Below are 144179 nucleotides of genomic sequence, written 5' to 3' on the forward strand. Positions count from 1 at the left end.
TCCCTTTTCACGTAAATGCCCATCCTTGACTCCGCACTCAAACCAGCATTCCTTCCTGTCCAGGACATGTACATCCTCATCACTGAAAGAGTGGCCACTGGCCTGCAGGCGTAAATAGACTGCAATATCTACAATATGTTATTTCTCTCCAGCAGATGGCGCTGCTGGGCTGTCATTTGGATACTTAAATATTCTGCCTGGGCACTTGCCCTCAACACAGGAATAAAAATAAAAGGAAAACAAGTATAAAACACTGACCTCTCATGCTTTACTTTATTTTAATATAGCGCAAAAATGACATCAGAATGTGAATGTTGTGGGGTTTTTTCTTTCAGCTTAAACAGGAAACATTTTCTGCCAACATGTCAGCAGGATTGTGTCTGTGACTAAAGACGACTGAACAAACATGCAAAAAGATTTAAAATTCCCATTTTGTAAAGACTTTGCTGAGATTTGTTCTCTACTCCATCAAAGCATATAGTCTTCTGTAATATGCGGTTCATCAGAACAGAGGTTACATTTAAAATGGAAATTTAACAACGATGATTTAAAACGGAGTTTCTTCAAATAAATTTATCTAATCTAATTATGATTGTGCAACCCAGGCCACAAATATTATACTACAACAGAAAAATAAACGCCCTCATAGTGAAAGCCATCATAGTTAAAATTCATGTTCAAATGTATAACGTGTGTAAAAACTCCTGTTCGAACTAGACTAAGATCATATTGAAGTGATTTGTGGGAATGCTCCTTTAGCGTAACCCTTCCCTCTTCCTCCATAAGAGCACGTTAGCTTCTGATAAATAAAACAGCAACATCAGAGAGCAGAGACATGAATGTAAAGCATCAGAGATATAATTGTGTTTACTCGGAAAATGCGAAGGATTTATTTCCCAAAGACAAACTGTGAAAACTAATCAGTAGAGTTTGGGCCAGATTTGATCCTAAATAGACTATTTGCTTTATCACAGCAGGATTCTGGATTTGAACTGATCAGACTGACCTGAACTGAAAGTGTGATTATTCAGACTTTAATGACATTGAGTGATGTTATTTTTTTTTGTTTTGAGCCAAACTGGATTTCTTTACAGGAACTTTAGATTAAAGGCTCAACACACCAAAAATGGGTTTTGATCACATTTGATTGCTCATACAACACAGAAACTAATCATAGTGATTAATAATGAGCACAAGTTTAATAAGCTCATAACACTAAATTGGCTTTATTTGCTTTTCACAGAACAGAATTCTCTTAACGTCTCTTAAAGAAGTAAATTCTGAAACTGAAGGTTTCTGATTCTTTAATCAAAAACTAAAGTTTAACCTCCTAGGACCTGGCGTCCACATATGTGGACATCACATTTTGGGTTATTTAGACCAAAATACTCAATTCTGCTCTACAAGGGCCTGATATCCACTTACGAGGACATTATACTGCTACTGTTCTATCAGAAATTTAAACGAATATCCTCATATGTGGCTCTTATTTTTCTTAAAAAAAAATAAGGTAAAAAAAAAAATCTGGTAATTCTTTGTTTTTACATTCATTGGGCCCCAATATGCCCAAATATCAAAGAGAAATTAAAAATGCATGCCGTGGAAGAGTTCGTGTCTTAGGAGGTTGGATTTGGAACAGATGGATTTGGAACAGATGGAAGGATACGTGTGATGTACTACACATCAACTGATTGTGTTTGTGTTTTATTACAGATGGCGGCTTTTCATTTCAAGGTTTCTGGCTCTGGTCTCTTCACTGTGCTTTGCTCCATCACTCTTGTGAACCTAGAACTAGTCCAGTATCGTATATATCTGTTTACAGTGGCATCAGTGCTACAAATGCTTCAAGAAAACAGTTTCAGCACAACAGGAAATTTAAAAAGCACCAGAAGCAAATGTTCTTTTATTTTAAGGAATCAATTAAATGTAAAAACAACTATAAAGCTAGAAATTTCTGTGATGAATGTGTTTAAACTCGCATTGAACTACAGATGAACTCGGCTCAGTCTTAATGTTCTGTTTTACCTGTTAAGTGAAGTTATTTCTAACATTTATGATTTACAGTTTAAAATGTGAGAAACTGGAAATAAAATGTTTAAAAAACCTTTGATGATATAAACTTTGTCTCCATCTTAAGAGTAAATATAATATAATAAAACACCAATATTATAAAGTTGGACCTTCATCAAACATCTCTGCAACTTTGTTCATACAAACTATTTCCAGCTCTGCTCTGTCAGTGTAAATATGAAATTTACTTTTGAACAACACAAGTTAGAGTTTATAAAGATGAAGATCAGGTGTGAGAATGTTCATTTTATCCATGATTACATTTGATTTCTGTCTGGTAATGTTTCACATTGAGGATCAGATCAAAGTGAGAATCAGTGACTCCATCAAAGCAAACTGCACAAGTCTTCTCTGATATGCAGTTTATAAGAGCTGAGCTTAAATGTGAATGCTGGTCTGAAAACAAAATCTGATTATGATTGTTTCAATAAAACAGCTTCAGCACAACAAGAATATTTAAAAACTAATAGAAGCAAATAATATTTTATTCTAAGGAGTCGGTTAAATATAAAAAGAACAATGAAAGTGAGTTTCTATGTTAAATAAATCTTAACTAACGACTGAATGTGTCTGAAAAGCTAATTTTCAGTCAAACACAACAACAACAGAATCACTGAATTTGATTTATTTCATGTCACACAGACATTTTGTGATTCTCAATAATCAAAGAGACCAAATAAAGAACAACATTGAGGTAAAAATCAAAGGTAGGACCTATTTTCATTCACTGAAACACTGAAGTTTCAAAGTCAAACTTAAAACCTGATTATAAAACATCAGAGGATCCAGAAGTCCTTTAAACTGTCAGAGACAGACAGAGAGAGCTGCTGATTAAAGTTAAAAATAACACAAGAAAGAACATTTTTATAATATCAAGTGTAGTTACACTGATGAGACAGTTTCTGAACTTATAAATCAATTCTTTGATTTTTTTTTTTAAAGTAGATGTTTTACTTTAAAATATTATTTAACTGAAAACAAGATGCTGATAATCAGGATAATTTAGATCTTGTAGATGTAAAGTTGACTCTTGCTGATGTGACACAAGTTTAATCATTAATCCTTCGTTGAAGACGTGTCACAGTTTACTGTTCACACTCAACAACCTTGAAAAGCAAAGAAATCATCATTCAGATTTTAAAATTATCAAAATTTTAACATCAACAACATGAGAAATATTGTGAAATATATTAATTGAAAAACAAGAATATGAAAAAGAAAACGTTTCTTACAGAAACTAGAGTGGTTCACAAGATTTTCACATGAAAAAGTTTCTTTCTTCATTGATTTGCTAATAGTTCCACTAGATCAACAAAATAAAATAAAACCTAATAATGAAGTTAGACAATTTGATTAATAATTTCCCTAAAATCAAGCTGCTGCTGGACTGAAAACAAAACAAACAAGCAACAACGACCCCCAAAAACAACAACAAAAAAAAAAACCCACAGTTAAAATAAAGAATCACTTTACAATCAAATCTCAGTCTGACAGATTTTGATATCAGAGGTTTTGGCGTCTCCTGCTTTCCAAATATGAAAATATGGGAAGAGTTTCTCAGTGAAAGTGTCTCTGTGAGTGCAGATGTGAGTCATGTCTTCAGGGTCATAGAAGGACACCTCCCCCCTGTCATAGTCCAGCTGGACTCTGATCCTCTGGAGACTCTTCTTCACTGTCACAGTCTGACCAGCACCATTAGTGTATTCTCCACTGTTATGCAATAAACACCAGATTCCATATTTAGGTGAAGCAGGACACTCTCCCTTTCTGTCAACTGATTCTTTAACTAAACCCACATTCCAGCGTGGATGGTCTCCCACCTCCACCTCCCAGCTGTGTTTCCCTGAGCTGAAGCCCTCAGAGCCAAAAACAGTGTCATACTTAGTGTTTCTCTCTGGATTATCAGGAAGCTGCTGTTTTGTGTCTCCATTCCTCACACTGGTCAGATCATCAGACAGATAGAGCCAGCCACTTGCAGTGTTTGGGTCCAGAATGACAGGACTGAAGTGGACCTTCTCCTTCATCTTCTCCCACACTCTGAAGGACAGGTTGCCCAGGTGTTTGGCCACATCTATCAGTGCTCCTGAGACCAGCTGTGGATCTGACACTGAGCTCTGGGCTCTGGCTCTGCTCTGAGTGTCTTTATAACTGCTGAGGAATGGCACGCTGTGTTTCTGCAGCTCTTCTTCAACAGCAGAGATGCTGTCTGACAGAGAGGAGATCTGCTCCTCAATCATCTTCATCTCTCTGCTGATAGTCCTCCCCTTCTGCTCCTCTTCCTCCCTCAGAGCTGCCAGTCTGGACTCCTCTTCCTCTTTCAGGAACTGCTGGAGCTTGTTGAACTCTGCTCTGATCTGCCTCTCTGTGGACAACAGCTGCTTCTTGGAGTGTTGAATCACTTCATTGTATGTTTTCTCCACTTGTTTGTATTTGTTCCTCTTGTCCTGCAGAGACTTTAAGTCAGATTTCAGCTGCTCCTTCAGGTCACTGACTGCTTCTTCTACAGGAACCACTTTGTGACTCTGGTGGAGAGAAAACTCACACACAGGACACACAGCTCTGTCTTCATCCTCACAGTACCAGTAAGGGACGTCTGGATGTTTATCACACACCACCTCCTCCTTCTCTTCCTCCTTCTCGTTTTCTGTCTCAGGTGAGCTCTCACTCTGCCCCTTAGCAAAGGAGTCAGCAAGTTCTTTGAGAGCAACGTTTATAGATGGTTCATCCTTTGAAGATTTTCTTTTACAAATGGGACAGTTTTTGTTTTTAGTTTGTTCCCAGAATTTCTGCAGGCAGCTTGAACAGAAGCTGTGGCTGCAGCTCAGAGACACAGGATCTCTGAAAGTCTCTGAACACACATGGCAGCTCAGGAAATTTTCCAAAAGTCTGACTTTCTCAGCCATTTGATCTTTAAGTATTTTTAACTCACCAAATTAGTGTCTCTTGAACTTTCTGATTAAAATCCTCCAAACGTGTGTTTTTCAGCAGAGATCTGACTCCCTGTAATGGCGTCTCAGCTCAGTTCAAAAGTGTCGGAATTTACTTTCATTTTCATGAATCACGATCACGTGTTAAACTGAAACACGCAGATAACACTTGTGTCCGTCAGAGGGCGCTGTGTGTGTCATTCAGATGGTTTTCAGTTTGTGCTCCTTAAAACGACACCAAAGTGAAAAATGTAGAAAATCTTGACTTCTCCTTTTAAAAAACGAAACCTAAATAGAACATAAAAATGACACAAAGGAGGTGAAGCTGTGGTGTTTCAGAAGTTCAAGTAGGAAAAGTCAGCATGTTCTCAGAGTTTTTATCTGCAGTTTTAACTAAAGTTTTCGTTTTAGCCAAAGACATTAATTTGGATTCATCACAGGGGATTGTCAACCTGCCAGACCTCTGCTCTCACACTCAAAACAAAGAAAAAATCTTGACCCTCATGAACATGAAGCAATAATTCTGAGTAAAATGCAGCTGAAATACATGAAATCAAAAGTTTATTCTTTTGAAATAATACATCATTAAAATATGCTTGTTATAAACTAAATGTATACCAGTGAAGTTAATTTCCTTTGATCAGATTCAATTAAAGATTACTGTATTACTGTAAACTGACTACATCCTGTAAGTAGTTCGAGTTCAGGGACACAGAATCTCTGAATGTCTCTGAATACATTACAGTTCAGGAAAGAAGGAAGTGTTTACATGCAGGTCCAGTAGGAGATGCAGAGGATGGTTTGGGTCCATTATCCACAGCAGCAGGCATCAGGATGGAGGGATCCAATCAGGTTGTATAAACCGAATTAATGAAATATTCCGTTTTTTTTTTTTTTTTAAACAATCCTAACCTCGTTACTTTCAGCAAATAAAATATTTTATGTAACGTGGAGCAACATGTGTATGGTATACCGATTATTGGCCATGATTGTAGCATAACTATCCACACAAAACACAGGCTTTATTCAGACCATGACATGTGAATTAAGACAATAACTATGGTGTTATACTTGGTTAGAGTTGTAGGGACTCCCAAAAACTTCCTTGAGGTGACCGTTTTTGTGATTTGACACTATATAAAAAATGAATTGAACTGAATTCTCTCTCTCAGTAACTCAGAGACCAGTTTCCCATGAAAAATCTGTTTTCTGCATTATTCGCTTGTTTATTTCGCACCAGTCTACAGAGAAGTAAAAGTGAAAAGTAGTCGTCCAAAAAATTAATCAAGCAAGAGTAAAGTAGTTGGTAAAAAAGACTAATCAAGTACTGAGTAACTGGTTGTAATGTCTGATTTATTTTTCACCTTAAAAAAATGCTATCATACAAACAAACAAAAATAAATAAATAAATGAATATACAAATGTTAGTATTTTCAAATAGAATATGTAAAAACATTAACAAAATAAGGCACAAGATCCAGAATTTCCAGATTTCAGTTTTTCACAACATAAAGCTTTTTAACCAATAACTACAATAAATAATATAAATATATGAACAGTACAAACCATTTCCAGTGACAAGATGTGCTGTATACATTATATTCACTTTTACTCCAAATGGCACAGCAGCCTCAGAAAAAAACATTAGAACGAGGCAACTTCAACATATGTACATACAAGGTAGCTCACTTTACCATAAGTTGTGTGGGTGTGCATCAATTTCTGCATATTTATCAAAAATGCACTATTTCTTCACTCTATTTCACACAGGAAGGTCATGGTTGAGCTTCAGGAGCAGTTTGCTCTCAAGGTTCTTGCTGTGAAGCTGTAACTGTTCAGCAGTGAACAGGAGTCTCACACAGTCTTTCACAAGCTCCAGATGCAGGAAGAGCTGTATTGATTTTGATTGACAGCTTCTTGATGTGAGGAAAGCAATAGATGAGGGGTTGGCAACCCTGGGCACTCTAACCACAGCTGGCACTGATGGCACGACACGCAATGACTTAATCTGAAAACGTGCATTAAAAATAAATATCTACGGCCAGGCCAGCGGTGCACATCGCAAATTAGCTCGAGTAGACATGTTAGTTGTGCCGCTTCTTAATGACAGTATCTTAGCTAACAACCCCAACTACCAGATTCAACTTGTAATTGGCTAAAAATCACTTCGCCTACCGGTGAGAGACGTTACTAGCTGGCAGTTTTTCACGCAATGTTGAAACGTCCACACTCCAACACTTCAAATGGTAAAAATGGTAAAATGACCTGTATTTTTATAGCGCTTTACTAGTCCCTAAGGACCCCAAAGCGCTTTACACATCCAGTCATCCACCCATTCACACACACATTCACACACTGGTGATGGCAGCTACATTGTAGCCACAGCCACCCTGGGGCGCACTGACAGAGGCGCTTCATGCTTCAGGTGCTGCCCACTCAGCGCAGCATCAACACCACGGAAATACACGGATACATCCAAAGACTCAAGACAGAAATCACTATGCATGTTCAGGACTTTCGGGTGTATGGACCAATGTTTTCTTTTCTGATCAAGTCAGAAAGCTTTAATGAGCAGCTGGATGTGTCTCTCTTTAACTGGCTGGACACAGAAGACATCGAAATGCAGCTGATTGAACTGAAAAGCTCGACTACCTGACAAGTCTTAAGAACATTGCATTATTGACAGTATTTGGTTCTACATATTTGCGTGAGGAGATTTTCTCTCACACAAAGAGTGTTCTCAGCGCCTCCCATAGCTGTGGGAACGCTAGACACTCAGGAACCTGTGTCTCTGAGTGGGAGACCAGAGATCACAGACCAGAGCAGTGTCTCCTTTACACGCGCTGTGACAGTTTCACGCTCTGGCGGGCAGCTCCCTGCTCTCGGATAGAAATCCTGCTCACGCGAGTAAATTGACTTTTAACAGCCCAAACGAGGACGGGGTCCTAATGTGAGTTACTCTGTGGCAGCGACAGAAATGCTGTTTTAAACTGTATTTGTTTACAATTTGAAAAATAAAGTTTGCTGAATTCATTGTTAACAGTTATTGTTTGCGTGCAGCGGTGGAAATACAGACAACTGTCACTGGATTATTTAATGTTGAAGAAATCCTTAAACCAGAGGATTCTAGTTCTGAAGCCTCTGCACTACAGTGACACCAGAGAGCAGAGACATTTTAACCAGTGGAGTTTTGGCCAGATTCTTTCCCTGCAGGAGAGCTTTGTGGGTGTTGGTCGAGGCCTGTACTGCCCTCTCTCCCCCTCTGAATGTGTGGTGGTTGCAGATGACACACAAGACTCAAACTTACAGACACTACAGCGACCACATCAGCAGCAGCAGTTTGATTTGATCCTAAAGAGACAATTTGCTTTATCGCAGCAGGATTGTGGATTTGAGCTGATCAGACTGACACTGACCTGAGGTGAAAGTGAGATTAGACATTTTATTTGTTTGTTTAAAATATTTACAGATGAACTTGGCTCAGTCTTAGTGTTCTGTTTATCTGTTAAGTGAAGTCATTTCTAACATTTAATGATTTACATTTAAAAATAGGATAAGTGTAAATGTTTACAGTGTAAACATTTTTACTAGAGAAGAAAATATGAACTTTGTCTCATCTTGTGCGTAAATATAATATACAAATAAAACACCACTATTATAAAGCTGCACCTTCATCTGAAATCTCTGCAGCTTTGTTCATGCAAACTATTTTCTGAGTTTGTAAACATACAGATTAGCTGTGAGAATGTAAAGTTTATCAATGATCACATTTGATTTCTGTCTGGGGTTAAATGTGAGTGTTGGTCTGAAAAAAAGATTTAAAATGTAGCTGCTTAAAATAAATTCTTGATTTTGTAAAATCTGCTGATTGTTTCAATAAAACAGCTTCAGCAAAACAAGAATATTTACAAACCAACAGAAGCAAATAATATTTTATTCTAAGGAGTCAGTTAAATGTAAACACAACAATCAAAGTGAGTTTCCAAGTTAAATGAATCTGAACTAATGACTGTGTCTGAAAAGCTGAATTACTGTCAAACACAACAACAACAGAATCACTGAATTTATTTATTTCACTTCACAGAAACATTTTGTGATCTCAATAATCAAAGAGAGCAGTTAAAGAATAACATTGAAGTACAAATCAAAGGTAGGTGATTCACTGAAACACTGAGACTGAGAGTGAAGTTTGAAAATCAAATTAAAACCTAATTATGAAACATGAGAAGATCCAGAAATCTTTCAAACTGTGAGAGATGTCAGCTTCTGATTAAGGTTAAAAACAACACAAGAAAGAACATTTTTAATGAACTCAATCAAGTGTAGATACACTGATGAGACAGCGTCACAACTTAGAAGTCATTTCTTTGAATTTGGAAAACTTTAAAGAAGACGTGTTACTTTCAAATGTTATTTAACTGAAAACAAGATGCTGATAATCAGGACATTTAAATCTTGTAGTTGTAAAGTTGACTCTTGCTGATGTTTAATCATGAATCCTTCTTTTAAGAAGTGTCACAGTTTGCTGTTCACACTCAACAACTTTGAAAAGCAAAGAAATCATCATTCAGATTTTAAAACTATCAAAAGTATTTACACGAACAACATGACAAATATTCTGAAAATATTAATTTAAAAGAAACAAGAAAAAAATGTAAAAGTTTCTTACAGAAACTCGAGTGGGTCAAAAGATTTTCACATGAAAAAGTTGCTTTGGTTTCATTGAATTGCTAATAGTTCCACTAGAACAACAAAATGAAACAAAACCTGATAATGAAGTTAGACAGTGTGATTAATAATTTCCCCAAAATTAACCCTGCTGCTGTACTGAAAAAACAGTTAAAATAAAGAATCACTTTACAATCAAATCTCAGTCTGACAGATTTTGATATCAGAGGTTTTGGCGTCTCCTGCATTTCCAACACTGAAAAATGGGAAGAGTTTCTCAGTGAAAGTGTCTCTGTGAGTGTAGATGTGAGTCATGTCTTCAGGGTCATGGAAGGACACCTCCCCCCTGTCATAGTCCAGCTGGACTCTGATCCTCTGGAGACTCTTCTTCACTGTCACAGTCTGACCAACACCTTTAGTGTATTTTCCACTGTCATATTTTAAACACCAGATTCCATATTTTGGTGAAGCAAAACGCTCTCCCTTCCTGTCAACTGACTCTTTAACTAAACCCACAATCCAGCCAGGATGGTCTCCCACCTCCACCTCCCAGCTGTGTTTCCTTGAGCTGAAGCCCTCAGAGCCAAAAACAGTGTAATAGTTAGTGTTTCTCTCTGGATTATCAGGAAACTGCTGCTTTGTGACTCTACATCTCACACTGGTCAGATCATCAGACAGATAGAGACAGCAGTTTGCAGTGTTTGGGTCCAGAATGATGGGACTGAAGTGGACCTTCTCCTTCATCTTCTCCCACACTCTGAAGGACAGGTTGCCCAGGTGTTTGGCCACATCTATCAGTGCTCCTGAGACCAGCTGTGGATCTGACACTGAGCTCTGGGCTCTGGCTCTGCTCTGAGTGTCTTTATAACTGCTGAGGAATGGCACGCTGTGTTTCTGCAGCTCTTCTTCAACAGCAGAGATGCTGTCTGACAGAGAGGAGATCTGCTCCTCAATCATCTTCATCTCTCTGCTGATAGTCCTCCCCTTCTGCTCCTCTTCCTCCCTCAGAGCTGCCAGTCTGGACTCCTCTTCCTCTTTCAGGAACTGCTGGAGCTTCTTGAACTCTGCTCTGATCTGCCTCTCTGTGGACAACAGCTGCTTCTTGGAGTGTTGAATCACTTCATTGTAAGTTTCCTCCACTTGTTTGTATTTTTTCCTCTTGTCCTGCAGAGACTTTAAGTCAGATTTCAGCTGCTCCTTCAGGTCACTGACTGCTTCTTCTACAGGAACCACTTTGTGAGTCTGGTGGTGAGGAAAGTCACACACGGTACACACAACTCTCTGCTCGTCCACACAGAACAGTTTAGGCTCTTCCTCATGTTTACTGCACACCACTGTTAATTTCTTCTCTCTCTTTTCTGTCTCAGATGATCCAGATTTCTGTCTCCCAGCAAATGAATCAGCAAGTTCTTTCAGTGAAAAGTTCACAAGTGGACAATCCTTTGAAGATTTTCTTTTACAAATGGGACAGTTTTTGTTTTTAGTTTGTTCCCAGAATTTCTGCAGGCAGCTTGAACAGAAGCTGTGGCTGCAGCTCAGAGACACAGGATCTCTGAAAGTCTCTGAACACACATGGCAGCTCAGGTAATTTTCAACAAGTCCGAGTTTGTCAGCCATTTGATCTTTAAGTAATTTTAACTCACCAAATTAGTGTCTCTTGAACTTTCTGATTAAAATCCTCCAAACGTGTGTCTTAGCAGAGATCTGACTCCCTGTAATGGCGTCTCAGCTCAGTTCAAAAGTGTCGGAATTTACTTTCATTTTCACGAATCACGTGTTAAACTGAAACACGCACATAAGCCTTGTGTCCATCAGAGGGCGCTGTCTGTGTCATGCAGATAGTTTTCAGTTTGTGCTCCTTAAAACGACACAAAAGTGAAAAATGTAGAAAATCCTGACTTTTCCTTTTTAAAAAAACGAAACCTAAATAAAACATAAAAATGACACAAAGACGGTGAAGCTGTGGTGTTTCAGAAGTTCAAGTAGGAAGATTCACAGTGGACACTGAGAAACCAGAAATGCTGATAATGAAACATAAACAAACTGATATAAACTTGTTGATATGACATAATATGACATTGAACTGTGACAACACAGAAGAATTTACAGGCACATGTCACAAATCAGATTCTGGTCAAAGTCATGTTTAAGGTACTACTGCCTTGAAGTTGTCAATCACATCCACTTTTTTATGAAACAGAACAAAGTAGATCTTTTATAAATGCATTAAATGAATCCATGACAAGACAACAAATACTTTATTTATTCCAGAAGTTGTGACATTACTGTGTTAAAGCAGCCAATTTCACGTACAGGGTTTCTCTAATGGTGTGAGGTCTGGCAGGTGTCTAGTCACAAAATACATTTAACAAGTATTTTGATCATTCACTTAAAGAAGCAGCAGCGCTCTTAAGACTTTTCTGTGACTGATGAAGTCAGACAGAGTTTGTGTGAGAAACCAGAGTTAGGCTGTTGTTGTTAGGCTGTACAATAAATGCACAAAGTCACATATAACAGTGTTAGGCCAATGATGATATTTTAATATTCTTCATATAAATGAATGTATGAAACAGTGCATTAGCTTATGATTCATGAAAACATATTCAAAACCACAATTTTTTTAATTCTGGAGAGATCACTAAATGGCAGCAATAAATACTTGATTAAATAGGCTGATGCTAGTACTGGTTACCTTGTGTAGTGGGGTGTAAGTAAACTGTGTTAATTTGAATTAGCATTAGGAGACTTAAACGGTAGTTTTTACACAAGCTTAAACTGATGATGATGCAGCCCATCAGCTTTCATTGGCATTACATGATTTACAAAATGACTGAATGACTCATGGCTGTGCCTTAATGTTAAAAAGACTGTATCAATGTTTTTTAGTAAACCTAAAACTACCGTGGCTGCAGTAAAAGTTTGCTTGGGTGCACAAAAACGAATTAATGTTGAGGATTTAAGTATTTGGGAGTACTGCTAGACTCAAAATTACCCTTTAAAAAAACACGTTTAAAAGTAGTGAGAACTGTAAATGTTAATATACGGAACTTTAGACATATCCGCACATCGGAAAAAGCAGTGATTACATTCCTGCACTCTATGTTACTGGCTCATATTGAATACTGTATTACAAGTTGGTCCTTTACCAGTCTTGTTGCTATTGGGCCAATCGAAGTATGCTACAAAAGAGCATTGAAAATATTAGACAAAAAACTTTTGTCATACAACCATTGTCAAATTTTAGATAAATACAAGTTTCTAAATTTTACTAATTACAAATTATTTAAAGTGTAACATAAACAGTGAAGCTGGAGGATGAACGTTAACTTTTTTCCACTTGATAAAAGTTAATGTGAGGGTTCCCGATGGTTTGGGACAAATGCAATCACATGGCAGGATGCTGTAAACGGACCGAACTTCAGTCAGGAGAACAACTGAGATAATCCATCCACAATATGAGGTTAGTCATTAATATACTGCAACAACATGGGAATAGAGCAGCTGCAAGAAATTTCAACATTAATTAATCAATGGTACTGTCATGGCCTGGGTCTAGGGACCCAGGGCTCAGGCATTTTCAGTGTATGTTTATGTTTATGTTTTCCGTGTGTTGTATTGGTTTGCTCTCCGTCTCTCCATGTGTCTCTGTGTGAGCTTCCGGAGGTGTGGGTTCGCTGAGGAGACTGCGAACCCGGACGTGGTCTACTCGAGAGACAGCCACACCTGCCGCTCGTCGTCCTCTGCCAGCTGCAGCAGATTACGCTCGTCAAGGAACGGCATTTAGGACTGCAGCTGAGCTGAGGCCGACGCTGGATCCTTGAGTCAGAACTCGTCAGTACTGCCGTGAGCTTTTACGTAACCTCCGAGGAAACAGATCCCCTGCTAACCCTCTGCCTTTTGTGTTACCAGGAATCGGGAGCGGAGTACGCCTCTAAAGTCACGGTGTGGGAATTGGAGTTTTTTGGAGTCGCCACCTTTCACTTCTCACGGACATCTGCACTGTGTGGGATTCAGGGAGAATCACCACGGGACCACAGTGCTGGGATTTTGTATATAGTTGTGTGTTTTTCACCTCCTGTAAATAAATCCACTGTCCTTCACTTAGAGTCTCGCGTTTGGGCCCTGCTTTCACTGTCACTCCACGGTCTGCCATCGCAGCCGGTGACAGGTACGGAAGTGGAGGAAGCAAGAAGAATGAGTTGAGTAAAGTTTGATGTGACTGTTTTGTTTCGCTTGGTGCACCTTATGTATGAAAACAGACCCGTTCATCGACAGTGCGCCTTATAATCTGAAAAATATGGTACATAAAATTTGTATGTAATGTATTTGTAATTAATTTTAACATGTTTATCATGATGAAGACAATCTGTGACAGGTGACCGTAATAATTATAGTCTGAGATTTAACAAAAAAATACGAGGGTTAGTTTGTGTCTTTTGGAAACGTATTACACAGGAAGTAGAAGCAGGATCAAGGATGAGTTAACAGCAAATGGCAGTGACAGCTCTCTGCAGACTGTAGTTTATATGACTCACTTTAAAGTTTGCCTGTTGTAATTATGAAATTAACTATCAAAATATAGCTGCCAAGCTAACAAAATCAAATGAGAAGCATCATGCACCACTTCATGTACTGACAAATTCTGCAAATAGAAATGCAGGATGTTGCTCATTTCTTAATCGGGTTTATGAGAACGTGTCAATGAACTCATGAAGAATCTTAATGTAACAGTGACTTGTGTCTAAATGAATAACATCACTTTATACGTTGAGCAAACCTGAACTTTTACATAAGGCAGGATTGAAAGTGGTTTTGGAGAGCTCATTCACAAACTATGATGTTATAGTGATGATTCCCACAATTTCAGCTGCAGCCTCCTCTTGTCTGAAGCTTCTGCCTCCTGCTCTCCACTCTCTTGTTAAAAGACAATAAAAAGACATACACGACAGAAATAGTGAGCCAGAAACCAACAGATTACTCACATGATAGCCTCAGACTCCTCAGTGTTTCAGTGTGTCTGACCACCTAAAAAGCAGGTGTCCAAAAGCAGTGTTGCCTCACAGCAAGAAGGCCCCAAGTTCATCTCCATCACCTGGGCCTTTCTGTGTGGACTTTTCATGTTTGTGTGGGTTCTCTGCAGCCTTTTTTCCACCTCCACTTGATATCTACAATATGTTATTTGTCTTCACCAGATGGTGCTGCTAGGCTGTCGTTCAGATACTCATATTATTTGTGTGAGTAGTTGCCCTCAAAACAAAAACAAAAAAGGAAAAGAAGTAAAACATTTTGACAACTCATGTTTTACTTTATCTTAATATAGCAAAAAAAAAAAATGAGACCAAGAATGTGAAGTGTATCTTACGTATTGAAGAACAATGCAATCAGTAGAGGTGGGCAGATCGATCCAAGTATTGATAGTATCGATACCAACTCTGGTATTGCTATGGGATCAAGCCTACCATGATAGGATTGATGCTTTGTTTCTATCCCCACATATTTGTATTAAATTCATGCATTTTTTGGAGATTAAAATTATACCTCAAACATGCAGTCTGAGGTATAATTGTTACATGCCACGACAAGTGGCACTGCTATTCCTCTGTTTCTCTTGTCTTTCAAGTGTAAGGCCTGTATCTATTGGCCCATTTAAAGTTAATTGGTATGTGTCTATTGGCTGATCTGTGCACAGTAGGTCAATCACTTGCCAGGGATCATTACAAAAGGGCAGCTGCCCAGCTGGTTGGACCTGCTTCTGACTCTCTCTGTGTTTCTGTGTGTGATCTTAAGGTGTAAATCTCAGCTTAAAGCTCACAAAACTATTTCAACACAGCAAACAGCTAAAACAGGAAATAACAGCAGGTGAATGGATTTAAACACAAAGTGTGGATCTTTCATCCGATGTCACGTACGTGGACATGCTGTCAGGAGCTGAAAGCCGACACCTCACAGATTCTGCAGCTGCAAGTTTCGTCACTCTCAGACCAAAATTCACTGAACCAGCAGCAAAAGAAGATCAAAACTACATTTCACACTTAAAAAATTGTTATGAATTTCCCTCTTACTTTAGCTGTTTTGCTCCCACCAGGATAAAAATCACACTTTTTGTAGACCAGTGTCTCCTTTACACGCGCTGTGACAGTTTCACGCTCTGGCGGGCAGCTCCCTGCTCTCGGATAGAAATCCTGCTCACGCGAGTAAATTGACTTTTAACAGCCCAAACGAGGACGGGGTCCTAATGTGAGTTACTCTGTGGCAGCGACAGAAATGCTGTTTTAAACTGTGTTTGTTTACAATTTGAAAAATAAAGTTTGCTGAATTCATTGTTAACAGTTATTGTTTGCGTGCAGCGGTGGAAATACAGACAACTGTCACTGGATTATTTAATGTTGAAGAAATCTTTAAACCAGAGGATTCTAGTTCTGAAGCCTCTGCACTACAGTGACACCAGAGAGCAGAGACATTTTAACCAGTGGAGTTTTGGCCAGATTCTTTCCCTGCAGGAGAGCTTTGTGGGTGTTGGTCGAGGCCTGTACTGCCCTCTCTCCCCCTCTGAATGTGTGGTGGTTGCAGATGACACACAAGAATCAAACTTACAGACACTACAGCGACCACATCAGCAGCATCAGTTTGATTTGATCCTAAAGAGACAATTTGCTTTATCGCAGCAGGATTCTGGATTTGAGCTGATCAGACTGACACTGACCTGAGGTGAAAGTGTGATTAGACATTTTATTTGTTTATTTAAAATATTTACAGATGAACTTGGCTCAGTCTTAGTGTTCTGTTTATCTGTTAAGTGAAGTCATTTCTAACATTTAATGATTTACATTTAAAAATGGGATAAGTGTAAATGTTTACAGTGTAAACATTTTTACTAGAGAAAATAATCTGAACTTTGTCTCCATCTTGTGCGTAAATATAATATACAAATAAAACATCACTATTATAAAGCTGCACCTTCATCTGAAATCTCTGCAGCTTTGTTCATACAAACTATTTTCTGAGTTTGTAAACATACAGATTAGCTGTGAGAATGTAAAGTTTATCAATGATCACATTTGATTTCTGTCTGGGGTTAAATGTGAATGTTGGTCTGAAAAAAAGATTTAAAATGTAGCTGCTTAAAATCAATTCTTGATTTGATAAAATCTGCTGATTGTTTCAATAAAACAGCTTCAGCACAACAAGAATATTTACAAACTAATAGAAGCAAATAATATTTTATTCTAAGGAGTCAGTTAAATGTAAACACAACAATCAAAGTGAGTTTGCATGTTAAATGAATCTGAACTAATGACTGTGTCTGAAAAGCTGATTTACTGTCAAACACAACAACAACAGAATCACTGAATTTATTTATTTCACTTCACAGAAACATTTTGTGATCTCAATAATCAAAGAGAGCAGTTAAAGAATAACATTGAAGTACAAATCAAAGGTAGGTGATTCATTGAAACACTGAGGCTGAGAGTGAAGTTTGAAAATCAAATTAAAACCTAATTATGAAACATGAGAAGATCCAGAAATCTTTCAAACTGTGAGAGATGTCAGCTTCTGATTAAGGTTAAAAACAACACAAGAAATAACATTTTTAATGAAATCAATCAAGTGTAGTTACACTGATGAGACAGCGTCAGAACTTAGAAGTCATTTCTTTGAATTTGGAAAACTTTAAAGAAGACGTGTTACTTTCAAATGTTATTTAACTGAAAACAAGACGCTGATAATCAGGACATTTAAATCTTGTAGTTGTAAAGTTGACTCTTGCTGATGTTTAATCATGAATCCTTCTTTTAAGAAGTGTCACAGTTTGCTGTTCACACTCAACAACTTTGAAAAGCAAAGAAATCATCATTCAGATTTTAAAACTATCAAAAATATTTACATGAACAACATGAGAAATATTCTGAAAATATTAATTTAAAAGAAACAAGAAAAAAATGTAAAAGTTTCTTACAGAAACTCGAGTGGGTCACAAGATTTTCACATGAAAAAGTTGCTTTGGTTTCATTGAATTGCTAATAGTTCCACTAGATCAACAAAATGAAATAAAACCTGATAATGAAGTTAGTGTGATGAATAATTTCCCTAAAATTAACCCTGTTGCTGTACTGAAAAAACAGTTAAAACAAAGAATCACTTTACAATCAAATCTCAGTCTGACAGATTTTGATATCAGAGGTTTTGGCGTCTCCTGCCTTCCAAACATGAAAATATGGGAAGAGTTTCTCAGTGAAAGTGTGTCTGTGAGTGCAGATGTGAGTCATGTCTTCAGGGTCATAGAAGGACACCTCCCCCCTGTCATAGTCCAGCTGGACTCTGATCCTCTGGAGACTCTTCTTCACTGTCACAGTCTGACCATCACTATTAGTGTATTTTCCACTGTCATGATTTAAACACCAGATTCCATATTCTGGTGAAGACAAAAGTTTTCCCTTTCTGTCAACTGACTCTTTAATTAAACCCACAATCCAGACAGGATGGTCTCCCACCTGCACCTCCCAGCTGTGTTTCCCTGAGCTGAAGCCCTCAGAGCCAAAAACATCGGCATACTTAGTGTTTCTCTCTGGATTATCAGGAAGCTGCTGCCACGTGTCTCCAAGTCTCACACTGGTCAGATCATCAGACAGATAGAGACAGCGGTTTGCAGTGTTTGGGTCCAGAATGACAGGACTGAAGTGGACCTTCTCCTTCATCTTCTCCCACACTCTGAAGGACAGGTTGCCCAGGTGTTTGGCCACATCTATCAGTGCTCCTGAGACCAGCTGTGGATCTGACACTGAGCTCTGGGCTCTGCTCTGAGTGTCTTTATAACTGCTGAGGAATGGCACGATGTGTTTCTGCAGCTCTTCTTCAACAGCAGAGATGCTGCCTGACAGAGAGGAGATCTGCTCCTCAATCATCTTCATCTCTCTGCTGATAGTCCTCCCCTTCTGCTCACCTTCCTCCCTCAGAGCTGCCAGTCTGGACTCCTCTTCCTCTTTCAGGAACTGCTGGAGCTTGTTGAACTCTGCTCTGATCTGCCTCTCTGTGGACAACAGCTGCTTCTTGGAGTGTTGAATCACTTCATTGTATGTTTTCTCCACTTGTTTGTATTTGTTCCTCTTGTCCTGCAGAGACTTTAAGTCAGATTTCAGCTGCTCCTTCAGGTCACTGACTGCTTCTTCTACAGGAACCACTTTGTGACTCTGGTGGTGAGGAAAGTCACACACAGTACACACAGCTCTCTGCTCGTCCACACAGAACAGTTTAGGCACTTCCTCATGTTTACTGCACACCACTGTTAATTTCTTCTCTCTCTTTTCTGTCTCAGATGATCCAGATTTCTGTCTCCCAGCAAATGAATCAGCAAGTTCTTTCAGTGTAAAGTTGGCAATAGGATCATCCTTTGAAGATTTTCTTTTACAAATGGGACAGTTTTTGTTTTTAGTTTGTTCCCAGAATTTCTGCAGGCAGCTTGAACAGAAGCTGTGGCTGCAGCTCAGAGACACAGGATCTCTGAAAGTCTCTGAACACACATGGCAGCTCAGGAAATTTTCAAGAAGAGCTCTCTCAGCCATTTGATCTTTAAGTATTATTAACTCACCAAATTAGTGTCTCTTGAACTTTCTGGTAAAAATCCTCCAAACGTGTGTTTTTCAGCAGAGATCTGACTCCCTGTAATGGCGTCTCAGCTCAGTTCAAAAGTGTCTGAATTTACTTTCATTTTCATGAATCACGTGTTAAACTGAAACACGCACAAAACACTTGTGTCCGTCAGAGGGCGCTGTCTGTGTCATTCAGATAGTTTTTAGTTTGTGCTCCTTAAAACGACACCAAAGTGAAAAATGTAGAAAATCTTGACTTCTCCTTTAAAAAAAAACAAAACCTAAATAGAACATAAAAATGACACAAAGGAGGTGAAGCTGTGGTGTTTCAGAAGTTCAAGTAGGAAAAGTCAGCATGTTCTCAGAGTTTTTATCTGCAGTTTGAACTAAAGTTGTCGTTGCAGCCAAAGACATAAATTTGGATTCATCACAGGGTTTAGTTTGTCAACCTGCCAGACCTCTGCTCTCACACTCAAAACAAAGAAAAATTCTTGACCCTCATGAACATGAGGGTATAATTCTGAGTAAAATGCAGCTGAAATACATGAAGTCAAAAGTTTATTTTTTCAAATAATACATCATTAAAATATGGTTGTTATGAACTAAATGTATACCAGTGAAGTTAATTTCCTTTGACCAGATTCAATCAAAGATGACTGTATTACTGTAAACTGACTACATCCTGTAAGTAGTTCGAGTTCAGGGACACAGGATCTCTGAATGTCTCTGAACACGTTACAGTTCAGGAAAGTTTCTACACTCATCAAATGTCACATCTTTACAGCTTGTACCTTACAGTCCTTCAAGAAAGCAAAGTTCTTTTAGAGAATTCACCTGTTGTAATGGTGTTCTAGTTAATTAATAACCACCAAACACGATATCTGCTTTTACTACCTGGTCTGTGGCCTCAAACCTGCATAAGAGTTTAGACCTTTAGACTCCAACTTTCAAGTTTGTCATGAACTGAAATGTGATGAGCTGATCAGTGTTAGAGATGTCACCGAAATTATAATGAAAAATAAAGAGAAAAATCACAGCGAACAGACCAGAAATGCTAATAATCAAAAAATAAAACTGATATAAACTGTTGATATGACATAATATGACATTGAACTGTGACAACACAGAAGAATTTACAGTCACATGTCACAAATCAGATTCTGGTCAAAGTCATGTTTAAGGTCCTACTGCCTCGAAGTTGTCAATCACGTCCACTTTCTTGAAAAATAATTAAAAAGACAAAAAACAACAACAACATTATAGAGCTCTTATAAATACATTAAATGAAGCCAATGAAAGAAAAAATACAAAGAGTGAAGTGTTCAATAAATCAATACATAATATGACACAATAAGGATCTTATGTCTAAACTGAGTACAGGGATTGTGGTGTGAGGTGTAGATTTTCTGTATCTTTGTGTCAGTGAAGCTGAAACAGTTGTTGAAGGAAGTGTTTATCTGCAGGTCCAGTAGGAGATGCAGAGGATGGTTTGGGTCCATTATCCACAGCAGCAGTCATCAGGATGGAGGGATCTAATCAGGTTGTATAAACCGAATTAATGAAATATTCAGTTTTTTTACAATCCTAAACTCATTACTTTCACCAAACGTGGAGCAACGTGTGTATGGTATACCGATTATTGGCCATGATTGTAGCATAACTATCCACACAAAACACAGGCTTTATTCAGACCATGACATGTGAATTAAGACAATAACTATGGTGTTATACTTGGTTAGAGTTGTAGGGACTCCCAAAACCTTCCTTGAGGTGACCGTTTTTGTGATTTGACACTATATAAAAAATGAATTGAACTTTTGTGTGGTTTTGACCTTTTTGTAGAGCAGTGTCTGCTTTACACGCGCTGTGACAGTTTCACGCTCTCGCAGGTAGCTCTCTGTGCTCGGAGAGAAATCCTGCTCACGCGAGTAAATCTATTTTTTATTTCTCTACAGGAACTTTGTGTTAAAGGGTCAACGCACCAAAAAGGGTTTTGATAAGATTTGATTGCTCGTGCAAGACAGAAACTAATCAGGATGATTAATAATGAGCACAAGTTAAATGAGCTTATAACACTAAATTAGCTTTATTAGTCCTGCACAGAACAGACTGATCTTGAATTCTCTTAAAGTCTCTTAAAGAAGTAAATTATGAAACTGAAGATTTCTGATTCTTAAATAAAAAACTAAATCTTAAAGAAACAACCTAGCTGTGGGGTTTAGAACAAATGTAAGGATAAGTGTGAGCTACTTAACATCAACTGATCGTGTTGATGTTTTTCTGTTTTTATTAAAGATGGCTGCTTTTCATTTGAAACGTTTCTGGCTCTGGTCTCTTCACTGTGCTTTGCTCCATCACTCCTCTGAACCATGAACTAGTCCAGTAGCTTATATATCTATTTTACAGCGACATCAGTGCTACAACTGGTTCAAGAAAACAGTGTCAGCACAACAGGAGTATTTAAAAACCATCAGAATCAAATGTTCTTTTCTTCTAAGGAATCAATTAAATGTAAAAACAACAATAAAAGTAGAAACTTCTGTGATGAATGTATTTGAACTAGGGCTGTCTAAATTAACTCATTAACGCAGATTAATCCATCATCATGATTAATCTGATTAACATTTTTAACGCAGTTAACCCATCTGAAGAGCAGAATGACTCAAAATCCCTGGAATGTCTCTGTCAACACATTTCGGGCAGTTTGTCCAAGTAGAATCAAATGAGCAGTTGATCTGGTGACGGGCAGCTGAACCAACCAACTCAATATGCAAGATGACAAACAGCACGTTGGCCCTCTCAATGGGAAATCTGAGTATAAAAACAACAAGACGGAACAGTCGAGCGACATAAAGTATTATGCGCTTTGTGCAGGAAAGAATTGTTTTCACCAAAGCACTTCCAGCTCAAAATATCACATTAACGCGAAGCATACGTTAGTCGGGGATGCTGCTAGCACTTTGTCGCCCAGCTTGCAACAAACCACTCACGAAGCATCGGGGACTCAGTGAACCTACCTTGGACAATTTGACTGACACAATTGCCGAGTGGATTGCAACAAATTGCAGACCTATTAATATCGCCGAGGACACGGGCTTTACAAAGGTTTTGCAAGTTGCTTTTTAAAAAGCTCCAACAAGAAGCACAATAGTGTCAAAAATTCATGGGCTCTATGAAACTGAAAAGGAAAAAAAGCACGAGGGCTTAGCTGTAGCCAAACATGTCGCCCTGACAGGTGACTACTGGACTTCTGTGAGTAACAGTAACTATCTTGGTGTTACTGCATATCTACCTACTGCTGCATAGGAATTAAAGTCATTTGCATTGAGAATAATGAAGACAGAGGAGCGTCACTTTGCAGTGCTGAACATTTTTTTTTTTTTGCCTGTCCCGTTTGGCTCTTTTGCCATCAGAATTATTGTCTAAAGGCAAAGAAAGATGCCCAACGGATTTACTTTACCAAATTGACCATCCCAGCCTTGCCATAATGGTCCATTTGATTCACCTTTTATTGTTTATTTTATTTTCACTTGCTGAATACGGGACAGACTTGACTGGAGGAAAGAAGGGGAGAAAGAAAGAGGGAAAGAGAAACAGCTGAGAAGAGGGACGGGGGAGAAGGGCAAAAAACAAAAACCAACAGAATGGGCAGGGCAGGAAAAAAAAAAAGAGAAAAAAATGCATCTATCAATCACCTGTTGAGAAAGAAAAAAGAAAACAAGCAGAAGAGAACAAGAGTAATAGAATAAACAACATCACAATGATATATGGGAATATGACAGTAAATACTAAATGTTAAACATTATTGTGCAGCACATAAGATCAACAGAACACAGTGTGCTTTGAGGTAGGAGCCAAAAAGGGTGTAGTTTGTGGGTGTGATCACCAGTGTGTACACCTGTGAGCATGGACGCGCTTGTTTTTTTAAAAGGTTCCTTCATGTAACGATCTGCTAGAGGGTGTGGGGGGCCACAGCCCCGTCCTCCAGGTCATGAAGCAGGTATGGAGGAGATCAAAACTCCAGACATCCAGAGGCCCCCAGAACACAAGAGACCAAGGAAGACCAACAGAGGGGCAGCCGCGCCACTGTCCCAGAAAGAGCTGAGGAGAGTCCCAGATGAGGGGTCACTCAGCAGCCGCGGAGCAGAAGCCAGGGGGAGTTGCAGTGACGCGCCCGTGAGCTCCGCCGGCAGCCAGCTGTGCCTGAGTGACCGAGCCCCAGGCCGAGAGGCCGGGGGCACCCCACCTCCGAAGTGGCCCGAGCGAGCCCCAGGCTCCAGGCCCCGATAAGCGGCCGCCAAGGAGTGAGCTGGCGTGTACCTGGACGCCCATCCCCAGACACAAAGAACCACCAACGCACCGACACCTGAGGGAGTCCGCCACTGGCAGGGGAAGTGGTGATGGGGGGGAGATAGGCCTCCAAACCTTGGAGGGCCCGAGATGTCCCCAGAGAGGTGGCGCCTGATACCCAACCTGACATATAGACACAGACATACAGGCACACACATATACAAACATCCATTCCCACCCTCATGCTCTCATATGCACTTACTCCACACTCAACCAACGTGGAGACAGACATAAAGAGACGCTGTACACACGATCACACTCCCCAAGCATACTCTACGAACCGGGTCTAGGTACCCTTGCCCCTGGAGGGGGGAACTGCACCCAGACCCAGGTGGTGTTACCCTTGTCCCTGCGGTGGGGAGAGGCAGACCGCCCCGACTCCGCAGCAGCAGGGAGGCCCCACACTCCAGACCGCAGTCGGACGGCCAACTCCTCCTCCTAGCCCCCCCGCTCCAGCAGGTCGCAGAGAACGGGGGTGGGAGAAGACTCCAAACCTCCCTCCACCCGCTCATTGTAATGTTGATGCATGTGTGTTCTAAGGTGCATTTAAAACCCAGGAGGGCATGGAGCTACCTGCCAGAGAGCAGCAGGTAAGCGCATAGTCCCTCCTGCTAGCCCTCAATGTCTACGTGTATTTAAAATTGAGAGGTGGGCAACGATGCCAGGGGTGAGGTGTACACCCTGATGGTAATTTGGACTCCGTGTATCGTGCCCACCCCCAAGATCCTATATGTATGTGTAATGAGGGTGTGAGTAATGTGAATGTCTAAGTTGTGGGATAAAATTGAGGCAGAGGCAGCCAGAAGGGGACAGGGGGGGGGGGGGGGGGTAGCCTCCTCTGCTGAACATTTGTTAACAGTGGCACATGACTGGGAAACTGAGGGAAAAATCACAACTGTAGACTGTTCTCAGTTGCAGGCAACATTGTAAATAAGAAGCGGTCAGCTCTCCTCTCGAACATTGTCAACAAGTTTGTCTTAGTAACAGGGCCACATTGATGTTGATAAATGTTTAGAGTTATTTGTTAACATGAATGTTCAAGATGTTCAATAAGCATGTTAAGTGCATATGTATTCCCTTTTTTCTTGAGTCTGTTTGCTCATGCAAAATGAAATGCGATTTATACCGACTAAAAATGTCAGGATGAATAGAACAGACTCGGGCGCAGACTGAGAAACACAGTTTAACTGAGCTTTATTAACCACACCGGGTGCTCTATATACACGCGGGGGGAAAAGGGTCCACAGGGTAGGGAAACACAAGGTCCTCACACCCGCTCCACGCTGAACAGCTCCACTCGCACTCAGGGGTCCAGGGTCACAGCTCCGGGAAATCTACACACAAACACGAAAGTTACTCGTAGGTACGCACAAGAAATGATTGCTTTCTACAGAGCCAGTCAATACTAACTAGAGTTACTCAATATTCCAGCGAGGAGTAGCTCAGCGCCCCTGCCTTATGAAGAGTCAGCAAACAGTTGTGAGGAATCATCGGTAATCAGCTGCAGGTGCGTCGGCCAAGGACAGGCACAAGGACCATGAAAAAAAATGAATGATATTTAATTGTGATTAATCAAAATTAATCCACAGCAATCCTGTGATTAATCTGATTACAAATTTTAATCGTTTGACATCACTAGTTTGAATTAAATAAAACTACATGCTGGGTTAAATGTCTGAAGGAGGATTTTCAGGAAAAACAAACAAACAAACAATAAAATCACTGCAGGTGCTGATGAGTAAAATATTAATCAACCATAGACAATATGTTTGCTAACAAGAAGAAAGTTTAAAAAACAACCAAATGTTTACGATAAAGCTTTGCCACTGTAACTTTTCCCCCCATAAGAAAATGTTGATTTTATAATGAAATCTCAGTCTGATTTGATATCACAGGTTTTTGCATGTCTGCAGGGTAAAAAAAGATTCAATTGGCAAAAAGAATAAATGAAGTTTTACTGACTTTTAGTTAATCACTCATCTTTCTCTGATAATTATAGTAACTCAACATTTCTTAATAACTCCTGACAAATTATTTATTTAGACCCACTGTTTGTGGAAATACAAGAAAAATATGTTTTATTTGTCTATTTAAAATATTTACAGATGAACTCGGCTCAGTCTTAATGCTCTGTTTTACCTGGTAAGTCATTCCTAACATTTAACGATTTACATTTAAAAATGTGAGAAAGTGGAAATAAAATGTTTAAACGTTTTTCCGTAAATGAAAATACAAACTTTGTGTCCATGTTGTGAGTAAAAATAATATACGAATAAAACACCAATATAAGTTGGAGTCACGTGTTGAGCTGAAAGACGAACATATTATTTGTATGAAAGTTTCATTAAGAAATGTATGTATTATATGAACTTTGTCTCCATCTTGTGTGTAAATATAATATACAAATAAAACATCACTATTATAAAGCTGCACCTTCATCTGAAACCTCTGCAGCTTTGTTCATACAAACTATTTTCTGAGTTTGGATGCAGTCATTTGGATGGAGGAATCCAGTCAGGTTGGTGACTCAGCAATGATGAATTGTGTCATCAAGCACCACTCCCTGTTAAAAAATATTAACATACAATTACTGTTTTTTAGATAAATGCACCTGTGCAGTAACTGCTAGGAAATTAAAGACAAACATATTTATAGGAAACAACTGTAATGCTTTGAAGAGCTTAACACACGAGAAGTTAAAGGAACTGAACATGTGTTGAAAGAAAAGGCAGAGGGTTTGGAGAACACGTGAAACAAGATTCAGCTGGACAGAAGTTTATTAAAGAGAAATGGGTTCTCCTCCAAGTTTTGTTCAGTAGATTTCACTTACAGATTCTCTCTAGTGATGTGAAGTCTAGCAGGTGTCTGCTCACAAAACTCGTTTAACAAATATTTTGATCATTCATTTAAAGAAACAGCAGTGCACTGAAGACAGTACTGCAGGGCCGTGCAGAGAGGTTTAAAGGGGCGGGTGCTCAAAGTTAAAAAGGGGCACATTGAACCAGGTTGAATAACAACAACACACATTCATCAAGAATCTAATATGGGAAGGGCAGGGCAGTGTTGATCTGAGACTGTAGACATTAAAAAGTCCATAGGAGAGATGGTAGCTGATTAAACAAGTGTCATGAGATAATAACAAAATGCAAAGACTGGTGACAGCACTTGGAACCATAAGGCAACAAAAAACTGTGAGAAATAATTTAGGCTCTGCCTGTGAATCACTCTTTGCTTCTCTTCTTCCTTCCATCCCATCATTTCATATATCACTCTCCACTTGCTGTCTATCTGAGAACAAGGCACAACTTGTTATTGCAATAAACTATAATCTAATTATCCACACCTAACAACTCTTGCACTTAATCTATAATAAAATGATGACAGAAAAATGTTATAGCCCTGCCTTTAGTAGCCTCACACAGCTCCTACTGTTTCCTCCTCATGTCCTTACCAGCCATGTCTGGACAATGTTATATCATGAGTAATATTTTTTTTTAAAAATCCATCTAAATAAAACACACACATGCACGCACACACAGTGACATGTTAGACCTTCTTCAGAATACTGTATATACTATGGGCATCATGGTGCTGATCCAGAATCCTTACATTATTATTTATTACTAGAGCTACAATAATAAAGCAAAGAGGAGGGGGAAGTAATAAATATGAAATAATGTCATTATGATGATTCCATTTGTTTCACTATCCACTCTGTGCAGGGGCAAAGCTTATTACATTTTTAAACTGTAGAGATACAATCATTTTACTGCTGTAAAATCCAAATTTTGTCTTATTTAAAATATAAATCTAATATAATCTGCTTCTTAATGTATGTTCTTTAAAATACAGCGTGTGTTTTTTAAAATATTATAATAATGCATAATTATGTGGACATGCATATTAGATCGTTTTTTAGTGAAATATAATCCCTCCAGAAAGGCAGGAAAAGCCCGGAAACTTACTTTAAAACTAAATATGTTCTAAATACTTTAAAACTAAATATGTTCCCTAAAACGGTGACAGAGCTACAGACCCATGACAGCCTTACACAGGTAGCCAGCAGCTATGACCAGCACTACATGTGCAGTTAATAAAAGGACAGGTAATGTTTGCAACAAGACAACTTACCAACGTGTACGTAATAAGCTAATACTCCTGGGTGCTACACACTACAGTGTGCGCTGTACACCTACTTACTGGTTTTATCGCATCAGTCTGTGTCTCTGAGTTAACTTGTGTTTCTCCTACAGCTCCGGACCGCTAAAAATGCGCGTGCTCTTTGTGAGCTCGTTCCCGGCTCGTAACCAGCGCGTTCTGCCGTCAAGGGCGATCATTGGTTAAATGTGATCATGTGACTGATGCAAGCCAGATCCTTTTATTTAGCAAAACTGTGATTAATAGTTAAATATTATTGTTGAGGGGCACAGACAGGACTCCGCACCCACACACACATTAAAAAAATAATAATTTTTTTAAAAAAGTTGCCTTATCAAAAGGGCACTTTGGGCACCCATCAGGAAAGGGGCGGGTGCTCAAGCCCCTCTAGCCCCCCCCCTGCACGTGCCTGCAGTACTGTTACCAATAGAGTCAGTGTAAACAGATAAGTGCCGAGATAATGCTACAATGCACTGACTAACATGTCTAAGAAACCACAGTATCAATGTTAGGTTGCACAGTAAATGCACAGAGTCACATATAACTGTGTTAGGCCATTGATAATAATTTCATATTCATCATATAAATGAATTTATGAAACACTGCACTAATTTAGGATTAATAAAAAACATTCAAAAACATGTTTTTTTTTAATTCTGGAGAGATCACTGCATTACAAGAATGTGTACTCGATTAGTCTTTTCACTAGGCTGATGCTAGTACACTCTTAGAAAGGATGTGTTAAAAATGAAACAAAGAAATATGTTATTGCAGTAGTAACAATCTTTTTTTGTGAATTTTAACATAGCATGTAAAAAAAATGTGTAAAAATCTTAACAGTTATTTTCAGAATCCAACCAACAACAGGACTGTTCTTCGTAGTTATATTTTTCAGCAGGAGATCTCACACTTTGCAGTGGAATTTAAAATCAGATTTCAGCTACTCCTTCAGGTCATGACTGCTTCTTCTACATGTGACCCGTGGTAGGTACCTATTTAAAATAGGACAGAGCCGTAGGCGCACAGTCAGTTTAAAAGAGTTTAATTTTTTAATACAAAATAAAAGAAACAGTGTAACAGCGGCACCTCAAACCAATTAAAAACGTTACCTTATTAGAGACGATAAAACTGTGCGATTGCCCGTGAGACGGGACAAGCGCTGCGGGGAACCGTTTAAAAACAAATCAACATAGCACACAGGTTAAACATGGACGGCAACTCACACATTACCCCAAATGGGTAAAACACTATAGAAAAAAAGTCAAATCTTCAGTGCCGTCTTCACTCGGGCCCACCGCTGTGCATGCAAAAGCGGGGAGACAAAAAAAGGATTTGTTTTCCCTGCAGCGCCTTCACCGTCTGCGACTATATATATATATATATATATAAATAAAGGGGTTAAAATACTAAAAGGATCAATATCTGTGGTGCCTACTGATACAGAAAAAGTAAAACCAAAAACCAAAACCATCGACAGCCGCAGCAGTCAGTCTGTCGGCTTACACCAGTTTAAAACAAATTAAAACACACTGATGTGTCGGGTCCTTTGCCCGCAACCAGAATTCCACCTGGCAAAGCAGCAGCTCGGTACTCTGTGAATAAAAGGCAGGAGATCACTAGCTGGACAATAAAACACAGGAATATTCCTCCACTGAATTGGTTTTGTTACCTGTCCACAAGTTCGTGTCACACCCTAATAAATGTGGGTCAGTGGCGATGAAGTCCACTATACCGTTCTCACGGGAGCAATGTTTCCCACCTACAAGGGTGCAAATAACTGTAAACCTCTGCCAACAGCCAGAGCTCAAGTGGTACATTTTTGTGTAACCTACCGTTCTAACAGAAGTTTAGGGGAAGGACGCGTATCAGACTTTCATAGTTAAGAAACACCAACTTGCCCAACTCGGACCAAGCACTCGCAGCTTCAGGTTTGCAAAGGAATACCCAATTGCCCACACCTGCGCTTATGAAAGGAGCGAAGACCAGCTCCGCCCACCAGGGGCAGTCCCAAATCTCCAGGTCTCACCTGTCACATTCTCCCCCCTGGTTTTTGCATTGGCGACCCGACAATGAAACCTTAAAGCCACGGTCTATAAAAAGCTGTAACTGAATGTACACTAGGTGGCCTGGCTTCAGCTGATTGGGGCAGATGGTGTGGATTGGAATGGTGGCCAGCTGTTGAGCGTGTCGTTCTTCTAACTGTACCACTTTCAGCTAATGGAGTGGGGACACTACACTGTGGAGTCAGGGTACCAGGATTAGTCCTTCTGGACTGCGGCCTCATTACTATAGCCAGGTCCTCTGGGAGTTGTTGGGGACAAGGTGCAGAATCAGTTTGTACACTTTGGGGGTCACCTCTTGGGGACTCCCTTCGTTGCCACACATAAAAGTCTCCCTCATTCTCAGACGGGGGTAACCGGTCAGGTGAACTTCTAGGGTTAGCAGTTTGCTGGAGCTCTGCCCTTATTTTCTCACAGATATCAGCAGGGATCGGCTTGATAAATTGTCTATTAACCTGTCTTTTCTGTTCTGGATCATTGAGTGGGGCCACTGTATACACAGGACCAGCATCAGCAGGGGCACGGACAATACAATACGGTGTAACGCCCCAAAAATCTTGGATTTTATTCCGTCCCCGAATGCTATGATCTCTCAAATACACTAACTGATGCAATGGCAAGGGGTCAGAAGCTGGGGCAGGTTGACGATCTGCACGCAGCGTCGCTGCTGCTTTGGTGCGGTTACTCACACCTTTATAAGCTACATCTAGACGTTTCTGATGCTCTTGGACCCAAGTGTGTACCGGGCCGTGGGTGGGTTCCTCCACTCTGCCTAACAGGAAGTCAACTGGGAGCTGGGGCTCTTGGCCAAACATAAGAAAATAGGGTGACTCACCCGTAGTTTGATGGATTGTGGTATTGTAAGAAAAGGTGAGCTGCTGTAAATACATGGGCCAATGACGCTTTTGCTCAGGGGGCAGGGTTCTCAACAGATCATGCAGAGTCCGATTAAAACGCTCACACTGGCCATTACCTTGTGGGTGGTAAGGAGTGGTGCGAGTCTTTTCCACACCATATAACTGGCATAGCTGCTGAACTAATGCTCCTTCAAAACTCCTCCCCTGATCGGAGTGGATCCTAGAGGGAACACCAAAGCGATAAAACCACTCATAAACCAAAACACTGGCCACAGTAGTTGCCTTTTGATCCTTAGTAGAAATGGCCTGAGTGAACTTTGAAAACACATCAGTAAGAATCAATACATTTTCACGGCCATCAACGGAGGGTTCAAGGCATGTGAAATCAATTGCCAGAATCTGATTGGGCCTCGCAGCCATGAGGTGACCCATGGTTGTTTTAGGTTTGGGATAAACTGCTTTAGCCTGCGCACAACGTTCACATTGCTGACAGTAATCCTGAACCTCCTTAGACATACCTGGCCAATAACACCTCCTGCGTATCAAGTCTGCAGTCCTGTCAGCTCCCTGATGACCATGGTCATTATGCAAGCCATGTAAAACCTCATTCTTGAGACTCTGAGGGACCACTAATTGGCACACTGGTTCCCCCCCATCTGGCTGAAAGATCTGCCGATAAAGGACGCCCTCCTTTTCTACCAGTTTCCTCCACTGGCGCAACATTTCCAGCACTGCTGCTGGCAAATCTCTTCTCTCCTGGCGAGTAGGGCCAGTTCCTCTGCACCAAAACTTCAAAAAACCACTAATCGTGGGGTCTTCCCTCTGCAAAGTAGCAAGGTCTGCAAGTGAATGAGAGGGTAAAACCGAAATCATAGATTGGATTACTTGCTGGGGTGGTAAAACTGTTTGCACTAAAGAGTCTGGAAGGGAAGTACCAGGAAGCAGTGTTTCTAAAGACACAGTTTGATCGGATGGCTGACACTGTCGAGACAAAGCATCTGCATTGCCATTTGTACGACCCGGACGATACTTAATTGAAAAATCAAAAGAAGAGAGCTGAGCCGCCCAGCGCTGTTCCAAAGCTCCAAGCTTTGCTGTAGTCAGATGGCTCAAGGGGTTGTTGTCTGTATAGACAACACACCTGTTACCCAGCAAATATTCTCTGAATTTTTCAGTCATAGCCCATTTCAAGGCTAGGAATTCAAGTTTCATGGAGCTGTAATTGGACATGTTACGTTCCGTGGGCTTTAGCCCTCGACTAGCATAAGCTATAGGACGCACCTTGCCATCAGCTTGCTGTTGTGAAAGCACTGCCCCCAGACCCCAGTGGCTGGCATCAACCTCCAAGATAAAAGGTTGTGAAAAATTAGCATAAGCCAATACGGGGGAATGCACCAACCGAGCTTTCAACTCTTGAAAGCTATTTTCACACTGCTCGGTCCAGACTTCCTGCAATGCACGCTTGGAGGGGCGTTTGTGCTTAGTCCCAGCCAGTTCGGCCACCAGCTGGTGGAGCGGAGCAGCTAGGGATGCAAAACCTGGAACAAAGCGGCGATAGTAACTAGCAAACCCTAAGAATGATCTCAATTCAGCAACAGAGCTAGGAGTTTGCCAATTAGACACCGCAGATATTTTGTCTGGGTCCGTGGCTACCCCGTCCTTGGAGATCACATGCCCAAGGTACTTTACCTCTGTCTGCAGAAAACAGCATTTTTCCAACTTGGCCTTCAAGTTTTGTACCCGCAAGGTCTCCAGTACTGCTCCTAGGCGCTGAATATGCTCATCTACTGTGGTAGAGAAGACAATCACATCATCCAAGTACAACAACAAAGACTGGTGATTCTGGGAACCAAACATTCGCTCCATCAATCTCTGAAAGGTGCTTGGTGCATTACAGAGGCCAAACGGCATGCGGTTGAACTCAAATAACCCAAAAGGAGTACAGAAAGCAGTTTTCTTTTTGTCTGGCTCAGCAACAGGGACCTGATTGTAGCCACTAGCCAAGTCCAAGGTAGAGAACCAACATGCACCTGACAACACATCCAAGGACTCCTCAATTCGGGGCAAGGGAAAAGCATCCTTCCTAGTCCTTGAGTTCAGCAGACGGTAATCCACACAAAGCCTAATACTGGAGTCCTTCTTTCGTACTACCACGATTGGGGATGCAAAAGGGCTACAACTTTCTCTGATCACCTGACTCTCCAACAGGTGTTGAATATGGGCCTTAACGCTCTCATACTCTGAAGGTGGAATCCGTCGATACCGCTGGCGGACCGGAGTCTCATCTAAAAGTGGGATCTCATGAGTCATTAAATTGGTACACCCTAGGTCACCATCATGTGAAGAAAAAACAGATTGGTAGTCACGCAAAAGGGCCCTTACCCTGTCCTGATCCTGTACAGTGAGGGCTGAGAGATCAATTGCATTAATTGCAGTTTTCAGAGGGTTGGATTCCACACTCTGGGTTGCCATGGTAACACATTTTTCCTCTCCCAAATCTTCCAAGAGCCTGGTCGAGCCATCCGATTGGCTGACAATTTCAACTTGGCACAAGGTGCCAAGCTGACTGCGAGGTGGCAAAATGGCCTCAGTTAATCCCACATTGGTAACTGGGATAAATGCAGTGCCACTGACCACCTGGACCAAAGCTGGAGAAGAAAGGAGACCATGAGGCAAACCGGCATCTAATGGTTCGAAAAGCGCTGTTCCAGTGTGTGCTGAAGGGACTTTCCGACATGTAGTTGGTACAAACTTCATTGTGCCTGCGGGGATGCAAATTTTTCTCCTACCCTTAACTCTCACTGGGCCACTAACTTGTGCTTCAGGCTGTAGCTGCGCTGTATGGCAACGCTGCAAAGCCTGCTGCCAAGGATCCTCCTGCACTAAAGGAAGGTCAAAAAGAGCAGAGCCATGTTCCAAAAACAGCTCCCTATAACACTCACGGATCACATTCATGCCGAGTACTCCACATATTTCTGAGTTGGGGCTGAGCTCCAAAGGATCTCTAACAACTAACACACCACGTTTCGGTATTTGCCTCCCTAACACTTTGCAATCAAGCTCCAGGTAGCCAACATAGGGAATATCTAGCCCATTAGCTGCCCGTAACCGCAGCCAATGGCATGCTTTCAGTTTCTCTGGACCCCAGTTCTTAAAATGTTTGGCAAAAAAACTCTCCGTGATGGTAGTGACCATGGATCCAGTGTCTAATAAACAGGAGACATCTACCCCTCCCATATTAATGGTAACCTTTGGACAGGAGCCTACCAACTTGGGTGGGGGACCAGACATTTGAGCATTACAACTGTTGGAGCCAGTTATGTCCCCATCTGATATGTGGCTCAGCATAACAGAGGGTGCTAGTTTTCCGCCTGCATGGAAAACGTACCCTGCCCAGATGAGCTCCTGCTAGGGGCTGTAGATTCAAAGGCTACTACCCTCTCATTATCACAGTCTTTAGCAAAATGGCCAGGCTTCTGACACCGTCTGCAAATAACCTGCCTTCCTCTCTGCGTGAACCTAGACTTACTTGATGTATGGGCAACTCTCAACTCATGTGTAAGCTGATCAATCTGGGCCTGCTGCCGTTTTAACATTTCCTTAACCTCTGCTAATTCTGACCCAATAGTATCCCTTGGCCCCTTTGTTTGTCCTGTATGCTGAATGCTGTAGACTGCTGGGACAGAATAAGTCCTGAACCGGCCGGGTTCTACTCCTACTCTGCCTTCCCGCTCCCACCTGAGGCCTTCATCTCTTAAAGTATGGAGGTCATAATCTGGATGTTCGCGAACAATCCTTTTAAGCTCGCGGCTCAAATTTCCATCCCGGACACCCTCTACAAACTGATCAGAAAGCAGTCTAGCAGCCTCAGGAATTCGCCTCTCTGGACAACTTTGGATCATTTTGTCCATGAGAGAAAACAATGCATGTGAGAATTCCCTCAGTGACTCTCCTTCTTGCTGCCTTCTTGCATAAAAAGCTTCCTTAACAGCAATAAAGGACATGGGGCAACCATACTGGCTAAGGAGAATACCAAAAATGCGGTCTGGATCTTCTCTTACTTGCTGGGACCTATATTTTATTTCCTCACGAGCATCACCAGTCAAATGATCATAGATATAATGGGCTCTATCAACAGGGGCAAGTCTACGAGTGCGCATCACAGATTTTATTTCCTCCACCCAACTTTGGACACTAATTTCCCCAGTTCCACTAAACAGGGGGCACGACCTCTCTCTAGGGATATAAACCAGCCTCTCTTGGAGAGAGCCCTCCATAGGGGTAGAGTCATGAGGTCTACAGGGGCTAGAAATGCCTGATTGGGACTCCATAATAAAAGATAAAAACCCTCAACAGTAAGTGCCTACTGTGTTTAAATGCAGATTACACTTTGTTACCACCAGGATTTACCAGCTGCTGCTTTGCCTAAAAAAAATAAATACAAATATAAAACAGTTTAAAACACACACCCATAAAAATAAAAATTTTACACAAACCAACTGACTAATCGCTGTGCACACCTAGAGGCTCGTCCTGTCCGACAACGCCAGTTTGTGACCCGTGGTAGGTACCTATTTAAAATAGGACAGAGCCGTAGGCGCACAGTCAGTTTAAAAGAGTTTAATTTTTTAATACAAAATAAAAGAAACAGTGTAACAGCGGCACCTCAAACCAATTAAAAACGTTACCTTATTAGAGACGATAAAACTGTGCGATTGCCCGTGAGACGGGACAAGCGCTGCGGGGAACCGTTTAAAAACAAATCAACATAGCACACAGGTTAAACATGGACGGCAACTCACACATGACCCCAAATGGGTAAAACACTATAGAAAAAAAGTCAAATCTTCAGTGCCGTCTTCACTCGGGCCCACCGCTGTGCATGCAAAAGCGGGGAGACAAAAAAAGGATTTGTTTTCCCTGCAGCGCCTTCACCGTCTGCGACAATATATATATATATATATATATATATATATATATATATATATATATATATATATATATATATATATATATATATATATATATATATATATATATATATATATATATATATATATAAATAAAGGGGTTAAAATACTAAAAGGATCAATATCTGTGGTGCCTACTGATACAGAAAAAGTAAAACCAAAAACCAAAACCATCGACAGCCGCAGCAGTCAGTCTGTCGGCTTACACCAGTTTAAAACAAATTAAAACACACTGATGTGTCGGGTCCTTTGCCCGCAACCAGAATTCCACCTGGCAAAGCAGCAGCTCGGTACTCTGTGAATAAAAGGCAGGAGATCACTAGCTGGACAATAAAACACAGGAATATTCCTCCACTGAATTGGTTTTGTTACCTGTCCACAAGTTCGTGTCACACCCTAATAAATGTGGGTCAGTGGCGATGAAGTCCACTATACCGTTCTCACGGGAGCAATGTTTCCCACCTACAAGGGTGCAAATAACTGTAAACCTCTGCCAACAGCCAGAGCTCAAGTGGTACATTTTTGTGTAACCTACCGTTCTAACAGAAGTTTAGGGGAAGGACGCGTATCAGACTTTCATAGTTAAGAAACACCAACTTGCCCAACTCGGACCAAGCACTCGCAGCTTCAGGTTTGCAAAGGAATACCCAATTGCCCACACCTGCGCTTATGAAAGGAGCGAAGACCAGCTCCGCCCACCAGGGGCAGTCCCAAATCTCCAGGTCTCACCTGTCACATACAGGAACCACTTTGTGACTCTGGTGGAGAGAAAACTCACACACAGGACACACAGAAAAGTTTAGGCACTTCCTGTTGAATTGTCTATTTTTCGTAGTTGTATTTTTCAGCAGGAGATCTCACACCTTGCAGTGGAATTTAAAGTCTGTTTGACAGTGTGGAAATGTTTTCATTCATGACTGTTAAAAGCAAGTCAACCAGCAGATGGTGTTGTCGTAATACAATCTTAGAAGATCTTGGCAGTTTTGTTTCCATACAGAAAGAAAATGAAAGAAGAAAATTATATGTTGAGCTCTCAGGATTTGCTTTTACTTAAATAAAGTATAAACATGACAGAAAGAAGGAGAAATCTGAGTTGTTTTAGTCTGCTGAGGAGGATTTCAACTGACAGATACTAAACCAGTTTTACAACATTTTTGTTTTTCAGCAACTGCCACAGGAAACACTTTCCCAGCATGACCTTAACAACAACATCAACATGCATAGAGAATAAAGAAATCTTTTTACACTTTTTGTCAAATCCAAATCAAGACTGAACCAAAAGAGAAAGTGTAAAATGCTAAAAAAAAAAAAAAAAAAAAAAAGAGCAGTCATGTTTTAATCAAGATGATATAAAAGTCAGAAACAGACACATTGTTGTTACAAAATGCCAGCTGTCATATCGAGACAGTCTAGTCTGCCCCAGGGCCAACACAAGGAGACAGACGACCGTTTTCACCCACATTCACACCCACGGGCAATTTGAAAATCATCAGTTAACTGTTGGAGTAGTTGGTGGAAACCCAGGCAAACAGAAAGTCAGTTGGTGGATTCAAACTCAGGACTTTCTTGCTTCTTGCCACCACACTACCATATTCAGACACAGTACAAGGTTTTAATGAATGTATCTGCAATATTTTCTGAAACTATAGTCTTGATTTTTTTGTTTTACTTGTGAACTAAGGTTACTGAAGCAAATCATATTACATATGAAAAAGTGAAAATAAATTGTGTTATAATACTGTTTTTCAAGTTCCTGGGTACCAGAGGCGGAGCCAGACATTTGAAACACCCGGGGCTTAGCCCTAAAGGGTAGTATGCATGTGGGATTTTTTTTTTTTTTGGCGGGGGGGGGGTTAGAAATGACTGAGAGATTAATAGGCTCTGTTTTGAGTTTTGTTCAAAAAAGAATGACTTCATATAGGGAAAAATATATATCACATGTGCAGGACACCTTAAACTAGTTTTTTAATTAAGCAGCAAGGCAGAACACAATCGGGGCTGTATCAAGACATGAGGACTAAACCCCAATTCAACCAGACCCAGAACTGATCCGGAATTAAAACAGGACTACAACAGTTCAAAATCAGGACTACCGAGGATTTAACCAAGACAGAACCAGAATCAGAACTAGATGATAGTAGCACTAAAAATCATCATAGACCTGCACTACACTTATTTTTTTAATTCTACCAAAGTCCACTATTTAGATTTAGAAAAGTTTATATAATTATTTAGCCTTGTTGTGCAAACAAGCCTGCATAACTTAATAAATGTAGAATTTGAAAAATAGCAAACCTAAAAAGAAACACTAGGTACGAGATACATGAGTACCTATGATACAGTGATACTTTTGGTAAACAATCATTTGACTAACATGTGTGTCTCACCTGCTCTTGTTCATCTCTGTTCTGTCCTCATTCTGCATCTCCCTCTCTGTTCCTCTCTCTCTCTTTGTGCTGACAATCATCAAATATACAGATATTTACAAACTCTTCAGATCAAAACACAAACACTTTTTTAATTGTAACATCAAATCAGACTAAATGTTTATTTTTTTAGATTGATAAATATAAAAAACATATTTGTTAACTTTAAGAGTAAAGAGAGAAACTGTCTGTATTTCTTAATTGCAAATGGCACCAAATTGTATTCAAAATTGAGCCACACTTATGGAGCTCCACAGTTCTTTTCCTGGTGTTTTGGTTGACATCTCTTGATTTTCCCATGTCAAAAAAACAGGCTCTGTGTTTTGCCTTATATGCATCCACAGCTGTGCCACCAATTTACTCACATGGACTCTACTAACCTATCAGAAGCTTCTTCAGCTCAGAATGGAATCATCTGGAGTTTTCTTATTAATTAACAAACTTAGTGTATATGTACTCCTAAAATTGATCAAAGTGATAAAAAATAGACAGCTCTGTCTCTCTTTATTCTGACATTTAACTAATTCAAAAGATATTTCAATATTTATCTAAAACAAAAGTTTAATCTAAATTGATGTTGTACAGTAAAAATGTTTCATGTTTTCTCCCTAAAGTGTATGTAAATATCTGGTTACAAATGTGAATATCCTGCTGTGTACTGAAATCCCTCTTGTTTTGCATAGAAATATACTGAACAACATACAAAGCATAATATATAAAATAACATTTACCTGAGTTTTTTCTTTGAAAGAAGCCTCGAATGTCCATTCTTATATTTCAGTACATAACTGAAACCGATTTAGTCGGGGAGGGTAAGAACTGAAAATATGAAATAAACACACGTAAGCTAAGACTCTCTAAAAAAATAGCATTTGTTCGGCTTTTCATTTTGCCATTTGTTGATTCACTTGAAGAGCAAGTAACGTAATATTGGTCAAGTGATCAGTTTGATATCAATCTTTCGTGATTCACCGTCATATTTACATTATTTGTACGGTACGAATGATTTGCTTTGGTACCTGGTCAAACTTAAGCTCTCCTTAGTATGGCTGGCTCCGTTTCTCCAACAGCGCACTCACTGCTGGCAGCAGCTGCCCCGCCCCCTCGCTCAGTCGCTTAGTGCCCGAGCTCGGATCATACCAATATCAGGGGGGATTCACGCACAGTCGTAAATTCCCACAGTGTGCACTATGTGCTTCGAATATTGTGTGTACTTTTTGTTTTATACAGTTGTCAGCCAGGCATCTAACTATGAAAAAATTACACTTCAAAAGACCCCGGGCTTCTGACAAAACAACCCGGGCTTAAGCCCAGTAAGCCACCCCCAGGCTCCGCCCCTGCTGGGTACCACCATCTCCCAGGAGGTGAAGTGGGAGACCAACATCTTAAAAAGACCCAGCAAAGGATGTACTTCCTGAGACAAGTGGGGAAGTACAGTCTTCCACACGAGCTGCTGATCCAGTTCTACACTGCAGTCACTGAGTCTGTCCTGTGCTCCTCCATCACAGTCTGGTATGGTGCAGCCACTAAACAGGACAGGAGCAGACTGCAGCGGACTGTACGGGCAGCTGAAAAGATCATCGGCGCCCCCTGCCCTCCACCCAGGACCTGCACCTCTCAAGAACCAGGAAACACGCAGGGAAAATCATCACAGACCCCTCACACCCTGGACACAGACTTTTTGACCTGCTGCCCTCTGACAGACGGTACAGAAGCCTGCAGACCAGGACCACCCGACACAGTAACATGTTCTTTCCCCTCACCATCTCCCTCCTAAGTCTCACATTGCTTCACACTGCTAGACTGCAATAGATGTGTGTGTGTATTGAGTCATTTACATATTGTTGTGATCCGGTAGAGACACCATCTACCGGAAACAAATTCCTTGTATGTGTTTGAGCATATACTTGTTCAATAAACGCAATTCTGATTCTGATTCTGTTGAGAAAATATCAACTTTGTCTCCATCTTGTGGTTTTTGCAGGAACAAAACTGCTCACAGTTGCGTCCACATGATCAGGTTTCATTGCAGTACATCAGGAGCAGTGTTGGTCAAGTTACTTGAAAAAAGTAATCAGTAACTAATTACTGATTACTTCCCCCAAAAAGTAATCCCGTTACTTTACTGATTACTTATTTTCAAAAGTAATTAATTACTTAGTTACTTAGTTACTTTTTAAAAACACGATTTACAACCTGAATAGGTGATAAAGCGATAGATCTTTCAGCCCAATTCTACTTTTTCTGCATAATCCATCATACAAAATGTAATCAAATGGAAAAGTCTCTTTTTAAAACTTTTATAGTTTTATTAATTTTAATCTTTTAACTTTATGCATCAAGCAAAAATTTAATTATATGCAACATTCTCTGACTGGAAGAAATTTGTTTAATATTTAAACCTATTTTCTGCACATTCCAGCACATAAAATATATTTTTTGTGTTTACACTCACTCTTTCAAATAGATGCAAGTAAAACACAGCAGAAAATAAATAAAATCAAAGACTAGCGGTCCTGTTGCTCTATTTTCACCTGTACAGCAGGAGTTGGGTAGGCGGAGGTTTACCCTGGTGCAGGTGTGCCGCAGCGGTCAGTGGAAGGATACGGCAGTTTCTCTGTGAATTTTCCATTACGTCATAGCGCACTCGGAGCTTGCTTGGAAGTTTAGGGGTTTTTTTCGCTGTAAAAAGAAGTTTTCTTCCCACGCACAATGCTAATGGACGCTAATGTTTTTGTCACTTTTTATGGAATCAAACTCAAAGTAAGGTCAGTACTTCCACGCTTTAAACGCTGCACGCTCATACTCTCTCCCGCACTTGATATATGATCCATTGTTGATCTGCACACAGCTGTTGTCACAACCGTAGCACTCGCTTACGTCACTGTCATGAGACATTCTCGAAAAAAAATCACGGTTTTAGTAACGCAGTAACGCAGCGTTCCTACGGGAAAGTAACGGTAATCTAATTACCGTTTTTGCAATAGTAATCCCTTACTTTACTAGTTACTTGAAAAAAGTAATCGGATTACAGTAACGCGTTACAAGTAACGCGCTACTGCCCATCTCTGATCAGGAGTCAGTGTTTGGTGAAATTATAAGTAGTGTGCATGAAGGTTGTGCTGTCCATTGGCAGGATGAGACAAACAGAAACCTCTAAGTTGCTCTAATAAGTTTTCATGTACTGTGTGCAGTAGGCAGGAATGGTGGAACAAAAGGTGAACTTCTCCTGTCAAATACTAAAGTTGTTCCATAAACTACTCGTGTTTTATGCTTGTCTCTGTGCAGTGTGGACCACAACAACACAAAATCACCTAAATTGATTTTTGTTTCACGTTACAGAGGCAACATGCTGAACAGTTCTGTGATCAATATTCTAACATGTCAGCTAAAAATAAAATAGCAATGAGAGTTATAATAACTTTTGATTCACTGAAACACTGAAACTCAGAGTGAAGTGTAAAAAATAAAATTAAAGCCTTATTATAAAACATCAGAAGATCAAACTATCAGAGATGGCTGCCTGCTGCTAGTGGGGCAGAATTTGTTTTTAGCTTCTTCCCTGAATCTTCACAGGCAGCTTAAACAGAAGCTATGATGGCATCTCAGAGACACAGGATCTCCGAAAGTCTCACAACAACATACATGGCAGCATGTCAGGAAAATTTGTTTTGCAGTCCTGTTTAGGCGTTAAATGTTTTTAAAGAAATATTATAAAATCTGACCTTCAGCTGACATCTCTGCAGCTTTGTTCATACAAATTATTTTCTGCTCTGTCGGTGTGTAAATATTTCTGTAGGATACGTCTGAATTTTATTTTTACTCTTAAACAACATATGTTAGAGTTTATAAACATACAGGTGTGAGAATGTGAACTTTATCAACATTTGCATTTGATTTCTGTGAGGATCAGACCAAAGTGAGAATCAGTGACTCCATCAAAGCAAACTGCACAAGTCTTCTCTGATATGCAGTTTAAGAGAGCTGAGGTTACATGTGAATGTTTGTATTTACAAATCAACAGAAGTAAATGATCATTTATTCTAAGGAGTCAGTAAATGTTTACACAACAATCAAAGTGAAGTTTCATGTTAAATAAATCTGAACCAATGACTGAATGTGTCTGAAAGCTGATTTACAGTCAAACACAACAACAACAGAATCAATGAATTTGATTGATTTCACTTCACAGAGACATTTTGTGATTTTCAATAATCAACTGAAATGAAGATGCTGCTGAAGTAAACATATTGTAATTTTATCTGTTTAAACATTTTTAACCTGCTGATGAGACAGTTTCAGAACTTAGAAGTCATTTCTTTGAATTTAGAAAACTGTAAAGTAGACGTGTTACTATAAAATGTTATTTAACTGAAAACAAGATGCTGATATTCAGGAAAATTAAGATCTTGTAGTTGTAAAGTTCACTCTCGCTGATGTGACACAAGTTTAATCATTAATCCTTCTTTAAAGAAGTGTCACAGTTTACTGTTCATACTCAACAACTTTGAAAAGCAAAGAAATCATCATCATTTAGATTTTAAAATTAATAAAATATTTACATAAACAACATGAGAAATATTGTGAAAATATTAATTTAAAAGAAACAAGAAAAAAATGTAAAAGTTTCTTACAGAAACTCGAGTGGGTCACAAGATTTTCACATGAAAAAGTTGCTTTGGTTTCATTGAATTGCTAATAGTTCCACTAGAACAACAAAATGAAATAAAACCTGATAATGAAGTTAGACAGTGTGATTAATAATTTCCCCAAAATTAACCCTGTTGCTGTACTGAAAAAACAGTTAAAATAAAGAATCACTTTACAATCAAATCTCAGTCTGACAGATTTTGATATCAGAGGTTTTGGTGTCTCCTGCCTCTCCAATATTAAAATATGGGAAGAGTTTCTCAGTGAAAGTGTCTCTGTGAGTGCAGATGTGAGTCATGTCTTCAGGGTCATAGAAGGACACCTCCCCCCTGTCATAGTCCAGCTGGACTCTGATCCTCTGGAGACTCTTCTTCACTGTCACAGTCTGACCAACACAATTAGTGTATTTTCCAATGCGATGTGTTAAACACCAGATTCCATATTTTGGTAAACCAGAATGCTGTCCCTTCCTGTCAACTGACTCTTTAACTAAACCCACATTCCAGACAGGATGGTCTCCCACCTCCACCTCCCAGCTGTGTTTCCCTGAGCTGAAGCCCTCAGAGCCAAAAACAGTGGTATACTTAGTGTTTCTCTCTGGATTATCAGGAAGCTGCTGATTTGTGTCTCCATTCCTCACACTGGTCAGATCATCAGACAGATAGAGATAGCGGTTTGCAGTGTTTGGGTCCAGAATGACAGGACTGAAGTGGACCTTCTCCTTCATCTTCTCCCACACTCTGAAGGACAGGTTGCCCAGGTGTTTGGCCACATCTATCAGTGCTCCTGAGACCAGCTGTGGATCTGACACTGAGCTCTGGGCTCTGGCTCTGCTCTGAGTGTCTTTATAACTGCTGAGGAATGGCACGCTGTGTTTCTGCAGCTCTTCTTCAACAGCAGAGATGCTGTCTGACAGAGAGGAGATCTGCTCCTCAATCATTTTCATCTCTCTGCTGATAGTCCTCCCCTTCTGCTCCTCTTCCTCCCTCAGAGCTGCCAGTCTGGACTCCTCTTCCTCTTTCAGGAACTGCTGGAGCTTGTTGAACTCTGCTCTGATCTGCCTCTCTGTGGACAACAGCTGCTTCTTGGAGTGTTGAATCACTTCATTGTATGTTTCCTCCACTTGTTTGTATTTGTTCCTCTTGTCCTGCAGAGACTTTAAGTCAGATTTCAGCTGCTCCTTCAGGTCACTGACTGCTTCTTCTACAGGAACCACTTTGTGACTCTGGTGGAGAGAAAACTCACACACAGGACACACAGCTCTCTGCTCATCCACACAGAACAGTTTAGGCTCTTCCTCATGTTTACTGCACACCACTGTTAATTTCTTCTCTCTCTTTTCTGTCTCAGATGATCCAGATTTCTGTCTCCCAGCAACTGAATCAGCAAGTTCTTTCAGTGAAAAGTTCACAATTAGAAATTCCTTTGAAGATTTTCTTTTACAAATGGGACAGTTTTTGTTTTTAGTTTGTTCCCAGAATTTCTGCAGGCAGCTTGAACAGAAGCTGTGGTTGCAGCTCAGAGACACAGGATCTCTGAAAGTCTCTGAGCACACATGGCAGCTCAGGAAATTTTCAAGAAGAGCTCTCTCAGCCATTTGATCTTTAAGTATTTTTAACTCACCAAATTAGTGTCTCTTGAACTTTCTGATTAAAATCCTCCAAACGTGTGTTTTAGCAGAGATCTGACTCCCTGTAATGGCGTCTCAGCTCAGTTCAAAAGTGTCGGAATTTACTTTCATTTTCATGAATCACGTGTTAAACTGAAACACGCACATAACACTTGTGTCCGTCAGAGGGCGCTGTGTCTGTGTCATTCAGATAGTTTTCAGTTTCTGCTCCTTAAAACGACACAAAAGTGAAAAATTTAGAAAATTTTGACTTCTCCTTTAAAAAAAAACGAAACCTAAATAGAACATAAAAATGACACAAAGAAGGTGAAGCTGTTGTGTTTCAGAAGTTCAAGTAGGAAAAGTCAGCTTGTTCTCAGAGTTTTTATCTGCAGTTTGAACTAAAGTTGTCGTTGCAGCTAAAGACATAAATTTGGATTCATCACAGGGTTTAGATTGTTAACCTGCCAGACCTCTGCTCTCACACTCAAAACAAAGAAAAATTCTTGACCCTCATGAACATGAAGCAATAATTCTGAGTAAAATGCAGCTGAAATACATGAAGTCAAAAGTTTATTTTTTCAAATAATACATCATTAAAATATGCTTGTTATAAACTAAATGTATACCAGTGAAGTTAATTTCCTTTGACCAGATTCAATCAAAGATGACTGTATTACTGTAAACTGACTACATCCTGTAAGTAGTTCGAGTTCAGGGACACAGGATCTCTGAATGTCTCTGAACACGTTACAGTTCAGGAAAGTTTCTACACTCATCAAATGTCACATCTTTACAGCTTGAACCTTACAGTCCTTCAAGAAAGCAAATTTCTTTTAGAGAGCTCAGCTGTTGTCATGGTGTTCTAGTTAATTAATAACCACCAAACACAATATCTGCTTTTACTACCTGGGCTGTGGCCTCAAACCTGCATAAGAGTTTAGACCTTTAGACTCCAACTTTCAAGTTTGTCATGAACTGAAATGTGATGAGCTGACCAGTGTTAGAGATGTCACCGAAATTATAATGAAAAATAAAGAGAAAAATCACAGTGAACAGACCAGAAATGCTAATAATCAAAAATAAACAAAACTGATATAAACTGTTGATATGACATAATATGACATTGAACTGTGACAACACAGAAGAATTTACTGTCACATGTCACAAATCAAATTCTGGTCAAAGTCATGTTTAAGGTCCTACTGCCTCGAAGTTGTCAATCACGTCCACTTTCTTGAAAAATAATTAAAAAGACAAAAAACAACAACAACATTATAGAGCTCTTATAAATGCATTAAATGAAGCCAATGAAAGAAAAAATACAAAGAGTGAAGTGTTCAATAAATCAATACATAATATGACACAATAAGGATCTTATGTCTAAACTGAGTACAGGGATTGTGGTGTGAGGTGTAGATTTTCTGTATCTTTGTGTCAGTGAAGCTGAAACAGTTGTTGAAGGAAGTGTTTATCTGCAGGTCCAGTAAATGGTAAATGGACTGGTTCTTATATAGCGCTTTTCTACTCTTCTGAGCACTCAAAGCGCTTTACACAACTTGTGCATTCACCCGCACAAGCACATTTTTTCTAGGTGCTTTCTAACTGACATTCACACACATTCATACTCCGATGAATGCATCGGAGAGCAATTTCGGGTTAGTATCTTGCCCAAGGATATTTGGCATGCAGACTAGGGGAAGCCAGGAATCGAACCACCAACCTTCCGATCAGTAGATGACCTGCTCTACCACCTGAGCTACAGCCACCCAGTAGGAGATGCAGAGGATGGTTTGGGTCCATTATCCACAGCAGCAGTCATCAGGATGGAGGGATCCAATCAGGTTGTATAAACCGAATTAATGAAATATTCAGTTTTTTTTTACAATCCTAACCTCATTACTTTCACCAAATAAATTATTTTACATAACGTGGAGCAACGTGTGTATGGTATACCGATTATTGGCCATGATTGTAGCATAACTATCCACACAAAACACGGGCTTTATTCAGACCATGACATGTGAATTAAGACAATAACTATGGTGTTATACTTGGTTAGAGTTGTAGGGACTCCCAAAAACTTCCTTGAGGTGACCGTTTTTGTGATTTGACACTATATAAAAAATGAATTGAACTGAATTCTCTCTTTCAGTAACTCAGAGACCAGTTTCCCATGAAAAATCTGTTTTCTGCATTATTTGCTTGTTTATTACGCACCAGTCTACAGAGAAGTAAAAGTGAAAAGTAGTCGTCCAAAAAATTACTCAAGTAAGTGTCACGGTGAGTTGTGTGGCTGTCAGTGGCTGGACCCACGTGCAGGACTCTGAGAGAAAACATTAACTTAAACGACAGCTTTATTTGCTGGAGAGTCACCCTTGGGCGATACATAAACAACAACTTAAACTAACTAGACAGGAGATGCTGAAGGTAGACAACAATGGATACCCACACAACAAACGTGGAGGACGCAACAACTGGCAGGGAAAAACACAGGGCTTAAATACATACTGAGGTGATTAGGGAATGTGAAACAGGAGGAGAGCACAGCTGGGACTCATCAGACATGACAAGACAAGGGGAGGCAAAACTCAACACATTGACATAGTACACAGACTTTTAAAGTAAAACAGGAAACTGAACAGACGTGGACTAAACTAGGGGATACAGTGACAGAATTCAAACCCAAGAGAATCAAAGCACATCATGAAATCAAAGATAACTAATACAAACAGAAAAACACTGAGTCCACAGACTCAGGACCGTGACAGTAAGAGTAAAGTAGTTGGTGAAAAGACTAATCAAGTACTGAGTAACTGGTTGTAATGTCTGATTTATTTTTCACCTTAAAAAAATGCTATCATACATACAAACAAAAATAAATAAATAAATATACAAATTTTAGTATTTTCAAATAGAATATGTAAAAACATTAACAAAATAAGGCACAAGAATTCGAATTTCCAGATTTCAGTTTTTCCCAACATAAAGCTTTTTAACCAATAACTACAATAAATAATATAAATATATGAACAGTGCAAACCATTTCCAGTGACAAGATGTGCTGTATACATTATATTCACTTTTACTCCAAATGGCACAGCAGCCTCAGAAAAAAACATTAGAACGAGGCAACTTCAGCATATGTACATAGAAGGTAGCTCACTTTACCATAAGTTGTATGGGTGTGCATCAATTTCTGCATATTTATCAAAAATGCACTATTTCTTCACTTTATTTCACACAGGAAGGTCATGGTTGAGCTTCAGGAGCAGTTTGCTCTCAAGGTTCTTGCTGTGAAGCTGTAACTGTTCAGCAGTGAACAGGAGTCTCACACAGTCTTTCACAAGCTCCAGATGCAGGAAGAGCTGTATTGATTTTGATTGACAGCTTCTTGATGTGAGGAAAGCAATAGATCAGGGGTTGGCAACCCTGGGCACTCTAACCACAGCTGGCCCTGATGGCACGACAAGCAATGAATTAATCTGAAAACGTGCATTAAAAATAAATATCTACGGCCAGGCCAGCGGTGCACATCGCAAATTAGCTCGAGTAGACATATTAGTTGTGCCGCTTCTTAATGACAGTATCTTAGCTAACAACCCCAACTACATGATTCAACTTGTAATTGGCTAAAAATCACTTTGCCTACCGGTAGAGCTGGGCGATAGATCGACAACGATATGTATCGCGATATAACTTTTACTCGATAGAGAAATTAAGCTATCGTGATAGACCTCGCCGCTCTTGTCCTCTTTAAAAAAAAAAAAGAAAAGAAAAGAAAAAAAAAAGGTCAGCCAATCCAAATTAAGTAGCGCAGAGCCGAACCAATCACAGCCGCAGCATCACGTCGCGTGACTTGTTAGTACAGCACAAGTGCCAAGCCGCACGTGTGTTTGTTTGGGAAGCAGCCAGCGGGTAATGGAGCCAGCGCATAATGGAGGAAATGAGTGTGCCGACTAGAAAAATCAACCGAGCGTGACCGAAGAGAAAACAGATGATGGTTCCAATGCCGGAGAGATTGTCAAACGGAAGAGCCATAGAAGTTCCGTAGTGTGAAGGTATTTCGGCTATTTCAAGTCTGACAAAAAACAGAGTAGCGTGCACTGTAAATTGTGCCGAAAGCAAGTCTGGAAATACAATAAACTGGTGCATGCGTCACACTGTGCGCCACGTTATTGTTTCGGTGAAATGAATTTCTACAATACTGTTACTGTTAATTCTACTCTCTGCAGTGTTTAAATGCTTACATATACACACACAGTTACTGTCCCTCCACACATACGACTCTGTTCTGCTTCTATGCCCCAGCTTTGTTTACTTTTTCCCACCGAGGCTTCTAGACTTCTGATTGGCCAACATTTCTGCACGGTTAGGAATCTAGCGCCACCTGCTGCTTTGGCATGTTCATAGCAGCGTTTTCCTTCATTTCTGCCTTTATGTGTGGACGGGATTATTTTTTAAAACGAAAACGGAAAATCTCCGTTTTCAAAAATACCCGTGTACGTGTGGACGTAGCCTCAGTCTCTGACTGGAAGCGCTAATTCGTCATTCGGCTTTTGTCAGACTAAAGTAACTGTTAAAACTGTTTGAAAAGCTCAGCTATACAACAAGGAGAGATTGAGAATTTCCTTTTAGTTCTCAGTTTATTTGATATTGACAAAAGTTAGTCAGTTTTGTCTGTTCTTCTGTAAAACAAACTAAGATTTATTTTTAGAATTAATATTTTGTTTCTAAGTGGAATTGACAATTTAGTAGTTGTTTCGTTTGTTCTATTTTGAAACTTAAACGCTTTAGCGGCTGCCTTTTGTGTAGTTTGCAATATTTGCCTTTATTTATCTGAAAAAATCTCATGTTCCTTAAGTACATCTACCCTGTTGAACTTATTATGGGAAATAAATATTTAAATAAAAACAAGCTGCTGATTATTTCACATTTTACTTGTGAGCAACGGCACATTTAAATCTTACAAATATAGTTATTTGGCTTATATCGTGATAGATATCGTTATCGCCTAAAATGAAAAAAACATATCGTGATATGAAAAAATCTCATATCGCCCAGCTCTACCTACCGGTGAGAGACGTTACTAGCTGGCAGTTGTTCAAGCAATGTTGAAACGTCCACACTCCAACACTTCAAATGGTAAAAATGGTAAAATGACCTGTATTTATATAGCGCTTTACTAGTCCCTAAGGACCCCAAAGCACTTTACACATCCAGTCATCCACCCATTCACACACATATTCACACACTGGTGACGGCAGCTACATTGTAGCCACAGCCACCCTGGGGCGCACTGACAGAGGCGCTTCATGCTTCAGGTGCTGCCCACTCAGCGCAGCATCAGCACCACGGAAATACACGGATACATCCGAACACTCAAGAAAGAAATCACTATGCATGTTCAGGACTTTCGGGTTTATGGACCAATGCTTTCTTTTCTGATCAAGTCAGAAAGCTTTAATGAGCAGCTGGATGTGTCTCTCTTTAACTGGCTGGACATAGAAGACATCGAAATGCAGCTGATTGAACTGAAAAGCTCGACTACCTGACAAGCCTTAAGAACATTGCATTATTGACAGTATTTGGCTCTACATATTGGCGTGAGGAGATTTTCTCTCACTTGAAGAGTGTCCTCAGCGCCTCCCATAGCTGTGGGAACGCTAGACACTCAGGAACCTGTGTCTCTGAGTGGGAGACCAGAGATCACAGACCAGAGCAGTGTCTCCTTTACACCCATCCAGTTTCACGCTCTGGCGGGCAGCTCCCTGCTCTCGGAGAGAAATCCTGCTCACGCGAGTAAATTGACTTTTAACAGCCCAAACGAGGACGGGGTCCTAATGTGAGTTACTCTGTGGCAGTGACAGAAATGCTGTTTTAAACTGTGTTTGTTTACAATTTGAAAAATAAAGTTTGCTGAATTCATTGTTAACAGTTATTGTTTGCGTGCAGCTGTGGAAATACAGACAACTGTCACTGGATTATTTAATGTTGAAGAAATCTTTAAACCAGAGGATTCTAGTTCTGAAGCCTCTGCACTACAGTGACACCAGAGAGCAGAGACATTTTAACCAGTGGAGTTTTGGCCAGATTCTTTCCCCACAGGAGAGCTTTGTGGGTGTTGGTCGAGGCCTGTACTGCCCTCTCTCCCCCTCTGAATGTGTGGTGGTTGCAGATGACACACAAGACTCAAACTTACAGACACTACAGCGACCACATCAGCAGCAGCAGTTTGATTTGATCCTAAAGAGACAATTTGCTTTATCGCAGCAGGATTCTGGATTTGAGCTGATCAGACTGACACTGACCTGAGGTGAAAGTGAGATTAGACATTTTATTTGTTTATTTAAAATATTTACAGATGAACTTGGCTCAGTCTTAGTGTTCTGTTTATCTGTTAAGTGAAGTCATTTCTAACATTTAATGATTTACATTTAAAAATAGGATAAGTGTAAATGTTTACAGTGTAAACATTTTTACTAGAGAGGAAAATATGAACTTTGTCTCCATCTTGTGCGTAAATATAATATACAAATAAAACATCACTATTATAAAGCTGCACCTTCATCTGAAATCTCTGCAGCTTTGTTCATTCAAACTATTTTCTGAGTTTGTAAACATACAGATTATCTGTGAGAATGTAAAGTTTATCAATGATCACATTTGATTTCTGTCTGGGGTTAAATGTGAATGTTGGTCTGAAAAAATTTTTTAAAATGTAGCTGCTTAAAATAAATTCTTGATTTTGTAAAATCTGCTGATTGTTTCAATAAAACAGCTTCAGCACAACAAGAATATTTACAAACTAATAGAAGCAAATAATATTTTATTCTAAGGAGTCAGTTAAATGTAAACACAACAATCAAAGTGAGTTTCCAAGTTAAATGAATCTGAACTAATGACTGTGTCTGAAAAGCTGAATTACTGTCAAACACAACAACAACAGAATCACTGAATTTATTTGTTTCACTTCACAGAAACATTTTGTGATCTCAATAATCAAAGAGAGCAGTTACAGAATAACATTGAAGTACAAATCAAAGGTAGGTGATTCACTGAAACACTGAGACTGAGAGTGAAGTTTGAAAATCAAATTAAAACCTAATTATGAAACATGAGAAGATCCAGAAATCTTTCAAACTGTGAGAGATGTCAGCTTCTGATTAAGGTTAAAAACAACACAAGAAATAACATTTTTAATGAAATCAATCAAGTGTAGATACACTGATGAGACAGCGTCACAACTTAGAAGTCATTTCTTTGAATTTGGAAAACTTTAAAGAAGACGTGTTTCTTTCAAATGTTATTTACTGAAAACAAGACGCTGATAATCAGGACATTTAAATCTTGTAGTTGTAAAGTTGACTCTTGCTGATGTTTAATCATGAATCCTTCTTTTAAGAAGTGTCACAGTTTGCTGTTCACACTCAACAACTTTGAAAAGCAAAGAAATCATCATTCAGATTTTAAAACTATCAAAAATATTTACATGAACAACATGAGAAATATTCTGAAAATATTAATTTAAAAGAAACAAGAAAAAATGTAAAAGTTTCTTACAGAAACTCGAGTGGGTCACAAGATTTTCACATGAAAAAGTTGCTTTGGTTTCATTGAATTGCTAATAGTTCCACTAGAACAACAAAATGAAATAAAACCTGATAATGAAGTTAGACAGTGTGATTAATAATTTCCCTAAAATTAACCCTGTTGCTGTACTGAAAAAACAGTTAAAATAAAGAATCACTTTACAATCAAATCTCAGTCTGACAGATTTTGATATCAGAGGTTTTGGCGTCTCCTGCATTTCCAATACTGAAATATGGGAAGAGTTTCTCAGTGAAAGTGTCTCTGTGAGTGTAGATGTGAGTCATGTCTTCAGGGTCATAGAAGGACACCTCCCCCCTGTCATAGTCCAGCTGGACTCTGATCCTCTGGAGACTCTTCTTCACTGTCACAGTCTGACCAACACCTTTAGTGTATTCTCCACTGTCATATTTTAAACACCAGATTCCATATTTTGGTGAAGCAAAACGCTCTCCCTTCCTGTCAACTGACTCTTTAACTAAACCCACAATCCAGCCAGGATGGTCTCCCACCTCCACCTCCCAGCTGTGTTTCCTTGAGCTGAAGCCCTCAGAGCCAAAAACAGTGTAATAGTTAGTGTTTCTCTCTGGATTATCAGGAAACTGCTGCTTTGTGACTCTACATCTCACACTGGTCAGATCATCAGACAGATAGAGACAGCAGTTTGCAGTGTTTGGGTCCAGAATGACAGGACTGAAGTGGACCTTCTCCTTCATCTTCTCCCACACTCTGAAGGACAGGTTGCCCAGGTGTTTGGCCACATCTATCAGTGCTCCTGAGACCAGCTGTGGATCTGACACTGAGCTCTGGGCTCTGCCTCTGCTCTGAGTGTCTTTATAACTGCTGAGGAATGGCACGCTGTGTTTCTGCAGCTCTTCTTCAACAGCACAGATGCTGTCTGACAGAGAGGAGATCTGCTCCTCAATCATCTTCATCTCTCTGCTGATAGTCCTCCCCTTCTGCTCCTCTTCCTCCCTCAGAGCTGCCAGTCTGGACTCCTCTTCCTCTTTCAGGAACTGCTGGAGCTTGTTGAACTCTGCTCTGATCTGCCTCTCTGTGGACAACAGCTGCTTCTTGGAGTGTTGAATCACCTCATTGTATGTTTTCTCCACTTGTTTGTATTTGTTCCTCTTGTCCTGCAGAGACTTTAAGTCAGATTTCAGCTGCTCCTTCAGGTCACTGACTGCTTCTTCTACAGGAACCACTTTGTGACTCTGGTGGTGAGGAAAGTCACACACGGTACACACAACTCTCTGCTCGTCCACACAGAACAGTTTAGGCTCTTCCTCATGTTTACTGCACACCACCATTAATTTCTTCTCTCCCTTTTCTGTCTCAGATGATCCAGATTTCTGTCTCCCAGCAACTGAATCAGCAAGTTCTTTCAGTGAAAAGTTCACAAGTGGACAATCCTTTGAAGATTTTCTTTTACAAATGGGACAGTTTTTGTTTTTAGTTTGTTCCCAGAATTTCTGCAGGCAGCTTGAACAGAAGCTGTGGCCGCAGCTCAGAGACACAGGATCTCTGAAAGTCTCTGAACACACATGGCAGCTCAGGTAATTTTCAACAAGTCCGAGTTTGTCAGCCATTTGATTTTTAAGTAATTTTAACTCACCAAATTAGTGTCTCTTGAACTTTCTGATTAAAATCCTCCAAACGTGTGTTTTAGCAGAGATCTGACTCCCTGTAATGGCGTCTCAGCTCAGTTTAAAAGTGTCGAAATTTACTTTCATTTTCATGAATCACGTGTTAAACTGAAACACGCACATAAGCCTTGTGTCCATCAGAGGGCGCTGTCTGTGTCATTCAGATAGTTTTCAGTTTGTGCTCCTTAAAACGACACAAAAGTGAAAAATGTAGAAAATCCTGACTTTTCCTTTTTAAAAAAACGAAACCTAAATAAAACATAAAAATGACACAAAGACGGTGAAGCTGTGGTGTTTCAGAAGTTCAAGTAGGAAGAATCACAGTGGACACTGAGAAACCAGAAATGCTGATAATGAAAAAATAAACAAACTGATATAAACTTGTTGATATGACATTGAACTGTGACAACACAGAAGAATTTACAGGCACATGTCACAAATCAGATTCTGGTCAAAGTCATGTTTAAGGTACTACTGCCTTGAAGTTGTCAATCACATCCACTTTTTTTGATGAAACAGAACACCATAGAGCTTTTATAAATGCATTAAATGAATCCATGACAAGACAACAAATACTTTATTTATTCCAGAAGTTGTGACATTACTGTGTTAAAGCAGCCAATTTCACGTACAGGGTCTCTCTAATGGTGTGAGGTCTGGCAGGTGTCTAGTCACAAATTATATTAAAAGGTATTTTGATCATTCACTTAAAGAAGCAACAGCACTCTTAAGACTTTTCTGTGACTGATGAAGTCAGACAGAGTTTGTGTGAGAAACCAGAGTTAGGCTGTTGTTGTTAGGCTGTACAATAAATGCACAAAGTCACATATAACAGTGTTAGGCCAATGATGATATTTTAATATTCTTCATAGAAATGAATGTATGAAACAGTGCATTAGCTTATGATTCATAAAAACATATTCAAAACCACAATTGTTTAATTCTGGAGAGATCACTAAATGGCAGCAATAAATACTTGATTAAATAGGCTGATGCTAGTACTGGGTACCTTGTGTAGTGGGGTGTAAGTAAACTGTGTTAATTTGAATTAGCATTAGGAGACTTAAACGGTAGTTTTTACACAAGCTTAAACTGATGATGATGCAGCCCATCAGCTTTCATTGGCATTACATGATTTACAAAATGACTGAATGACTCATGGCTGTGCCTTAATGTTAAAAAGACTGTATCAATGTTTTTTAGTAAACCTAAAACTACCGTGGCTGCAGTAAAAGTTTTCTTGGGTGCACAAAAACGAATTAATGTTGAGGATTTAAGTATTTGGGAATACTGCTAGACTCAAAATTACCCTTTAAAAAAACATGTTTAAAAAGTAGTGAGAACTGTAAATGTTAATATACGGAACTTTAGACATATCCGCACATCGGAAAAAGCAGTGATTACATTCCTGCACTCTATGATACTGGCTCATATTGAATACTGTATTACAAGTTGGTCCTTTACCAGTCTTGTTGCTATTGGGCCAATCGAAGTATGCTACAAAAGAGCATTGAAAATATTAGACAAAAAACTTTTGTCATACAACCATTGTCAAATTTTAGATAAATACAAGTTTCTAAATTTTACTAATTTCAAATTATTTAAAGTGTAACATAAACAGTGAAGCTGGAGGATGAACGTTAAATTTTTTCCACTTGATAAAAGTTAATGTGAGGGTTCCCGATGGTTTGGGACAAATGCAATCACATGGCAGGATGCTGTAAACGGACCGAACTTCAGTCAGGAGAACAACTGAGATAATCCATCCACAATATGAGGTTAGTCATTAATATACTGCAACAACATGGGAATAGAGCAGCTGCAAGAAATTTCAACATTAATTAACAGAGGTCCTTAGGGACATTTATTGTCTTTTGCATTTTTAGTTTTAAACCATCTTCACTGTGTTGAGTGGATTAAAGCCAAATTTGTCAAAGAATGTTTTTTTTTCTTATTTTTTTTAATTGTGGTGTCAATTCATTAAATCAGCCTAAAATGGCTAAGTTACAGAAATCCAAACACATGAGTCCCTTTGGACAAAAATGTCCACATTGAAACCCATTATAAACGCTATTTTTCACGCCAGAAAATTTACGGTCAAATCGAAAGTCAGGTCTCCAGCTTAGGTTTCGTTTTGGACTACAGGCCTTAGAGTTGTAATTTTTTTATTTGTCCACCGGGTGGCGCCCTTGCTTCACATTTGACCTCTGCTGGAAATCAGCGGGCTGCTTGGACAGACCTGCGGGAAATGACGCCTCTTTTCCGGCGTGCAGCAGCGGATTCGCCCGCTGATCGTGCGGACCATTTTTCGGTCCCTAGGACCATGAGAGGGTGCATTTTTTTTTTTAGTCAACAGGAAATGACGTATTTGTTGTCACGTGGTACCGGAAGTGTGCGCTGGAAAAAGGAGTCCGACGCAACATGCCCCGATCATCGTCGCGAGTTAACCCGGGAGAATGCACTCATTTCGGCCTCGACGAGCAGCATTTGCCGCCTGGAGACCATTTTCTGGTTCTGGAAAAAAAAATAAAAGGCGATCGAAATGACTCTTGGTGCCAATCTTTAGTCCATCTAAAGGCCTAATTATAATAACAATCAAATATTACTTCAAATGTTTTTTTGGGAAAATATTTAGTTTTTTAGTTTTTTTTTTAGTTTTTTTGTAATTTAAAGGGTTAAAACAACGAAAATATAATTAAAACTTTATATGAATATTTCAGGGAGAAGCAGTTTTAAAAGACTGACCAATTTAAAGTGAAAAAAAAAATTAATATTTAATATTTTTATTGCACTTTTTGGGGCGTGGTCGATAGTGTGCATTTTATGAAATGCGCTCCTGGAAAAAAAATAAAAGGCGATCGAAATGACTCTTGGTGCCAATCTTTAGTCCGTCTAAAGGCCTAATTATAATAACAATCAAATATTACTTCAAATGTTTTTTTTTTAAAATATTGAGTTTTTTTGTTTTTGGGGGCTAAAAAAACAGGGCGCTCATGAAGTAAAACTGGGATTTAAAGGGTTAAAACAACGAAAATATAATTAAAACTTTATATGAATATTTCAGGGAGAAGTAGTTTTAAAAGACTGACCAATTTAAAGTGGAAAAAAATATTAATATATAATATTTTTATTGCACTTTTTGGGGAATGGACATTTATGTCCATTAGGGACCAATGTGTGTGTATTTTTTAGGGATCTCTGAGGGTTAATCAATGGTACTGTCATGGCCTGGGTCTAGGGACCCAGGGCTCAGGCATTTTCAGTGTATGTTTATGTTTTCCGTGTGTTGTATTGGTTTTCTCTCCGTCTCTCCATGTGTCTCTGTGTGAGCTTCCGGAGGTGTGGGTTCGCTGAGGAGACTGCGAACCCGGACGTGGTCTACTCGAGAGACAGCCACACCTGCCGCTCGTCGTCCTCTGCCAGCTGCAGCAGATTACGCTCGTCAAGGAACGGCATTTAGGACTGCAGCTGAGCTGAGGCCGACGCTGGATCCTTGAGTCAGAACTCGTCAGTACTGCCGTGAGCTTTTACGTAACCTCCGAGGAAACAGATCCCCTGCTAACCCTCTGCCTTTTGTGTTACCAGGAATCGGGAGCGGAGTACGCCTCTAAAGTCACGGTGTGGGAATTGGAGTTTTTTGGAGTCGCCACCTTTCACTTCTCACGGACATCTGCACTGTGTGGGATTCAGGGAGAATCACCACGGGACCACAGTGCTGGGATTTTGTATATAGTTGTGTGTTTTTCACCTCCTGTAAATAAATCCACTGTCCTTCACTTAGAGTCTCGCGTTTGGGCCCTGCTTTCACTGTCACTCCACGGTCTGCCATCGCAGCCGGTGACAGGTACGGAAGTGGAGGAAGCAAGAAGAATGAGTTGAGTAAAGTTTGATGTGACTGTTTTGTTTCGCTTGGTGCACCTTATGTATGAAAACAGACCCGTTCATCGACAGTGCGCCTTATAATCTGAAAAATATGGTACATAAAATTTGTATGTAATGTATTTGTAATTAATTTTAACATGTTTATCATGATGAAGACAATCTGTGACAGGTGAACGTAATAATTATACTCTGAGATTTAACAAAAAAATATGAGGGTTAGTTTGTGTCTTTTGGAAACGTATTACACAGGAAGTAGAAGCAGGATCAAGGATGAGTTAACAGCAAATGGCAGTGACAGCTCTCTGCAGACTGTAGTTTATATGACTCACTTTAAAGTTTGCCTGTTGTAATTATGAAATTAACTATCAAAATATAGCTGCCAAGCTAACAAAATCAAATGAGAAGCATCATGCACCACTTCATGTACTGACAAATTCTGCAAATAGAAATGCATGATGTTGCTCATTTCTTAATCGGGTTTATGAGAACGTGTCAATGAACTCATGAAGAACCTTAATGTAACAGTGACCTGTGTCTAAATGAATAACATCACTTTATACGTTGAGCAAACCTGAACTTTTACATAAGGCAGGATTGAAAGTGGTTTTGGAGAGCTCATTCACAAACTATGATGTTATAGTGATGATTCCCACAATTTCAGCTGCAGCCTCCTCTTGTCTGAAGCTTCTGCCTCCTGCTCTCCACTCTCTTGTTAAAAGACAATAAGAAGACATACACGACAAAAATAGTGAGCCAGAAACCAACAGATTACCCACATGATAGCCTCAGACTCCCCAGTGTTTCAGTGTGTCTGACCACCTAAAAAGCAGGTGTCCAAAAGCAGTGTTGCCTCACAGCAAGAAGGCCCCAAGTTCATCTCCATCACCTGGGCCTTTCTGTGTGGACTTGTCATGTTTGTGTGGGTTCTCTCCGGCCTTTTTTCCACCTCTACTTGATATCTACAATATGTCATTTGTCTTCACCAGATGGTGCTGCTAGGCTGTCGTTCAGATACTCATATTATTTGTGTGAGTAGTTGCCCTCAAAACAAAAACAAAAAAGGAAAACAAGTAAAACATTTTGACAACTCATGTTTTACTTTATCTTAATATAGCAAAAAAAAAAATGAGACCAAGAATGTGAAGTGTATCTTACGTATTGAAGAACAATGCAATCAGTAGAGGTGGGCAGATCGATCCAAGTATTGATAGTATCGATACCAACTCTGGTATTGCTATGGGATCAAGTCTACCATGATAGGATTGATGCTTTGTTTCTATCCCCACATATTTGTATTAAATTCATGCATTTTTTGGAGATTAAAATTATACCTCAAACATGCAGTCTGAGGTATAATTGTTACATGCCACGACAAGTGTCACTGTTATTCCTCTGTTTCTCTTGTCTTTCAAGTGTAAGGCCTGTATCTATTGGCCCATTTAAAGTTAATTGGTATGTGTCTATTGGCTGATCTGTGCACAGTAGGTCAATCACTTGCCAGGGATCATTACAAAAGGGCAGCTGCCCAGCCGGTTGGACCTGCTTCTGACTCTCTCTGTGTTTCTGCGTGTGATCTTAAGGTGTAAATCTCAGCTTAAAGCTCACAAAACTATTTCAACACAGCAAACAGCTAAAACAGGAAATAACAGCAGGTGAATGGATTTAAACACAAAGTGTGGATCTTTCATCCGATGTCACGTACGTGGACATGCTGTCAGGAGCTGAAAGCCGACACCTCACAGATTCTGCAGCTGCAGGTTTCGTCACTCTAAGACCAAAATTCACTGAACCAGCAGCAAAAGAAGATCAAAACTACATGTCGCATTTAAAAAATTGTTATGAATTTCCCTCTTACTTTAGCTGTTCTGCTCCCACCAGGATAAAAATCACACTTTTTGTAGAGCAGTGTCTCCAGTGTCCCCTGTAGAGCAGCGTGAAACTATGACAGTTTCACGCTCTGACGGACACCTCCCTGCGTTCGGAGAGAAATCCTGCTCAAGCGAGTAAATTGACTTTTGACAGTTTGGAGGCGGAGCCCAAACGAGGACGGGATCCTAATGTGAGTTACTCTGTGGCAGCGACAGAAATGCTGTTTTAAACTGTGTTTGTTTACAATTTGAAAAATAAAGTTTGCTGAATTCATTGTTAACAGTTATTGTTTGCGTGCAGCGGTGGAAATACAGACAACTGTCACTGGATTATTTAATGTTGAAGAAATCTTTAAACCAGAGGATTCTAGTTCTGAAGCCTCTGCACTACAGTGACACCAGAGAGCAGAGACATTTTAACCAGTGGAGTTTTGGCCAGATTCTTTCCCTGCAGGAGAGCTTTGTGGGTGTTGGTCGAGGCCTGTACTGTCCTCTCTCCCCCTCTGAATGTGTGGTGGTTGCAGATGACACACAAGAATCAAACTTACAGACACTACAGCGACCACATCAGCAGCATCAGTTTGATTTGATCCTAAAGAGACAATTTGCTTTATCGCAGCAGGATTGTGGATTTGAGCTGATCAGACTGACACTGACCTGAGGTGAAAGTGAGATTAGACATTTTATTTGTTTATTTAAAATATTTACAGATGAACTTGGCTCAGTCTTAGTGTTCTGTTTATCTGTTAAGTGAAGTCATTTCTAACATTTAATGATTTACATTTAAAAATGGGATAAGTGTAAATGTTTACAGTGTAAACATTTTTACTAGAGAAAATAATCTGAACTTTGTCTCCATCTTGTGCATAAATATAATATACAAATAAAACACCACTATTATAAAGCTGCACCTTCATCTGAAATCTCTGCAGCTTTGTTCATTCAAACTATTTTCTGAGTTTGTAAACATACAGATTAGCTGTGAGAATGTAAAGTTTATCAATGATCACATTTGATTTCTGTCTGGGGTTAAATGTGAATGTTGGTCTGAAAAAAAGATTTAAAATGTAGTTGCTTAAAATAAATTCTTGATTTGATAAAATCTGCTGATTGTTTGAATAAAACAGCTTCAGCACAACAAGAATATTTACAAACTAATAGAAGCAAATAATATTTTATTCTAAGGAGTCAGTTAAATGTAAACACAACAATCAAAGTGAGTTTCCATGTTAAATGAATCTGAACTAATGACTGTGTCTGAAAAGCTGATTTACTGTCAAACACAACAACAGAATCACTGAATTTATTTATTTCACTTCACAGAAACATTTTGTGATCTCAATAATCAAAGAGAGCAGTTAAAGAATAACATTGAAGTACAAATCAAAGGTAGGTGATTCATTGAAACACTGAGGCTGAGAGTGAAGTTTGAAAATCAAATTAAAACCTAATTATGAAACATGAGAAGATCCAGAAATCTTTCAAACTGTGAGAGATGTCAGCTTCTGATTAAGGTTAAAAGCAACACAAGAAAGAACATTTTTAATGAAATCAATCAAGTGTAGTTACACTGATGAGACAGCGTCACAACTTAGAAGTCATTTCTTTGAATTTGGAAAACTTTAAAGAAGACGTGTTACTTTCAAATGTTATTTAACTGAAAACAAGATGCTGATAATCAGGACATTTAAATCTTGTAGTTGTAAAGTTGACTCTTGCTGATGTTTAATCATGAATCCTTCTTTTAAGAAGTGTCACAGTTTGCTGTTCACACTCAACAACTTTGAAAAGCAAAGAAATCATCATTCAGATTTTAAAACTATCAAAAATATTTACATGAACAACATGAGAAATATTCTGAAAATATTAATTTAAAAGAAACAAGAAAAAATGTAAAAGTTTCTTACAGAAACTCGAGTGGGTCACAAGATTTTCACATGAAAAAGTTGCTTTGTTTTCATTGAACTGCTAATAGTTCCACTAGATCAACAAAATGAAATAAAACCTGATAATGAAGTTAGACAGTGTGATTAATAATTTCCCTAAAATTAACCCTGTTGCTGTACTGAAAAAACAGTTAAAATAAAGAATCACTTTACAATCAAATCTCAGTCTGACAGATTTTGATATTTTGATAGATTTTGGCGTCTCCTGCCTTTCCAATACTGAAATATGGGAAGAGTTTCTCAGTGAAAGTGTCTCTGTAAGTGTAGATGTGAGTCATGTCTTCAGGGTCATGGAAGGACACCTCCCCCCTGTCATAGTCCAGCTGGACTCTGATCCTCTGGAGACTCTTCTTCTCTGCCACAGTCTGACCATCACCATTAGTGTATTCTCCACTTTTATGCAATAAACACCAGGTTCCATATTTTGGTGAAGCAAGAAGCTCTCCCTTCCTCTCAACTGACTCTTTACATAAACCTATATTCCAGTCAGGATGGTCTCCCACCTCCACCTCCCAGCTGTGTTTCCCTGAGCTGAAGCCCTCAGAGCCAAAAACATTGGCATACTTAGTGTTTCTCTCTGGATTATCAGGAAACTGCTGATTTGTGTCTCCACGTCTCACACTGGTCAGATCATCAGACAGATAGAGACAGCAGTTTGCAGTGTTTGGGTCCAGAATGACAGGACTGAAGTGGACCTTCTCCTTCATCTTCTCCCACACTCTGAAGGACAGGTTGCCCAGGTGTTTGGCCACATCTATCAGTGCTCCTGAGACCAGCTGTGGATCTGACACTGAGCTCTGGGCTCTGGCTCTGCTCTGAGTGTCTTTATAACTGCTGAGGAATGGCACGCTGTGTTTCTGCAGCTCTTCTTCAACAGCAGAGATGCTGTCTGACAGAGAGGAGATCTGCTCCTCAATCATCTTCATCTCTCTGCTGATAGTCCTCCCCTTCTGCTCCTCTTCCTCCCTCAGAGCTGCCAGTCTGGACTCCTCTTCCTCTTTCAGGAACTGCTGGAGCTTCTTGAACTCTGCTCTGATCTGCCTCTCTGTGGACAACAGCTGCTTCTTGGAGTGTTGAATCACTTTATTGTATGTTTTCTCCACTTGTTTGTATTTGTTCCTCTTGTCCTGCAGAGACTTTAAGTCAGATTTCAGCTGCTCCTTCAGGTCACTGACTGCTTCTTCTACAGGAACCACTTTGTGACTCTGGTGGAGAGAAAAGTCACACACAGGACACACAACTCTCTGCTCGTCCACACAGAACAGTTTAGGCACTTCCTCATGTTTACTGCACACCACTGTTAATTTCTTCTCTCTCTTTTCTGTCTCAGATGATCCAGATTTCTTTCTTCCAGAAAAGGAGTCAGCAAGTTCTTTCAGAGCAAAGTTCACAATTAGAAAATCCTTTGAAGATTTTCTTTTACAAATGGGACAGTTTTTGTTTTTAGTTTGTTCCCAGAATTTCTGCAGGCAGCTTGAACAGAAGCTGTGGCCGCAGCTCAGAGACACAGGATCTCTGAAAGTCTCTGAACACACATGGCAGCTCAGGTAATTTTCAAGAAAAGCTCTCTCAGCCATTTGATCTTCAAGTTTTTTTAACTCACCAAATTTGCGTCTCTTGAACTTTCTGATTAAAATCCCCCAAATGTGTGTTTTTCAGCAGAGATCTGACTCCCTGTAATGGCGTCTCAACTCAGTTCAAAAGTGTCGAAATTCACTTTCATTTTCATGGATTACAGTCATCTGTTAAACTGAAAGACGCATATATTATTTGTGTCCACCAGAGGATGCTCTTAGTGTCATTCAGTTTGTGCTTCATAGAAAAACATATGAATGTTTACCTTTTGAGCTTTTTATGCTAACAGAACATAAAAATGAACAGAAGCTGTGGTTGTAGCCAAGGTCATAAATCTGGATTGAACATTGAGATTGACAACCTGCCAGACCCCTGCTCTCATCTCCCGCCCTAAAAAAAGATAATAAGTTTTATTAAAATGCAACTGAAACATATCAAACCAAATGCTTATTTATACAAAAAATAGAATAAATCATTAAGGAAAATATCCATGTTATAAACCAAATGTATACAAGTCAAGAACATTTCGTGTGATCAGATTACATTAAAGTGACAATTGTAATACTGTAAACTGACTACATCCTGTAAGTAGTTCGAGCTCAAGGACTCAGGATCCCTGAATGTCTCTGAAGACATTACAGTTCAGAAAAGTTTCTACATTCAACAAATGTAACATCTTTACAGCTTGTACATTACAGTCTCTCACCTGTTGTAATGGTGTTCTAGTTAATTATTAATCACCAAACACAATATCTGCTTTTACTACCTGGGCTGTGGCCTCAAACCTGACTAAAACTTTAGACCTTTAGACTCCAACTTTCAAGTCTGTCATGAACTGAAATGTGATGAGCTGGCCAGTGTGAGAAATACCAATAAATAAAAATTAAAAATATGACAGTGGACAATGAGAAACTAGTAATACTGATGAAAAAACAAATTGATATAAACTTGTTGATATAACTTAATATGTCATGACATTAATGACCGTTGTGTGTTTCTGCTGTATTTGAATGTTCAGTGATGGATGATGAAGACAGTTAAACAACAAAGATATTATTACTAAATTATTACTTGTGTCAGTGTTTGTGTGTGACTGTGCCTTTGTAGTTATGTTTATGAAACGTTCATCTTCTGTAGGTTATCAAGTAGAGGGTCTACTGAATGAAAATGCAATACAAATACTTGAAACTGACAACAAAGAAGAATTTACTGTCACATGTCATGAGTCATATTCTGGTGAATAAAAAAATCACAAGTCCATAAATCCAACCTACAACAGGACCTAAAACTAGCAGCTCAGTAACTGGATGTTGTTCCTGTTCCTGTCTTGCAGGTTTTAGATGTGTCCTTGATCCAACACAGCTGATTTTGAAGTTACCTCCTCAGCATGTTTTGAAGTTATACCGAGGCCTGGTAATGAACTAATCATTTGATTCAGGTGTGTTGATCAATGGTGATATCTAAAACCTGCAGGACACCGGCCCTGGAGACCTGGACTTTGCCCCCTCTTGCTTTTAGTCGGTTAATAAGTGTCACAGTTTGCTGTTCACACTCAGAAACTTTGAAAAGCAAAGAAATCGTTCAGATTTAGACCTGATCAAATATTTACATGAGAAACATGAGAAATATTCAGAAACTATGTATTTAAAAGAAACAAGAATATAAAAAGCCGCCCATCACATACACAGTTAAGATAAAGAATCACGTTAAAGTTTAGCAGATTTTGATATTAGAGGTTTTGGCATCTCCTGCTTCTCCGATATAAAAATATTTTTAACTCACCAAATTCGTGTGTCTTCAACTTTCTGATTAAAATCCTCCAACGTGTGTTTTTCAGCAGAGATCTGACTCCCTGTAATGGCGTCTCAGCTCAGTTCAAAAGTATCGAAATTTACTTTCATTTTCATGAATCATAGTCACGTGTTAAACTGAAAGATGAACATATCATTTGTGTCCACCAGAGGATGCTGTTAGTGTCAGACAGTTTTGCAGTTTGTGCTTCATAGAAAAACATAAACGCCAAAATGTAAAAAATGTTTTGAGTTTTTTATGCTAAACAGAACATAAAAATGACACAAAGAAAATGAAGCTGTGGTCTTTCAAGTATCACAAGTCAGCTTGTCAGAATTTTTGTTTGCAGCTTGAACAGAAGTTGTGGTTGTAGCCAAGGTCATAAATCTGGATTGAACATTGAGATTGACAACATGCCAGACCCCTGCTCTCATCTCCCGCCCTAAAAAAAGATAATAAGTTTTATTAAAATGCAACTGAAACATATCAAACCAAATGCTTATTTATACAAAAATAGAATAAATCATTAAGGAAAATATCCATGTTATAAACCAAATGTATACAAGTCAAGTACATTTCATTTGATCAGATTTCATTAAAGTGACAATTGTAATACTGTAAACTGGCTACATCCTGTAAGTAGTTCGAGCTCAAGGACTCAGGATCCCTGAATGTCTCTGAAGACATTACAGTTCAAAAAAGTTTCGACATTCAACAAATGTAACATCTTTACAGCTTGTACATTACAGTCCCTCACCTGTTGTAATGGTGTTCTAGTTAATTATTAATCACCAAACACAATATCTGCTTTTACTACCTGGGCTGTGGCCTCAAACCTGACTAAAACTTTAGACCTTTAGACTCCAACTTTCAAGTCTGTCATGAACTGAAATGTGATGAGCTGGCCAGTGTGAGAAATACCAATAAATAAAAATTAAAAATATGACAGTGGACAATGAGAAACTAGTAATACTGATGAAAAAACAAATTGATATAAACTTGTTGATATAACTTAATATGTCATGACATTAATGACCGTTGTGTGTTTCTGCTGTATTTGAATGTTCAGTGATGGATGATGAAGACAGTTAAACAACAAAGATATTATTACTAAATTATTACTTGTGTCAGTGTTTGTGTGTGACTGTGCCTTTGTAGTTATGTTTATGAAACGTTCATCTTCTGTAGGTTATCAAGTAGAGGGTCTACTGAATGAAAATGCAATACAAATACTTGAAACTGACAACAAAGAAGAATTTACTGTCACATGTCATGAGTCATATTCTGGTGAAAAAAAAATCACAAGTCCATAAATCCAACCTACAGCAGGAGCTAAAACTAGCAGCTCAGTAACTGGATGTTGTTCCTGTTCCTGTCTTGCAGGTTTTAGATGTGTCCTTGATCCAACACAGCTGATTTTGAAGTTACCTCCTCAGCATGTTTTGAAGTTATACCGAGGCCTGGTAATGAACTAATCATTTGATTCAGGTGTGTTGATCAATGGTGATATCTAAAACCTGCAGGACACCGGCCCTCGAAGCCTGGACTTTGCCCCCTCTTGCTTTTAGTCGGTTAATAAGTGTCACAGTTTGCTGTTCACACTCAGAAACTTTGAAAAGCAAAGAAATCATTCAGATTTAGACCTGATCAAATATTTACATGAGAAACATGAGAAATATTCAGAAACTATGTATTTAAAAGAAACAAGAATATAAAAAGCCGCCCATCACATACACAGTTAAGATAAAGAATCACGTTAAAGTTTAGCAGATTTTGATATCAGAGGTTTTGCATCTCCTGCCTTTCCAACCTGAAAATACGGGAAGAGTTTCTCAGTGAAAGTGTCTCTGTGAGTGTAGATCAGAGTCATGTCTTCAGGGTCATAGAAGGACACCTCCCCCCTGTCATAGTCCAGCTGGACTCTGATCCTCTGGAGACTCTTCTTCACTGTCACAGTCTTACTATCACCATTATAGTATTTTCCACTGCGATGCAGCAAACATGAAATTCTTTATTTTGGTAAAGGAAAAGCTCTCCCTTTCTGTCAACTGACTCTTTAACTAAACCCACATTCCAGTCAGGATGGTCTCCCACCTCCACCTCCCAGCTGTGTTTCTCTGGGCTGAAGCCCTCAGAGCCAAAAACAAAAGAATATTTACTGTTTCTCTCCAGATTAGTTTATCTGTTTCTTTTTGGACACCCTTTCTGGATTTCTCTCTGAAGCTGCTGCTTTTTGTCTCAATATTTCACACATTCTCACAACTAATCTTGTATAAACATTAGAGATGGACCGATCCGATATTACGTATCGGTATCGGTCCGATACTGACCTAAATGACTGGATCGGATATCGGAGAAAAATAAAAAATGTAATCCGATCCATTAAATATCACGAAAGCACCTCACAAAACTTGCAACACCCCGTAACTCGCCTCAGAACGTTAGCACGTCGGAGCAGTATGCATCACGTGATAGAGCGGCTGTGGCATGCGGGACCTGTGGTCTGGATAGCATTTGGAGCTTCGCTAGCAACCCGGCATTTCATCTCCGACAAAGTTATCCCCGAGAGAAGTAAAGCAAGTGTGTAAGTCCATCTCTGAATGTTTGTAAAGCATTCCTGCGTTAAGCTTAACGAGCGACTGCCTCTCGCTCTCCGGCTGCTTAAATGATCAGCTGATCGGCTTTTCTGTCGTGAGTCCATCTTTGTTTTTGGCCCACTTTGCACCAGAAAGAGGAAACCAGCGGCTGAACAACAGCAGCACGTTTAAGCTTGATAAGCTGTTGTTAGAATTTATTTAATATTACTTTCTACACCAGGATCTTTTTCTACAGCTGACGTAACTGTGCAGGGGCGGATCTAGCAAAGTTTAGCCAGGGGGGCCGATAGGGCATTAACAGGGAAAAGGGGGCACAAAGACATACTTTTCTTTCTTATTCTCATTTAAAATGTCTAGCTTTTAATAAATAATTATCTGACACACAAAGTTTTAATTTGATGTAAAATGAATAGAAGTCAATTACTGTATATAGTGACTATTAAGTCTAATATATATACCCTAGTAAGCTATAGTGCTTTTTCCTTTGGGAAGGTACCATCTGTGCAGTCTGCAATTTTGTTGAAGAAAGATGTTGAATCTATTTAATATTTCTTGAAAAATAATTGATTTCTGTTCATTTTTTTTTCACACTGCATCAAATTAAGGTTGATTACGTCGATTAAGCATCATGAGGTGGCGCGTGAGGGGTGGTTCCCTATTTTTTATTTATTTATTTTTGTTGTTGCTGGGAGTTGGAACCCTATTAGTTAGGTTGCTTAATATTTACGCTAAGTACTCTTTAAAATACCAGAATAGGGAGGATGGTGTAGGTCTAAGTTTATTAGATTGATCAGTATTGCTGAACTATGAAATATTTTTTTTGTATACAGGTATAACAAAATAGCTTTAGTGTAGTTGTTGTTTTAAACTTAAGTATGAACTTGCAGACTTGCAAAATGCAGCAAGATATTTTAAAAAACAGTTTTGTTGATTAAAAAACACTATATCGGATTCATATCGGTATCGGCAGATATCCAAATTTATGATATCGGTATCGGTATCGGACATAAAAAAGTGGTATCGTGCCATCTCTAATAAACATACAGATTAGGTGTGAATTTGGAGATCTTTAAAGTAAAATACTAAAAATTGTTATTTGACTGAATCAAAATGCTGATAATCAGGATAATGAAGATAACTTAGTTGTGCAGTCTCTTGGTGAAGGGATATAAGTTTACCGATTAATCCTGTCACAGCTCACTGTTCACACTCAGAATTCACATTAACAACATGAAAAATATTCTGAAAATATTCAGAATACTCTTGTTTAAAGAAACAAGAATGTATCTAAAAGAAGACATACACAGAGTTAAAAGTCAAACAACAATCACTTTACAATCAAATCTCAGTCTGACTGATTTTGATATCAGATGTTTTGCATCTCCTGCCTTTCCAACCTCAAAAAATGGGAAGAGCTTCTCAGTGAAAGTGTCTCTGTGAGTGCAGATGTGAGTCATGTCTTCAGGGTCATAGAAGGACACCTCCCCCCTGTCATAGTCCAGCTGGACTCTGATCCTCTGGAGACTCTTCTTCACTGTCACAGTCAGGGTTGATTGAAGTAGGACTCAGATGTAGAACTTTCTGAATGGAAAAAGTTTGTTTATTTACAAAAAGCTATTGTTACGAGTTCAAATATTGAGGGTGAGCACAAAACAATAATGGTCCAGAAGAGCTTCGGTCAAACAATGATTTTAATGAACACACTCGTGGGGAGATGAACACTGCCCACAGACAGCATCGATCTCCGTGTAATCTATTGAATAAATGCTTTGATTAAATGATAATTAATGTAATGGTAATGATGGTGGTTATGAATAGTAGCAGTAAAATATTTCCCTGATCTCCACACTATGAAACAATGCCAACAATCCACAGTGTGTTCCCATTTCCCAGGCTGTGATTCCTTTCCTTGATATGTGGTAATGTTTTGTCCTCCTTGGTGCCTTTGTACACAGTGTGCTGCTCCCTCCACATGTTTCCGCATTTGACCTAGAAATGAGAGATGAATGAATGAATGAATGAATGAATATGAATGAATGAATGAATATTCTTTATTGTCATTGTCACAAGTACAATGAAATTGAAAGATGTCTCTGGTCAATGAAACGAAAGATAGATACTTAAAAACTATAATAGATAGGATATAAAAAAAAAAATACAGTATTCTCATGAATACACCCAAGCAATCCAGGCCTCAGGCCCCATACATACACTCAACATACGACCTAGTTGATGTATCACTCAGACAATCAATCACTCAGTCAATCTGTTAGGGCATCCAACAAAACATGTTTGAAAGCATTCCAACATCAAGGGCACAAATGACAGCAGGGGCAATGAAAGTCATCTACTTTTAGTAGCATTGAGACATGATATTGCAATTGGGTAGAAACTGTGTTTGAGTCTGTTAGTCCTTGTGTGTGTTGTTCTATACCGTTTACCTGAAGGCAGCAGTTCGAACATGGAGTGTCCAGGGTGTGTGGTGTCCTTTATGATGTTATGGGCTCTTTTGAGGCAGCGGGAACTGTGTAGGTCTTTCAGTTTGAGGAGAGGGCAACCGATTGTCCTTTGGGCAGCGTTAATTACCCCCTGTAGTGCTTTCCTCTGAGCCACTGTGCAGCTAGCGTACCATATGCCTATGCAGTACGTTAGTATACTTTCGATGGAGGCTCTATAGAAAGACACCTTCAGTCTCTGTGTGATGTTGTTCTTCCTAAGCACTCTCAAAAAGTACAGTCTCTGTTGTGTCTTTTTCAGTAGCTCAGAGGTATTCACACTCCAGGATAGGTTTCCCTCTATGCTGACTCCCAAGAAGCGGAAGTCCACCACCCTCTCCACATAGTCGTCGCTGATGATTAGTGGTTGGATTTCTGTCTTATGTCTTCTGTAGTCAATTATGAGTTCTTTAGTCTTTTTCGTGTTTAGGAGAAGGTTGTTATCCTTGCACCATGAAGACAGCCTCTCCACCTCATCTCTGTAGGCAGACTCATCACCCCCAGATATGAGCCCCACCACAGTAGTGTCATCTGCGAACTTTACAATGGTGTTGCTCTGGTGGGCGGGGGTGCAGTCGTGTGTATAAAGCGAGTAGAGCAGTGGACTAAGCACACAGCCCTGTGGCGACCCAGTGCTTAGATTTAGGGCTGGAGATGTATAACGTCCCACTCTCACTCTCTGTCTGCGGTCGGTGAGGAAGCTATTAATCCACTTACAGGTGCTGTGAGGAAGCCCTAGGTCTTTTAGCTTGGCGTCCAGTTTGTATGGAAGAATGGTGTTAAATGCCGAGCTATAATCCACAAAGAGCATGCGCACATAGCTTCCTTGTCTCTCCAGATGTGTTAATGCTACATTGAGTGCTGTTGCTATGGCGTCCTCTGTCGATCGATTTGCTCTGTAGGCAAACTGGTGTGGGTCAAGGCTGCTGGGTAGGGCTGCTGTGATGTGGTAACGCACCAGTTTCTCAAAGCACTTCATCACAACCGGGGTTAATGCCACTGGTCTATAGTCATTTAGGCTAGAGATATGAGATTTCTTGGGCAAGGGTATTATGGTGGAGGTCTTGAGGCAAGGTGGGATGTTTGACTGTTCAAGGGATTGGTTAAAAATCCTGGTGAAAATATAGGCAAGCTGGTCTGCGCAGTCTCTCAGCACACGTCCTGGTACACCATCTGGGCCAGCTGCCTTCCTCGGGTTAACAGCCCGCAGGGTGTGCCTCACTTCATGCTCCTCCAGAGTGATGATGGTACTGCTGCTGTGGGCTGTATGATGCAGCTGTTCCTCTGAGGCATAGGGTGCAGTGGTCTCAAAGCGTGTGAAGAAGATGTTCAGCTCCTCTGCCAACGCTGGGTCACCTTCAGCCATACCTGATTTGGACTTGTAGTTTGTCAGCTGCTGAACACCCTGCCACACCAGCCGGCTGTTCTTAGATATCACAGTGAGTGCAGTCTTATCCACCAGCTGACAAAAACACTTAAACCAGTTCATGGGAAATAACAGAAACAACGATCATATGAGCTGGCCAACTACAGTAACTGTGTTCCTAGTATAACAATCCCACGCCAACTGCCGCTCCACTGCTCTCTTAAGTAGGGCTCATTGACAGTGATTCAATATCAGAATCTGACATTGTTTCAACATTAACAGTGTTTGAAATTTTGACGTTGAATCGATGTCAGTGTTCAACATTGATTCAATATCAAAACCTGACATTGTTAAAAGGGTGCAAGCGTGACGTTAGGTCAACGTCAGATTTCAACGTTGATTCAATAGAATCACCTGATATTGACTGAACATTGTTTCAATGTCTCCTTGCTATCTGGGTTACGCAGAAGTCAGCTACTTCCGTGCAACTGATATAAGATGCAGTAAGCTGAACACAGCTTCAACCGTCTGTATGTTGAAAAATAGTAACGGACCGCATTTTCTTGTTAGTAACTGTAACGGTGTTGTAACGATAGGAATAATAATTAGTTAAATTACTCGTTACTGAAAAAAGTAACGCCGTTGGTAACGCCGTTACTTGTAACGCCGTTATTCCCATCACTGCATGGCAGCATGTCAAGAAAATATATTTTGCAGTCCTGTTTAGGCGTTAAATGTTTTTAAAGAAACATTATAAAATCTGACCTTCAGCTGACATCTCTGCAGTTTTGTTCATACAAACTATCTTCAGCTCTGTCAGTGTGTAAATATTTGTGTAGGATACGTCTGAATTTTATTTTTACTCTTAAACAACATATGTTAGAGTTTATAAACATAGAGGTGTGAGAATGTAAACTTCATAAATATTTGCATTTGATTTCTGTCTGGTAATGTTTCACACTGAGGATCAGACCAAAGTGAGAATCTGTGACTCCATCAAAGCAAACTGCACAAGTCTTCTCTGATATGCAGTTTATGAGAGCTGAGGTTAAATGTGAATGTTGGTATACAAACCAACAGAAGTAAATAATGTTTTATTCTAAGGAGCCAGTTAAATGTAAACACAACAGTCAAAGTGAGTTTCCATGATAAAAAAAATCTGAACTAATGACTGAATGTGTCTGAAAGCTGATTTACAGTCAAACACAACAACAGAATCACCATTTTGTGATTCTCAATAATCAAAGAAACCAGATAAAGAATGACACTGAAATAATGAATCAAAGGCAGGATTCATTGTGATTCACTGAAACACTGAGACTGAGAGTGAAGTTTAAATATCAAATTTAAAACCTGATTATAAAACATCAGAAGATCCAGAAATCTTTCAAACTGTGAGAGATGTCTGCTGCTGATAAAAGTTAAAAATAACACAAAAAATGACATTTTTAATCTATTCAAATAAGTGTATATGATATCTCACTGAAATGAAGATGCTGCTGAAGTAAACATGTTAGAATTTTATCTGTTTAAACATTTCTAACCTGCTGATGTGAGACAGTTTCAGAACTTAGAAGTCATTTCTCTGAATTTGGAAAACTTTAAAGTAGACATGTTAATATAAAATGTCATTTAACTGAAAACAAGATGTTGACAATCAGGATAATTACGATCTTTTATTTGTAAAGTTGGCTCTTGACATAAATTTAATCATGAATCCTTCTTTTAAGAAGTGTCACAGTTTGCTGTTCACACTCAACCACTTTGAAAAGCAAAGAAATCATCATTCAGATTTTAAAATGATCAAAACATTTACATGAACAACATGAGAAATATTCTGAGAATATATTCATTAAAACAACAAAATAAAATGAACCCTGATAATGAAGTTAGACTGTTTGATTAATGATTTCCATAAACTTAAGCCTGCCCCCCCACCCCACCCGCCCACACACACAATCTAACTAACTAAAAGGATGAGAGCAGAGAAAAAAAAGTTCACAGAGACGTCGTTGCAGTTTTCAGATAAATCTCAGTCTGACAGATTTTGATATTTTGATAGATTTTGGCGTCTCCTGCCTTTCCAATACTGAAATATGGGAAGAGTTTCTCAGTGAAAGTGTGTCTGTGAGTGTAGATGTGAGTCATGTCTTCAGGGTCATAGAAGGACACCTCCCCCCTGTCATAGTCCAGCTGGACTCTGATCCTCTGGAGACTCTTCTTCACTGTCACAGTCTGACCATCACCATTAGTGTATTTTCCACTGTTATGCAATAAACACCAGATTCCATATTTTGGTGAAGCAAGAAGCTCTCCCTTTCTGTCAACTGACTCTTTAACTAAACCCACAGCCCAGTCAGGATGGTCTCCCACCTCCACCTCCCAGCTGTGTTTCCCTGAGCTGAAGCCCTCATAGCCAAATACTTCAGCATACTTTGTGTTTCTCTCTGGATTATCAGGAAGTTGCTGCTTTGTGTCTCCACGTCTCACACTGGTCAGATCATCAGACAGATAGAGACAGCAGTTTGCAGTGTTTGGGTCCAGAATGACAGGACTGAAGTGGACCTTCTCCTTCATCTTCTCCCACACTCTGAAGGACAGGTTGCCCAGGTGTTTGGCCACATCTATCAGTGCTCCTGAGACCAGCTGTGGATCTGACACTGAGCTCTGGGCTCTGGCTCTGCTCTGAGTGTCTTTATAACTGCTGAGGAATGGCACGCTGTGTTTCTGCAGCTCTTCTTCAACAGCAGAGATGCTGTCTGACAGAGAGGAGATCTGCTCCTCAATCATCTTCATCTCTCTGCTGATAGTCCTCCCCTTCTGCTCCTCTTCCTCCCTCAGAGCTGCCAGTCTGGACTCCTCTTCCTCTTTCAGGAACTGCTGGAGCTTGTTGAACTCTGCTCTGATCTGCCTCTCTGTGGACAACAGCTGCTTCTTCATGTGTTCCCTCATTTCATTGTATGTTTCCTCCACTTGTTTGTATTTGTTCCTCTTGTCCTGCAGAGACTTTAAGTCAGATTTCAGCTGCTCCTTCAGGTCACTGACTGCTTCTTCTACAGGAACCACTTTGTGACTCTGGTGGAGAGAAAACTCACACACAGGACACACAGCTCTCTGCTCGTCCACACAGAACAGTTTAGGCACTTCCTCATGTTTACTGCACACCACTGTTAATTTCTTCTCTCCCTTTTCTGTCTCAGATGATCCAGATTTCTGTCTCCCAGCAACTGAATCAGCAAGTTCTTTCAGTGTAAAGTTCACACCTGGTTCATCCTTTGAAGATTTTCTTTTACAAATGGGACAGTTTTTGTCTTTAGTTTGTTCCCAGAATTTCTGCAGGCAGCTTGAACAGAAGCTGTGGCTGCAGCTCAGAGACACAGGATCTCTGAAAGTCTCTGAACACACATGGCAGCTCAGGAAATTTTCAAAAAGAGCTCTCTCAGCCATTTGATCTTTAAGTATTTTTAACTCACCAAATTAGTGTCTCTTGAACTTTCTGATTAAAATCCTCCAAACGTTTGTTTTTCAGCAGAGATCTGACTCCCTGTAATGGCGTCTCAGCTCAGTTCAAAAGTGTCGGAATTTACTTTCATTTTCATGAATCACGATCACGTGTTAAACTGAAACACGCACATAACACTTGTGTCCATCAGAGGGCGCTGTCAGAGTCATTCAGATAGTTTTCAGTTTGTGCTCCTTAAAACGACACAAAAGCGAAAATATAGAAAATCTTGACTTCTCCCTTTTTTAAAAAAAAAAAAAAAAAAAAAGGAAGCTAAACAGATGAAAAAAATGAGACAAAGGAGGTGAAGCTGTGGTGTTTCAGAAGTTCAAGTAGCACAAGTCAGCGTGTTATCAGAGTTTTTATCTGAAGTTTTAACTAAATTTGTCGTTGCAGCCAAAGAAAGAATTTTAGATTGATCACAGGGTTTAGATTGTCAACCTGTCAGACCTCTGCTCTCACACTCAAAACAAAGAAAAATTCTTGACCCTCATGAATATGAAGCAATAATTTAGAATAAAATGCAGCTGAAATATATAAAATCAAAGGTTTATTTTCTCAAATAATACATCATTAAAATATGTTTGTTATAAACTAAATATATACCAGTGAATACATTTATACATTAATAACCACCAAACATAATATCTGCTTTTACTACCTGCGCTGTGACCTCAAACCTGCATAAGATTTTAGACCTGCAGACTCCAGCTTTCAAGTTTGTCATGAACTGAAATGTGATGAGATGGTGATGTCACCAAAATAATAAATAGAAAATAAATAGAAGATTCACAGTGGACACTGAGAAACCAGAAATGCTGATAATGAAAAAATAAACAAACTGATATAAACTTGTTGATATGACATTAAACTGTGACAACACAGAAGAATTCAGTCACATGTCACAAATCAGATTCTGGTCAAAGTCATGTTTAAGGTACTACTGCCTTGAAGTTGTCAATCACATCCACTTTTTTTTATGAAACAGAACACCGTAGAGCTTTTATAAATGCATTAAATGGATCCATGACAAGACAATAAATACTTTAGTTATTCCAGAAGTTGTGACATTACTGTGTTAAAGCAGCCAATTTCACGTACAGGGTCTCTCTAATGGTGTGAGGTCTGGCAGGTGTCTAGTCACAAATTATATTAAAAGGTATTTTGATCATTCACTTAAAGAAGCAGCAGCGCTCTTAAGACTTTTCTGTGACTGATGAAGTCAGACAGAGTTTGTGTGAGAAACCAGAGTTAGGCTGTTGTTGTTAGGCTGCACAATAAATGCACAAAGTCACATATAACAGTGTTAGGCCAATGATGATATTTTAATATTCTTCATATAAATGAATGTATGAAACAGTGCATTAGTTTATGATTCATAAAAACATATTCAAAACCACAATTTTTTTAATTCTGGAGAGATCACTAAAGTGCAGCAATAAATACTTGATTAAATAGGCTGATGCTAGTACTGGGTACCTTGTGTAGTGGGGTGTAAGTAAACTGTGTAATTTGAATTAGCATTAGGAGACTTAAACGGTAGTTTTTACACAAGCTTAAACTGATGATGATGCAGCCCATCAGCTTTCATTGGCATTACATGATTTACAAAATGACTGAATGACTCATGGCTGTGCCTTAATGTTAAAAAGACTGTATCAATGTTTTTTAGTAAACCTAAAACTACCATAGCTGCAGTAAAAGTTTTCTTGGGTGCACAAAAACGAATTAATGTTGAGGATTTAAGTATTTGGGAGTACTGCTAGACTCAAAATTACCCTTTAAAAAAACACGTTTAAAAGTAGTGAGAACTGTAAATGTTAATATACGGAACTTTAGACATATCCGCACATCGGAAAAAGCAGTGATTACATTCCTGCACTCTATGATACTGGCTCATATTGAATACTGTATTACAAGTTGGTCCTTTACCAGTCTTGTTGCTATTGGGCCAATCGAAGTATGCTACAAAAGAGCATTGAAAATATTAGACAAAAAACCTTTGTCATACAACCATTGTCAAATTTTAGATAAATACAAGTTTCTAAATTTTACTAATTTCGAATTATTTAAAGTGTAACATAAACAGTGAAGCTGGAGGATGAACGTTAAATTTTTTCCACTTGATAAAAGTTAATGTGAGGGTTCCCGATGGTTTGGGACAAATGCAATCACATGGCAGGATGCTGTAAACGGACCGAACTTCAGTCAGGAGAACAACTGAGATAATCCATCCACAATATGAGGTTAGTCATTAATATACTGCAACAACATGGGAATAGAGCAGCTGCAAGAAATTTCAACATTAATGAATCAATGGTACAGAAGTGGAGGAAGCAAGAAGAATGAGTCGAGTAAAGTTTGATGTGACTGTTTTGTTTTGCTTGGTGCACCTTACGTATGAAAACAGACCCGTTCATCGACAGTGCGCCTTATAATCCGAAAAATATCGTACATAAAATTTGTATGTAATGTATTTGTAATTAATTTTAATTAGCCTTCAGTTAATCCAAAATGCTGCAGCAAGAGTCCTGACGGGGACTAGAAAGAGAGAGCAGATTTCTCCTGTTTTGGCTTCCCTTCATTTCTGTTGAAGCATATAGTTAGGGCTGGACCAGGTGACCCTGAATCCTCCCTTAGTTATGCTGCAATAGACGTAGGCTGCCGGGGGATTCCCATGATGCATTGAGTTTTTCCTTTCCAGTCACCTTTCTCACTCACTGTGTGTTAACAGACCTCTCTGCATTGAATCATATCTGTTATTAACCTCTGTCTCTCTTCCACAGCATGTCTTTATCCTGTCTTCCTTCTCTCACCCCAGCCGGTCGCAGCAGATGGCCGCCCCTCCCTGAGCCTGGTTCTGCTGGAGGTTTCTTCCTGTTAAAAGGGAGTTTTTCCTTCCCACTGTCGCCAAAGTGCTTGCTCATAGGGGGTCATATGATTGTTGGGTTTTTCTCTGTATCTACTGTCCAATATAAAGCGCCTTGAGGTGACTTTTGTTGTGATTTGGCGCTATATAAATAAAATTGAATTGAATTGAATTGTTTGTGTCTTTTGGAAACGTATTACACAGGAAGTAGAAGCAGGATCAAGGATGAGTTAACAGCAAATGGCAGTGACAGCTCTCTGCAGACTGTAGTTTATATGACTCACTTTAAAGTTTGCCTGTTGTAATTATGAAATTAACTATCAAAATATAGCTGCCAAGCTAACAAAATCAAATCAGAAGCATCATGCACCACTTCATGTACTGACAAATTCTACAAATAGAAATGCATGATGATGCTCATTTCTTAATCGGGTTTATGAGAACGTGTCAATGAACTCATGAAGAACCTTAATGTAACAGTGACCTGTGTCTAAATGAATAACATCACTTTATACGTTGAGCAAACCTGAACTTTTACATAAGGCAGGATTGAAAGTGGTTTTGGAGAGCTCATTCACAAACTATGATGTTATAGTGATGATTCCCACAATTTCAGCTGCAGCCTCCTCTTGTCTGAAGCTTCTGCCTCCTGCTCTCCACTCTCTTGTTAAAAGACAATAAGAAGACATACATGACAAAAATAGTGAGCCAGAAACCAACAGATTACCCACATGATAGCCTCAGACTCCCCAGTGTTTCAGTGTGTCTGACCACCTAAAAAGCAGGTGTCCAAAAGCAGTGTTGCCTCACAGCAAGAAGGCCCCAAGTTCATCTCCACCACCTGGGCCTTTCTGTGTGGACTTGTCATGTTTGTGTGGGTTCTCTCCGGCCTTTTTCCCACCTCCACTTGATATCTACAATATGTCATTTGTCTTCACCAGATGGCGCTGCTAGGCTGTCGTTCAGATACACATATTATTTGTGTGAGTAGTTGCCCTCAAAACAAAAACAAAAAAGGAAAAGAAGTAAAACATTTTGACAACTCATGTTTTACTTTATCTTTACTTTATCGCCTCTGTCAGTGCGCCCCAGGGCAGCTGTGGCTACAATGTAGCTTGCCATCGCCAGTGTGTGAATGTGTGTGTGAATGGGTGAATGACTGAATGTAGTGTAAAGCGCTTTGGGGTCCTTAAGGACTAGAAAAGCACTATACAAATGCAGGCCATTTACCATTTACCATCTTAATATAGCAAAAAAATGAGACCAAGAATGTGAAGTGTTTGGTATCTTACTTATTGAAGAACAATGCAATCAGTAGAGGTGGGCAGATCGATCCAAGTATTGATAGTATCGATACCAACTCTGGTATTGCTATGGGATCAAGTCTACCATGATAGGATTGATGCTTTGTTTCTATCCCCACATATTTGTATTAAATTCATACATTTTTTGGAGATTAAAATTACACCTCAAACATGCAGTCTGAGGTATAATTGTTACATGCCACGACAAGTGGCACTGTTATTCCTCTGTTTCTCTTGTCTTTCAAGTGTTAAAGCCTGTATCTATTGGCCCATTTAAAGTTAATTGGTATGTGTCTATTGGCTGATCTGTGCACAGTAGGTCAATCACTTGCCAGGGATCATTACAAAAGGGCAGCTGCCCAGCCAGTTGGATCTGCTTCTGACTCTCTCTCTGTTTCTGTGTGTGATCTTAAGGTGGGTTTAATAAAAAAAGAAATGTATTTCCTGACTCAAATCAGTTTAGTTTGAATAAAACAAAATTAATTCCTTAAATCCTGAATTGATTTCTAAAAGAAATATAATTTGCCCGGCACGCCAGAATCTCAGCTTAAAGCTCACAAAACTATTTCAACACAGCAAACAGCTAAAACAGGAAATAACAGCAGGTGAATGGATTTAAACACAAAGTGTGGATCTTTCATCCGATGTCACGTACGTGGAAATGCTGTCGGGAGCTGAAAGCCGACACCTCACAGATTCTGCAGCTGCAGGTTTCGTCACTCTCAGACCAAAATTCACTGAACCAGCAGCAAAAGAAGATCAAAACCACGTTACACATTTTAAAAAATTGTCATGAATTTCCCTCTTACTTTAGCTGTTTTGCTCCCACCAGGATAAAAACCACACTTTCTGCACAGCTTTCTCTCTACAGTTTGTGGTGGTAATGCACAATATTGCTGTTTGCCAACTGCCAATAAACAATATAAAGAAGAAGCTCTCTCTCTCTCTCTGTGCTTCAAGACTGGTTTATCATCAAAAATCTCTATTTTGCATTATTTGCTTGTTTATTACACTATAGTCTACAATTGTGTTCAGTGCTTTTGTTTTTTCAAAAATGACCCCTGACAAGAAAGTCTCATTTCTGCACTTAGCTGTGCCTCTAATAAAACCTCTGTGACTTTGCTCTGCTTCACTTCAGCAGCATCAGGTAATGTTCATATGTTGATTCATGGTTTTCTTCTGTTTTTGATCTACTGCAGAATATTTTTAAGGCGGTTATCTGTTATAAGAAGCCAGGTCAGGAAAATCTCCTTTATGTTTTTTCTATGTTTTATCCTTGTGTACTTTGACACAAAGGCATAAAGTCTCATACGTGTCAACTTTGTTCTTATACACATACACATATATATACTTATACACATATATTGATATATATGGATATACTGATAAATGATCATAATTATATTTCTGAGTGAGTCAAAAATGAATTGAATGAGAACAGTGTTTGTGGGTGGAGGCTGGACAGATGCAACAGAGCGACAATTGTTGAAACACTAGGTTATGCGTTGATGCCACTTTTGTGTGGTTATGACCTTTTTGTAGAGCAGTGTCTCCTTTACACGCATTGTGACAATTTCACGCTCTGGCGGGCAGCTCCCTGCGTTCGGAGAGAAATCCTGCTCAAGCGAGTAAATTGACTTTTGACAGTTTGGAGGCGGAGCCCAAACGAGGACGGGGTCCTAATGTGAGTTACTCTGTGGCAGCGACAGAAATGCTGTTTTAAACTGTGTTTGTTTACAATTTGAAAAATAAAGTTTGCTGAATTCATTGTTAACAGTTATTGTTTGCGTGCAGCGGTGGAAATACAGACAACTGTCACTGGATTATTTAATGTTGAAGAAATCTTTAAACCAGAGGATTCTAGTTCTGAAGCCTCTGCACTACAGTGACACCAGAGAGCAGAGACATTTTAACCAGTGGAGTTTTGGCCAGATTCTTTCCCTGCAGGAGAGCTTTGTGGGTGTTGGTCGAGGCCTGTACTGCCCTCTCTCCCCCTCTGAATGTGTGGTGGTTGCAGATGACACACAAGACTCAAACTTACAGACACTACAGCGACCACATCAGCAGCAGCAGTTTGATTTGATCCTAAAGAGACAATTTGCTTTATCGCAGCAGGATTGTGGATTTGAGCTGATCAGACTGACACTGACCTGAGGTGAAAGTGTGATTAGACATTTTATTTGTTTATTTAAAATATTTACAGATGAACTTGGCTCAGTCTTAGTGTTTATCTGTTAAGTGAAGTCATTTCTAACATTTAATGATTTACATTTAAAAATAGGATAAGTGTAAATGTTTACAGTGTAAACATTTTTACTAGAGAAGAAAATCTGAACTTTGTCTCCATCTTGTGCGTAAATATAATATACAAATAAAACATCACTATTATAAAGCTGCACCTTCATCTGAAATCTCTGCAGCTTTGTTCATACAAACTATTTTCTGAGTTTGTAAACATACAGATTAGCTGTGAGAATGTAAAGTTTATCAATGATCACATTTGATTTCTGTCTGGGGTTAAATGTGAATGTTGGTCTGAAAATTTTTTTTAAAATGTAGCTGCTTAAAATAAATTCTTGATTTGATAAAATCTGCTGATTGTTTCAATAAAACAGCTTCAGCACAACAAGAATATTTACAAACTAATAGAAGCAAATAATATTTTATTCTAAGGAGTCAGTTAAATGTAAACACAACAATCAAAGTGAGTTTCCATGTTAAATGAATCTGAACTAATGACTGTGTCTGAAAAGCTGATTTACTGTCAAACACAACAACAACAGAATCAATGAATTTATTTATTTCACTTCACAGAAACATTTTGTGATCTCAATAATCAAAGAGAGCAGTTAAAGAATAACATTGAAGTACAAATCAAAGGTAGGTGATTCACTGAAACACTGAGACTGAGAGTGAAGTTTGAAAATCAAATTAAAACCTAATTATGAAACATGAGAAGATCCAGAAATCTTTCAAACTGTGAGAGATGTCAGCTTCTGATTAAGGTTAAAAACAACACAAGAAATAACATTTTTAATGAAATCAATCAAGTGTAGTTACACTGATGAGACAGCGTCACAACTTAGAAGTCATTTCTTTGAATTTGGAAAACTTTAAAGAAGACGTGTTACTTTCAAATGTTATTTAACTGAAAACAAGATGCTGATAATCAGGACATTTAAATCTTGTAGTTGTAAAGTTGACTCTTGCTGATGTTTAATCATGAATCCTTCTTTTAAGAAGTGTCACAGTTTGCTGTTCACACTCAACAACTTTGAAAAGCAAAGAAATCATCATTCAGATTTTAAAACTATCAAAAATATTTACATGAACAACATGAGAAATATTCTGAAAATATTAATTTAAAAGAAACAAGAAAAAAAATGTAAACGTTTCTTACAGAAACTCGAGTGGGTCACAAGATTTTCACATGAAAAAGTTGCTTTGTTTTCATTGAACTGCTAATAGTTCCATTAAATCAACAAAATGAAATAAAACCTGATAATGAAGTTAGACAGTGTGATTAATAATTTCCCTAAAATTAAACCTGTTGCTGTACTGAAAAAACAGTTAAAATAAAGAATCACTTTACAATCAAATCTCAGTCTGACAGATTTTGATATCAGAGGTTTTGGTGTCTCCTGCATTTCCAATACCAAAATATGGGAAAAGTTTCTCAGTGAAAGTGTCTCTGTGAGTGCAGATGTGAGTCATGTCTTCAGGGTCATAGAAGGACACCTCCCCCCTGTCATAGTCCAGCTGGACTCTGATCCTCTGGAGACTCTTCTTCACTGTCACAGTCTGACCATCACCATTAGTGTATTTTCCACTGTTATGCAATAAACACCAGATTCCATATTTTGGTGAAGCAGAACACTCTCCCTTCCTGTCAACTGACTCTTTAACTAAACCCGCAAGCCAGACAGGATGGTCTCCCACCTCCACCTCCCAGCTGTGTTTCCCTGAGCTGAAGCCCTCAGAGCCAAAAACATTGGTATAATTAGTGTTTCTCTCTGGATTATCAGGAAGTTGCTGCTCTGTGTCTCCACATCTCACACTGGTCAGATCATCAGACAGATAGAGCCAGCAGTTTGCAGTGTTTGGGTCCAGAATGACAGGACTGAAGTGGACCTTCTCCTTCATCTTCTCCCACACTCTGAAGGACAGGTTGCCCAGGTGTTTGGCCACATCTATCAGTGCTCCTGAGACCAGCTGTGGATCTGACACTGAGCTCTGGGCTCTGCTCTGAGTGTCTTTATAACTGCTGAGGAATGGCACGCTGTGTTTCTGCAGCTCTTCTTCAACAGCAGAGATGCTGTCTGACAGAGAGGAGATCTGCTCCTCAATCATCTTCATCTCTCTGCTGATAGTCCTCCCCTTCTGCTCACCTTCCTCCCTCAGAGCTGCCAGTCTGGACTCCTCTTCCTCTTTCAGGAACTGCTGGAGCTTGTTGAACTCTGCTCTGATCTGCCTCTCTGTGGACAACAGCTGCTTCTTGGAGTGTTGAATCACTTCATTGTATGTTTTCTCCACCTGTTTGTATTTGTTCCTCTTGTCCTGCAGAGACTTTAAGTCAGATTTCAGCTGCTCCTTCAGGTCACTGACTGCTTCTTCTACAGGAACCACTTTGTGACTCTGGTGGAGAGAAAACTCACACACGGTGCACACAGCTCTCTGCTCGTCCACACAGAACAGTTTAGGCTCTTCATCGTGTTTACTGCACACCACCATTAATTTCTTCTCTCCCTTTTCTGTCTCAGATGATCCAGATTTCTGTCTCCCAGCAAATGAATCAGCAAGTTCTTTCAGTGTAAAGTTCACAAATGGATGATCCTTTGAAGATTTTCTTTTACAAATGGGACAGTTTTTGTTTTTAGTTTGTTCCCAGAATTTCTGCAGGCAGCTTGAACAGAAGCTGTGGTTGCAGCTCAGAGACACAGGATCTCTGAAAGTCTCTGTACACACATGGCAGCTCAGGAAATTTTCAAAAAGTCTGACTTTCTCAGCCATTTGATCTTTAAGTATTTTTAACTCACCAAATTAGTGTCTCTTGAACTTTCTGATTAAAATCCTCCAAACGTGTGTTTTTCAGCAGAGATCTGACTCCCTGTAATGGCGTCTCAGCTCAGTTCAAAAGTGTCGGAATTTACTTTCATTTTCATGAATCACGATCACGTGTTAAACTGAAACACGCACATAACACTTGTGTCCATCAGAGGGCGCTGTATGTGTCATTCAGATAGTTTTCAGTTTGTGCTCCTTAAAACGACACCAAAGTGAAAAATTTAGAAAATTTTGACTTCTCCTTTTAAAAAAAACGAAACCTAAATAGAACATAAAAATGACACAAAGAAGGTGAAGCTGTGGTGTTTCAGAAGTTCAAGTAGGTAAAGTCAGCTTGTTCTCAGAGTTTTTATCTGCATTTAACTAAAGTTTTCGTTGCAGCCAAAGACATAAATTTGGATTCATCACAGGGTTTAGATTGTCAACCTGCCAGACCTCTGCTCTCACACTCAAAACAAAGAAAAATTCTTGACCCTCATGAACATGAAGCAATAATTCTGAGTAAAATGCAGCTGAAATACATAAAATCAAAAGTTTATTTTCTCAAATAATACATCATTAAAATATGCTTGTTATAAACTAAATGTATACCAGTGAAGTTAATTTCCTTTGACCAGATTCAATCAAAGATGACTGTATTACTGTAAACTGACTACATCCTGTAAGTAGTTCGAGTTCAGGGACACAGGATCTCTGAATGTCTCTGAACACGTTACAGTTCAGGAAAGTTTCTACACTCAGCAAATGTCACATCTTTACAGCTTGAACCTTACAGTCCTTCAAGAAAGCAAAGTTCTTTTAGAGAGCTCACATGTTGTAATGGTATTCTAGTTAATTAATAACCACCAAACACAATATCTGCTTTTACTACCTGGGCTGTGGCCTCAAACCTGCATAAGAGTTTAGACCTTTAGACTCCAACTTCCAAGTTTGTCATGAACTGAAATGTGATGAGCTGATCAGTGTTAGAGATGTCACCGAAATTATAATGAAAAACAAAGAGAAAAATCACAGTGAACAGACCAGAAATGCTAATAATCAAAAAATAAAACTGATATAAACTGTTGATATGACATAATATGACATTGAACTGTGACAACACAGAAGAATTTACTGTCACATGTCACAAATCAGATTCTGGTCAAAGTCATGTTTAAGGTCCTACTGCCTCGAAGTTGTTAATCACGTCCACTTTCTTGAAAAAAAATTAAAAAGACAAAAAACAACAACAACATTATAGAGCTCTTATAAATGCATTAAATGAAGCCAATGAAAGAAAAAATACAAAGAGTGAAGTGTTCAATAAACCAATACATAATATGACACAATAAGGATCTTATGTCTAAACTGAGTACAGGGATTGTGGTGTGAGGTGTAGATTTTCTGTATCCTTGTGTCAGTGAAGCTGAAACAGTTGTTGAAGGAAGTGTTTATCTGCAGGTCCAGTAGGAGATGCAGAGGATGGTTTGGGTCCATTATCCACAGCAGCAGTCATCAGGATGGAGGGATCCAATCAGGTTGTATAAACCGAATTAATGAAATATTCAGTTTTTTTACAATCCTAAACTCATTACTTTCACCAAACGTGGAGCAACGTGTGTAGGGTATACCGATTATTGGCCATGATTGTAGCGTAACTATCCACACAAAACACAGGCTTTATTCAGACCATGACATGTGAATTAAGACAATAACTATGGTGTTATACTTGGTTAGAGTTGTAGGGACTCCCAAAAACTTCCTTGAGGTGACCGTTTTTGTGATTTGACACTATATAAAAAATGAATTGAACTTTTGTGTGGTTTTGACCTTTTTGTAGAGCAGTGTCTGCTTTACACGCGCTGTGACAGTTTCACGCTCTCGCAGGTAGCTCTCTGTGCTCGGAGAGAAATCCTGCTCACGCGAGTAAATTTGTTTTTATTTCTCTACAGGAACTTTGTGTTAAAGGGTCAATGCACCAAAAAGGGTTTTGATAAGATTTGATTGCTCGTGCAAGACAGAAACTAATCAGGATGATTAATAATGAGCACAAGTTAAATGAGCTTATAACACTAAATTAACTTTATTAGTCCTGCACAGAACAGACTGATCTTGAATTCTCTTAAAGTCTCTTAAAGAAGTAAATTATGAAACTGAAGATTTCTGAATCTTAAATAAAAAACTAAATCTTAAAGAAACAACCTAGCTGTGGGGTTTAGAACAAATGTAAGGATAAGTGTGAGCTACTTAACATCAACTGATCATGTTGATGTTTTTCTGTTTTTATTAAAGATGGCTGCTTTTCATTTGAAACGTTTCTGGCTCTGGTCTCTTCACTGTGCTTTGCTCCATCACTCCTCTGAACCATGAACTAGTCCAGCAGCTTATATATCTATTTTACAGCGACATCAGTGCTACAACTGGTTCAAGAAAACAGTGTCAGCCCAACAGGAGTATTTAAAAACCATCAGAATCAAATGTTCTTTTCTTCTAAGGAATCAATTAAATGTAAAAACAACAATAAAAGTAGAAACTTCTGTGATGAATGCATTTGAACTAGGGCTGTCTAAATTAACTCATTAACGCAGATTAATCCATCATCATGATTAATCTGATTAACATTTTTAATGCAGTTAACCCATCTGAAGAGCAGAATGACTCAAAATCCCTGGAATGTCTCTGTCAACACATTTCGGGCAGTTTGTCCAAGTAGAATCAAATGAGCAGTTGATCTGGTGACGGGCAGCTGAACCAACCAACTCAATATGCAAGATGACAAACAGCACGTTGGCCCTCCCAATGGGAAATCTGAGTATAAAAACAAGAAGACTGAACAGTCGAGCGACATAAAGTATTATGCGCTTTGTGCAGGAAAGAATTGTTTTCACCAAAGCACTTCCAGCTCAAAATATCACATTAACGCGAAGCATACGTTAGTCGGGAATGCTGCTAGCACTTTGTCGCCCAGCTTGCAACAAACCACTCACGAAGCATCGGGGACTCAGTGAACCTACCTTGGACAAATTGACTGACACAATTGCCGAGTGGATTGCAACAAATTGCAGACCTATTAATATCGCCGAGGACACGGGCTTTACAAAGGTTTTGCAAGTTGCTTTTTAAAAAGCTCCAACAAGAAGCACAATAGTGTCAAAAATTCATGGGCTCTATGAAACTGAAAAGGAAAAAAAGCACGAGGGCTTAGCTGTAGCCAAACATGTCGCCCTGACAGGTGACTACTGGACTTCTGTGAGTAACAGTAACTATCTTGGTGTTACTGCATATCTACTTACTGCTGCATAGGAATTAAAGTCATTTGCATTGAGAATAATGAAGACAGAGGAGCGTCACTTTGCAGTGCTGAACATTTTTTTTTTTTTGCCTGTCCCGTTTGGCTCTTTTGCCATCAGAATTATTGTCTAAAGGCAAAGAAAGATGCCCAACGGATTTACTTTACCAAATTGACCATCCCAGCCTTGCCATAATGGTCCATTTGATTCACCTTTTATTGTTTATTTTATTTTCACTTGCTGAATACGGGACAGACTTGACTGGAGGAAAGAAGGGGAGAAAGAAAGAGGGAAAGAGAAACAGCTGAGAAGAGGGATGGGGGAGAAGGGCAAAAAACAAAAACCAACAGAATGGGCAGGGCAGGAAAAAAAAAAGAGAAAAAAATGCATATATCGATCACCTGGATCACCTGTTGAGAAAGAAAAAAGAAAACAAGCAGAAGAGAACAAGAGTAATAGAATAAAGAACATCACAATGATATATGGGAATATGACAGTAAATACTAAATATTAAACATTATTGTGCAGCACATAAGATCAACAGAACACAGTGTGCTTTGAGGTAGGAGCCAAAAAGGGTGTAGTTTGTGGGTGTGATCACCCGTGTGTACACCTGTGAGCATGGATGCGCTTGTTTTTTTAAAAGGTTCCTTCATGTAACGATCTGCTAGAGGGTGTGGGGAGGCCACAGCCCCGTCCTCCAGGTCATGAAGCAGGTATGGAGGAGATCAAAACTCCAGACATCCAGAGGCCCCCAGAACACAAGAGACCAAGGAAGACCAACAGAGGGGCAGCCGTGCCACTGTCCCAGAAAGAGCTGAGGAGAGTCCCAGATGAGGGGTCACTCAGCAGCCGCGGAGCAGAAGCCAGGGGGAGTTGCAGTGACGCGCCCGTGAGCTCCGCTGGCAGCCAGCTGTGCCTGAGTGACCGAGCCCCAGGCCGAGAGGCCGGGGGCACCCCACCTCCGAAGTGGCCCGAGCGAGCCCCAGGCTCCAGGCCCCGATAAGCGGCCGCCAAGGAGTGAGCTGGCGTGTACCTGGACGCCCATCCCCAGACACAAAGAACCACCAACGCACCGACACCTGAGGGAGTCTGCCACTGGCAGGGGAAGTGGTGGTGGGGGGGAGATAGGCCTCCAAACCTTGGAGGGCCCGAGATGTCCCCAGAGAGGTGGCGTCTGATACCCAACCTGACATATAGACACAGACATACAGGCACACACAGACACAAACATCCATTCCCACCCTCATGCTCTCATATGCACTTACTCCACACTCAACCAACGTGGAGACAGACATAAAGAGACGCTGTACACACGATCACACTCCCCAAGCATACTCTACGAACCGGGTCTAGGTACCCTTGCCCCTGGAGGGGGGAACTGCACCCAGACCCAGGTGGTGTTACCCTTGTCCCTGCGGTGGGGAGAGGCAGACCGCCCCGACTCCGCAGCAGCAGGGAGGCCCCACACTCCAGACCGCAGTCGGACGGCCAACTCCTCCTCCTAGCCCCCCCGCTCCAGCAGGTCGCAGAGAACGGGGGTGGGAGAAGACTCCAAACCTCCCTCCACCCGCTCATTGTAGTGTTGTTCCATGTGTGTTCTAAGGTGCATTTAAAACCCAGGAGGGCATGGAGCTACCTGCCAGAGAGCAGCAGGTAAGCGCATAGTCCCTCCTGCTAGCCCTCAATGTCTACGTGTATTTAAAATTGAGAGGTGGGCAACGATGCCAGGGGTGAGGTGTACACCCTGATGGTAATTTGGACTCCGTGTATCGTGCCCACCCCCAAGATCCTATATGTATGTGTAATGAGGGTGTGAGTAATGTGAATGTCTAAGTTGTGGGATAAAATTGAGGCAGAGGCAGCCAGAAGGGGACAGAGGGGGGGGGGGGGGGGGGGTAGCCTCCTCTGCTGAACATTTGTTAACAGTGGCACATGAGTGGGAAACTGAGGGAAAAATCACAACTGTAGAGTGTTCTCAGTTGCAGGCAACATTGTAAATAAGAAGCGGTCAGCTCTCCTCTCGAACATTGTCAACAAGTTAGTCTTAGTAACAGGGCCACATTGATGTTGATAAATGTTTAGAGTTATTTGTTAACATGAATGTTCAAGATGTTCAATAAGCATGTTAAGTGCATATGTATTCCCTTTTTTCTTGAGTCTGTTTGCTCATGCAAAATGAAATGCGATTTATACCGACTAAAAATGTCAGGATGAATAGAACAGACTCGGGCGCAGACTGAGAAACACAGTTTAACTGAGCTTTATTAACCACACCGGGTGCTCTATATACACGCGGGGGGAAAAGGGTCCACAGGGTAGGGAAACACAAGGTCCTCACACACGCTCCACGCTGAACAGCTCCACTCGCACTCAGGGGTCCAGGGTCACAGCTCCGGGAAATCTACACACAAACACGAAAGTTACTCGTAGGTACGCACAAGAAATGATTGCTTTCTACAGAGCCAGTCAATACTAACTAGAGTTACTCAATATTCCAGCGAGGAGTAGCTCAGCGCCCCTGCCTTATGAAGAGTCAGCAAACAGTTGTGAGGAATCATCGGTAATCAGCTGCAGGTGCGTCGGCCAAGGACAGGCACAAGGACCATGAAAAAAAATGAATGATATTTAATTGTGATTAATCAAAATTAATCCACAGCAATCCTGTGATTAATCTGATTACAAATTTTAATCGTTTGACATCACTAGTTTGAATTAAATAAAACTACATGCTGGGTTAAATGTCTGAAAGATGATTTTCAGGAAAAACAAACAAACAAACAATAAAATCACTGCAGGTGCTGATGAGTAAAATATTAATCAACCATAGACAATATGTTTGCTAATAAGAAGAAAGTTTAAAAAACAACCAAATGTTTACGATAAAGCTTTGCCACTGTAACTTTTCCCCCCATAAGAAAATGTTGACTTTATAATGAAATCTCAGTCTGACTTGATATCACAGGTTTTTGCATGTCTGCAGGGTAAAAAAAGATTCAATTGGCAAAAAGAATAAATGAAGTTTTACTGACTTTTAGTTAATCACTCATCTTTCTCTGATAATTATAGTAACTCAACATTTCTTAATAACTCCTGACAAATTATTTATTTAGACCCACTGTTTATGGAAATACAAGAAAAATATGTTTTATTTGTCTATTTAAAATATTTACAGATGAACTCGGCTCAGTCTTAATGCTCTTTTTTACCTGGTAAGTCATTCCTAACATTTAACGATTTACATTTAAAAATGTGAGAAAGTGGAAATAAAATGTTTAAACGTTTTTCCGTAAATGAAAATACAAACTTTGTGTCCATGTTGTGAGTAAAAATAATATACGAATAAAACACCAATATAAGTTGGAGTCACGTGTTGAGCTGAAAGACGAACATATTATTTGTATGAAAGTTTCATTAAGAAATGTATGTATTATATGAACTTTGTCTCCATCTTGTGTGTAAATATAATATACAAATAAAACATCACTATTATAAAGCTGCACCTTCATCTGAAATCTCTGCAGCTTTGTTCATACAAACTATTTTCTGAGTTTGGATGCAGTCATTTGGATGGAGGAATCCAATCAGGTTGGTGACTCAGCAATGATGAATTCTGTCATCAAGCACCACTACCTGTTAAAAAATATTAACATACAATTACTGTTTTTTAGATAAATGCACCTGTGCAGTAACTGCTAGGAAATTAAAGACAAACATATTTATAGGAAACAACTGTAATGCTTTGAAGAGCTTAACACACGAGAAGTTAAAGGAACTGAAAATGTGTTGAAAGAAAAGGCAGAGTGTTTGGAGAACACGTGAAACAAGATTCAGCTGGACAGAAGTTTATTAAAGAGAAATGGGTTCTCCTCCAAGTTTTGTTCAGTAGATTTCACTTACAGATTCTCTCTAGTGATGTGAAGTCTAGAAGGTGTCTGCTCACAAAACTCATTTAACAAATATTTTGATCATTCATTTAAAGAAACAGCAGTGCACTGAAGACAGTACTGCAGGGCCGTGCAGAGAGGTTTAAAGGGGCGGGTGCTCAAAGTTAAAAAGGGGCACATTGAACCAGGTTGAATAACAACAACACACATTCATCAAGAATCTAATATGGGAAGGGCAGGGCAGTGTTGATCTGAGACTGTAGACATTAAAAAGTCCATAGGAGAGATGGTAGCTGATTAAACAAGTGTCATGAGATAATAACAAAATGCAAAGATTGGTGACAGCACTTGGAACCATAAGGCAACAAAAAACTGTGAGAAATAATTTAGGCTCTGCCTGTGAATCACTCTTTGCTTCTCTTCTTCCTTCCATCCCATCATTTCATATATCACTCTCCACTTGCTGTCTATCTGAGAACAAGGCACAACTTGTTATTGCAATAAACTATAATCTAATTATCCACACCTAACAACTCCAGCACTTAATCTATAATAAAATGATGACAGAAAAATGTTATAGCCCTGCCTTTAGTAGCCTCACACAGCTCCTACTGTTTCCTCCTCATGTCCTTACCAGCCATGTCTGGACAATGTTATATCATGAGTAATATTTTTTTTTAAAAATCCATCTAAATAAAACACACACATGCATGCACACACAGTGACATGTTAGACCTTCTTCAGAATACTGTATATACTATGGGCATCATGGTGCTGATCCAGAATCCTTACATTATTATTTATTACTAGAGCTACAATAATAAAGCAATGAGGAGGGGGAAGTAATAAATATGAAATAATGTCATTATGATGATTCCATTTGTTTCACTATCCACTCTGTGCAGGGGCAAAGCTTATTACATTTTTAAACTGTAGAGATACAATCATTTTACTGCTGTAAAATCCAAATTTTGTCTTATTTAAAATATAAATCTAATATAATCTGCTTCTTAATGTATGTTCTTTAAAATACAGCGTGTGTTTTTTAAAATATTATAATAATGCATAATTATGTGGACATGCATATTAGATCGTTTTTTAGTGAAATATAATCCCTCCAGAAAGGCAGGAAAAGCCCGGAAACTTACTTTAAAACTAAATATGTTCTAAATACTTTAAAACTAAATATGTTCCCTAAAACGGTGACAGAGCTACAGACCCATGACAGCCTTACACAGGTAGCCAGCAGCTATGACCAGCACTACCTGTGCAGTTAATAAAAGGACAGGTAATGTTTGCAACAAGACAACTTACCAACGTGTACGTAATAAGCCAATACTCCTGGGTGCTACACACTACAGTGTGCGCTGTACACCTACTTACTGGTTTTGTCGCATCAGTCTGTGTCTCTGAGTTAACTTGTGTTTCTCCTACAGCTCCGGACCGCTAAAAATGCGCGTGCTCTTTGTGAGCTCGTTCCCGGCTCGTAACCAGCGCGTTCTGCCGTCAAGGGCGATCATTGGTTAAATGTGATCATGTGACTGATGCAAGCCAGATCCTTTTATTTAGCAAAACTGTGATTAATAGTTAAATATTATTGTTGAGGGGCACAGACAGGACTCCGCACCCACACACACATTAAAAAAATAATAATAATTTTTTTTAAAAAGTTGCCTTATCAAAAGGGCACTTTGGGCACCCATCAGGAAAGGGGCGGGTGCTCAAGCCCCTCTAGCCCCCCCCCTGCACGTGCCTGCAGTACTGTTACCAATAGAGTCAGTGTAAACAGATAAGTGCCGAGATAATGCTACAATGCACTGACTAACATGTCTAAGAAACCACAGTATCAATGTTAGGTTGCACAGTAAATGCACAGAGTCACATATAACTGTGTTAGGCCATTGATAATAATTTCATATTCATCATATAAATGAATTTATGAAACACTGCACTAATTTAGGATTAATAAAAAACATTCAAAAACATGTTTTTTTTTATTCTGGAGAGATCACTGCATTACAAGAATGTGTACTCGATTAGTCTTTTCACTAGGCTGATGCTAGTACACTCTTAGAAAGGATGTGTTAAAAATGAAACAAAGAAATATGTTATTGCAGTAGTAACAATCTTTTTTTGTGAATTTTAACATAGCATGTAAAAAAAATGTGTAAAAATCTTAACAGTTATTTTCAGAATCCAACCAACAACAGGACAGTTCTTCGTAGTTATATTTTTCAGCAGGAGATCTCACACTTTGCAGTGGAATTTAAAATCAGATTTCAGCTACTCCTTCAGGTCATGACTGCTTCTACAGGAACCACTTTGTGACTCTGGTGGAGAGAAAACTCACACACAGGACACACAGAAAAGTTTAGGCACTTCCTGTTGAATTGTCTATTTTTCGTAGTTGTATTTTTCAGCAGGAGATCTCACACCTTGCAGTGGAATTTAAAGTCTGTTTGACAGTGTGGAAATGTTTTCATTCATGACTGTTAAAAGCAAGTCAACCAGCAGATGGTGTTGTCGTAATACAATCTTAGAAGATCTTGGCAGTTTTGTTTCCATACAGAAAGAAAATGAAAGAAGAAAATTATATGTTGAGCTCTCAGGATTTGCTTTTACTTAAATAAAGTATAAACATGACAGAAAGAAGGAGAAATCTGAGTTGTTTTAGTCTGCTGAGGAGGATTTCAACTGACAGATACTAAACCAGTTTTACAACATTTTTGTTTTTCAGCAACTGCCACAGGAAACACTTTCCCAGCATGACTTTAACAACAACATCAACATGCATAGAGAATAAAGAAATCTTTTTACACTTTTTGTCAAATCCAAATCAAGACTGAACCAAAAGAGAAAGTGTAAAATGCTAAAAAAAAAAAAAAAAAAAAAAAAGAGCAGTCATGTTTTAATCAAGATGATATAAAAGTCAGAAACAGACACATTGTTACAAAATGCCTATCCCAGCTGTCATATCGAGACAGTCTAGTCTGCCCCAGGGCCAACACAAGGAGATAAATGACCGTTTTCACCCACATTCACACCCACGGGCAATTTGAAATCATCAGTTAACTGTTGGAGTAGTTGGTGGAAACCCAGGCAAACAGAAAGTCAGTTGGTGGATTCAAACTCAGGACTTTCTTGCTTCTTGCCACCACGCTACCATATTCAGACACAGTACAAGGTTTTAATGAATGTATCTGCAATATTTTCTGAAACTATAGTCTTGATTTTTTTGTTTTACTTGTGAACTAAGGTTACTGAAGCAAATCATATTACATATGAAAAAGTGAAAATAAATTGTGTTATAATACTGTTTTTCAAGTTCCTGGGTACCAGAGGCGGAACCAGACATTTGAAACACCCGGGGCTTAGCCCTAAAGGGTAGTATGCATGTGGGATTATTATTATTTTTTTGGCGGGGGGGGGGGGGGGGGGGGGGGGGGGGGGTTAGAAATGACTGAAAGATTAATAGGCTCTGTTTTGAGTTTTGTTCAAAAAAGAATGACTTCATATAGGGAAAAATATATATCACATGTGCAGGACACCTTAAACTAGTTTTTTAATTAAGCAGCAAGGCAGAACACAATCGGGGCTGTATCAAGACATGAGGACTAAACCCCAATTCAACCAGACCCAGAACTGATCCGGAATTAAAACAGGACTACAACAGTTCAAAATCAGGACTACCGAGGATTTAACCAAGACAGAACCAGAATCAGAACTAGATGATAGTAGCACTAAAAATCATCATAGACCTGCACTACACTTATTTTTTTAATTCTACCAAAGTCCACTATTTAGATTTAGAAAAGTTTATATAATTATTTAGCCTTGTTGTGCAAACAAGCCTGCATAACTTAATAAATGTAGAATTTGAAAAATAGCAAACCTAAAAAGAAACACTAGGTACGAGATACATGAGTACCTGTGATACAGTGATGCTTTTGGTAAACAATCATTTGACTAACATGTGTGTCACCTGTAATCCACCGCCTACTGTGTCATTATTATTCAGAAAACTAGAGCAGTATACTACTGGCCATTGGGCATACCGGGCATCAATGCATTAGCGCCGTGATTACAGCCGGATTGGCGTCCTTGCGGTGGTGCCGTAATGTTTGGTGATAAGAAAAAATTCCAAATAATTCTGGCTATAGATTTTGTTTGGGCAAACAAAGGTACTAATAATTGACATCAAAGAGAGACAAAATGGCAAAGATGAAGAAAGTCGAAGAAGATCTGGAAGAGATTAAGCATTCACTTAATTCGTTGACGTCGGAAATTGAAAAAGTAAATAAGCAACAAGGAATATTAATGTCGATGATGGAGCAAATCAAAGAACTAAAAGATCTGGTCAAGGAGAAAGATAAGACAATCCATTTTTTGGAAAGGAAGGTGGACGACCTAGAACAGCAGGCTCGACTCGAGGAAATGGTCATTACAGGTCTGGAAACTAAACACAGAACATATGCGAGAGTTACCGAATCTGGGACTGGTGCAAAACGAGGAGAGGACGTGCCCCCGATGGAGGAGCTACAATCGTTGGAACGGCAGGTTGTGGAATTTTTTTCGAGTAAAAATCTTCCCCTGCATAGTAACAATATATCTGCATGCTATACTCTTCCTAGAAGGCACAAAAATGCTCCTCCAGCAATTGTAGTGAGATTTGTTAATCGAAAACACAAAGTAGAATTGCTGAGACGGTCCAGCCTTTTGAAAGGAAGTGGAGTATATCTGAATGAACATCTTACAAAAAGAAATGCAGATATTGCAAGACAAGCTCGTATTTTACGGAAGGAGAAAAAGATTCAAGCAACCTGGACCAGGAATTGCAAAGTGATGATTAAACTGAATGGAACACCAGAAGAAGCCAAGGTTGTAACGATTAAGGAACTTGAGGAATTGGACAATTATACGTGATAATATGATTAAGATAGACAAATGGTTGCGACCAATTATGGCTATAACTAGTTTATTTTTGGCAAGGTCAAATGCTACTTCGGGAGGAAAAGGACAAAAGGAAATTGAAAAATTGGATATGGAAGATAACAAGATCAACGGACTTTAAAATATGTTGATAAATGAATGTGAGATTGCTTAGGATCTTTTCTTTCCTTTTTCAGTTTTTTTTTCTTTTTTTTTTTTTTCTCCTTCTTTTCTCTTTTTTGTTTCCTTCTCTTTCTTATGAGGTAATAGATAGCGCTAGAATAATTTATGCATTATGTTTGACGACACAGATTATAAATCATATGATTTTGAAGTAGGTATTGACCCTGAAAGGAATGTGCTTAATACAATTAATGTCACATGTGATTATTTTACAGAGGAGCAATTCAGGGATAAGGTTGATATAGCCAATACATTTTCTTTAATTCATATTAACTGCAGAAGTCTTTATAGAAGTTTTGCTTCGATTGAAGATTTTCTGTATAGTCTGAGAGGCAAGTTTCAAATAATTGCTCTGTCTGAAACATGGTTAGATGAGAATAAGGGTTGTAATTTTTGTATTGAAGGATACGATTTGTACTTTGTGAATAGAATTAAGACAAAGGCAGGAGGGGTGGCACTTTTCGTTAATTGTGATTTGAAATGTAAAAAAGTTGAATGTATGTCTGTTGTTATGGATGATTTAATGGAGTCTGTGACAGTAGAATTGGATATAGAAAAGAGAAGTAATATAATTGTAACGTGTATATATAGGAAACCGGGATCACAGATTGAGTTATTTACAGAAGCAGTAGAAAATTTATTGAGTAAGGTTAAGGGAAATAAGACTGTATGTTTGTGTGGTGATTACAATATTGATCTTTGTAAAGTGACAAATGATAAGGCTTCGTCAGATTTTTTTGAATTATTATATGGTAAAGGATTTTATCCTTTAATCATAAAGCCGAGTAGAATAACGGAGAAATCAGAAACACTAATTGATCATATTTTTATTAATAGTTTGGAGAATAATATTGAAAGTGGCCTCATCATAAATGATATAAGCGATCATCTACCAGTCTTTTTTATTTTTGATTTAAATATGAAAAGAAAGAAAGAAGCTAGTTTTGTGAGTTATAGAAGGTTAAGAAATGATGAAGCAATTAATAGGTTTAGACAAGATCTCATGGAAACGGACTGGAAGGAGGTTTATGTTAATGAGGTCAACATTGCATACGGAGTATTTCTAAATATATATTTGGCCTTGTATGATAAACATTGTCCATTGATATCATTTAAGCATAAGAAAAAGAATATAAATAGGAAACCTTGGATAACTAAGGGTCTTGCAAATGCGTGTAAAAAGAAAAATAATTTATATAGGGAGTATATAATATATAGAACTAAAAACGCGGAAATGAAATATAAACTATATAAAAATAAGTTGGTATTAATATTGAGGAAAGCTAAGAAAGATTACTATAATAAAGTTTTTCAGGAAAACAAAAATAATATTAAGGGCATTTGGAATATTTTTAAAGAGGTATTGGGTAATAAGAACACACCCAAAGTTCGGCCTAATTATTTTATTAATAATAATCAAGTTGTTAAAGATAAGACCGAAGTAGCAAACGAATTCAATTCTTTTTTTGTAAATGTTGGACCTACTTTAGCAAATCTAATCAGGAAAAATGATGATCCAGGAGATGAGGAAGCCTGGATAGGTGATAATAGAATGGTTAATTCCATATTCTTAGCCGATACTACCATAAAAGAAATAGTAGCAATCGTAAAAAATTGTAAAAATAAAAAATCTACTGATTGTGATGGTATAGACATGGTCATAATTAAAAAGACAATAGATTGTATAAGTACTCCTCTTTGTTATATTTTTAATCTTTCGCTACAGTCAGGAGTATTCCCTGACAGAATGAAAGTGGCAAAAGTAATACCATTATATAAATCAGGAGATAAGCATAGTTTTAACAATTATAGGCCAGTGTCTCTTTTATCACAGTTTTCAAAATTGCTAGAAAAACTCTTTGCACAAAGACTTGATAGTTTTATTGAAAAATATCAACTAATACATGAAAACCAATTTGGATTTCGTAAAAATAGGTCAACGGCATTAGCGTTGTTGACTTTTATTGAAGATATTTCATCTGCAACACATAATAATAAATACACAGTGGGAGTATTTGTTGATTTAAAAAAAGCTTTTGATACGATACAACATTCTATTTTGATTTCTAAATTGTATAACTATGGAGTGAGAGGAGTAGCATTGAATTGGTTAATGAGTTATTTAGAGAATAGGTTGCAATATGTTTATTATTTTGGCAATACTTCTGAAAGACTGAAGATTGTATGTGGTGTTCCTCAAGGTTCTATTTTGGGACCTAAACTCTTTAATTTATATATTAATGATATTTGTGACGTATCTAAAAGGTTAAATTCGATTTTATTTGCAGATGACACAAATTTTTATTGCTCTGGAGAGAATTTGAAAGACTTGGTTGAAATTATGACTTCTGAGATGTTAAGAATAAAAAAATGGTTTGATGTAAATAAATTATCTTTGAATCTGACAAAAACGAAATATATGATATTTGGCAATCGTGTAAAGGAGGATAAAGTCATTATGTTTATAGAGGAAGAATTGATTGAAAGAGTTACTGAATTTCGTTTTTTGGGTGTAATAGTGGATGAGAATTTGACATGGAAATCTCATATTGAACATATTAGAAAGAAAATGGTCAAAAGTATTTATATTTTGGGTAGTATAAGAGATTTATTAAATTATAAAACAATGCGTATTTTATATTTTTCTTTGTTTTTTTCATATATCAACTATTGTGTTGAAGTTTGGGGGAATACATATGAGAATACCATAAAACCTTTAAACCTATTACAGAAGAAAGTTATACGAATAATTCATAATGTTAAATATAGAGAACATACAAATAAATTATTTATAGAATCAAAATTATTAAAATTAGGAGATTTAGTGAAATTACGGACATTATTAATTATGTTTAAGGCTAAAAATAATATTTTGCCTTTTAAGTTACAAAGAGTATTTTTGATGTGTTCAAGGGGAGAAGAGAATAGAAGGAAATTTTATTTTAAACATCAGTTAGCCAGGACTACACAAAGATTAATGAGCACAACGGTTAGGGGTATAAGACTGTGGAATTCACTTCATTATAATTTAAAGAATTGTATAAATTTACAATGTTTTAAAAAGTGTTATATGTTTAAAACGATAACTCAGTATGAAGAATGCGAATGAATGTGATGTTGGTTTGGGATTCGACCGGAGAGAAATGTCAATATTAGTTTGTTCCTGATTTTTTTGGTGCCCACCGGTGATATAAGTTCGATGGTAGATAGGGGGCAGGGTTTAATAAGAATATTTTCTTCTTCCTGCTCCTTTTCACACATGGTTGTTGTGTTTTGTTGACAGAAGATGTGGTTGTTTTTTGTTTGTAGTACCAAGTGTGAAATAAATAAAAATGAAATGAAATGAAATGAAATGTCTCACCTGCTCTTGTTCATCTCTGTTCTGTCCTCATTCTGCATCTCCCTCTCTGTTCCTCTCTCTCCCTCTTTGTGCTGACAATCATCAAATATACAGCTGAAACCAGATATTTATGTACTCTTCAGATCAAAACACAAACACTTTTTTAATTGTAACATCAAATCAGACTAAATGTTTATTTTTTTAGATTGATAAATATAAAAAACATATTTGTTAACTTTAAGAGTAAAGAGAGAAACTGTCTGTATTTCTTAATTGCAAATGGCACCAAATTGTATTCAAAATTGAGCCACACTTATGGAGCTCCACAGTTGTCTTCCTGGTGTTTTGGTTGACATCTCTTGATTTTCCCATGTCAAAAAAACAGGCTCTGTGTTTTGCCTTATATGCATCCACAGCTGTGCCACCAATTTACTCACATGGACTCTACTAACCTATCAGAAGCTTCTTCAGCTCAGAATGGAATCATCTGGAGTTTTCTTATTAATTAACAAACTTAGTGTATATGTACTCCTAAAATTGATCAAAGTGATAAAAAATAGACAGCTCTGTCTCTCTTTATTCTGACATTTAACTAATTCAAAAGATATTTCAATATTTATCTAAAACAAAAGTTTAATCTAAATTGATGTTGTACAGTAAAAATGTTTCATGTTTTCTCCCTAAAGTGTATGTAAATATCTGGTTACAAATGTGAATATCCTGCTGTGTACTGAAATCCCTCTTGTTTTGCATAGAAATATACTGAACAACATACAAAGCATAATATATAAAATAACATTTACCTGAGTTTTTTCTTTGAAAGAAGCCTCGAATGTCCATTCTTATATTTCAGTACATAACTGAAACCGATTTAGTCGGGGAGGGTAAGAACTGAAAATATGAAATAAACACACGTAAGCTAAGACTCTCTAAAAAAATAGCATTTGTTCGGCTTTTCATTTCGCCATTTGTTGATTCACTTGAAGAGCAAGTAACGTAATATTGGTCAAGTGATCAGTTTGATATCAATCTTTCGTGATACACCGTCATATTTACATTATTTGTACGGTACGAATGATTTGCTTTGGTACCTGGTCAAACTTAAGCTCTCCTTAGTATGGCTGGCTCCGTTTCTCCAACAGCGCACTCACTGCTGGCAGCAGCTGCCCCGCCCCCTCGCTCAGTCGCTTAGTGCCCGAGCTCGGATCATACCAATATCAGGGGGGATTCACGCACAGTCGTAAATTCCCACAGTGTGCACTATGTGCTTCGAATATTGTGTGTACTTTTTGTTTTATACAGTTGTCAGCCAGGCATCTAACTATGAAAAAATTACACTTCAAAAGACCCCGGGCTTCTGACAAAACAACCCGGGCCCAGTAAGCCACCCCCACGCTCCGCCCCTGCTGGGTACCACCATCTCCCAGGAGGTGAAGTGGGAGACCAACATCTTAAAAAGACCCAGCAAAGGATGTACTTCCTGAGACAAGTGGGGAAGTACAGTCTTCCACATGAGCTGCTGATCCAGTTCTACACTGCAGTCACTGAGTCTGTCCTGTGCTCCTCCTTCACAGTCTGGTATGGTGCAGCCACTAAACAGGACAGGAGCAGACTGCAGCGGACTGTACGGGCAGCTGAAAAGATCATCGGCGCCCCCTGCCCTCCACCCAGGACCTGCACCTCTCAAGAACCAGGAAACACGCAGGGAAAATCATCACAGACCCCTCACACCCTGGACACAGACTTTTTGACCTGCTGCCCTCTGACAGACGGTACAGAAGCCTGCAGACCAGGACCACCCGACACAGTAACATGTTCTTTCCCCTCACCATCTCCCTCCTAAGTCTCACATTGCTTCACACTGCTAGACTGCAATAGATGTGTGTGTGTATTGAGTCATTTACATATTGTTGTGATCCGGTAGAGACACCATCTACCGGAAACAAATTCCTTGTATGTGTTTGAGCATATACTTGTTCAATAAACGCAATTCTGATTCTGATTCTGTTGAGAAAATATCAACTTTGTCTCCATCTTGTGGTTTTTGCAGGAACAAAACTGCTCACAGTTGCGTCCACATGATCAGGTTTTATTGCAGTACATCAGGAGTCAGTGTTTGGTGAAATTATAAGTAGTGTGCATGAAGGTTGTGCTGTCCATTGGCAGGATGAGACAAACAGAAACCTCTAAGTTGCTCTAATAAGTTTTCATGTACTGTGTGCAGTAGGCAGGAATGGTGGAACAAAAGGTGAACTTCTCCTGTCAAATACTAAAGTTGTTCCATAAACTACTCGTGTTTTATGCTTGTCTCTGTGCAGTGTGGACCACAACAACACAAAATCACCTAAATTGATTTTTGTTTCACGTTACAGAGGCAACTTGCTGAACAGTTCTGTGATCAATATTCTAACATGTTAGCTAAAAATAAAATAGCAATGAGAGTTATAATAACTTTTGATTCACTGAAACACTGAAACTCAGAGTGAAGTGTAAAAAATAAAATTAAAGCCTTATTATAAAACATCAGAAGATCAAACTATCAGAGATGGCTGCCTGCTGCTAGTGGGGCAGAATTTGTTTTTAGCTTCTTCCCTGAATCTTCACAGGCAGCTTAAACAGAAGCTATGATGGCATCTCAGAGACACAGGATCTCCGAAAGTCTCACAACAACATACATGGCAGCATGTCAGGATAATTCATTTTGCAGTCCTGTTTAGGCGTTAAATGTTTTTAAAGAAATATTATAAAATCTGACCTTCAGCTCACATCTCTGCAGCTTTGTTCATACAAACTATTTTCTGCTCTGTCGGTGTGTAAATATTTCTGTAGGATACGTCTGAATTTTATTTTTACTCTTAAACAACATATGTTAGAGTTTATAAACATACAGGTGTGAGAATGTCAACGTTATCAACATTTGCATTTGATTTCTGTGAGGATCAGACCAAAGTGAGAATCAGTGACTCCATCAAAGCAAACTGCACAAGTCTTCTCTGATATGCAGTTTAAGAGAGCTGAGGTTACATGTGAATGTTTGTATTTACAAACCAACAGAAGTAAATGATCATTTATTCTAAAGAGTCAGTAAATGTTTACACAACAATCAAAGTGAAATTTCATGTTAAATAAATCTGAACCAATGACTGAATGTGTCTGAAAGCTGATTTACAGTCAAACACAAAAACAACAGAATCAATGAATTTGATTGATTTCACTTCACAGAGACATTTTGTGATTTTCAATAATCAACTGAAACGGCTGAAATGAAGATGCTGCTGAAGTAAACATATTGTAATTTTATCTGTTTAAACATTTTTAACCTGCTGATGAGACAGTTTCAGAACTTAGAAGTCATTTCTTTGAATTTGGAAAACTGTAAAGTAGACATGTTACTATAAAATGTTATTTAACTGAAAACAAGATGCTGATATTCAGGAAAATTAAGATCTTTAGTTGTAAAGTTGACTCTCGCTGATGTGACACAAGTTTAATCATTAATCCTTCTTTAAAGAAGTGTCACAGTTTACTGTTCACACTCAACAACTTTGAAAAGCAAAGAAATCATCATCATTTAGATTTTAAAATTAATAAAATATTTACATAAACAACATGAGAAATATTGTGAAAATATTAATTTAAAAGAAACAAGAATATTAAAAGCAAAAATTTCTTACAGAAACTCGAGTGGGTCAGATTTTCACATGAAAAAGTTTCTTTGGTTTCATTGAATTGCTAATAGTTCCATTTAATAAATAAAATAAAATAAAATAAACTCATAATGAAGTTGGTTTGATTAATAATTTCCCTAAAATTAACCCTGCTGCTGTACTGAAAAAACAGTTAAAATAAAGAATCACTTTACAATCAAATCTCAGTCTGACAGATTTTGATATCAGAGGTTTTGGCGTCTCCTGCTTTTCCAATATAAAAATATGGGAAGAGTTTCTCAGTGAAAGTGTCTCTGTAAGTGTAGATCAGAGTCATGTCTTCAGGGTGATAGAAGGACACCTCCCCCCTGTCATAGTCCAGCTGGACTCTGATCCTCTGGAGACTCTTCTTCACTGTCACAGTCTGACCAACACCATTAGTGTATTTTCCACTGCGATGGAATAAACACCAGATTCCATATTTTGGTGAAGCAAAGCGCTCTCCCTTCCTGTCAACTGACTCTTTAACTAAACCCACATACCAGCGTGGATGGTCTCCCACCTCCACCTCCCAGCTGTGTTTCCCTGAGCTGAAGCCCTCAGAGCCAAAAACATTGGTATACTTTGTGTTTCTCTCTGGATTATCAGGAAGCTGCTGCTTTGTGTCTCCACGTCTCACACTGGTCAGATCATCAGACAGATAGAGACGGGGGCTTGCAGTGTTTGGGTCCAGAATGACAGGACTGAAGTGGACCTTCTCCTTCATCTTCTCCCACACTCTGAAGGACAGGTTGCCCAGGTGTTTGGCCACATCTATCAGTGCTCCTGAGACCAGCTGTGGATCTGACACTGAGCTCTGGGCTCTGCTCTGAGTGTCTTTATAACTGCTGAGGAATGGCACGCTGTGTTTCTGCAGCTCTTCTTCAACAGCAGAGATGCTGTCTGACAGAGAGGAGATCTGCTCCTCAATCATCTTCATCTCTCTGCTGATAGTCCTCCCCTTCTGCTCCTCTTCCTCCCTCAGAGCTGCCAGTCTGGACTCCTCTTCCTCTCTCAGGAACTGCTGGAGCTTGTTGAACTCTGCTCTGATCTGCCTCTCTGTGGACAACAGCTGCTTCTTGGAGTGTTGAATCACTTCATTGTATGTTTTCTCCACTTGTTTGTATTTGTTCCTCTTGTCCTGCAGAGACTTTAAGTCAGATTTCAGCTGCTCCTTCAGATCACTGACTGCTTCTTCTACAGGAACCACTTTGTGACTGTGGTGGAGAGAAAACTCACACACAGGACACACAGCTCTCTGCTCGTCCACACAGAACAGTTTAGGCTCTTCCTCATGTTTACTGCACACCACTGTTAATTTCTTCTCTCCCTTTTCTGTCTCAGATGATCCAGATTTCTGTCTCCCAGCAACTGAATCAGCAAGTTCTTTCAGTGTAAAGTTCACCAGAGGATATTCCTTTGAAGATTTTCTTTTACAAATGGGACAGTTTTTGTTTTTAGTTTGTTCCCAGAATTTCTGCAGGCAGCTTGAACAGAAGCTGTGGCCGCAGCTCAGAGACACAGGATCTCTGAAAGTCTCTGAACACACATGGCAGCTCAGGAAATTTTCCAAAAGTCTGACTTTCTCAGCCATTTGATCTTAAAGTATTTTTAACTCACCAAATTAGTGTCTCTTGAACTTTCTGATTAAAATCCTCCAAACGTGTGTTTTGCAGCAGAGATCTGACTCCCTGTAATGGCGTCTCAGCTCAGTCCAAAAGTGTCGGAATTTACTTTCATTTTCATGAATCACGATCACGTTTTAAACTGAAACATGCACAAAACACTTGTGTCCATCAGAGGGCGCTGTGTGTGTCATTCAGATAGTTTTCAGTTTGTGCTCGTTAGTGAAAGTGAAGTGAAGTGAAAAATGTTGAAAATCCTGACTTCTCCTTTTAAAAAAAAAACGAAACCTAAATAGAACATAAAAATGACACAAAGAAGGTGAAGCTGTTGTGTTTCAGAAGTTCATCACAGGGTTTAGATTGTCAACCTGTCAGACCTCTGCTCTCACACTCAAAACAAAGAAAAATTCTTGACCCTCATGAACATGAAGCAATAATTCTGAGTAAAATGCAGCTGAAATACATAAAATCAAAAGTTTATTTTTTCAAATAATACATCATTAAAATATGCTTGTTATAAAATAAATGTATACCAGTGAAGTTAATTTCCTTTGACCAGATTCAATCAAAGATGACTGTATTACTGTAAACTGACTACATCCTGTAAGTAGTTCGAGTTCAGGGACACAGGATCTCTGAATGTCTCTGAACACGTTACAGTTCAGGAAAGTTTCTACACTCATCAAATGTCACATCTTTACAGCTTGAACCTTACAGTCCTTCAAGAAAGCAAAGTTCTTTTAGAGAATTCACATGTTGTAATGGTATTCTAGTTAATTAATAACCACCAAACACAATATCTGCTTTTACTACCTGGGCTGTGGCCTCAAACCTGCATAAGAGTTTAGACCTTTAGACTCCAACTTCCAAGTTTGTCATGAACTGAAATGTGATGAGCTGACCAGTGTTAGAGATGTCACCGAAATTATAATGAAAAATAAAGAGAAAAATCACAGTGAACAGACCAGAAATGCTAATAATCAAAAAATAAAACTGATATAAACTGCTGATATGACATAATATGACACTGAACTGTGACAACACAGAAGAATTTACAGTCACATGTCACAAATCAGATTCTGGTCAAAGTCATGTTTAAGGTACTACTGCCTCGAAGTTGTTAATCACATCCACTTTCTTGAAAAATAATTAAAAAGACAAAAAACAACAACATTGTAGAGCTCTTATAAATGCATTCAATGAAGCCAATGAAAGAAAAAATACAAAGAGTGAAGTGTTCAATAAATCAATACATAATATGACACAATAAGGATCTTATGTCTAAACTGAGTACAGGGATTGTGGTGTGAGGTGTAGATTTTCTGTATCTTTGTGTCAGTGAAGCTGAAACAGTTGTTGAAGGAAGTGTTTATCTGCAGGTCCAGTAGGAGATGCAGAGGATGGTCTGGGTCCATTATCCACAGCAGCAGTCATCAGGATGGAGGGATCCAATCAGGTTGTATAAAGCAAATTTATGAAATATTCATTTTTTATTTTGGTGTTTTTTTTGTTGTTACAATCCTAACCTCGTTACTTTCACCAATTAAAATATTTTACGTAACGTGGAGCAACGTGTGTATGGTATACCGATTATTGGCCATGATTGTAGCATAACTATCCACACAAAACACAGGCTTTATTCAGACCATGACATGTGAATTAAGACAATAACTATGGTGTTATACTTGGTTAGAGTTGTTGGGACTCCCAAAAACTTCCTTGAGGTGACCGTTTTTGTGATCTGACACTATATAAAAAATGAATTGAACTGAATTCTCTCTCTCAGTAACTCAGAGACCAGTTTCCCATGAAAAATCTGTTTTCTGCATTATTCGCTTGTTTATTACACACCAGTCTTCAGTTGTGTTCAGTGCTTTTGTTTTTTCAAAATTGGCCTCTGACAAGAAACTTTCATTTCTGCTGTTCAATACTGAAGAAATATAAACTCTTACAAATTATGCCAAATTACAAAAATCTTAGCTGTGTCTCTAATAAAACCTCTGTAACTTTGCTCTGCTTCACTTCAGCAACATCAGGTAATGTTCATATTTTGATTCATGGTGTTCTTGTGTTTTTGTTCAACTGCAGAATATTTTAAGAGTGTTGTGTGCTGTAGAAAGCCAGGCCAGGAAAATCTCCTTCATATTTTCCTGTGTTTTATCCTCAGTTACACCTTTGATAAAGTCTCGCAAGTGTCAGCTTTGTTTTAATACACAGATATAAAAATATGGATAAATGTACTGATAAATGATCATAATTATAATATTTCTGATGGTTGACCTCGTGAATTGACATCGAATCAGTTATAGAAACAGAAATCGATACCCTGCCCTAGTGTGAACAGAGTGTTTGTGGTGGCAGGCTGGACAACAGAGCTACAATTGTTAAAAACACTGGGTTATGTGTTGATGTCACTTTTGTGTGGTTTTGACCTTTTTGTAGAGCAGTGTCTGCTTTACACACGCTGTGACAGTTTCACGCTCTCGCAGGTAGCTCTCTGTGCTCGGAGAGACATCCTGCTCACGCGAGTAAATTTATTTTTATTTCTCTACAGGAACTTTGTGTTAAAGGGTCAACGCACCAAAAAGGGTTTTGATAAGATTTGATTGCTCGTGCAAGACAGAAACTAGTCAGGGTGATTAATAATGAGCACAAAATGTATCACATCCATACCATCCATACTGGGCTGGCCGGGCAGGCACAAGGACCATGCCAAAAAATGAATGATATTTAATCGTGATTAATCAAAATTAATCCACAGCAATCCTGTGATTAATCTGATTACAAATTTTAATCGTTTGACATCACTAGTTTGAAATAAATAAAACTACATGCTTGGTTAAATGTCTGAAAGATGATTTTCAGGAAAAACAAACAAACAAACAATAAAATCACTGCAGGTGCTGATGAGTAAAATATTAATCAACCATAGACAATATGTTTGCTAATAAGAAGAAAGTTTAAAAAACAACCAAATGTTTACGATAAAGCTTTGCCACTGTAACTTTTCCCCCATAAGAAAAGGTTGACTTTATAATGAAATCTCAGTCTGACTTGATATCACAGGTTTTTGCATGTCTGCAGGGTAAAAAAAGATTCACTTGGTAAAAAGAATAAATGAAGTTTTACTGACTTTTAGTTAATCACTCATCTTTCTCTGATAATTACAGTAACTCAACATTTCTTAATAACTCCTGACAAATTATTTATTTAGACCCACTGTTTATGGAAATACAAGAAAAAGATGTTTTATTTGTCTATTTAAAATATTTACAGATGAACTTGGCTCAGTCTTAATGCTCTGTTTTACTTGGTAAGTCATTCATAACATTTAATAATTTTCATTTAAAAATGTGAGAAAGTGGAAATAAAATGTTTAAAAAACATGTTTCCATAAATGAAAATACAAACTTTGTGTCCATGTTGTGAGTAAAAATAATATGCGAATAAAATAAAAGTTGAACCTTCATTTGATATTTCTGCAGCTTTGTTCATACAAACTATTTCCAGCTCTGCTCTGTCAGTGTGATTATTACATTTACTGTTAAGCAACATAAGAGTTTATAAAGATGCAGATCAGGTGTGAGAATGTAAACTTTATCCTTGATTCCATTTGTAATGGTGTAGTACCCTCATACTCACTGTGTTTTCTGTCCATAGTGGTCCTGGTTTAGGTTCAGGTCTCTGTTTTGTTGTTGCCAGCAATAAAGCTGAGTGTTTTGAGTTTTTCTTCTGTGTTTTGGAGTCTGGGTTTGGGTCCTTTTCCTGCCTGCACACAGCCATGACAATTGCAGCTGCAGCCTCCTCCTCTCTGAGGCTGCACCTCCTGCTTTCTCTGGAGCTGCTGCCTCCTGCTCTCCACTCTCATGTTAAAAGACAATAAAAAGACAGACATGACAAAGTTAGTGAGCCAGACACCAACAGATTACCCACATGATAGCCTCAGACTCCTCAGTTTCCATAGAGAGTGTATCTGACCACCTAAAAAGCAGGTATCCATTCAATTAACTTTTACTATTAAAACAATAGTAAAAGTACCTTTAATAGTACAAAAGCAAATATTGTTCTCTTCCCCTGTGCTGTCATTCATGGTGAAGTCCCTCTTATCATATTAATATTAATAGTATACATGAGTGAGAGTCTGTATTTAGTGAGGATTAACAAATGTTCCTGACCACAACCTTCTTTTATGTAAAGATATAGCAAACAGTTAAATGTTGGACAATCAATGGATTTAAAAAACATAACAAATTCTCCAAATGTGTGTTTTTCAGCACAAATCTGACACAATCAATGTGTCTCAGCTCAACAGTGTAGAAATTTAGTTTAAGTTTCATTCATTATAGTCAACAGGCAGCACGGTTGAGTGGTGGTTAGCAACATTGCCTCACAGCAAGAAGGCTCTGAGTTTGTCTCCACCACCTGGCTTTCTGTCTTTCTGTGTGGACTTTTCATGTTTGTGTGGGTTCTCTTTCTCTGTAAGTAGTTGCCCTCAATATAAAAACGAAAAAGGAAAACAAGTAAAATATTGTGAGTTTATCTTAATATAGCATTAAAATGAGACCAAGAATGTGAAGTGTTTGGTATATTACTTATTGAGGAACACTGCAATCAGTAGAGGTGGGCAGATCTATCTAAATATTGATCATATCGACACCGACTCTGGTATTGGAATGGGATTGATACGGCCATGATCGGATCGATGCTTTGTTTCTATCCCACGTTTTTGTATTAAATTAGTACATTTTTTGGAAATTAAAATAGGACCTCAAACCTCCACAATGAAAAATGTCAAACAACAGCAGTTGACCCAAAGACCTTTAGAGACAGGAACATTTACATTCCAGGTCTCCAAAAACCCAGTTTCAAAATACTTGAAAAGCTGGAAGGTGTGTTTTGTTGTGTTAGCAAAAATCAGAGTGAGTTAGTGGTCACAATTTGCAAACTGATGATGGGCCATCTGTTAAGTCATGACACACTGCTCTCCCCAACATAAGCTGCCTACATAGGTTAAAAGTATCGGTACTGACCCTGTATTTACTTGGTATTAAATCAATATAAAAATCTGCAGTCTCACACAGCACTAGCAATCAGCTGATTGCCACTAAACCAGTTTTACAAGATTTATTTTTTCAGTTGCAACAGATGAAATGAGTCATGCTAGATACGTTTGTAAATATACATGATTGAAACTAATGAGTCTAATGTGTTGTTAGAGTGAGAATTCACTAACTTTGAAGCAGAGCTGAGTTCAGACATTCAGCATTAACCAAACTGATCTGGTGAGTTTGTATTGATGCACATTCATTTTAGTGCTGTGAAAAGGTAGTGGGTGTGTGGGGTGAAGTCAGCGCTCTTCTGTGGAAAAAACCAGAGGTAATTAATTCACTCGGGTGTGAGTGGGTATACTGTCGGTAAGAGACTTTTGCCATTTTTGTTTGGATCATTTGCTATTGTTTGTGCCTATTTTTAATGTGTCATTGGACTTTTTTAGTGTGACCACGAATTTTAATAGAAGAATTGATCAAGCCCTAGATCGACTGCGCGCAGGGAAACTGATCAATATTGTAGGTATATTGAGTGTTTGTTTTAGCTTCATGATTTTGAATGGTTTCATAAAATTGATATTTTATTGGGTAATATTTTAATCGATAATGTTGTTTGTGTTTTTCAGCTGTGCTGTCTCTGCTGTCCTTTTTTCATTCTTTTGATTGATTTGTAATTTTGTTTTGGTTAGTCCGTCCAGCCGTAAAGGCAGTTATTGATTGAGAGTAAGTTGTGTAAGGGCGGACTAACCTCCCTTTTTGTTTTTTGTTTAATTGTTTGTGCCACCTCCCTTTATCTCCCAGATCACAGGCCATGCATAGCACTGATTCCCAGCTGTGCTGAGACCTGAATTGTTTGCAGTGTGTGCCACGATTGCAGTGTCGCTAAACGGGGTGTGACGGGTTGCAGTGTTGTTATTTTCGCACAGTTTGTGTGGTAAGTCTCATGTGCAGCTGGGATATCAGCTGGATGTATTGTAAGTCCTGTCTGGAAATAACTGGGAATTTGTATGTCTAACTAATGTAATAAATAAATGATCAATTTGTTTCTTTGCCCCGTTTACTCATACCTTGTCCTCGGTTACAGAGATTTAACAATTCAATGACGCATCCACCTTATTTATTAAAAAGTCTCTTTATCGGTATCTGCGATACTGGCCTGTATTTACTTGGTATCACATCCATACCAAAATGTGCAGTATTGCACACCAGTAGAACACATATATACACATACATGAGGAGGTGAACAAAACTAACCCGGAAGTACTATCTCTCCCTCTGGAGCAGCAGCGCAGTACAGCAAACTTATGACTTCGTTCCAGCTACACCCAAAGAATATGCCATACATATGGGTATTATGATGCTATTTAAAGCTATTCAACCTTGCATATGGAAATGAAACTGGGACAGAATTTTCACCTGTGCCATTTTCTCTGAGAGAGGAGATAAAAGAAATGCAAGTGGATAGTGACAATCTATCTGAACCCACAGGGCCTGGTGAGGATGAGCTTTAAACTCATTTGCAGTCTAACTTACAGGTTCAACCACTGGGACACACTTATATAGACATTACAAGGTCTACCTGTCACAGAAAGCCACAACAGTTTCTGACTTATGAATCATTGGGTGAACCCTCAGTGCAGTCACATGCAGCACTTAATCTAGTTGGGGAAACGCACAGCACCACAGTTACTTGTCACAACCATACCATCATGCACTGTATTTCCATGCCCACCATTGGCAATTGTGCCGCCTGCGTGTATGTCACATTCACCAATGTACTGCACCCCAATACCATACTCACCATACCAGTATCACGCATCACTAACCCCATCTGCATACACATCACCCCTATTGTTTAAAGTAATTCTTGGACTGATAAAATCAGTTATGATAAGTTTTGAGAGAGTTTGAAAAAAAAAGTTTTAAATGTCATGATTTTGTGAATGTTGGGAACCATTTTATTTTTGTCAGGGAGTGTGTGATACCCACTAAAGTGTGATCACATTTATGTGAATTAATTTATGTTTAAGTAATTTTACTTTCAATCTAAGTTATACTCTCATTGGAAAATGCCCTCTGTTAAGTCATGACACACTGCTCTCCCCAACATAAGTTGCCTATATAGGTTACAAGTATTGGTACTGGCCCTGTATTTACTCTGTATCAGGTCAATATAAAAATCTGCAGGCTCACACAGCGCTAGCAATCAGCTGATTGTCACTAAACCAGTTTTACAAGATTTATTTTTTCAGTTGCAACAACAACAGGAAACATTTTCTGCCAACGTGTCAGCAGGATTGTGTCTGTGACTAAAGACGACTCAGTGAACAAAGATGCAAAAAGTTTCAAAATTTCTGTTCTGTGAAGACTTTGCTGAGATTTTTCCTTTTGGGAATGTTTTAGTATTTTCTGTTTTTAGATGTGTTTTTTAATTTTGTTGAGTGACCAAATGTGTTAAAAAACAATCAAATATTATACATTTTGACACTCATCTGACATCTCTGCAACTTTCTCTATACAAACTTCTCTTCTCTGTCAGAGGGCTCATAAACAGCTGCAAAGTTTTTGTTTACTTAAGCGTTAATGCAGATATTTCAATAAGGAGAGATAGATGGAACTAAACATGATTTATTGATATAAGAATTCAGTTATGCTATTTTGTGATTAGACTACGATGGCCCATCACAGCAGAATGAAATCCCAGCTGTGATAGAAACCAGGTGTCCTCTGTGTGCCGGTATGATGAAATGAGTCATTCTAGATAAGTTGATAAAAATGTACATGATTGAAACTAATGAGTCTAATGTGTTGTTAGAGTGAGAAATCACTAACTTTGAAGCAGAGCTGAGTTCAGACATTCAGCATTAACCAAACTGCTCTGGTGAGTTCGTATTGATGCACATTCATTTTAGTGCTGTGCCTTGTTATACTTCAGCAAAATGTTAGAATAACTGCTGTGATGTTTATAGTTAAAGGAAGAAGCTACATGTGTATAGTATGTGAGTGAGATAATTAGTAGGGCGATTAGTTCTCTGCTAACAGATTAGCAGTTAAACTGACTACCACCTGAGATTCCAAAAGGTTGATTCTGTTCATCTGGATGTAGCGTTATCAGTGGGAGAAACGTTTTGTCACTCATCTAAGTGACTTCTTCAGTCTCAGCTGACTGTAAGTTTCCCCAACCTTATAAACAGTACCTTTGTACAATAACTGACCTCACAGCCCACTGAATGAACAATGGGCTGGGACGTCAGTTCCGTGATCATTAATATGCAAATTGTCATGATCAAAGACCACTGATGGCCATGAGTACCATTCACAGTGAGTTGGGGAATGGCTGCAATCACGGCACAGCAAGATGGCTAAAGGCCCCCTCCTTGATTCAGAGACAGTCTTTCCCTTTTCACGTAAATGGCTTCCTTGACTCCGCACTCAAACCAGCATTCCTCCCTGTCCAGGACATGTACATCCTCATCACTGAAAGAGTGGCCACTGGCCTGCAGGTGTAAATAGACTGCAATATCTACAATATGTTATTTCTCTCCAGCAGATGGCGCTGCTGGGCTGTCATTTGGATACTTAAATATTCTGCCTGGGCACTTGCCCTCAACACAGGAATAAAAATAAAAGGAAAACAAGTATAAAATACTGACCTCTCATGCTTTACTTTATTTTAATATAGCGCAAAAATGACATCAGAATGTGAATGTTGTGGGGTTTTTTCTTTCAGCTGCAACAGGAAACATTTTCTGCCAACATGTCAGCAGGATTGTGTCTGTGACTAAAGACGACTGAACAAACATGCAAAAAGATTTAAAATTCCCATTTTGTAAAGACTTTGCTGAGATTTGTTCTCTACTCCATCAAAGCATCTTCTGTAATATGCGGTTCATCAGAACAGAGGTTACATTTAAAATGGAAATTTAACAACGATGATTTAAAACGGAGTTTCTTCAAATAAATTTATCAAATCTAATTATGATTGTGCAACCCAGGCCACAAATATTATACTACAACAGAAAAATAAACGCCCTCATAGTGAAAGCCATCATAGTTAAAATTCATGTTCAAATGTATAACATGTGTGTAAAAACTCCTGTTAGAACTAGACTAAGTTCATATTGAAGTGATTTGTGGGAATGCTCCTTTAGCGTAACCCTTCCCTCTTCCTCCATAAGAGCACGTTAGCTTCTGATAAATAAAACAGCAACATCAGAGAGCAGAGACATGAATGTAAAGTATCAGAGATATAATTGTGTTTACTCGGAAAATGCGAAGGATTTATTTCCCAAAGACAAACTGTGAAAACTAATCAGTAGAGTTTGGGCCAGATTTGATCCTAAATAGACTATTTGCTTTATCGCAGCAGGATTCTGGATTTGAACTGATCAGACTGACCTGAACTGAAAGTGTGATTATTCAGACTTTAATGACATTGAGTGATGTTATTTTATTGTTTTGAGCCAAACTAGATTTCTCTACAGGAACTTTGCATTAAAGGCTCAACACACCAAAAATGGGTTTTGATCACATTTGATTGCTCATACAACACAGAAACTAATCATAGTGATTAATAATGAGCACAAGTTTAATAAGCTCATAACACTAAATTGGCTTTATTTGCTTTTCACAGAACAGAATTCTCTTAACGTCTCTTAAAGAAGTAAATTCTGAAACTGAAGGTTTCTGATTCTTTAATCAAAAACTAAAGTTTAACCTCCTAGGACCTGGCATCCACATATGTGGACATCACATTTTGGGTTATTTAGACCAAAATACTCAATTCTGCTCTACAAGGGCCTGATATCCACTTACGAGGACATTATACTGCTACTGTTCTATCAGAAATTTAAACGAATATCCTCATATGTGGCTCTTATTTTTCTTAAAAAAAAATAAGGTAAAAAAAAAATCTGGTAATTCTTTGTTTTTACATTCATTGGGCCCCAATATGCCCAAATATCAAAGAGAAATTAAAAATGCATGCCGTGGAAGAGTTCGTGTCTTAGGAGGTTGGATTTGGAACAGATGGATTTGGAACAGATGGAAGGATACGTGTGATGTACTACACATCAACTGATTGTGTTTGTGTTTTATTACAGATGGTGGCTTTTCATTTCAAGGTTTCTGGCTCTGGTCTCTTCACTGTGCTTTGCTCCATCACTCTTGTGAACCTAGAACTAGTCCAGTATCGTATATATCTGTTTACAGTGGCATCAGTGCTACAAATGCTTCAAGAAAACAGTTTCAGCACAACAGGAAATTTAAAAAGCACCAGAAGCAAATGTTCTTTTATTTTAAGGAATCAATTAAATGTAAAAACAACTATAAAGCTAGAAATTTCTGTGATGAATGTGTTTAAACTCGCATTGAACTACAGATGAACTCGGCTCAGTCTTAATGTTCTGTTTTACCTGTTAAGTGAAGTTATTTCTAACATTTATGATTTACAGTTTAAAATGTGAGAAACTGGAAATAAAATGTTTAAAAAACCTTTGATGATATAAACTTTGTCTCCATCTTATGAGTAAATATAATATATGAATAAAACACCAATATTATAAAGTTGGACCTTCATCAAACATCTCTGCAACTTTGTTCATACAAACTATTTCCAGCTCTGCTCTGTCAGTGTAAATATTAAATTTACTTTTGAACAACACAAGTTAGAGTTTATAAAGATGAAGATCAGGTGTGAGAATGTAAACTTTATCCATGATTACATTTGATTTCTGCCTGGTAATGTTTCACATTGAGGATCAGACCAAAGTGAGAATCAGTGACTCCATCAAAACAAACTGCACAAGTCTTCTCTGATATGCAGTTTATAAGAGCTGAGCTTAAATGTGAATGTTGGTCTGAAAACAAAATCTGATTATGATTGTTTCAATAAAACAACTTCAGCACAACAAGAATATTTAAAAACTAATAGAAGCAAATAATATTTTATTCTAAGGAGTCGGTTAAATATAAAAAGAACAATGAAAGCGAGTTTCTATGTTAAATAAATCTTAACTAACGACTGAATGTGTCTGAAAAGCTGATTTTCAGTCAAACACAACAACAACAGAATCACTGAATTTGATTTATTTCATGTCACACAGACATTTTGTGATTCTCAATAATCAAAGAGACCAAATAAAGAACAACATTGAGGTAAAAATCAAAGGTAGGACCTATTTTCATTCACTGAAACACTGGTATGGCAACAGCACCGCCTACAACTGCAAAGCTCTCCAGCGAGTAGTGCGGTGCTCTGAACGGATAATTGGAGGTGAGCTTCCCTCCCTCCAAGACATCTACAGGAAGCGGTGCCTGAGGAAAGCGGGGAGGATCATCAAGGACTCCAGTCACCCCAGCCATAAACTGTTCAGACTGCTTCCATCAGGAAGGAGGTTCTGCAGCATCCGGTCCCGTACCAGCAGACTGAGAGACAGCTTTTTCCATCAGGCCATCAGACTGCTGAACACGTCATAGACACCTCAGCTTCACTACTGGAACTTCAACATTATGCACTGCACACTGTATATAAATGCCACTTGTTTTGCACATATTCAACTCTGTATATTTTATATATTTTATTATTATTATTATTATTATTATTATTTTATTTTATTTTTTTACTATTTAATTTGTAAAAATGTGTATACACACACACACACACACACACACACACACACGTAGGAAAATATTTAGTATACACATCCAGAAATGCATACACTATTATATATTGTACATATATTTATTAGTTTCAGGTTGGCCATTCTTGTATTTTGCTCGTTTGTGTTGTTGTGTTTGCACATCTCTGTTGCTTGTGGGGCTCGCACACAAGAATTTCACTCGCATGTGCTGTGCCAGTGTGCCTGCACATGTGATGTGACAATAAAAAGTGATTTGATTTGATTTGATTTGAAGTTTCAAAGTCAAACTTAAAACCTGATTATAAAACATCAGAGGATCCAGAAGTCCTTTAAACTGTCAGAGACAGACAGAGAGAGCTGCTGATTAAAGTTAAAAATAACACAAGAAAGAACATTTTTATAATATCAAGTGTAGTTACACTGATGAGACAGTTTCTGAACTTATAAATCAATTCTTTGATTTTTTTTTTTAAAGTAGATGTTTTACTTTAAAATATTATTTAACTGAAAACAAGATGCTGATAATCAGGATAATTTAGATCTTGTAGATGTAAAGTTGACTCTTGCTGATGTGACACAAGTTTAATCATTAATCCTTCGTTGAAGACGTGTCACAGTTTACTGTTCACACTCAACAACCTTGAAAAGCAAAGAAATCATCATTCAGATTTTAAAATTATCAAAATTTTAACATCAACAACATGAGAAATATTGTGAAATATATTAATTGAAAAACAACAATATGAAAAAGAAAACGTTTCTTACAGAAACTAGAGTGGTTCACAAGATTTTCACATGAAAAAGTTTCTTTCTTCATTGATTTGCTAATAGTTCCACTAGATCAACAAAATAAAATAAAACCTAATAATGAAGTTAGACAATTTGATTAATAATTTCCCTAAAATCAAGCTGCTGCTGGACTGAAAACAAAACAAACAAGCAACAACGACCCCCAAAAACAACAACAACAAAAAAAACCCACAGTTAAAATAAAGAATCACTTTACAATCAAATCTCAGTCTGACAGATTTTGATATCAGAGGTTTTGACGTCTCCTGCTTTCCAAATATGAAAATATGGGAAGAGTTTCTCAGTGAAAGTGTCTCTGTAAGTGTAGATGTGAGTCATGTCTTCAGGGTCATAGAAGGACACCTCCCCCCTGTCATAGTCCAGCTGGACTCTGATCCTCTGGAGACTCTTCTTCACTGTCACAGTCTGACCAGCACCATTAGTGTATTTTCCACTGTTATGCAATAAACACCAGATTCCATATTTAGGTGAAGCAGGACACTCTCCCTTTCTGTCAACTGACTCTTTAACTAAACCCACATTCCAGACAGGATGGTCTCCCACCTCCACCTCCCAGCTGTGTTTCCCTGAGCTGAAGCCCTCAGAGCCAAAAACATTGGCATACTTAGTGTTTCTCTCTGGATTATCAGGAAGCTGCTGCCTTGTGTCTCCACATCTCACACTGGTCAGATCATCAGACAGATAGAGCCAGCCACTTGCAGTGTTTGAGTCCAGAATGACGGGACTGAAGTGGACCTTCTCCTTCATCTTCTCCCACACTCTGAAGGACAGGTTGCCCAGGTGTTTGGCCACATCTATCAGTGCTCCTGAGACCAGCTGTGGATCTGACACTGAGCTCTGGGCTCTGCTCTGAGTGTCTTTATAACTGCTGAGGAATGGCACGCTGTGTTTCTGCAGCTCTTCTTCAACAGCAGAGATGCTGTCTGACAGAGAGGAGATCTGCTCCTCAATCATCTTCATCTCTCTGCTGATAGTCCTCCCCTTCTGCTCCTCTTCCTCCCTCAGAGCTGCCAGTCTGGACTCCTCTTCCTCTTTCAGGAACTGCTGGAGCTTGTTGAACTCTGCTCTGATCTGCCTCTCTGTGGACAACAGCTGCTTCTTGGAGTGTTGAATCACTTCATTGTATGTTTTCTCCACTTGTTTGTATTTGTTCCTCTTGTCCTGCAGAGACTTTAAGTCAGATTTCAGCTGCTCCTTCAGGTCACTGACTGCTTCTTCTACAGGAACCACTTTGTGACTCTGGTGGAGAGAAAAGTCACACACAGGACACACAGCTCTCTGCTCGTCCACACAGAACAGTTTAGGCACTTCCTCATGTTTACTGCACACCACTGTTAATTTCTTCTCTCCTTTTTCTGTCTCAGATGATCCAGATTTCTTTCTTCCAGAAAATGAATCAGCAAGTTCTTTCAGTGTAAAGTTCACAAGATAAAAATCTTTTGAAGATTTTCTTTTACAAATGGGACAGTTTTTGTTTTTAGTTTGTTCCCAGAATTTCTGCAGGCAGCTTGAACAGAAGCTGTGGCCGCAGCTCAGAGACACAGGATCTCTGAAAGTCTCTGAACACACATGGCAGCTCAGGAAATTTTCAAAGAGTCTAAGTTTCTCAGCCATTTGATCTTTAAGTATTTTTAACTCACCAAATTAGTGTCTCTTGAACTTTCTGATTAAAATCCTCCAAACGTGTGTTTTTCAGCAGAGATCTGACTCCCTGTAATGGCGTCTCAGCTCAGTTCAAAAGTGTCGGAATTTACTTTCATTTTCATGAATCACGATCACGTGTTAAACTGAAACACGCACATAACACTTGTGTCCATCAGAGGGCGCTGTGTGTGTCATTCAGATAGTTTTCAGTTTGTGCTTCCTTAAAACGACACAAAAGTGAAAAATGTAGAAAATCTTGACTTCTCCATTTTAAAAAAAGAAAAGAGAAGCTAAACAGAACATAAAAATGACACAAAGGAGGTGAAGCTGTGGTGTTTCAGAAGTTCAAGTAGCACAAGTCAGCTTGTTCTCAGATTTTTTATCTGCAGTTTGAACTAAAGTTGTCGTTGCAGCCAAAGACAGAATTTTGGATTGATCACAGGGTTTAGATTGTCAACCTGCCAGACCTCTGCTCTCATACTCAAAAAAAAAAAAAAAAAGAACAAAATTTCTTGACCCTCATGAACATGAAGCAATAATTTTGAATAAAATGCAGCTGAAATATATAAAATGAAAGGTTTATTTTCTCAAATAATACATCATTAAAATATGTTTGTTATAAACTAAATGTATACCAGTGAATACATTTATACATTAATAACCACCAAACACAATATCTGCTTTTACTACCTGGGCTGTGGCCTCAAACCTGCATAAGATTTGAGACCCAATGGCGTGTCCAGCGGGGTGGCCTGGGGGGGCACAGGCCACCCCCCCAACCAGACTGGCCACCCCAGGTGCCACCCCAAAGGCAAAACAATAAACTTCAATCAAATATCAAATGTCCGATTATGTTTTCACGGTGAAGCTCAGATATCCGAGTGTAAGTGAATGCAGCATCGGCTTCTGCGCTATGTGCATCACGTTAGCAAAGGTAGGAGAGCCAAGCGTGAAAGACGTCACTGCAGGAAACAATTTTTCGGTGAAAGAAAATGAGGACAGAATAAATGTCCCGGGAAGTAATATTAAGTTTGTTGAGTTTAGTAAACTTCGGTGAAATTAGAATACCAAGGAAAAAATAACACTTAAAGAATTATTGCAGCCGTCGAATATTTCAGACAGTTTGCTACTGAGGGCAGCTAACATAAGAGTTATGAGTTATAAGATATAATCTAAGTCGTAACATTGCTGTATGGAGCTGCAGATTTGGTTGCAGGTTAACATAGCTGGACTGGCCATCGGGCATACCGGGCATATGCCCGGTGACTTATTTTTTTATTTTTTTATTTTTGTAATGGCATGAACAATGAGAGGTGGTGGATTGGCCAGATGCAGGTCGATGTGTAAAAATAACTCAGTTGTTTGGTGGTGGCTATGACGGGGCTTCCACAGAGGCCAGCAGGTGGATGAGGGAAGGGGAGGCAGGAGGAGAGACCCGATGCGGCCACCAGTCCGAGTGTCAGGTGAACTGAACTTCAGGTAAGAAGTTATGACCTGCAGTCTATCTGGGTCAGATATAAACTAAGTTTAGGTGGAGTTTATTTTCATGTTGCTGACTTTTTACTGTCAGTTGCAATAACTCATACTGCGTTCTAGCCAGCTGGGTGGGTGCTATGATGTTACTGATAGTGAACTTTATTTTATTCATAAGGTTAGTTAGTAGAGTTGCCAACGGCTCCTTAAAAAAATGGAATGGTCCCTCATTCAGAGAAAATATTACACGTTTGGTATTGAGCTGAGAAGAGACGCAGTTTGTCCCGAACTTTAGCTAGAATGAAAAAAGACACAAAGCTGGAGTTATTCTGTCGTCCCTCTGCGGCACAGCTGCTTCTTCTCCTCTCATTCTCTCCCCCTGCCGCTCCTGTTGCTACTTCAATCATTAAACTGATCAATGATCAGCTGATCAGCTTTTCTCTCTTGTTTATTTATCGCTCACTTTGTGCCAGAAAGAGGAAACCAGCGGATGTCGCGCTAAACAACAGCAGCACGTTTAAGCTTGATCAGCTGTTGTTAGACTTTATTTAATATTAATTTCTAGTATCAGCTGATGTTTGCTGGAGCCACAGCTGTAAAGCTGCTGGTCATGATGTCGGTTTGGATATGTGGTGAGAGGGAAACATGAAGATGAAACCAGGAGATGTCCTTACTGAATCATCAGAGCTGAACAGGTGATGGAGAAACAGGTTTACCTTTTAGGTCACATGAATGAGTTGAAGGGAAGTTATGAACTGTTTCTGAGAGACAAATAACACCAGGATCCTTTTCTATGTAGCTGACAGCTGGTAACTGTGTAGGGGTGGATCTAGGAAAGTTTTGCTAGGGGGCCAGGTAGGGCATTAACAGGGAGAGGGGGGCACAAAGAAATACTTTTCTTTCTTATTCTCATTTAAAATGTCTCGCTTTTATTAAATAATTATCTAAATCTTACAACCAAAGTTTTTATCTGACGTAAAATGTATAGAAATCATACATATACCAACAAGACTGTGTACATCACTGTCACAACAGGGTTTGTTTTCAGTCAAAGTCTTTATGGCTTTAATACCTGGTGGGCCGGTCTGTAGTGAAAATGCCCAATTTTTTTTGTCCCAGTCCAGCCCTGCAGGTTAATACTGGCAGTGTCACCATGCCAGCTGACTGTATTTCATCATCAGCCAGTGTTGTTCTTGATCAATATTACCAAAGTTTACCATAAGGCAGCATAGAAAGTATTTACTTGCTTTCAGATTTTATTCAAATGTTAGTCTTTTCAGTTGTTTCCCCACTTTTTTCCTGTTTCAAAATCAAACACCAGTTTGTGAGAAGATTATCTTCTTTTTTTAACAGGCAGATAAAGTTTTGCATTGACATCGGCTAATTTGTCAATTGTTTGTTACAAATGTTTGTATTTTAATATTCAAAAATGTTTTTGCCCAAAACATATGTGCACTACATGTCAGTAAAAATAATATGCAAATATTGCTGTCCTTGACTGCTGAGTAAACACTGACAAAGCACTGATTGCATCTCTTGTACTTTATCAACGCAGTATCTAAAAACTTTGCACCGTAGTGGTTAAAATGACTGACACCATGACACCCCCCTCCTCCAATCCCTCTCTCAGCAGCAAGACATCTCCCCCCCCTCCCCTCCTCCCAAACATCTCCCAGTGTCACAGTGGATCAGGTCAGGAGACTACTGAGGAAGCTTCGCCCCAGAAAGGCAGCAGGCCCAGACAAGGTGTGTCCTAGGATGCTAAAGGCGTGTGCTGCTGAACTTGGGGAGCCGCTACAACGAGTCTTCAACCTCAGTCTGCGACTGGGGAGAGTGCCCGCCCTATGGAAGACATCCTGCATCGTCCCGGTCCCCAAAAAGAACCGGCCCAATGAGCTGAATGACTTCCGACCGGTGGCACTGACGTCACATCTTATGAAGACTCTAGAGCGGCTCTTCCTCAACCTCCTCCGACCACAGGTACAACATGCCCAGGACCCACTACAGTTTGCATACAAGGCGGGTGTCGGAGTGGAGGATGCCATCCTGTACCTCCTACACAGAGCCCACTCACACCTGGATGGGGGAAAAGGCACGGTCAGGATCCTGTTTCTTGACTTTTCCAGTGCCTTTAATACCATCCGGCCCTGTATGCTTCAGGAAAAACTGAACAGGATGCAGGTGGACCTCTGCCTGGTGGCTTGGATCTCCGACTACCTCACCGACAGACCACAGTACGTCAGGCTGAAGGACATCACGTCTGACACAGTGGTCAGCAGCACAGGAGCACCACAGGGAACTGTGCTGTCCCCTCTTCTCTTCACCCTGTACCCCTCTGACTTCTGCTACAACTCTGAATTATGCCACATTCAGAAGTTTGCAGACGACACGGCCATCATGGGGTGTATCTGGGATGATCAGGAAGAGGAGTACAGAAGTCTGGTGAGGAACTTTGTCGCATGGAGTCACACAAACCACCTGCAACTCAACACCTCAAAGACTAAGGAACTGGTTGTGGACTTCGGGAGGTCCAGAGAAGGTCCACTGCCGGTTCAGATAGAGGGGGAGGAGGTGGAGGTGGTCAACAAGTACAAGTACCTCGGGCTGTGGGTGGACAATAAACTGGACTGGTCATGCAACACAGAGCACCTGTATAAAAAAGCCCAAAGCCGACTGTACTTCCTCAGGAGGCTGAGGTCTTTTAACATCTGCAGGAAGCTCCTGAGGATGTTTTACCAGTCGGTGGTTGCTGGAGTACTTTTCTATGCTGTGGTGTGCTGGGGGAGCAGCACAGCAAAGAAGGACTCATCCAGGCTGGAGAAACTGATCACGAGGGCTGGCTCTGTGGTCGGCATGAAGCTGGACACTCTGGTGACAGTGGCAGAGAAAAGAACATTAAAGAAACTGATGGACATTATGGACAATGCCAGGCATCCTCTGCACACGGCCATTAACAACCAGAAGAGTCTGTTCAGTGACAGGTTGCTTCTCCCAAAGACAAGAACTAACAGACTTAAAAACTCCTTTGTCCCACATGCCATCAAACTGTTTAACTCCTCTCTGGAGGGGAGAGGGAGGGGAAACAGGAGGACAAAGGAGGGGGGAACAAGCAAGCTGTAGTGCCTCTTCACCTCACTGTGCAATACTTTTGTAAATAGTCAACAGTGCAATAGACCTCAATACTTGAAATGTGCAATTCAGTTGTATTTATATTTTTTATTCCTATTTATTCTATTTATCCCCTTCGTATATTTTATTTATATTTGTCTCTGTATTTATATGTGTGTGTGTGTGTGTGTGTGTGTGTGTGTGTGTGTGTATGTGTATATATATATATATATATATATATATATATATATATATATATATATATATATATATATATATATATATATTCTGTAACTCTGTAACTTCTGTCGGTGCTGTGCTTTTTTGGAAATCGAATTTCCCAGAGGAACCCACCCGAGGGATTAATAAAGTTCTATCTAATCTAATCTAAAATCTCATTCTAATAAGAGTTAAAAGTGCATTTGGTTATTAGGTTTATAGGATTATTGAATTATGGTTAACGGTTGGTAGAATTTTTTTTTTAAACATTATCTGCCACCCTTCTCCAAATCTGTGCCCCTACCTGGCCCCCCCAACAAAAATTTTCTAGACACGCCACTGAGCATTTTCCCTTTCCAGTTCACAATCAATCCTACCCCTAGGTCAAAAATATGTATAGGACAATTGGCCTAATCTAATATTTTGTATGAACCTGTCCAGCTGTCCAGTGATTAAACGACAAGTAGATGGAGGCAGGACTTCACAGCAGGGGCATACTCCATAATGTGCTGTGCATTCTCATATGTATATTATATATATTGCTCACTTATTGTATTTACCAACATCAAGGAGTTATCAGCAAAGAAAGGCCACACCATAGTGCATGTTTAAATAGGGAAAGCTTATTGATCAAAATGTATTACGCAGATACGCATTACATTTTTTTCAGCCCCCCAATTGAGAAAACAAAACCAATTACATGTTCAAAGCAACGGAACGGTGGCCCAATATCAGAGAGAACTCCACTCTTGAGTGAGCAGTGATAATTGAGCAGTCCGTTTTATTTTGCAGATTCAAGCTGCTCTTTAAAATTTTCACCACCAGATGTCACCGGAGAGGACTGTGTTGAAAAGCTTCGAGTAATGAACCGTTTTTCAATACAAGCTTCAGTGCTTCGGAAAGCTTCATTTGGCCATCACTACTCGTAGGTACGCACAGGAAATGATTGCTTTCTACAGAGCCAGTCAATACTAACTAGAGTTACTCAATATTCCAGCGAGGAGTAGCTCAGCGCCCCTGCCTTATGAAGAGTCAACAAACAGTTGTGAGGAATCATCGGTAATCAGCTGCAGGTGCGTCGGCCAAGGGCGGGAGCTCAATTTGGGCTCCGCCCAAACAGAGTGACGGGAGCGAGAGAGAAGAGAGAGAGAGACAAAAATAAAACAAAAATACTTGCGGCCGCGCTGGGCTGGCCGGGCTGGCACAAGGACCATGACCAAAAATGAATGATATTTAATTGTGATTAATCAAAATTAATCCACAGCAATCCTGTTATTAATCTAATTACAAATTTTAATCGTTTGACATCACTAGTTTGAAATAAATAAAACTACATGCAGGGTTAAATGTCTGAAAGATGATTTTCAGGAAAAACAAACAAACAATAAAATCACTGTTAGTGCTGATGAGTAAAATATTACAATATGTTTGCTAATAAGAAGAAAGTAAAAAAACAACAACCAAATGTTTACGATAAAGCTTTGCCACTGTAACTTTTCCCCCTTAAGAAAATGTTGACTTTATAATGAAATCTCAGTCTGACTTGATATCACAGGTTTTTGCATGTCTGCAGTGTAAAAAAAGATTCACTTGGTAAAAAGAATAAATGAATTTTTACTGACTTTTAGTTAATCACTCATCTTTCTCTGATAATTATAGTAACTCAACATTTCTTAATAACTCCTGACAAATTATTTACTTAGACCCACTGTTTATGGAAATACAATAAAAATATGTTTTATTTGTCTATTTAAAAATATTTACAGATGAACTTGACTCAGTCTTAATGCTCTTTTTTACCTGTTAAGTCATTCCTAACATTTAATGATTTACATTTAAAAATGTGAGGAAGTGGAAATAAAATGTTTAAAAAATGTTTTTCCGTAAATGAAAATACAAACTTTGTGTCCATGTTTTGAGTAAAAATAATATACGAATAAAATAAAAGTTGAACCTTCATTTGATATTTCTGCAGCTTTGTTCATACAAACTATTTCCAGCTCTGCTCTGTCAGTGTGAATATTACATTTACTGTTAAGCAACATAAGAGTTTATAAAGATGCAGATCAGGTGTGAGAATGTAAACTTTATCCATGATTCCACTTGTAATGGTGTAGTACCCTCATACTCACTGTGTTTTCTGTCCATAGTGGTCCTGGTTTAGGTTCAGGTCTTTGTTTTGTTGTTGCCAGCAATAAAGCTGAGTGTTTTGAGTTTTTCTTCTGTGTTTTGGAGTCTGGGTTTGGGTCCTTTTCCTGCCTGCACACAGCCATGACAATTGCAGCTGCAGCCTCCTCCTCTCTGAGGCTGCACCTCCTGCTTTCTCTGGAGCTGCTGCCTCCTGCTCTCCACTCTCATGTTAAAAGACAAAAAAGACAGACATGACAAAGTTAGTGAGCCAGACACCAACAGATTACCCACATGATAGCCTCAGACTCCTCAGTTTCCATAGAGAGTGTATCTGACCACCTAAAAAGCAGGTATCCATTCAATTAACTTTTACTATTAAAACAATAGTAAAAGTACATTAAATAATACAAAAGCAAATATTGTTCTCTCCCTCTGTGCTGTCATTCCTGGTGAAGTCCCTCTTATCATATTAATATTAATAGTATACATGAGTGAGAGTCTGTATTTAGTGAGGATTAACAAATGTTCCTGACCACAACCTTCTTTTATAGAAATAACAAACAACAAGTAATAAAATAATACAATACAAATAGGGTGCAACAACCTGAGTACCAGTATGGAGTATAGATATAGAAATATAGGTATAAATGTTTTAGCAGCAAGAGGTCATGATGACCAGCATTGATAAAATGACGGTGTCAGTAAAGTATCAGTAGTATAACAGTTCTTGTCCATTTATGCATTGAGAAGTCTCACAGCTTCTGGAATGAAGCTGTTTCTCAGTCCGGTAGTTTTGCATTTAATGCTCCTCAGCCTCCTGCCTGAGGGCAGTGGGACAAAGAATGAGGTCCACAATCATGTCTTCTTCCCATTTAAACAGAGATTGTTTTTCCTGCACCAGACCTCCCAGTGTTCCACCTCCTTCCTGTAGCCGGTCTCATCATTGTTTGTGGTGCATCCAACCACAGCTGTGTCGTTTGCAAACTTTACAGTATGACAGCCTGGAAGGTTAGGTGAGCAGTCATATGACTCATATGTAAGCAGCGTAAACAGGAGGGTACTTAGCACACAGTCCTAAGGGGAGCCAGTGCTGAGAACTATGGAAGATGGGGAGACATTGTGGATCCTCACAGACTGCGGTCTGTTGGTCAGGAAGTCCAGAACCCAAGAGCTCAGTCCAAGAATCAATAATTTATCAACTAGGGTCTGCGGGATCATTGTGTTGGAAGCAGATGTGAAGTCCACGAAGAGCATACGGACATAAGAAGGGTGGTGGAGGTGGTGTGAACCACAGAAGTGATGGCTGTGGAGTTGGACCTTCATCTGACATCTCTGCAGCTTTGTTCATAAAAACTATTTCCAGCTCTGCTCTGTCAGTTAGAGTTTATAAAGATGCAGATCAGGTGTGAGAATGTAAACTTTATCCATGATTACGTTTGATTTCTGCCTGCTAATGTTTCACACTGAGGATCAGACCAAAGTGAAAATCAGTGACTCCATCTGAGCAAACTGTACAAGTCGTCTCTGATATTCAGTTTATGAGAGCTGAGGTTAAATGTGAATGTTGGTCTGAAAATAAAAATTTAAGATGTAGTTGCTTAAAATAAATGCTGGATTTGATAAAATCTTATTATGATTGTTTTAATAAAACAGCTTCAGCACAACAAGAATATTTACAAACCAACAGAAGCAAATAATCTTTTGTTCTAAGGACTCAGTTAAAAAGTAAAAAGAACAATGAAAGTGAGTTTTCATGCTAAATAAATCTGAACTAACGACTGAATGTGTGTGAAAAGCTGATTTTCAGTCAGAAACAACAACAGAATCACAATTTGATTTTTATTTCACTTCACAAAAACGTGAAGTGAGAGAGAAGTTTAAAACTCAAATTTAAAACCTGATTGTAAAACATCAGAATATCCAGAAATCTTTCAAACTGTGAGACATCTGCTGCTGATTAAAGATAAAAAACAATGACACAAGAAAGAACATTTTTAATCCAATCAATCAAATGAAGGTACACTGATGAGACACATTTTCAGAACTTAGAAGTCATTTCTTTGAATTTGGAAAACTTTAAAGTAGATGTGTTACTTTAAAATGTTATTTAACTGAAAACAAGATGCTGATAATCAGGATAATTTAAATCTTGTAGTTGTAAAGTTGACTCATGAGTTGAATCATTAATCCTTCTTTTAAGAAGTGTCACAGTTTGCTGTTCACACTCAACAACTTTGAAAAGCAAAGAAATCATCATTCAGATTTTTAAATTATCAAAATATTTACATGAACAACATGAGAAATTCTAAAAATATAATTTTAAAAGAAAAAAGAATATAAAAAGCCAAAGTTTCTGACAGAAACTTGAGTGGGTCACAAGATTTTTCACATGAAAACAGTTGCTTTGGTTTCATTGAATTGCTAATAGTTTCATTAAATCAACACAATAAAGTAAAACCTGATAATGAAGTTAAACAATTTGATTAATAATTTCTTAAAATATAGCCTCCAGCTGCTGGACTGAAGAAAATAACAAAGAAAAAAAAGAAACAGTTAAAATAAAGAATCCCTTTACAATCAAATCTCAGTGTGACAGATTTTGATATCAGAGGTTTTGGCGTCTCCTGCATCTCCAACACTGAAATCTCTGGATTATCAGGAAGCTGCTGTTTTGTGTCTCCACATCTCACACTGGTCAGATCATCAGACAGATAGAGCCAGCGGTTTGCAGTGTTTGGGTCCAGAATGACAGGACTGAAGTGGACCTTCTCCTTCATCTTCTCCCACACTCTGAAGGACAGGTTGCCCAGGTGTTTGGCCACATCTATCAGTGCTCCTGAGACCAGCTGTGGATCTGACACTGAGCTCTGGGCTCTGGCTCTGCTCTGAGTGTCTTTATAACTGCTGAGGAATGGCACGCTGTGTTTCTGCAGCTCTTCTTCAACAGCAGAGATGCTGTCTGACAGAGAGGAGATCTGCTCCTCAATCATCTTCATCTCTCTGCTGATAGTCCTCCCCTTCTGCTCCTCTTCCTCCCTCAGAGCTGCCAGTCTGGACTCCTCTTCCTCTTTCAGGAACTGCTGGAGCTTGTTGAACTCTGCTCTGATCTGCCTCTCTGTAGAGTTGGATGTCTCGAGACCACTTTTACGTGGTCTTGGTCTCGTCTTGGTCTCGACGGACTTTTGTCTTGGTCTCGGTCTTGGTCTTGCTGTTTCGGTCCTGCGTTCTCAAATCGACATAGTGTTCGGGAGATTTGGAGTCAACCATCAGCGGAGCGGGGGGGGGGGTGGCTTACTGGGTTTAAGCCCGGGTCATTTTTTCAGAAGCATGGGGTCTTTTGGAGTGTAATTTGTTAGTTAGATGCCTGACTGACAACTGTATAAAACAAAAACAACACACGAAGCACAGAGCGCACCGTCGTAAATTCCCCCTAATTTTGGTATGATCCGAGCTCAGGCACTAGGCGACTGAGCACAGCACCCATGTGAGCGAGGGAGGAGAAGCTGCTGCCTGCGAGTTTGCTGCAGACAGAGCAGAGCTTAAGTTTGACCAGGTACCAAAGCAAATCATTCGTACTGAACTAATAATGTAAATATGACGGTGTATCACAAAAGATTGATATCAAACTGATCACTTGGTTGCGTTACTTGCTCTTCGAGTGAATCAACAAATGGATAAATAAAAAGCCGAACAGCAATGCTGATTTTTTTTAGAGTCTTAGCTTACATTTCATATTTTCAGTTGTTACCCTCCACGGCTAAACAAACTCTCTAAATCGGTTTCAATTGTGTACTGATGAACACAACAATGGACACAAGGAGCTTCTTTCAAAGAAAAAACTCAGGTAGATGTTATTTTATATATTATGCTTTGGATGTTGTTTAGTATATCTATGCAAAACAAGAGGAATTTCAATACACAGCAGGATATTCACACTTGAAACCAGATATTTACATACACTTTATGGAGAAAACATAAAAACAGTTTTTTACTGTTAAACATCAATTTAGAGTAAACTTTTGTTTTAGATAAATAAATGTTGAAATATCTTTTGAATTAGTTAAATGTCAGAATAAAAAGAGGGAGCTGTCTATTTTAATCACTTTCATCAAATTTAGGAGTACATATACACTAAGTTTATTGTTAATTAATAAGAAAACTCCAGACGATTCCATTCTGAGCTGAAGAAGCTTCTGATAGGTTAGTAGAGTCCATGTGAGTAAATTGGTGGCACAGCTGTGGATGCATATAAGGCAAAACACAGAGCCTGTTTCTTTGACATGGGAAAATCAAGAGATGTCAACCAAAACACCAGGAAAAGAATTGTGGAGCTCCATAAGTGTGGCTCAATTTTGAATACAATTTGGTGCCATTTACAATTAAGAAATACAGATAGTTTCTCTCTTTACTCTCAAAGTTAACAAATATGTTTTTTATATTTATCAATCTAAAAAAATAAACATTTAGTCTGATTTGATGTTACAATTAAAAAAGTGTTTGTGTTTTTATCTGAAGAGTTTGTAAATATCTGGTTTCAACTGTATATTTGATGATGTTGGTGTTTGGCTTGATTGTCAGCACAAAGAGGGAGAGAGAGGAACAGAGAGGGAGAGAGAGGAGCAGAGAGGGAGAGAGAGAATGAGGACAGAACAGAGATGGAACAAGAGCAGGTGAGACACACATGTTAGTCAAATGGTTGTTTGCCAAAACTCATCAGAACATGTACCTAGTGTTTCTTTTTAGATACCATTTGTTACTTTTCAAATTCTATATTTATTAAGTTATGCAGGCTTGTTTGCACAACAAGGCTAAATAATTATATAAACTTTTCTCAATCTAAATATTGTACTTTGGTAGAATTAAAAAATAAGTGTAGTGCAGGTCTATGATGATTTTTTTAGTGCTACTATCATCTAGTTCTGGTTCTGTCTTGGTTAAGTCCTCAGTAGTCCTGATTTTGAACTGTTGTAGTCCTGTTTTAATTCCGGATCAGTTCTGGGTCTGGTTGAATTGGGGTTTAGTCCCTGTGTCTTGATACAGGCCCGACTTTGTTCTGCCTTGCTGCTTAATTAAAAAACTAGTTTAAGGTGGCCTGCATAGAATAGCATCTGGCTGCAGTTTAAAGACTTTTTTTGTCTCGGTCTTGGTCTTGGTCTCGTCTTGACTCGGTCTTGGTCTTGGTCTCGTCTTGACTTGTTCTTGGTCTTGGTCTTGTCTTGGTCTCGATACCCTCTGGTCTTGGTCTTGTCTTGGTCTCGATACCCCCTGGTCTTGGTCTTGTCTTGGTCTCGGATTAGGCGGTCTTGACTACAAGTCTACTATGTCTGAGCATGTGAATTAATGGGATTACTTTGGAGCCTGACATTCTTTGCTCTTGGGCAATTTCAGCAGTCACTCTTTAAGAAGGTAACAAGATTTTCCACACATTTTCAGACTGAAGCGACAGGTATTAGTGATGCAAACTGCGCAGGGGTGTTTCCGTCATCTTAAATACATGAGTATAGGGCCCAATTTTCAAACATCTGTCTGTCAGATCAGTTGATTCAGTCTGAATGAAGCAGTGGAGTGTTTAAAATATAATCGGTGACCCACTGCTTCATAATAAATAACCAATTGAGTCCCAGTGTTGGAGGAAATCACAAGTGACATCAGTTGCCCAGAGTTATTATAAATGTCAGAATTATCCATCCATTCTTTTGCTTCAGCTTATCCTTTTCAGGGTCGCTGGGGGCACTGTAGCCTATCCAAGCTGTCTTAAGGCAAGAGACAGGTACACTAGAGATTTTGTTCCACACAGCCGTGTGATGTTATGTTTAGAGATAAATTTCCATCCCATAGATTTAAATCCAGGATGTATGAAGTGCCAGCTCTAGCTATTTATTATTTTTGTCCAGCAGAGGTCGCCTTTGTTAAGGAATTGAACCCTTCATGCTCATGGGTTCAGTTTCTGCAGCCTGATTAATTAAACAAAGGTCCAAATGCACAGAGATGTATTATATATTGTCATTTTATTATTTTTTCCATGTCTCCACTCATCATACGGTTGCTGGTGAGTGTTATAGATTTGCAGTCATTTTTTAAGACTATAAAACTCTCTATTCAATAAAGCTAAAGGTATAATAAATGTTGTTCAGTCATAGCACTTACATCCTTCATGTATGATTAATATCCAGCTGTGTTGTAATGCTCAAGTGAGTAATTTTATTTTGCTGCTGTAATAATGTAAATTTCCTGACTGCAGTATTAATAAAGGCTATTATATATTATATGTCACGTTGTATTCCATTATGCTGATGCAACACAGGGATTTCCCAACTTGAGACAAAGGTGTGTTCGATCTTTTCTGTTTATTTCCCATTATGGACAACAGCTGTACAATATACAATATGATCAAGTGGAAACTACTTGATTTCCACTGTACCATCATTGTGGTGTTTTATTTTTTCACGTTACTGGTGGATTGTAGTTTGATGGTCGAATACTTTGCATTATTGTCATCTGAGGACCTCTAGAAGGATGGTTGTTCTGGTGCTAATAACCAATTAGGATTTAAATAAAGAATAAAGTGAAATGCTTCCTCTAATCTTCATCAGTGCTCATCAATGTGAAATATTATTTGTTAACCGGATTTCTAAGTTATTACTTTTGACTCATCTTGTTTTTACAAGGATCTGCCTTGACTGTAGACTTCAGAAAGATTACTGTATCTCTGTATACCTTACATACAGTCCATGGCTGAGTTTCCAGCAGCAACATCCAATAAAACCCAGACCAAAAAAGAAATTGTGTCAAATTAAAACAGGAAGTAACAAATATATAGAGTTGGAAGACACAATACAGCAACTTTACAGAAAAGGAAACACTGGTGAATACTGTGAACTGCAAAACTAAAAGTTTGACAGTAATAAAAAAACTGATAACTAATAAAAAAAAAAAAATGATTAAAAAAAAGCTCTAAATCAATCCTCAAAACCCCAAAGCACAAAAGTACCAAACCCTGGGACCATGACAGTGATAGTTACTACAAGTGTTTGTTCATGTAGAGTGATATCAAAATGAGTACTGCCTGTTACTGCAGTGAAATGGAAGTGAAAACCAAGGAAGGCTCGTCTTTCAGCTCCAGTGTTCATGATTTATTTATTTATTTATTTTTGGAAGTGTTCATGATTTATTACCACCACTGTGATCCCACCAGGTCTCATTACCATCCAGAGGTAACTGAAAACCTTGAACACTGATTCTTCTGCCCACACCTGGAAAAACACACAATTTAAAAAATCTTTAATCCAAAAATCAATGATATCGTCTTCGTGCTCTTTGAGGAGGTACAAAATCATTTGCACTCGTATTTTAGAGCAAGAAAAGATATACAGTGGGGCAAAAAAGTATTTAGTCAGCCACCGATTGTGCAAGTTCCCCCACTTAAAATGATGACAGAGGTCAGTAATTTGCACCAGAGGTACACTTCAACTGTGAGAGACAGAATGTGAAAAAAAATCCATGAATTCACATGGTAGGATATGTAAAGAATGTATCCGTAAATCAGGGTGGCAAATAAGTATTTGGTCACCTCAAACATGGAAAATCTCTGGCTCTCACAGACCTGTAACGTCTTCTGTAAGAAGCTTTTCTGTCCCCCACTCGTTACCTGTATGAATGGCACCTGTTTGAACTCATCATCTGTATAAAAGACACCTGTCCACAGCCTCAAACAGTCAGACTCCAAACTCCGCCATGGCCAAGACCAAAGAGCTCTCGAAGGACACCAGGAAAAGTATTGTAGACCTGCACCAGACTGGGAAGAGTGAATCTACAATAGGCAAGCAGCTTGGTGTGAAAAAATCAACTGTGGGAGCAATCATCAGAAAATGGAAGACATACAAGACCACTGATAATCTCCCACGATCTGGGGCTCCACGCAAGATCTCATCCCGTGGGGTCAAAATGATCATGAGAACGGTGAGCAAAGATCCCAGAACCACACGGGGGGACCTGGTGAATGACCTGCAGAGAGCTGGGACCAAAGTAACAAAGGTCACCATCAGTAACACACTACAACGGCAGGGAATCAAATCCCGCAGTGCCAGACGTGTTCCGCTGCTGAAGCCAGTGCATGTCCAGGCCCGTCTGAAGTTTGCCAGAGAGCACATGGATGACACAGCAGAGGATTGGGAGAATGTCATGTGGTCAGATGAAACCAAAGTAGAACTTTTTGGTATAAACTCAACTCGTCGTGTTTGGAGGAAGAAGAATACTGAGTTGCATCCCAAGAACACCATACCTACTGTGAAGCATGGGGGCTGTTTTTCTGCCAAGGGGACAGGACGACTGATCCGTGTTAAGGACAGAATGAATGGGGCCATGTATCATGAGATTTTGAGCCAAAACCTCCTTCCATCAGTGAGAACTTTGAAGATGAAACGAGGCTGGGTCTTCCAAAATGACAATGATCCAAAACACACCGCCCGGGCAACAAAGGAATGGCTCCGTAAGAAGCATTTGAAAGTCCTGGAGTGGCCTAGCCAGTCTCCAGACCTCAACCCCATAGAAAATCTGTGGCGGGAGTTGAAAGTCCGTGTTGCTCGGCGACAGCCCCAAAACATCACTGCTCTCGAGAAGATCTGCATGGAGGAATGGGCCAAAATACCAGCTACTGTGTGTGCAAACCTGGTAAAGACCTATAGTAAACGTTTGACCTCTGTTATTGCCAACAAAGGTTATGTTACAAAGTATTGAGTTGTATTTCTGTTATTGACCAAATACTTATTTTCCACCCTGATTTACGAATAAATTCTTTACAAATCCTACCATGTGGATTCATGGATTTTTTTTTCACATTCTGTCTCTCATAGTTGAAGTGTACCTCTGGTGCAAATTACTGAGCTCTGTCATCATTTTAAGTGGGGGAACTTGCACAATCGGTGGCTGACTAAATACTTTTTTGCCCCACTGTAGGAGTAGTAATTAAGATCATATGATTACCAATGAAAAGTAACAATTAACACTCATCATCCTCTGTTACTGCAGAGAATGATCAGTGTGGAAAACACGTTTTTTTATGAAACACTGTGATGCACAAGTACTTAAATCTGATACAAATACCACTTTTTACTTCATATTATTGGAACACAATTATAAATTTGTTGAGCTGTAGATCTCTTTAATTTTGCAGATATTGATTATTTTAATTACTTATATATTTCTCAGTACCTTAATCTATAATACAGCAGTTTGTCTAGACTAAGTGACACTTTAAAAACTGCTCTTTCTTTTCTTTAAATTCTATTATTTCTATTAAGTTTAATTCACTTTTATTTATATAACACCAAATCACAACAACAGTTGCCTCAGAAAACTATCATTGTCCTATAATTGTCACTATTCAGCAAAGTTAAGCAGCAAAGTTTGACTTGAAGATTACACATTAATTCTGAGTTGAACTGCAGACTTTTTCCATTTACTTGTGATTGAAGTGAACTGCCAGAAGGGGGAAGCCTTTTATTTCTCTGCTGCTGCACAATATCCTGCTGCTCAGCCTTGTTCAGCTTTGCATTACATTTCATTCCACTCTGTTATATTAAGGCTCTGCTGCATAAATGATATTAAGGTATAAATCATCTTACCATCAGCATTAATGTTTGATGTAAAGGCCTTCACAGAGCTCATCAGCAGGGGTCAAACGTTCAAAGAGGAGTTAATGCATTTTGCTACTGACGTATGTGTTGAGTGGAGTTGTTGATGGCTGTGTTGTGAGTTGGAGGTCACATTTCTGTCACACCTGCTGACCTGCAGGACACGACTCCTCTGTCATCAGCACTGAGCAGAGAAGTTTGTGCCTGTGCTCATAAAAACAATAATAATGATAATAACTATTCAGATAAAATTAGTCACCATCCTATCTGCACCTTGGACGTGATGTGATAGTTTATAGGCTTTAGCTGATATTTTTCTTTGGAGTAAGTATGATTTCTCTAATGATGCATTCTCGCAATTTTAAGTTCAACGTATTCCTCTCTTAATATCTCTTTAATGAGTAGACATAGAGCGAAGGCTCAGTCTGAGGGTTGTAAACTCTCTGAGGCAGAAATAAGCTAAAAGCTCTCATTAATCATGGGTAAAGACCAACAGTGACCATATTATCTGAAAACTCTACTCACATTAAGACTCATTTCACTTTTACTTTTGAATTGAATTATGTGAAAATACCTTTCACTGTTGCCTGAAATCAAAAGTGAAAATGTTCTCTGCTATGAATCACATTTACATAGAAAAGTAAAATATGCTGTAGATAAGACATGTTATTGATACACCAGAGAAAAACAAAACGAGTGAAGCCAGCATAGAAACAGGATATTAACTTTGACCAATCAGGAAAGATGACTAAAATACTGCCGCAATATTAGAAACAATGGCTCTTGGTCTGAACAGGGATGCTAACAAGTGTTTAGCACCTGCAGTCTTTCCAATGCCAAGCAGGGGGCGACTCCTCTGATATTAAAACAAAGTCTGCTTACACAGAAGCCTATGAGAAAAAAACCCTGCTTCTCACTTAAATTATGACATCAGTAAACACTTTCCTAACATGTTTATGGTCTCAGTCTCTATTTTTAATTCTTATTTGACACAACATGATGTTGGGTTTTTAAATCAGCTCTCTATTAGAATCAAAAAGGACATTAAAGTGGATCATATAGAGCTTGCCAAAATACTCCCATTTAGGCTTCATCATCAGACTTCAGTTGCTAATAAGTCACATGGTGGTGGATATGGGTGAGTACAAACAGAACGGATTTAAAATTATAGATGTATTGCTAACTAAAAAATAATCAGTCTCTACAGGATAGTATATTTATTATAATGTTGAGAAATCATGTAAGAAAAAGGTTTAAACCAGCAAATGACCTGATTTTGTTCTTTTTTTTTTAAGTGAAAACATCGGTGGTGACTGAGAAAAGAGCCAAGAGAAGAGCTTTCAATCACTGACAGTGGAGTGGGCTGAAGTCAAGGAAAAGAGAAGATGAAAATAAAACTAGAGAACGAGAACGACGAGGCATCTTTAGGGAGTAGCAGGTCATATTCATGGAGGATCGCGGTTTATTCTTTTTAAACAGGGGCTGAATTATTCAACAGTTTCTTCTCTTTCTCAGAGTAGCGCTGGGAGACGTAAATCAAGGCCACAAGTGAAACTCTCACAGGTTTAGTTTAGCTAGTACAGACAGAAACACACTCATGCAAACAATGCCTACACACACACACACACACACACACACACACACACACACACACACACACACACACACACACACACACACACACACACACACACACGCACAGGCACACAAAAAAGCCAGGAGAAGGATCACATAAACATACTAGGCTTATCAAACAAACCACCCTGAGGAGTATCTAAGAACAACATCTAATAACAAAATGCATACTTTCATCTGAACAAATGAGCCGAGTTTGTTCTCCCAATTAAAGATAATTTGTGTGTGTGTGTGTGTGTGTATGTTTATGATCATTATTCAGTTGCAGCAGGCGTGCAGCTCAGAAGACAGATGTGTAATAACAAACAAGTGTGTGTTCAGACAGCAGGGATGAGACCGGCGTCGCTACCCGACCACTGCGATCTGCAAAAGACACCTGGAACCACCTCTCTCTCTCTCACACACACACACACGGCTCCTCAATGATCTCTCAGGGAAGAAAGCTAATTTGTTTCACCATGGAGACATGAGGTGGAAAAGATACTTCAACCCTTGGAGGACTCTCATGTGTATGAAACAAAGCAACCTGTCTTACACACACACACACACACATGATTGTCATTGAGGCCAGGTGAGACACTTAATTCATCCTGTTATTTGCTTGAAGTTTTTGCTTTATTAATCACTTACAGTACCAACCGTCAGCTAATACGTGCTGTGTATTGGGCACCGTTTTGCACAACTTGCATTCTCCTACTTGCACACGCATGGAAAGCCTCCTCAGGGCTTGATGTTAATATTTATATCCTGCCCTCACCATGGAGCTCACTGGAGACCCGGGCCGGAGATAGCTGTGAGCAGGCGTGGTCTGAGCCCGCCCAAACATGTGTCTTGTTCATGCAGTAAAAAGTAAAGAAAAAAAAATCAGAATTCAGCAAATGTAAAAAACAAAAGACAGAATATGATTGTATTACATCGTACACTAGGCAACCTATAGCCTACTTCAAAGTCACCAACTGCCCACCTTTTTTTGTCATGCATACACACAACCCCTTCACTGTATGAGCTGATAGCTCAGATTTCACAAATCCACACTGTCTCTCTGCTCTTTGGAGAATCATACATTTATGAGGCAAACATGACTGCAGCAAAGATGCACACAGATGCAAATACCATAGTAAACAAACATCTGTGCAAGTTATAAATATTACCCAAATTATTTACAATGATGGGCTGTGAAAGAATATCTGCTGAGATTCTTCCACGAAAAACCAGGGTGGATGTAGCTGAGGAGGTAGAGCAAGGCATCTAGTAATAGAAAGGTTGGGGGTTTGATTCCTGTCTGTATCCCAAAGTATCCTTGTGCAAGGTACTGAATACCACATTGCTCTCCAGGGCTTTAATCAGAGTGAATATTAAATAAATGGAGCTTGTATAAATATATAGGTGAATGAGGCATGTTGTATAAGTGCTATATAAGAACATTTACCGTACGCCCTTCAAGCTTCTTTTTATATAAAGCCAGAAAAAAGTGCTTGGCAAAAAGTAAGCATAGCAGGACTTCCTAATAACTTCTGAAATGAAACTGTCACTATAGATAATGATATCTTGTACAGAAGGATGGCTTTATGCTGTATTTTGCACCACTAGTTATTTATTATTAAATGTGTTAATCATTACTGCCTCCTAACTGGCAAAGACATTATTCCTGCAATAGTATAGAACTTAGGTGGTTAAGCTAATGAGCCATGTCGACTTCTTGCTTTCCTTCTTTGATTTATGGTTGTAGCATTTCTTTTCTTGACAGGAGAGTGAATGTGGAAGAAGAGACATATTGTTGCTTACTGCACTTATTGTTGTTAAAACTATTGCAGGCTGATCTTTATCTGTTTATACGTGATCGTCATTAAATGTGAACATTTTCAGAGTGTGCTTTTTCTTCTTTAGACTGAAAAGGAATGGAAACATTTAGAGACATTATGTTTTAGAGCTTACTATGGATTAGTTTTACTGATCTGAGTCACATGAGATCAAATAGAGCTGTATGTGGCTCATAAACAAAAACGAGTTTGACATTAATGGTAAACATAGCCACACATTAACCTCCAGGACCGGCTTTGACTCTCATTGCTGATTGTCCAGCGGGATGTCTGGACTATCAGATCCTCTGGACAGCTGGGTTTGTGCGACCAGCTGTCTTGGATGCGTGTGCTACTCTGACTGGACCGTTACCCTGGCTGAAATGGCAGCCTTGTCTGAGTCCCTTGGCAAGCTAGGCATCAATAGCCGCCATCTTGGCCCAGACGCTTGCTGAGTCCTGTAGAGCGAGAAGGAGGCCAATTAATGTTGACGTGAGGGGATAACGTTTCATTGTGGTTGTGTTGCTGTACATCATTATTGTTGGTTTAGCTGTGAAGGTCAAAATGAAATGAAATACAGTAATCCTACAAACCTGATGAATGTTTATCAGTAAACACAATAAGCAAACAAAGTCTTTCACTGTGTTTGAAGTTCAAGATGACTGGTAGTTTGGAATAAACAGAAGCAGAACTAAAGTCTGCACTGGATGGTTGATAGTGGTTCACATGTTACTAGGGTATATTGCCATGGTGACACCTGCTAATGACCTGTCACACTCCAAGATAAGTGATAAACACATAAAACCTCTCTACTGGTTCGTTCACTGAGCAACAATGTGCTGTAGGGTACCAAAATATCATAGGTTTCTGTATATACTCATAGTAATTGTATCGCACACACTTTCAAACTCCAGTGAACACAGCGGGAGCAACTTGAGGTTCAGGATCATTGCTGGAGCAGCCATGAATCAAACCACCAACCTTACAATCAGTTGATGATTTGACCTCCTGAACCACAGCCACCCCCAAGTAACAAATAAGTGTGTGTGTTTCTGTCTGTGTTCATGCATTCATGGGTTACACTGTATGTGTGACTGTGTGTGTTTGTGTGTGTCTGTATGTGTCTGAGATGATCTACTCTGCATTGTGTGTACACACATCCCTATTTACATGCTCACACTATTGCTTAAGTGACCCCTGATCTCCTGACGCTTCCTCTGACCTGATTCTGGGGTCGGCTCTTACCCCTGTCACTCTCGTCAAGTTCACTGCCCTCACCAGTGGAGTGACACTATGACCCTAACTGTCCAATCACATTCTTTCCTCCCATGAAAAGCCCTCATGCTCATTTCCTGCAAATTAATATTAGTGCATGGTTACACATTGCTTTCACATTGCAGGTTGCTTACACACATCTTCACTCAATGCTCTCAATAGCTGATCCCAATCCCTGCTCTAACCCACTCAATTCAAATGACCAACAGGGTATTATGAGTTGCAACTGCCTGATAACAGGACAACAATTGAGACGTACTGCTTTACCATGATTCTCTTTAACAATGAACCAAAAAAAGTCCCCTTTTTTGTATACATATTTAAATTTAATGTTTAAAAAGGCATTAGTCTTAGCAGTAGCTGGCACTTTGTCCAGAAAGGATAGCTCTACCCTCAGCTCAAAAGTAAAACCCTTCTCTAAACTCCTCATTTCACTGAACAATGATGCATTTTGTGTCATTAAATAAATAAATAAATGCATACATACATAAAAAAAAATACAAATTTAAGGGACAGCGTAATCACCAAAAATTTCATTTATCACCATCATGCCATAGAAGGTGACCAGTTAATTCCTTGGACAATTCCTCCCCATTTCTTGAAGATCTGATGGACTTGTGTAGATACTAAAAGACTCGTTTTTAGAGGCCATCTAAATCCTCCGTTTTCCCTGATGAACCTCAGTGAGATACAGATTATCTGCACAGCAAATTTTAATCCTGTTTCATTTTGTCCTGCTGGACATTCTCAAACACAAATTCTTTTTTCCTTTTTTACTGGAAACCTACAAGTGGGCCCACTTTGTAGCTGAAACCAAAGGGTTCAAACTGTCTTAAATACCATAATAATACATCTTGCAAGTCATTAACTTAATTTAGTACATAGGTGCCATTATAATCAGACCTACACGTGCCTTAATGACTGGTTAATGATACTAATATGCCTGGCATGGTTGCTGGTACAGAAAGGCTGGTCTGAGTATATAAGAAACTGCTGATCTCCTGGAATTTCCCAACACAACAATCTAGAGTTTATGAAGAATTATCCAAAAAAGAGAAAATATCCAGTGAGCGGGAGTTCTCATTCTGCCAGATGCAAATAGCTGGCCTTATGTTGATGGGTCATGGCTTTAGGTGCTGCTGTCATGGTGTAGGGAATATTTTCTTGGCTCACTTTGAGTCCCTTTGTACCAGTTAAGCATCATTTAAACAGGATTTTTTCCTGGATCTTGTTAAATCTTATTGCCACTAAGAATTAAGTTACCTGTGAAGAAAAAATGTGTCCAACCTGGTACTAGCAGGCTTTACCTAATAAAGTGGCACGCGATTGCTTATTTGTGCACATACACTGTCATGTGGCTGCGTATTAGCCTGATTGCAGATGTTAGAGAAACTGAAACCTGATAGGGGTATATTTTATTTGCTTCAAAGGATGATGAACATAAGCCACATCAGTCACCACTTTCATATATTTCAGCAAACATGGTGTGCATTACAATGGCAAACATTATACCTGATGAATATTTGCACGCTAGCCTTCAGCTCGCATCAGCTTTGTTCAATTTCCAAGCCACAAGCCTGACTGTAGAATTTGATTCTATTAGATCGTTTTAGAAAGCCTCCCTTTGCTCTTTTATTAGATTTCATGCAATTTTAGATTTTCCTGAATGGTGATAATTTTCCTGAAGAAAAAAGAAAAACTAAAAGTTTATGGATCCCAGCATCTGATCCTGCTCATAAAGTTAAATCAAATTAAAATGCAACGCTAAGAGGAAGCATAGTATGAATGCGGTATGAGAGAGATCAAGATGAACTTTAAATTTAACGCTTGCATGTCAGAGCTGTTTGCAGGGTCAGAAAGTTGTCTCTGTCAAAGCCCTGGAGGGTTTCATTGAGCCCCTGTTAATGTTGTTATGACCACTGAGCTAATGCAGCATCCTGTCATGTTGTTGTCCCTTAGAAATTGTTGTGTGTGTGCTGAGTATCTCACTAAAGGGGAGCTGGGAAAGGAGGGGGGGGGGGGGGGGGGTGTCATTATAGTACATTAAGAGGGGGATTATACAGACCATGCTGACATCAACATGTTAGCTAATTGACATAGGGGGATATACTTGCTGGCTACCAAATCCTCTTTGGGCTCAGACTGAATAAAAACACTTATGGGGCAAATGCATGTCTGTAAGTATTTACTTACAAACACAAGCGAGACTTAGGAGACTTTAAAGCTGTTAGCCCACGTGTGCACTGCAACACTGAAGTTTTCATTACATGGAACAACACAAATGTGCAGTGCAACTGGATTATATACTAAATGATCTTTAATCCGTCAAGTTTTTACTTTCAAGTACAAAGTTTATGTGATGTGGGAATATTGCAGGTTCAATGAATCCACAGACAGTCAGTGGGAGTCATGCATCCTGCACGTCCTTCCCAAGCAGCTCCCACGCATAAACCAAACACAATTTCCAGTAGTGAGAATGCGTCTGAAGCATGTGAAAATCCAGCTGATTGCCACATTTGAGAAAGGGCAACTGTAATAATGTGTGAAAACAGCTCAAAGCAACTTAAGACCTGTGAGTTCAAATAGATTCACTGGAAGTTGACCTCAAAGTGGGTGCAGCGAAATTATCTGTTACATTCTACAAAGACAATGTGGATATCTATCCATTCATTAATTAACCACTTATCCAGGGTCATGAGGCCCTGAGCGATGCTAACCAGCGCTATTTTAGAATCACTAGTTAACCTAAAAAACACAACTTTGTAGTGTGGGAGGAATCCAAAGAACCCAAAACTCCAGCAAACAGGAAAGTAGATGTTTGAGGGGTTGAAACATCTCCCATTTGTGTACATATTTTAGTGTTTACTAAATGCTAAAAAGATGACAGATTGTTCTGTTCTATTCTATTTTAAAGCCTTCACTCATTTAACAATAATTTCCCCCAAAGCTTTATAAACCTTATAATCTCATTTTAGGCATTGGTTTTTATTTTAGATGAGTGAGTAACCTCAAAAAGGCACAGAGACAGAGGTACAGTATGGTACTATCATACTCCAAGAGCAGGAAGGACTCAAACACAGACACAGAATGCAGTTCAATGAATTTACAGTGATGTGAAAAAACTATTTACAGTGTATTTCAAAAAGGGAAAATGAAAACATCCACAGTCTCTATGTTTAGTATCCAAGCCAGTGGTCCAATAGATTTCACTCTGTCTTTAGACTCTGCAGTAAAAGAGACTTCCCTCTCCAATTCACATGCATAAATCCTCCTTAAGGAAAACAGGGCAGACTCCAGGACAGAGGTGAGCATCTACAGTGACTGGTTTAACAGACAAGTGCTGACTGAAGGAGTGTCCTCGGGATTGCACTGCACAAAGCAGAGATGAGAATGGGCAGAAGATACCAAGAGCCAATGAGTCTGTGATGTACTTCTCTATGCACAGTGAGGAGGGAGAAGGATCAAGACTCTTATGGAAAATGTTGGCTAGGTCATGATAGATGGATGGCATGGAGGACAGATGGGTGATCTGGTGAAGGACTGGCCCCATTGGCGAAGCTGATCATAGGCAGTCCTGATGGGAGGAGAGGCTCCATCCTGCAATGGTATTCTGGGTCCAGTCAATGTGTGGATTGTGTTTACTCAAGCTGCCCTAAAACAAGGGGTGTGTCAGGTGCACAGTAGTGCCAGCATAAAAATGATTTTAGAAGCATCTGAAGCACAGGTAAAAAAATAAAAATAATAAGCAGACACTGAGTTAAAAAACCTCCACATTTGTCCAACTCAACAAAGAAGACTTTAGGTGTAGGCAACAGCCTCTCCGGCGGCTCCAGAGATGGCAGGAGGAGCATGGGAATCGCGGGCTGAGGTAGGAGCCAAGGTGCTGCAGGAGATGCAGCATCAAGCAACATGAGGGAGTCAGCACACTAACGTTGTTCTTCACATATCTAACCACATTTGAAAAACATTATCTGACACGCAACTGAACCTTTACTAATTGGTGGTTCCTAAATAACATT

General features: G+C 39.0%; 10 protein-coding genes and 2 long non-coding RNA genes across 12 annotated transcripts; all 12 read right to left on the reverse strand.

Annotated features, from left to right (window-relative positions):
* Positions 1–2680: 2680 nt before the first annotated feature.
* LOC146563029 (nuclear factor 7, brain-like) lies at positions 2681–5096 on the reverse strand. Its single transcript, XM_085295372.1, has one exon. It carries the CDS (start codon positions 4971–4973, stop codon positions 3546–3548), a length of 1428 nt encoding a protein of 475 aa, XP_085151498.1. The 5' UTR covers positions 4974–5096; the 3' UTR covers positions 2681–3545.
* A 3962-nt stretch (positions 5097–9058) lies between these two features.
* LOC146563030 (E3 ubiquitin-protein ligase TRIM35-like) lies at positions 9059–11400 on the reverse strand. Its single transcript, XM_085295373.1, has one exon. The coding sequence runs from the start codon at positions 11280–11282 to the stop codon at positions 9861–9863; it is 1422 nt and encodes a 473-aa protein (XP_085151499.1). The 5' UTR covers positions 11283–11400; the 3' UTR covers positions 9059–9860.
* A 5607-nt stretch (positions 11401–17007) lies between these two features.
* On the reverse strand, positions 17008–19338 carry LOC146563031 (nuclear factor 7, brain-like). Its single transcript, XM_085295376.1, has one exon. The coding sequence runs from the start codon at positions 19223–19225 to the stop codon at positions 17813–17815; it is 1413 nt and encodes a 470-aa protein (XP_085151502.1). The 5' UTR covers positions 19226–19338; the 3' UTR covers positions 17008–17812.
* Positions 19339–24839: 5501 nt separating this feature from the next.
* LOC146563032 (uncharacterized) lies at positions 24840–38095 on the reverse strand. Its single transcript, XR_014894706.1, has 3 exons — positions 38035–38095; positions 25013–25103; positions 24840–24936 (listed from the first exon to the last, which is right to left on the reverse strand). It is a non-coding gene; the product is annotated as an uncharacterized LOC146563032 (long non-coding RNA).
* Positions 38096–41176: 3081 nt separating this feature from the next.
* On the reverse strand, positions 41177–44439 carry LOC146563033 (nuclear factor 7, brain-like). The gene has a single exon (XM_085295377.1). The coding sequence runs from the start codon at positions 44318–44320 to the stop codon at positions 42902–42904; it is 1419 nt and encodes a 472-aa protein (XP_085151503.1). The 5' UTR covers positions 44321–44439; the 3' UTR covers positions 41177–42901.
* Positions 44440–51327: 6888 nt separating this feature from the next.
* On the reverse strand, positions 51328–53630 carry LOC146563034 (nuclear factor 7, brain-like). The gene has a single exon (XM_085295378.1). It carries the CDS (start codon positions 53509–53511, stop codon positions 52090–52092), a length of 1422 nt encoding a protein of 473 aa, XP_085151504.1. The 5' UTR covers positions 53512–53630; the 3' UTR covers positions 51328–52089.
* Positions 53631–60611: 6981 nt separating this feature from the next.
* LOC146563035 (nuclear factor 7, brain-like) lies at positions 60612–64722 on the reverse strand. Its single transcript, XM_085295381.1, has 2 exons — positions 64622–64722; positions 60612–63229 (listed from the first exon to the last, which is right to left on the reverse strand). Exon 2 carries the CDS (start codon positions 62839–62841, stop codon positions 61420–61422), a length of 1422 nt encoding a protein of 473 aa, XP_085151507.1. The 5' UTR covers positions 62842–63229; positions 64622–64722; the 3' UTR covers positions 60612–61419.
* Positions 64723–73039: 8317 nt separating this feature from the next.
* On the reverse strand, positions 73040–74734 carry LOC146563036 (nuclear factor 7, ovary-like). Its single transcript, XM_085295380.1, has one exon. The coding sequence runs from the start codon at positions 74533–74535 to the stop codon at positions 73087–73089; it is 1449 nt and encodes a 482-aa protein (XP_085151506.1). The 5' UTR covers positions 74536–74734; the 3' UTR covers positions 73040–73086.
* Positions 74735–81439: 6705 nt separating this feature from the next.
* Positions 81440–83896, reverse strand: LOC146563037 (nuclear factor 7, ovary-like). The gene has a single exon (XM_085295382.1). It carries the CDS (start codon positions 83771–83773, stop codon positions 82358–82360), a length of 1416 nt encoding a protein of 471 aa, XP_085151508.1. The 5' UTR covers positions 83774–83896; the 3' UTR covers positions 81440–82357.
* A 5463-nt stretch (positions 83897–89359) lies between these two features.
* On the reverse strand, positions 89360–100464 carry LOC146563038 (uncharacterized). The gene is made up of 4 exons (XR_014894554.1): positions 100239–100464; positions 99457–99549; positions 89577–89667; positions 89360–89500 (listed from the first exon to the last, which is right to left on the reverse strand). It is a non-coding gene; the product is annotated as an uncharacterized LOC146563038 (long non-coding RNA).
* A 437-nt stretch (positions 100465–100901) lies between these two features.
* LOC146563039 (nuclear factor 7, brain-like) lies at positions 100902–104825 on the reverse strand. The gene has a single exon (XM_085295383.1). The coding sequence runs from the start codon at positions 104713–104715 to the stop codon at positions 103300–103302; it is 1416 nt and encodes a 471-aa protein (XP_085151509.1). The 5' UTR covers positions 104716–104825; the 3' UTR covers positions 100902–103299.
* Positions 104826–115499: 10674 nt separating this feature from the next.
* Positions 115500–119000, reverse strand: LOC146563040 (E3 ubiquitin-protein ligase TRIM35-like). The gene has a single exon (XM_085295384.1). The coding sequence runs from the start codon at positions 118857–118859 to the stop codon at positions 117444–117446; it is 1416 nt and encodes a 471-aa protein (XP_085151510.1). The 5' UTR covers positions 118860–119000; the 3' UTR covers positions 115500–117443.
* Positions 119001–144179: the final 25179 nt, after the last annotated feature.

Source organism: Mchenga conophoros, linkage group LG12 (genome assembly GCF_057382185.1).
Source record: "Mchenga conophoros isolate Kocher_MC1m ecotype Shallow Benthic linkage group LG12, M_conophoros_male_GT1.1, whole genome shotgun sequence".
NCBI classification, from domain to species: domain Eukaryota; kingdom Metazoa; phylum Chordata; class Actinopteri; order Cichliformes; family Cichlidae; genus Mchenga; species Mchenga conophoros.

Bases quoted from the DNA above. Each gene is read 5' to 3' on its own strand.
- LOC146563029 (XM_085295372.1), bottom strand. From the start codon at position 4,973: ATGGCTGAGAAAGTCAGACTTTTGGAAAATTTCCTGAGCTGCCATGTG.
- LOC146563030 (XM_085295373.1), bottom strand. From the start codon at position 11,282: ATGGCTGACAAACTCGGACTTGTTGAAAATTACCTGAGCTGCCATGTG.
- LOC146563031 (XM_085295376.1), bottom strand. From the start codon at position 19,225: ATGGCTGAGAGAGCTCTTCTTGAAAATTTCCTGAGCTGCCATGTGTGT.
- LOC146563033 (XM_085295377.1), bottom strand. From the start codon at position 44,320: ATGGCTGAGAGAGCTCTTCTTGAAAATTTCCTGAGCTGCCATGTGTGC.
- LOC146563034 (XM_085295378.1), bottom strand. From the start codon at position 53,511: ATGGCTGACAAACTCGGACTTGTTGAAAATTACCTGAGCTGCCATGTG.
- LOC146563035 (XM_085295381.1), bottom strand. From the start codon at position 62,841: ATGGCTGAGAGAGCTTTTCTTGAAAATTACCTGAGCTGCCATGTGTGT.
- LOC146563036 (XM_085295380.1), bottom strand. From the start codon at position 74,535: ATGGCTGAGAGAGCTCTTTTTGAAAATTTCCTGAGCTGCCATGTGTGT.
- LOC146563037 (XM_085295382.1), bottom strand. From the start codon at position 83,773: ATGGCTGAGAAAGTCAGACTTTTTGAAAATTTCCTGAGCTGCCATGTG.
- LOC146563039 (XM_085295383.1), bottom strand. From the start codon at position 104,715: ATGGCTGAGAAAGTCAGACTTTTGGAAAATTTCCTGAGCTGCCATGTG.
- LOC146563040 (XM_085295384.1), bottom strand. From the start codon at position 118,859: ATGGCTGAGAAACTTAGACTCTTTGAAAATTTCCTGAGCTGCCATGTG.